Genomic DNA, 144179 nt, shown 5'->3' on the forward strand with positions numbered 1-144179 from the left:
AGGAAAAGTATGTTACGTCGACCATCTAAAATTTGTATCTAAGATTTTGTTCTCTGTTAGCTGAGGCGATAGTTTTGTCATTTACAGCAATCAAACATGTTTTGGGTATCGCGTAGAGACATTTGGAGTATTATCATCAGTCTGTGAAAAGTAGTCATTTGCCTCCCCCTCCTGGTCGACACAGTAATTATTTTAAGTCACATTACGTCATAGTTTAAAATACCCGAATTATTAGGTCAAAGCCACTAAAAAGTCATTTTAAATAACTTCATGACGTCAGTATTGCATTGAACTTTCTCCTAAATGGTTTTACACGATGATACCTTTCGAAACAATCCAATTAGACTTTATTTGGTAATATTAAAGGGATTACCCAAAAATGAAAATTCTGTAATCACTTTCTCACTCTTATGTTGTTACAAACCTGTTTAAATTTCTTTGTTCTGATGAACACAAGCAAGATATTTTGAGAAATGTTTGTAACCAAAGCCCCATTCACTTCCATAGTAGGAGAAAAGAATCCCATGCAAGTGAATGGGGATCATATCATTATTGGTTTGGTTACAAACATTCCTCAAAATATCTTCCTCCTGTTCGTCAGAACAAAGAGATTTATACAGGTTTGTAACAACATGATAGTGAGAAAATGACATAATTTAATTTTTTTGATGAACTGTCCCTTTAAATAATTAATATGTAGAAATATGAATAGGAATAACATTCGCATTACCAATGCAAAGGATACAGTTTTTTACTGGAAGCAGTTAACTATTCTGTTATTGCCATATGTTTTAGATGTTATTTTAATGTCTCAATTTTATCATTCAAAATTTTCCTCAAGAAAATTGTTGGAAAACTTCATGTATGGTCAGCAAAGGTTTCATATAATTATTAGTTATAGACAGGAACATATTCATTTTAATGCCATCACAGTGGACGTCAATGTTGTTTTATGTTGTTTTATGTTGTTTTATTAAACAACCGACAATATTTCCAAATATAGACGACGTCATAATGTTGGCAACATTCACAGATGATCGCAGTCTCCGTCACGATCGAGCGGCATGACGTCGAGCCGCATCAAACGCTCCCATTCAGGATGGAGCTTTATTACGCAGAAATGCCAAAATGATCGGCCTGACATTAAAATGAACGATCATAAATAATAACGCGAGAGTTTGCAAGTTGCCCGCTAACTGTAGTCACAACTGTCAAAGGCAGCGGTGGATACGCGCGTGACCCAGCACTCATACTGTTACTGTACACGGCTGCGAGGATATTACTCGTATCAAAAAAAAAATACACGGCATAATCCCGAGGTAAGGACGGGAATCGCGGGGCTGCGCCGAAACTGCGCGACGCTGCTGTGCCTTCCCATCGCGTTCACTTCTTTCGCCCGCGTGGATGTCGAAGATTACTGCACTAAACACATCCCCGTGGCTCCTTTAGCAACAGCGCGAGGATTTTTTTTACTCCTCCTTCGTATTAAAGTCGCCATTTTGCTTCACTGCCTATGAAAGCTTCTTGTATTTTCATATTTTGTGCGGCGTGTCAGCGTATTTGTGCGCGTGCTTTTCGAGTTGGATTTTAACGAGGGGTTAAAGTGAGAGCTGGTGGATTACAAATTAATGAAGAGGGGCAGCGAGTGGAGTCGGCAAACAAGGTGAAAGTGTTGTGCATTCGCATCAGCTTTCTCTTCCTCGGCTTTTTTCTCTTCCTCCTCCTCCTTCATCATCATCATCTTCCTCCGCCGACACGCGCAGCGGGCACCGCGAGTGCTGACCGTGACGCCCATCTGTCCGCGCGAACGCCACCGACCACAAGCGCGTCAGGTGTGTTTGTCATGTAAAGTCAAGGGGTGCGACGCGAGAGTAAAGGCTACAGCCTGACCCCACGTGGGTGACCCCTCTCACCCGCTCACCCGTCAGTGTTGGGTGGATCGGGCATTCCAGGTAGGTGTGGCCTCGATTATCTGTCAATAGTGTCAATGAAGGCAACGACTTTGCTTTCCCTTAAAGCATTAGAATGCAGCTTTTTTTCACTGTAAATCAGGATTGTGCTGTGGTGTTTGTGTTTAAACTGTCAGACACACGCACGCACGCACGCACGCACACACGCACGCACGCACGCACGCACGCACACACACACACACACACACACACACACACACACACACACACACACACACACACACACACACACACACACACACACACACACACACACACACACACGCAGAGGTTGTTTGAACACTAATGTGGGTCATTCATACTGTGAAGCACATCTTCATGATCCTATCATAATTATATAACTTCAAATATTTAAAATGTTCTTAAACTCACTTTCCACAAATCATATTACTTTGCTTTTAACATGGTGTCATAATGAAGTTAATTGGAAATCATTATGATATAAAATCATCACTATTTTATTTTCGCATACACATATGTTGCTACTTTTATGCCGTGACTTAAAAAATAAAGCAAATTTATACATGCATGTCATCATGTTAGTTTATCATAATATAACTTAGTTAAACTTAGTATCACTTAGTGACATCATCCTCCAGAAAGTGACATATTTTTTAATAGAAAAACAAATAGTAATGTAACACGATTAAAGTACTGAATTGTGTTGTGTTTTGTTGTATTAATTAGTCTGTAGTACTGTCTTACACTCCTATATATATATATATATATATATATATATATATATATATATATATATATATATATATATATATATATATATATATATATATATACATATATATATATACATATATATTTTTTTTTACAGAATTATGATAACATTAATATTTAATTCATACAAATAGCTTGGACAACAGTTTGCATTAATTTTGTTGAATTAAGACAACTTACAACAAACTATACTGAGTTGGATGTACTTAGAAAATTGTGTTTAAAACTAGAAGTTATTAAGTTGATTCTCATTCATAAAAAATCGCCATCAACTGCTTTAAAGCGGCATTTACTACACAGAGCCGTATTTTAAAAATCATGTTCATAATCCTGGACAAACCGCCTCCAATTCTCATGCGTATCTCATCAGTAAAGCCGATTTCGTGATTAGTAGTAAATCGGGATCATTTATGCATTTTGCTGAGCTTCTCTGTGAAATACGGCTCTGTGTAGTAAATGCTGCTCTATCTGAAAGCAGGTGATGGCGATTTACTACTAATATCGAAATCGGCTTTACTGCTGAGATACGCATGAGAATCGGAGGCGATTTATCGCCCAACCCTAACACAAAGGTATTAAAAACACTCTACCTTTTTTATTAACAACACTTGTCAGGTTGCAGAAAACGGTCTAAGCATTTTTAGCAAAATGCCTTCAGATTGTAACAGCATTTAAGATAATGCTCGGTGAGTCTGTTCACAACTTGAGTACAATGGTAACCTCTTAAAAAATCAACAACATAACAGAAAAAATATCAAAAGTACAAAACATTAAAGATTAACTGGTTAGAAATGCATAAAATAGTAAAAAAAAAATCTACATTTACTCTCACTATCAAGTCCCACGCAAAGCATGCTTGGAAATGGAAGCCTGAACTTGAAAAAATTAAGTTATCAAGTTAATTACATTGAATTAATACAACTTGAATAATGTTTTAAACAAACCAGCACAGATATTTAAGTTGAAGTTACACACAATATGTAGGTTGATGCAATTAATGCTCATAGGAAATCATTCAAAAAAGGCGCCTGCAACTGCCATAAACGCATTCAGTGTGATCGACCCTTAACTCTGTCAGTGTTCAAGCTTGATTAAAACATACTTCTGGTAAACCATTTAATAGACAGAAAGTATAAAATTGCAAGCACATTTGTTGTTTAAAAGTCGCAAGAGTTCAAATGGTACTGCACAACAGTTGTGACCCATGTGATTGAATATGCACAATCCACCCATAAACTCTCTAAAGTGAGTTCTGATGTGTTCATGATAAATTCCCCAAATACCACAGCACTTAGTCCTACCAGCTGCTTTTCCTATTACCTTATTGCTCCTTTCCTTTTTGGAATAGGCTCCTGGCTCATAAATGAAGCTTTAACCTCTGGGCCATGAATAATTTGATCTATCTTCTAGTATGTGGGTTTGGTGATGGCTAGACCAAGGGTTGTGCTGGGTTTGGCTGACTGGGCCACAGGGATTTGACATTTAATTCAGCTATATGGTTTTCTATCTATCTATCTATCTATCTATCTATCTATCTATCTATCTATCTATCTATCTATCTATCTATCTATCTATCTATCTATCTATCTATCTATCTATCTATCTATCTATCTATCTATCTATCTATCTATCAAGTAAAGCCAGACCTTCCCACAGTCACAACAAACAAACAAACAAACAAACAAACAAACAAACCCATATCGTCAGTGCATGGACACCCAGACACAGAAAGCATTGTAATTCTCCTTCTTAACAATTAACAAGAGCTTTCTGTTGTGTGTCCATGTACAATAACATTTCAACGTTTTGTTTTCTAAAAGTTGGATCATGCTTTACTGCCTAAAGCAAACTATCTCAATTAACATTCATCAGAAATGTGTTAGCAGCATACAAGATAAATCAAGCAGCCATATGCTCAGTCACTGTTCAGCAAATAATACGACACAACATTAATGGTGATTTAAATGAGTGACCCATTAGGCCAAGCCTAATGAAAGACTGAAATGACATTTAATGAAGTTAATATGAAAGTATGATCCCACTTTAATCGGCAGTGTTTATTACAATTAGTCATTGACAGTCCTCATTCAGTCAATGTAAACTGCACATTTTATTTTCTGGATTTAAAGATTTAAAATAATAGTAGAGTTTTTAATGAAGATTATTATTTTTTATATTGTGATCTTGCATTTAATATGGTTAATTTAACTTATTTTAAAGTTCACAGGTTTAGAGATAATAATGGTGAAATAATCCTAACATTTTAATTTTTTTCTACTTGTTATTAAGCATACACTGTAAAAAAAAACTTTGCTGCCTTAACATTTTTTGTTAAATCAACTCAGATTTACAAGTCATGTCAACAGAGATGAGTTGTCATAACTTATAAAATAAAAGTCAACTTAATTTTATAAGTTATAACAACTCACCTGTAGTTATAACAACTCATCTCTAGTCAAGATAAATAATAGTAAGTTAAAATTACTTGTAAATCCGAGTTGATTCAATATAAATTTTAAGCAGCAAAGTATTTTTTAACAGTGTATACATTATATAACAATAGTTGTTGAATTGGACAACATGATCTAAAAATAAACATCTTGCTTACAGATATGCTATTGCTCATGTTAGTACATTAATGTTATATACATATGATAAAATAACTTTGTTTTTAAATTGTGCATATGTAGATATTTGCATTTTCTTTTCATTTTAACTATTTAACAATTCCAGCTGATTTTATCTATTGCATGTACAACTAGGTAACACTTTAATATAAGGCTGTTAACAATTAGTTAATGCATTAGCTATCATGAGCTAACAATGAACATTATTTCTATAGCATTTATTAATCTTTGTTTATCTTAATTCCGGCATTTTTTATTAATAGATTTATAAAATAAAGCGTCATAACCGTTAACATTAATTAATGCACCATGAACAAACTTAAATAATTATGCATTTGCTAATGTTTACTAATACAACCTTTTTGTAAAGTGTCACTCAACTGTATTACAGAGCATATTTAATCATAATAATATTCTGTTATCAAATGCTATTTAACCAAAACAGAAATACAGCATGTACATAGGCCTAGAGATAGATAGAGATAGTTGCATATAAATAAATAAATGGATGAATACATTGAAAGAGAGAGAGATCTGTGAATGCATATTGTGCTTTTCATAAAGAACATTTCTTTATTTTGTTGTGCATAATGTGCTTTTATTCATGAAATATCTGGTTTGAGAAGACAACTATTGTAAAAGCCTATTATTGTAATTTTCCCCACACAATCAGGCACCCGAATTTTATGACAAATATCAGTTTGGAGGTTTCTAGATGATTGAGTTTATATAAATTATTCAGCGTCTGTATAAATCTGTATATCATACTGACCCTGCAGGTGTTTATAAGCGGGCACAATACTGTAAAATACAGAAAAAAGCAAGTTTGTGTTTGTTTGCATGCTGTTAGTAGTTTCGATTATCCTGATCTGTTTGTGCTTTAAACAGGCATGGACACCTTCAGCGGTGCCCGGGTGGTGAAAGCGTCGTCGGGCATGTCCAAGGGGCGTACTGCCAAACAAACCCACCCTCCTGAGATGGCTCGAATGGGAGGCACAGAAAACGACAATCACGGTGGGAAAGCATGCTGTTTGTGTATATACCGTAAATATACCATAGAGATCAAAAACTAAGCAAAATATCATCAAATGATTGGTTAAAATTGGTTAATGGTCTTTGATTTTAGTTTACACATTTTTAAACCCATGGAGGAGGTTTGTAAGTTTAAACGGCTGTGTTTTTATGGCCACGCATGATAGTTGTGGCATTGGTGCTTCTTGCTTCAACCTGTAAGGAATCTCGGAGGGTTTGACAAGCGATTTCACGCTTGTGCGCTTAAGAGAGGAAACAACGGCTGCTTTAGTATGGTGAAAGGTGTTTTGACAGATTAAGTCCTTGGAATTAAGGTGGTTTTTAATGACAGTTGAACACAAACCATCTCCCTGCAGGCTTTTATTTACGGCAACATTACGCTAGTACAAATGTTAACGACAACAATGTTCTCAAGCAAAATAGAGACAAGTGGTTTATTGTGCTGAACAGTGATGTAATTTGTTAATATTTAAATACCTATTCCTTTAGTTAGTAGTTTTTGTATTTTGCAAATTGTGCTGTGGATGAATGCTACCACAATATACCACAACCAGTATAAACAATATAAGAGGATGTATATGGGTGAACACATTTTTATTGTCATCATGCATTTGTTCTTCAATTATGCACTTGAAGATTGCATATTTTGAAAAATGTAACTTTTTCAAACTCACTCTAAAAATGTCTTGGTTACACCAGCGGTGTGTTCTGTATAATATTTACACATTATTGGTCAAAAATATCTGCACTCTTAGAATAGAGGTACAAGAAGGTACAAAAGTTGTCACTGGGACGTGGGACGGTACCTTTTTAAAAAGGTCCTAATATGTACCATACCTTTGAGGTAGCAGTATTTACTTCTAAGGTACCATTGTGTACCTTTGAGGTACTGTACCAATATGCACTTTTAGGTACAAAAGTGTACTTTTTGAAATCGTTCCCTTGGAATTATAAGGTTCTAACTGACATTTTTGTCAAAATTGAGTTATTCACATATTCCTATTATGTGACAACTTATTTACATTATGTGATGTTTTTTTTAAGTTATATACATTTTGGGATCAATGGCAGAAGCCATTTCTCAATCTGAAGGTTGCAGCCTCCGGATGTCGTATTTCTAAGCTGTATACGTCATCAAGACATTTCAGAATATTAACAATTATAAAGTTGACTATTATACTTAGTTAATCGTAAATTGTTGCAGTATGCTTATGACTTGCGAATGTAATGCTCAGTTTAACTTAATAAACCAGGCTTGATGATGTATGCAGCCTGCATATTTGACCTCCGGAGGCTGCAGCCTTCCAATTGAGAAACGACCAGAAGTATTTTCTTGCCTTTTTCCAAACAAATATTGTTGCATCGTCTCTCTCTTCCTCGCCACCAGGATTTTCCGCAATGGCGCTCGTTTTTACTCTCTTTTGTGTGAAAATTGTCGCTCCAAATCCAAGTAAACCGATGTGTTTAGGTCTGCCGCTTTGTAATGCGTCACGCGAGTGACAGCGGAACGCAGCAAACGAGGAAGAGAGAAAAGAGAAACGCTCGGATCTGATTGGTGAATGAATAGGGTTTGGTTTTACACTGTGTGAGTTTGAGCAAGTTTGACTGCTATAGCATCCTGGATTGTAATGTAAATACCATAGACAGTAAAAGAAAGGTAAAGACGTGAACACGTGAATGCAGCATCTGAATACAGCGAACTATATGCAAGATAATCGCCGTCATTTATAAAGAAGATCGCATTTATGTATGAATCAAGATCATGAGTTTATATAAAAACCTACCTTAAAGGTGATTCGAACTCGGGTCGCCCCTGCCTTAAAGCAGTCGAATTTTGTAGTTTTTTTTGTGCTCTCTGGTTACTACCCGAAACCCTAAGTTTTAAAGTACGAGTAAAAGCGATACAGACCCCGTCAGGCTATGGTAGACATGTCATTCAACCTATTTAAAGTCGATGTACTATCTTTTATTATGAAGGTTGAAAAACTACATGGTGTCGCTTTAAAGAAACCAAATAAATATTTACGGTACAATGCAATAATCCATAATAATAAATAAACCTAGATAATAAAACAATAATAATAGTAATAATAATCTATACTTTAATATAAAATGCAGAAGGTATTTCGCAGTGGGATGAGTCCTAACTAAAAACAGAAAAGAATATTTCATTATGCACAAATTATTAAAACAGATAGCGACTCGTAAGTAGCACTTGACAAACGGATAGCGACCCAGCTGCGAGCGATCGTTTTACGCGCATCTTTGGGAAACGCACGTAAATGAACAACGAATGTTCGTTAAGTAGATCGTAGAAAGCGCTCTTAAGTGCTAAGTTCAATCGTTATCGGGAAACCCAACCCTGATCTGTATGGTACATTGAAATGTATATTTTTTGGGTTTTTAGGAAGTACACAAAAAGATACCCTATTTAAAACAATTTTTATAGAGAAGTGAAAATGGCTGGCAAGTGGACAGACCCAAAATAGAGTCCTCACAAATGAACCATTTCAGCATTTGAAAATTATGTAGATGTAATAAGAGAAAATAAAATCTGTCATCTATACTGTAATCTTAATTTTATAATTTAAAATTTGAAATGATTTTTGGGGGTGAAATATACTTAAAGAATTACCAATATATCTTCAAACCACCCAGATAATGAGTGCGTTTACATGCACACTCTTTCGGCGATTATCCTTAATAAACTGATAACACGTGGGGTCATGTAAATGCGTAAAAAACGGTTTTCTTTAATCGGGGAAAGCCCATAAACAGCGTAAGCAAAAACCGATCGGCACAGGTAGTTTTTTGCTCATTACCCCGATGTCGCGTGGCATGTAAACACCTTAACCGGCTTTCTCACGGTTTTGTCTATGTGCGCATGTCTCCGCGTGTGAAAGATAAATGTCAGACGCGTAAGTAAGCACAAAGTAACGCATAAAAGTCTCTGCTCTACTTAAGCAGTTGGCAGAGAAACTGTGAAAATAAAAACTGATGTTATATTTGAAGACTTTCGTTGCAAAACGAGATAACTCAGTTTTTAACATTTTTGTCAAAACATGTTTATTATTATGTTATCATGTTATTATTTTGTTTTATGGTGCTACTGAGCTGTATTTTTTTAAGTTATAACGGTTTAAATCAAAACAAATCAACTGCAGTTGAATTGATATTAATTGGAATGCACAACCAAAAAAACGATCTTTTTTTGAACTAAATTCTTCATTTACAGGTTCTGGAGACACGAAAAGAGATAAAACAATATAGCTTAAGACAGATATGCCGTCGGCTTTTTGATCGACTATTATGTACTACAGGCGATGATGACGTCACTACCTGCGAGAAATCTCCAAGTCCCATATAAATGCAGTTGTCTGCATAGCCGGTTTATTGATTTGCATGTAAACGCATGAAAACAGTTTTTTATAATAAGCAGTTTTTTGATAGTTATCAGTTTATTCTGTGCATGTAAATGTACGCAATGTTGACAATATTTTGTAGCCGTGTTGGACCCCAAGAAGTTTAAACCTTTTTATATGTGTCCCAGGACCACAAAACCAGTCATAATGGTCTTTTTTTAATTGATCATTGGAAAGGTGAATAAATAAGCTTTAAGGATTTATATGTGGTTTGTTAGGATAGGACAATATTTGGCCGAGATATAACTATTTGAAAACCTGGAATATGAGGTTGCAAAAAAAGTTGCCAAAGTTGTCCAAATGAAGTCTTTAGCACTACATCCATTTTAAAAAATTAAGTTTTGATATATTTATGGCAGGAAATTTAACTACCTTCCTGGAACATAATATTTACTTAATATCCTAGTGATTTTTGGCATGAAAGTAAAATGTATAATTTTGATCCATACAATGTATTTTTGGCTATTGCTACAAATATACCCGTGCTACTTATGACTTATGGTTTGGGTTGTTTAAATCCGACATTCTTGGATTCGATTCCTCACTGTTGTTTCGATTCTCCCAAGGCCTTGGAATCAAAGAATTTATCTTTTTGAAAAGAATCGATTCCCAGCACTACGATCCAGGGTAACATTTATGCAATTTGCAGATGCTTTTACCCAAAGTGACTTACAGTGCATTACAGGTTATACATTCATTCAGTATTGTGTGTTTTTCCTGAGTTCGAATCCATGACTTTGTGCACTGCTAATGCAATACTGAGAGCTTTAAGTTGAAGCAGCTATCTGATGCACAATCAGGGAAATGTTATAACCGAGCTTGTATATCTATTGCTGTCTATAGAGCTTTTGTGAAAATAACATGTTATGTTTTTACCAGTCTGGTCCATTCTCTAGTACCATTCGTTTCCATTATACTGTTGTTAAGTGCTTTCAGAGGACAAGTTACACATTCGTAGCTTTTTGGTTTTTAGTAGCCAGCATAAGCATTATTCACTACTCTTATAGCCATAATTTGATAGGTTATAATGATAATGGGTTTCTTTTTGCCAAACGCAGAAGCTGATGGTGCAAAAATGATGCAATACATTTGTTTCATTCGTTTTGTGTTAAATGCGAGATGCGCCCACAGTTGTAGTTAGCAAAGTACAGGACATTTCATCTGAAACTACCACGTTAAAAATCTCATAATTCTTTGCTGATGGAGAAGTGAAAGTAGCCTTACCGACAGACGCCTGATGGAAAAAACTAACTTGGCTCCGGGTCACAACAAATGATATTTGTGCCGGGGCTATGCTGTTTTGAATTGTGGATGGTGGAGAGCGTTTTATTGCTTTCACAGCGTTAGATCGGACGATCTCCTCTGGAGAATATTTATCGCTGAGTTTGCAACCTCTACACTATATGCTGCAGCTCTCCACTACACCGACTGCATGTTCAAACGCAGCTTTCCAATGCATTTATTAAACACTCGCTGGAAACCATGTCAGGTTTTGTGAAACAACAATCTGTCATTAGCAGTTTCACCAAGCGGTGAGGCAGAACTAAATGCAGACAAGCGACAGAGACGCTGGGAATCCATTTAACGGTGTTTAAATGATTAATTGATAATCATTATACTCCCATCGTAATTGTTATCGATGGCCTTTTGAAACGGTAAACAAGCTTATGGAACGTCTTTTCTTTCTTAAATAGGATGATAACTGTTCATCGACAGATTTTGTATTCATATTTCAAATACACTCATCGACTTCCTATTATTATTCCTGTGGTTGTGTCTACTGCTTTTAACAATGTGTGTGCAAAGAATTCAGACATGAACAATGATTTTTAGTCAGCATTTTGGAAAGCCGCCATGGGATGTGGTTGAACCTGAAATTTGTGAGTTATCTGTGTGAAAGCGTTCAAGTGGTTGTGAGACAGCGTACGGTTTCTTCAGACGAGGGGGTTGTCTGGTATTAGTTAGGTAGATGTTGGCAGCCGAATTATACAGCTCATATGCTTGCAGCTGTTTCGCTTCTTATTTTGGGAAAGTGTACAGTGTATTATATTTTAAAGGGGCATATTTTACACTTTCCTCGCATGACCTTACATGACCATTTCCACTGTCTGTGTATCTGTGAGACTTACTGTGCTTTTTCATATGCATACTGTTGATTAAACAAATAGTTCAATCTATAGTGAATATTTGCTGTTCATTTACTCACCCTTAGGCCATCCAAGATGTAGGCAACACTTTTTCTTTTGTAGAACAGTAAAGATGATTTTTAGCTGACACATTGGTGTCTGGTTATTCATATGCAAATCCACAAGTACCTGAGCTGAAGTCATTTTTTGTGTAGTCATCCTACATAATGTAAAGAACATTCTGTGAAAATATAACCTTGATATCTTTAATATTGACTGAGTAAGGTCATCTCACAGATTGAAATCAAACTTGATGCTCCTAATTTCATCAAAACTGTAGATTGAGATTTTAGCTTGAATTTCGCAGAAAGGGTCACATATATGGGATGAGAAATTACCGTCTATTGGTATAGTCTAATATGACCATCTTTCTGTGCAACGTGAAAGAAATGTACACTGATATCAGCTTTCCAATCAGCTTGCATGTTGTGCAGCTGTATATTTTCAAACAGGGAAGATTTTATTTTGATGATCATTCGTACTCATCTCACGTGAGGCTTTGACTTCCATGTAAACATGTATTCCACTGTGTTGACAATGCTAAGATATGTATCTTATATCGTCATGCTAAAATTACAAAGATCTGAATTTCGGTCAATATTGCTCAAACCTACACTGTAAACCCAAACAGTTCAATGTACTCATTTAAAATTACAATACAATGGTCCGAGTCCTGCATGGATGTTAACGTATGCGCACTTTGTGGTGCCAAAGTTAATATTTTGGGCTACATTTTACTTAATTTTTTAGTGTTGCAGTTATTACTGTTAAAAAATAAATAGTGTTGGTAGAATGTACCCATTATTTTGTATTTTCCTTGCTAGCTCATATACTTAAGTAAACTATAACTAATTTTCATGGGTTTTATTTAACACCCCCAAGAGTCATTTTTTAAAGTGTAGCACTGAGAAGACTGAAGCAAAAGGCGTCATGTCTGGGTGATTCTCACGAAAACTTGGTTTTAAAAATGTCAAGCATGAAAATGTAAAAATTGCTTAAATTTACTTTTTTTCCCACCAGACAGTGAAAATCAAAGTCTGGAGTAAATGGGAACATTAATTTAAAAACTTTTACTTATCATTTAACACTTTTTGTAATATAATTTAAAAAATTAGTCCTAAAAAATCTCATTACCGCAACAGTCAGAAAACATCAACACTGACATATTTTCAAAATGACATGATAAACCTGAAAGAACATAATTTGGAGATTCTGCACATGCATTTAAAATCAAAGTATTATGCTTCTATTAATTAAATTAACATTTAATAAGCATCTGTTGCGGTAATGATAATCAAAATGTCGTGTAAGCATTCTGACAAGACAATATTTCAAATTAACTGCAAAAAAATGATCTTACCTGGTAGCCATCTTGAAGTAACTGGTCCATGTGCTTGGTCACTCAAAATCAAACTTTATTAAAATTCTGTATGTGTGCTTAAACTGTTCTTAAAAAGTGTTTCGGAGGATGAGAACATCAGGCATGGACACATCATTTTCCTAATTTTTCTTCATTATTATTATTAATGAATATTCAGTAAATATTTTTTCTGTCATCTAAAGTAGCCTAGCAAAACATCCATTTATTTTTTTTCTTAATATTTTTGTGTTAATTTGATTAAATTACAACATAACGCATGTTCAAACACAGCCGGACACATTGCGGTAATGAGAATTTCAGCAGAAAATGAGATAAAATTTCCAATTATAAATTCTTATGTTGAAATCACACATTGTGCAAGGTAGAACACAGTATTGTGTTAATTCTGATGCTTTTTAATGTTACTATATTACACATTTTAAAGCTAAAATCATTAGTGCCGTGGTGTTTCAATGGTTTCGTGAGAATCACCCGTCTGCTTTCTGATGCTCTCTAAATATCAGTCAATCAATCAATATACCCCTGAATCAAATCAAAATCGTATCAAATTTTTTCGAGGTATACGCAGAGAGAATGGATATTATACCGTATCGTATTTTGATGTGATGTCTGATTTATACTCCTAATTATAATCGGTAACCTCAGGCAAATGCATTAAAGATCACCTATTATCCAATTCACAATTTTACAACTTTATTCACAATTTCCTTTGGTGTGTAAAGGCCCTATTGTAACGATCTAAGCGCATTATTTAAAGCGCACTGTCTAAACAGGCATGTCCGATGCCACTTTTGCTAATTTAGCAACGGGAAAAATGGTTTGTGCACCAAGCGCACAGCCTAAAAGTGTTGTTCCTATTCTCGTAATGAGTAATGGGTGTGTTTTGGGCGTAACGTGCAGTAAATCAATGAGAGTCTCAGCTTTAAAAGCCAGTTGCGCTCGTGCCATGTCGATTTCCTATTTAGATCATATTTAGATAGAATTTGTAAACTGAAAAACTAAGCGGAATAAGAAGACCACCAGTTTAAAATTGATATAAAAAAATTGTGTTGTTTTCATTTGTATTGAAACTGTAATTTTTTGGGTATTAAAACCTTTAAAAGACGTTTTCTTTCAGTTATGGAAGTAAAATTCGCAGGCTTTTAAAGGGACCATTTAAAATGTCAGCCAAAAAAAAAAACAATTTATACTCCACACTCCAAACAGATGGGGACAGTATACCTCCAGAAAGTGAGTTGGTCTATTTTAATTTAGCAGCTGCTGATTTAGCAGCATATATCAAGTTTGATTTACATTAGCAACTAAGTTAGTTATCATTAGTCACAAAAAAAACATTCGGTCTCATTAAAATTGCAATGTTTTCCGCTACGTTTCGTGCGTCCATTTGGTGTTCATTATCATCGAAGACATTTCAAGCTAATGTTACATTTTAGCATCAGCTTGGTAGATAACGGGTGAAAACTGTGGGTAGAGCTAACTATTAAACGCTAACAGCTAAGGATGGCGATAAGTTGCATGCGATAGTCATTGCGCTTCTCGTCAGTGAAGCCGGTTTCTTGATTAAAAGTGAATCGCCATCAGCTGCTTTCAGATGGAGCCACATTTACTGCACAAAGCCGTAGTTCATGTACAAGCTGAGCATAGGTTATCACAATGCCTATTATAAGTGAACTTCTAGCGAAATACTAACAGCATCTTACTTACCAATCGAAAAGAAATGTTGTCATTTCGGAGTCGAACCTCATTTCTTTCATGTCCATTAGTTGTCTCCAGCGATGAAAAGCAGTGCCAGTATTTACTCTGGTTCGGTTCCTTTATTTATCAGGTTTTATTTGTGATTCCGAGGGCGTTGGTCCCTGCAGCGAATGGTTGTGGTAGTGGTAAATGTCCCTTGCTTCAGCCATTTTTCCGCTCTCTTCCCTGAACTGAAATGCGTCCGAAAACCCTATTGCAAGGCAGGAAGGCATCAAGGCATGTCCGAATCCATGGCTGTCCGAATTGCATTTCTCTGAGCTCCCTTCATGTCAACAAGTCAGCTGCCTTAGTTTTCGGACGCAGCGGTAGTAGAGGGCTGTACTTCCACACATGCGACTTATTCGTGTATTGCAGTTTGGCTGGCGGTTATGTACGTGGCCCGCATACCGCCTCCCATGGTCGAAACTGGTATTACGACACCTGTCGGGCTGTAGCTAGTAATTTAGCATGCTAATTCAGATTGATATCTCTGCAGCACTATACCTTGTCATTTTTTTAATGGCATCTTTGCCCTTATTTCTTCTCATTCTTTTGATGCGTGTAGCTCATTTTTTAAAATCTTTTACCTCAATTATTACAATTGGCACCTTTAATTGCTGTAAATGAAAGGATAGCCTACATGATCTCTGTTATCTCAAAAAATAATTTACAAATATGCAAGAAAAGGTTTGTACTCTAAAAATACTTTATTTGTAACAAAAAAGAGATAAAAATTACAAATGTGCAGAGAGCCGTTTCAGCACTCGGACAGCGGCAAGTTTTTTTTTAGAGCATTCCTTAAAAAAGGTTCTCATCTCATCATATTCACAGGTACAAAGTCATCATATACATTAAATCTGTACGGTAGCTTTAAAAAAACATTAAAAAATGTTTGCATTTGTTTAAAGCAAAACATTTATTTACTTACCAGGCTACAGGTGAAGCTGCTCTTCTAACGTCTCATAATCGCTCCTCATTTATGTCCAAGAGACTCAATAATAATCTTTAACATTTTAATCCTTTAATTTTTCATATCTTAAAACCTTTATGTGCTGCTGCACATTCATGTGATAAGCAAACTTGCATTGTTGTCCCGTTTATAGGCACATATTACTAACACGCTCATTAAATAACAAAAACAATAAGCAACGCGCCAACAATGCGCCTGAACACACCTTGTTTTCAGACCAGAACGCCCATGTGTGCAAAATTGGGCGCAAATGCATTTGCTATTTAAACAACGTGGCACTATACGTAAAAATGATAATTGCGCCAGGTTGAAACTAGCAAAAGACACTTGCATCAGAACAATGAGGTATGTATAACATCAATGCTTTTCAGGGAGGCAGGGATATCTGGAGCTACAAAAATGTACAGTATGTGGAAAATAATATGTAATATGTTTTTTAACCATAAACCACGCAAACACATTATATTATACCAAATACACAAAATAATGTTTTTTTAGCAATGTAATAGGTGCATTTTAATGCATGCACCAGGATGCTTACATTTCTGGCGTGCTCAGGACCGTTTGCCTGAGGTTTTAGTGGTAATAATGTTGTAAATAATGTTCAATTTACTTCATAAGACCTCAATATATCATCAGGAGCAGCGGGTATTAATTTGGTGTTGCCTGTATCTCCATTTTTGTCCCTCAAAAACACCTACTTCTTGGACGGCCTGAAGGTAAATAAATTAACATGCAACAAATTTAAATTTTTCGGTAAGCTATCCTTTTAAAACCTCTCAAATGTTTAAATTGCCATATGCCTGTATGGATTGAGATAACATATTTTCTAGATTATCACATCATTGTTTTCAGCTCAATGGTTTTACTATTGCCAATTGACATCAATGTACTCATTTTAACAGACGAATGTAGGAAAAAATAGATCAACTTCCCACATTCTCATTTTTTATGATGAGTAATGCCCACTAATAAAAGCCCTGTCATAGTTTCCTTCATGTTGTCCTCTATCTCTCAATCTATTCATCTCTGTCGGTCTATGCTGGCATCAGGAGAGCCTCCTGTGGAAAGCTGAATGATGGCAGTGCTTGCCGAAGCATTGGAAAGCCTTTGGCAACAGCTGTGTGCAGTTGGCCAGTGCAGCTGCAATAGGCAGTAGGAACAAATAAGGTCATTCTTTCTGACTGCTGTAATTGTAGTGAAGTTCGGAGCAGACACGCTTTTTGACTGTGTGTCTAAGACGGTTTTTGTGCGAGTGTAACATATGCCTCTGTACAGTAATTGGCCTCTTTCCTGTCAGTCTGACTGGAAAAACTATTACACATACTAGAGAGTAATTTCATTTTCTGCTTTAGATTAACTTGCTTAGTTATATGTTCCTGTTGCTTGATTGGTAAAGCATTGCATTAGAAAGGTCAAGGGTTTGATTTTCAGGGAACACACACATTGACAAATTGTATAGGGTTGTGATGCAGTGTATGTCGCTTTGGATAAAAGCATCTACCTAATATATGCATGTTCATTTTTGGGAAAGAAATTTATATTTGCATGATAGTATTTCCATCTCCCCTCGTCATTAACTCATTCCCCGCCAGCCTTTTCTTGAAAAGTTGCCCACCAGCATTTTTGTGATTTTCACAAAAGTTTCACAAAATGCCTTCCAGGAAAATTTTCTTCAAAAATATTTAAACTTACAAATATATCAAATGAAAGAACAGACCCTCTGCTTTCAAACAAACAACAAACAAACAAACAAAACGGGAAAAAACGTTTCATTCTATCTATATTTTTTTCTCTGCTTATAAACTCTGAGGGCCCTATCTTGCACCCAGCGCAATTGACTTTGTCATTGACGCATGTATCATTTCTTATTTTGCACTGGCGCACAGCGGGTTTTTCCCTCCACAGACGCACGTCGGCAAACTAGGGAATGACTGCTCCCTGGGCGGTTCAGCGCAAAAAAGGAGGCGTGCTCCGGCGCAAACCATCTCTTATGCTATTTTGCAGTTTCAAAAAACAATTGCGCTACTAACCAAAAAAAACTAGTCTAAAGTCAGTGGCGCGTTGCGCGTGGTTCATTATGCTATTTTAAGGGCGCATGCTTGACCATAATGTATAGCGTGCACAACGCGCATTGCTTATCTAATCTACACAGATGCAACAGTTATTTTTGCAAATCATAAATTGTTACAATAAAAAATATAAGATAAGGGAAATCATTAAATCATAAATTGTTACAATAAAAAATATTAATACATGAGATAAGGGAAATCATTGTGGTGAACATTGTGGTGATTTTTTATTTATTTTGTGTGGCAGCGTTAAACAATTATCATGCAAATAACGATTAAAATATTTTCATAAGTTTGTTGTGTGGCTGTATTACGTTTATTTTATCTAAATAATAATTAAAATGTTTTCATAAGAAACCTTCATGTATGTGAACTTGATTTGTAAGTGTACTTTGGGGTTGAACCTTGCTTGCGTTTCTTGTGTCCGATTTCAAAGCTGAAATAATTGCATTTTGTGAAGGAATTTTGTTAGAGATCAGATTCAGAACGATTATCAAAACATAGAAGGAGAGTAACATTAATTAAAAAACATTAATTAAGTTTTTTATAAATTGAGTAAGTGTGCCATCTAGTGGATAATCGCGGTATTACAGATAACCATAAAAACCATGCAAATGTTTTCTCTTAATTGATGAGATAATATGTCAATGGCAGGGAAAGAGTTAAAGGAATATTCCATTTTCTTAAAATAAAATCCAGATAATTTACTCACCACCATGTCATCCAAAATGTTGATGTCTTTCTTTGTTCAGTCCAGAAGAAATTATGTTTTTTGAGGAAAACATTGCAGGATTTTTCTAATTTTAATGGACTTTAAAAGAGCCCAACATTTAATACTTAACTCAACACTTAACAGTTTTTTTCAACTGAGTTTCAAAGGACTATAAACGATCCCAAACGAGGCATAAGGGTCTTATCTAGCGAAACGATTGTCATTTTTGACAAGAAAAATAAAAAATATATAATTTTAAAGCACAACTTTTCGTCAAGGTCCGGTCCAGCGTGACCTAACGTAAATGCGTAGTGACGTAGGGAGGTCACGTGTTACATATATAAAATGCACATTTGCGGACCATTTTAAACAATAAACTGCCACAAAGATATTAATTAGTATCAGTTGACATACAACAACATAGGAACGGTCCTCTTTCAAGACGCTTTAAACACTGGGGCGGAGATTCGCGTTCGTCCACTGTGACCTCTTGACGTCATGACGTATTGCGGTGACGTAGTGGGGTCAGCTGGCGCATCACGACCGCATCTACACGACGAGAAGTTGTGCTTTAAAAGTGCACATTTGTCACTTTTCCTGTCAAAAATGACAATTGTTTCGCTAGAAGAGACCCTTTTGCCTCGTTCGGGATCGTTTATAGTCCTTTGAAACTCCGTTGAAAAAAACTGTTAAGTGTTGAGTTAAGTATTAAATGTTGGGTTCTATTAAAGTCCATTAAAATTAGAAAAATTCTGCAATGTTTTCCTCAAAAAACATAATTTCCTCTCGACTGAACAAAGAAAGACACCAACACCCCGGATGACATGGTGGTGAGTAAATTATCAGGATTTTTCTTTTAAGAAAATGGACTAATCCTTTAAGAAACTGATCATTTTTATTTTCAACAAGGTTTTTTCTTCCAGTGGTCAGTTAAGCCACTAGCCAGATGGGCAAGGCACGAGTATGTGTCCGATGAAAGATTTGTTGTTTCAACTTAAAAAAGTGCTGCCTTAAATGTTTTGTTAATTTAACTTATACATATCAGTTAGCTCAACACTTTTACTAAGTTAACTAATATTTTTAAGTTGAATTAACTCAAAATTTTAAGGCAGCACATACACTAAAGGGCTCGTTATAGTTGTGCGTAGGTCCTATGGCGTAGCCGCGACGGTTTTCATTTATACTTTTGCGTCGTCCTCCGCGTCGACGTGCAAACACACGCACAAACCGCTGGTAGGCAGTATCCACTAGTCGCTGTTTTTTCCAACCCGCGGGTCCCGCTTTTATGAAATATTTGGCCCGCCCCGCAACACTGTATCTATTTTTACAACCTGCACCGCCCCGCGACCATTAAAATAGACATGCTAGGCATTTGTAATGTAAATAAAAGAGGCTTTATTTCAGCCTAACAACTGACAACAACATACACGAATGAACCATAGAAACCAGCATGTTCATATAAATATAGAGATATGATAATGATAAACCAGGGGTGTCCATTACGTCGATCGCAAAGGCAATGCCGGTAGATCGCACATAAGTTAAGTGTATTCTCATGCTGCTCCATGCCTCCACTTAAGTCTTTTTGAGTTGCTGTGCCTTTCTTCTCATATATGTTTTTATAAATCTTATGCCTGCCCGCTGCAGCTTAGTCGTGTAAACATCCGAAATTTACAAGGATGCAATCGCATCGCATTCTTGCCTTCATGCACGAGCTGATGCACGCGCCCAGTGTGTGTGCGCGTGCGCGCGCGCGAGAGGGAACAAGGAGAGAGAGAGGCACCGTTGTGCTGATATATGCTTCTGATACTATTGTAATTTTTTTTCTAGTTTGTTTCACTAAATCTCTACTATTTTAAACAGTACTCCACATGTGCTCCAGGATTTTTTTTAACTCCTCAAGAAAATAGAGTAATGGTGACAGCCCTAAATCCAATGTAGAGATATGCAGTATAGTCCACGCATTTAAAGTGTTTTTAGCATGTAGAACTTGTCGGTTTTATCATTTTAAAAGTAGATCACCACACAAAAAAGCAGCATTTGTATTATCTATTCACAAATTCCCTACCTTAATTTCTCCTGCAGATCGTCTTTTATCTTTTAATTCTCCGTTTGTTTTGTTGTTGTGGCTGGCAGCGGGAGCTTCTTGGCGCTTCCGTGACGTGACGCCAAAGGTTTGGGAAATAAAGTTACATTGCGCAAGTTACGTTGCGGAAGTTACGTTGCCACATAGGCCTACGTAAATTAATCTTATCAAAGAACGTAAAAAAATGTAAAAATCTATATTCCCAAATATTTAATATATATGCTACAGGGAATTAGACGCAACATATCAGTTTTTTAAATTTGTTTTAATGACCCGCCCCGCATTAAAGTTACAATTTCTTTACCCGCCCCGCGGGGTCTGCAGGTTAAGAGACGACCCGCACATCACTAGTATCGACGCGTGTAACCACAGTAGCAGTGCGACCGTCAATGAAGAAGAAGCTTGCCAAGTTAACCCACAAATGAAGAAGAAACAGCAACTTGTGTATAATTTGAGAAGATCAGCAATGATGGAAGTAAATAAACAGCGACGTTTGTTGCAGTTTCAGTTAAATCACTCCTCAACTTGGCTCATCTTTGTTTTCACCGTCACAAACGGAAATACCTATGACACAGTTTTTTTTACCTGACGGGAGGGGTTCTGATGGACCAATCACAGCGCTTGCGGTCCGCGTAGATCTGACGCGCTGTTAAAAATTTTTGGCAGAACTTTTTGGCCACTAGGGGGCGCTAGACATGTATTTTTCACGTCTAGTGCCCCTAGAGGCCACAAACGCCGCAGCACTGTCACAAAGGAAAAGAAGACAACTCTTTAGGTCACAAAGTCCGCAGTGTGCCTTCCAGGTCTTATATATGCAAGCAATATAACATTACTTAAAGCATGACGGCCATGTCAGCATTGGTCAGGAATCCCTCCTCCTCCTTTAGTTCACGTCAGCGAGCAAACGCTGGCCCAATATTGATCCTCGTCCTTTCTTTTATTCTGTCACTCTCTTGTTTTCTCTTTCTGGTCTCCTCTGCCAAACCTTGGGTTTCTTTTTCTTAGTTGACAAAAACATCAGTAAAATCAATAGTTGCGCTTAGGCTTGCCGCGATAGTCGGTGAAACGGTGATAACCGGTGCTTCAGCCTCTCACCGGTTATATCACTTGCCCACCGCGACACCGTCTTTCACCGTCGTTTTGATATTTTCGAGTAATTAACTCATTTAGTTTCGTTAGAGAGAGCAAACACTTACAACTGAATGTGTCTGTTGTCTGAATTCAGCGGGGCTGAACGCGCGTCACGTCACAGAGCAGCCGCAGGTGTCATATTTCATTTATTTTTGTCAGAGTTTGCAAGGCGAGCTGACTGACCAGATGATGACAGAAGCCGCGTGCTTTGCTCGTTTTTGTTATAATATACATATATGATGTTTAATATAAGCGAGATCGTTTTGTTGTTGTGTTTTTCATCAAGAAAATATTAAACCCATCATTCAAGCAGCGCTTTTATGGAGAAGTAGCCGGTTGCTCTGCTTGGGACTGGCGGGTTCTGTGAGAATTACCTGCGCACATTGACTCAAGCACTTAAGTAAACCAGCTGTTGCACTCGCATTTCACGCAAATTCATAGGCGATTTAACGCAGCTTACGCAAGCGATGCATTTAAACAGTTGCGTAATTCAAAAGTGAAAGTAAAATGTGCACGTCTGCATGCTCATTTATAAGCCCCTCCCACTCGGTGATACCGGGACCACCGAGTTTGTGACGCGCCGATTAACCGGTGGGAAAATTACGTCACTGCGGCAACCCTAGTTGCGCTCTCACGTCCGAATTTGAGGAAGTGGAGGAAGTGACGTATGCTGTAAAGCAGTCGAATTTTGTAGTTTTGGCAATATTGCTATTATGCTTAAATACTTAACAAAATACTTTGATAAAAAATGCGATTAAGCTCATAATCGCAGCAAGTACGATCGTATTAAAACAGGTGGTGTACAGCGTTTTTAATCCCAGTATGCGGCGGCCATGTAAACACTTTTATCGCACCTATACCACACTAACTGAAGTGTGCGTGTGTTTTGTCACGCACCTTAAGCGCGATTTCATTTTAAACTGGACATTAAGACGCAACAGTCTGCCTTCATCCAGAAACAGCCCAAATAACGCTACAGCAGTGTATAAAACCATCACAGGCACTGTCATAATGTTTCTGTCTTCATCACAGCACCGAATAACGAAATACATCCATAATAATGTGTTTGTCATTTAACATAAGTAATTTAAAACAGTGGACAGTATAGACCGTTTCATCGGAAGCACGTGCGGTTACGCGATACGCGTCTGGTCCGACCTTTACCTCCGGCTTCAGTTTTTTAATGTTCTAAATATTTGCTAAACTGAACTCTTGAACAAATACCTCGTCGAAAATAACAAATGTTTTGGCTACGTGTTGTTTTTTTGCTTGTTAAATAAACTACGTTTAAAGTACTTTGTTGTATTTATTCTTAGCAGAGTTTACCGGAAGTTACGTTTTGACCACTGATGCCGCTTGTTTATGTTGTTACTGCTGAAACTGTCTATATGTGAGTTCATCATTTGTGCCATGCATTGGGCTATGTGTAAATAATGTCATCTAAACATCTTACTGCGATTAAGTCCTTACTCTGATTATTGGAAATAATAAAATGTAGTCAATGTTAAAGTTTTTTTTTCTTTTGAGGTTGTAAAACTGCTTTGGTAATGTTTTACAATCATCAAGCCCCAGAGGCCCACCATAGGAAAATACAACACATGTTTAAAGCAATTAATAAATGCTTATTTTCCCACTAAATATGGGTTTAAACTACACAGCAGCAGGTAACACTCTGTTGTGTATCATAGCAACAACTTTGTCAGGCAAATATTTATAATTCGAATCTCCCAGCATGCCAAAGTCACACATTAGGGTCACTGCCTTCTGACTCTATCGCTGAATGTTTTGAAGTTTTTCAGCCTTTCAATGCTTTGTTTTATTATTGTCAACATGTTTACTGACAGAAAAGGCAACGTTGAGTGTGTTTACATGCACAAAATAAGCAGATATCAATCAAAAATCAGCTTAATATAGAAACCTATGCAGAAAACTGATAGACGGGGTCGAGGTCCGGACTTTAAGGGGGCCACTAAGGAAATAACTCATAAGGAGATTAAAGTCCCTTAAAGTCCCAACCTCAACCCCATCAAGCAAATTTGTGGTGCACTTGTACATTCAAAGGAAAGCCTTTGGCTTGTGTTGCAGAAGGCATGGGATAACATTACAGATGAAGGAAATATAATGACACTATGCCAGAGAGATGCACTGCTGTAATTGCTGCAAATGGTTGGCATACCAAATATTAAAGTTAAAAGTGGATAAAATAGTACGACTCACTTCATCTGATATCTGCTGTGCTCAGAGCAACCATCATTATGAAATGAAATTATGTTTTGGAGGCAAAAAAGTCAATATTTTCTGATCTGTCAGGTGTTTCAATAATTGTAGCCACCACTGTAACTATGATTAAATGTCATGATTTGTTTGCAGATGCCTCTTGCTTTGATATTTTGTGATCTAATGCAATGACATTTTCATATTTGTTCTTGTTTGTTTAGTCATTCCTCTTGCAGATGACATGAAAGTACTCAAACATGGCAATCTTAAATTGTAGTGCTTTTTAGGTTTTCGGCTCCTTACACTAGGTATTACTAACCTAATAAAAAATGTCATCAGCCGTTCATTTTTATTGGTTAGCAGTGTTGCTGCAGCGATGATACTGTCAGGTATCGGGTCACTGGGGACATGGCGACTCATTTCTGACCCACTGCGTAGTGTCCATCTGTTCCCTGCCTGAGCCCCGCCCATTCAACACCACCACTGATAGGAGCTGCTGGGTGTGAACACAGACAATTTGTGAGTGTTGAGCTGGTGCGTCACTTGAAATGCTACAAATTTAGGGTGGTGGTCTGTATAAATATTCATGGTCACATACACATTAAAGGAATGTTAACGTTAAAGTCTCCTAAAAAATCTGCCACTATTTACCCACCATCATTTCGATCTGCAATAAAGAATAAACACCACCAATAGGAAATAACAAGCCCCTTAAATGTATACCGTATATGGTTTATTATAAACAAATAGTAACAAATAGTGTACTCTATCATTAAGTCAAGTTAATATTGGTTATGATTTGTCTTCATGACAGATGTTATAACCAATCAGTTTTCCTCCTTTATCAAAAAACTTTTTATCATTAACAACAAGGTACTGATAACATAGAGAATTTGGCAGAATGCCACACTGCTGCATCGATTTGGTAACATTTGATCAAAATCTGTCCTATCAGCACAAAAAGACTCATTTTAATATTACTTTAGCAGCTTCAGATTACACTTATGATTTTGCCTTGACTTACTGTAGATTAGTGTACAAGGGCAACATTCTCCTTGAGCACCATCAGCAGCAGCAATGAAGCATGGGATGCTGTGACTGCTGTACACTTTTGGGCTGGTGTCAGCAAATGATAGCTGAGGATTAAGCCTGGAACAAGCTCTGCAAGGCCAATGATGTGCCCACAGCTTTATGGAGAGTAGTTTAAAAATCAATTCAGCCCTTAAGGATCAGTTAGGAGACCTTGACTTGAGGGAAATGGATCCTACTGCTTTTTGTTTAAAACACACATACACATACTGTATACTTACTCTGCTCCTTCATCTCCCTATTGCGACAGAAATCTGAATACAATCAGAAATATAGTTTGTTTTGATCTTTTATATAAGCTAATTTTCATTCAGTTGAGTGACACAGCCTATTTACATTTCAAAATGGTCTAATAAAAGAAAAAAATATGTAATTTCAGTGTGTTTATTCAAATTACTTGACCCATTTATCTTGGGATTATAACCTGGGTTGGGAGAGAGGACAATGGGTCGACTCTGAGGCAAACAAGTCCACCTCTGCTCGGCTACAGTATACCCCTGCCATATGGACTTATCCACCTAAAGGTGGAGTCGCTACTCCCAGCCCTCAGCCCCTGCCTTTAAAGTTTGCATGCCCCACATTTTAAACTGACTTTGGGGACAGCAGTTTGGTTTTTTCCACAGTTCAGACTTCAGATCTTCAGACTCGGGCTCACCAGAGCTGAGCCATTAATAATAGGAGAACTCGGATTTGGAAAACCCTCCTGGAGTAGAGCTATCGGAGAAAAGTCATACATACATAGTTATGGCTATGTCTATAGTATGATGTCCAGCCACACTGGAGTTTGAGAAGTGCGGTTGAGCCAAAGAGGACAGTGAGTTGATTCTTCCAAGGTGGAAGAAGTTCACTTCCGCTTGGCCGTACCTCTGCCATACGGAATACATTACCTGAGGGTGGAGTTGCGATTTGACAGGATATCATGCCCTGGAATGTAAACTAAAAAGGGAAAGTGAAAGCCACCCGCCCTGGTGATTGATGTTAGAGATCACTGTAGTGTTGTTCATTCTGACCAACTTATGGTAGCTTCTTAACTGTGAGAGGAAGTGTTTCAGTGCTAGAAACAGTGCCCTCTTTTTCAGGCAGTTTATGTGCTGAGAAAGATGAGAAACCCCCAAAGGCCACCGCCTGTATGGCCATGAAACCAATGAGGTAGGGGTCCATCCTGAATATTTGCAATGGCAGCATGCCCCCAGAAAAGTGGGACCCAAAGTATTTGGGGACTTTTCCAAGTAAGAAGGGTACGAAGCCCCAAATGTCTAACTCTTAGGACTCTTTACTTGTGGTTCAGAGAATGAAGTCCCCTTCTCCTGAGCCATAACTGAAATGGTCTTGTGAAGAGTAGAATCAACTAAATCACATTGGCTGCTTCAATGAGACTCAACAGTCTTAGAATCTGAAAGGCCTAGCCTGAAATCTACATATCCAAGAGACAACTGTGCCTATATCATGGTTGAATCCCATACTACCCCCTAGAAAAGTGGTTCTACCAGAAAGGCTCAGGAGATAATGTAACATTTGATAGCATTTATTTAACAATTTGTAAACAAAGGGATGCAGCTTTGGTATAGTTCTTTGTCTTAGACTTTCATAACTCAAAGCCAGAGGATTGTAGCTTTTCGCTGTTCTTGCCTGAGACGAAGGCAGGGACGGAGCCTATCTCCCGGTGCATGGGCAAAGGCCAACCTGGTGGTGGTGGGGAGGATGGAGGTGAACGTCAGCATTCTGCACACGCAAAAGAGGTTGAGTAGGGAACTTAGATACTCCAAGATTCTAGTGATGATTGGCTAGATCAAAATGTAATGAATGACGTGGCATTTAGTCTTCCTAGTAGAACTTATGCTACAGCTTTCATTTCTCTGACATGGAGATGACACACTCTTGAGGTTTAATCTCAGACACAGATACCTTACAAGATCTCAATACCAAGTGGCCAACTCTTCAGACTGAGCAAGAATCAACCAGTCATCAGTTTAATTTAGTACCCATATGCCAGAGCCACATCCATGCACTTAATAAAGGTGTATGGCAGGGTTCCCCAAATCTTACCCTGGAGGGCCAGAGCACTACAGAGTTTAGGTCCAACCCTAATTGAACTTACCAACCTGTGATTTTCTAGTGATCATGAAGACTTTAATTAACTTTGCTCAGGTGTCTTTGATCAGGGTTGGAGCTAAACTCTACAGTGCTCCGGCCCGCCAGGGTAAGATTTGGGGAACCCTGGTGTATGGTAATAAGAAAGAACTCTATATTGGTATGCTTCACACTTGAAAGCAAACCTGAAAAACTATCTGTGTTCTGTCAGAATCTTGGTTTGTAACATGTGCATCCTTCACATTTTACAAACCCATCATCTGCTTGACTTTGAGACAATGGTTTTGAACAGGAGCATTTTGAACCTGTATATCTGCAGAATATGCTTCAAGGGCCACATAGATCTAAAATTGGAAAACACCCCCTGTCTTTTTTGGATACTGCGAAGTATTAGCTATAAAAGCCTGACTCACTTTTGGGAAGGGGTACATATTCTTTGGCCCCTTTGACCAAGCAGGTATTTGTTCTGGGTGTACTACCTGGGGCACCACATTAATCAGGAACTATAGGAAATACATTTGGCAGTTATTGCCACCTTGCCAAAAGATCTAAAAAATGAATCAACCTCTCAATATTTGAATTAGAGCCGGGCTGTCTGGGGCCCTGAAGCAGCATGCTGGCAAGCAAAAGAAAAAGATGACTGAGGTGCCCCTGAGCAATGCATCTTTTTCCGAGTGGGTGCCACAGTGATAGCTGCCCACTGTGTGTGTTTTCACTACTCACTGCGATGGGTTAAATGCATTAGTAACTTTCTAAGTATGAATTACCATACCCTGGCCACTATGTCACTTTAACCCTTTAACTACCTTTCAACCAAATGGTTGAGCACATTTTTTGTCAAATTATTTTATTAAGAGGAGGTACCTAAGGAATCATTTCTGCCATGTGAACTGTTCTTGGTGAAATTTTGCAAGAAAATAATATTTTTTTGACATATTACACTGTAAGAGCCCTAACGTTACAAAATTATGTTACATGGTGCCATGAAAAAAACGTTAGTTTTTTTAAAATCATTTTTCAAAAACTTGCTACACCAAACGGTTGATTTGTCACTTTATGGTAAAAGTAGAAAATCTAAGCTAATGTTTTCAGAGCATCCATTTCTGTAGTAAGAGTAGATAAGTTTTTCAATATGCGTTCTTCTGCGATCTTGTGTTTTTGTGTTCTCGCTCTACGTCATCATTAACCGTCGAAGTTCAATTCCAGTTCTCAAGAACGCAAGTACAGAGGACGCATGAAAATACCCGGATGTGTTCTTGATATCGAGGAGGCATCGAGTGAACTTGCCCCGGAACGCCCCAGAAGTTATTGCGGCAAAATAATGGCGGAGGTCAGATGACCAACAGGAAGATCACACACATCTCAATTCTCACAAGTGCGTTCTGTGTTCTTGTGACCTTCTGAGTTCGTTCTTCCAAGGTTGCCTGGCAAGATTGATCTCCACAAGAACGCAAGTCCGTTCTATGCGTTCTTGGAATTGAGAAACAACCAGAATGTACTTTTTACTGAGAAATATACATTCTGATCATTCACAGTTGAATATACAGTTGAAGAGTTTGGTTCCAAAACGCAATAAATCCATTTTGACAAATTTCGGTAAAAACGTGTTTTCTATACCAAGAAAGTGACAAGATGAAAACCCCTATTTTCTGTTACAAACTTTCACATAGCATCTTTAGGTTATAAAAACATAAAAAATTCAAATCCATAACTTGATTTTCAAAGATTTATTATAAAAACGAATTATTTTTTTCCACAAAATGCAATAAATCCATGACAGTTTTTTATTTCAAAATGCTATAAATCTATTAAATCAATGTATAAATGTGCATTCATCTTTACCATTTTATATTTATTTAGTTGACTAGTGGTATGCAATGATTAAAAAATAAACATTAATGGCATTAACCAAAACACTTACTTTGTTATATTAAGAACACTGTCATTGCTGCAGTTATACTTGACGTCTTCTATTTACATTTTCACAGCGATCAGCTGTAAAATGTTTTTGGTCCTGCTCGATTTTCGTTGACTTTGAGTAAAATTATGTAAAGTTTTTCATAAGATCCTCTGGGGTCAATGTTTTAGCATGAGAAGCTTGATGCTGTTGGGAGAACAAGCACCCGAGTGCATCTCGCGGAAATTATTAGATGTTGATGGCTTAGTTTCGTTCCCGTCACAGAAAACCATCACAGGTTTATCAATGCAATTAAAGTATTATTTTGCTTTTATTTGTTTGTTGATCACGAAGTACAAAGTAGATGAGGAAAACTAGATTCCGCGTACTCAGCGCGCTGCCATTGTTTGTTTACATTGCGTGAATGGTGGGCTGTAATTTCAGGAATGGATTTATTGCGTTCTGTAAAAAAGGAGAAGTGGCATTTATCGCATTTTGGGAAAAAAGGGAGAAAAGATGACAGAATAACATGGCAGATATTGGATTTTGCATAAAATTAAGAATTTACTTTTAACTACTGACCTGATGTAATACTGATTTTGGCAGTAACTCATTTTTTTCAAAAATGGCGTTTATCGCGTTTTGGAACAAAACTCTTCATACATATATATATATATATAAAAGTCAGACATTGAGAATGTGCTTTTAATAATTACATTTTATTTTTTAGGGATTAGACTTGTGTACAAAGTCCTCTGTTAATAAACCTCATTTAACTTTATTCATTTACTACACAGAACCGTATTTTACAGAGAAGCTTGGCAAAATCGCATACATTATCGGAGGCGATTTGTCCACGATTATGAACGTGATTTTGCAAATCTTCTCTGTGAACTACGGCTTTGTGTAGCAAATGCTGCGCCATCTGAAAGCAGCTGATGTCGATTTACTACTAATCACCAAACCGGCTTTACTGATGAGATACGCGTGAGAATCGCAGGCGCACCCCTATTCAACAGTTGCTCTCTAGGTCAAGAAAATTTACCAGCCATAAATATTTCTTATTGGCTGTGTGTTTTAGATTATTTATTTCATAAGCATTTTTTTGTTTTTATAACAAAAGAAATAGTCAGCTGCTTCCAGTACAGGTCATAGTGTCACTAAAAGCTCCATATATCAACCCGCTTCATATCTCAATGGAAAAATCCACCTGTCATAAAAACGTCAAAACCATTGAGATTTTGGATCCTCAAATAACTCCAGTTGGAGCTGCGCCTATAACAGAAAAAATGGGTTCCCATAACTTTTTATGGCACGTTTTTCTCCTAGGTAAATGTTATTTGATGACATCATTTTGCGTACATCATCGACAGTAAGATTGCTTTGCAATTTAAAACAAGCATTAAATCGCTCTTTATGTACATATCGTTTATTTGCTTATTTGAGGTAAGTGTTAATTTTGTGTGCAGCTTATTGAGAAGTGTAAATAAGATTTGTGCATGTTTCACTTTAAAACACTTTGTTGCCATGTCTGTGATCATCAGTTTGAAAACAGCTTCTAGATCTTCGCTATTTTGGATTTGTCTAAAATTAGCTGTGAGTTGTGATGCATTCTGGGAGAGAAGGAGTGAGAAGGAGAAAGTGAACCGCTGATAGAAAAATTTGGTTATATTAAGCACTGGATTCATTTGGATGGGATTAGTTTTTAGAGACATTTAATTTTGCAAACATGTTTTAGTTTGTAAGGGTAAATGTCAATTTGTACAGAAGAACAAATATGTTTCATACACTTGATTACTTCTGTTATTTCAGTGCAATGCACTACAGTCCAATACAGGTGAAGAATAAGCAAGTAAAAACATGCAGGCTGTGAGGGCAGATTATCTAGCGTTTCATCTTTAAGTCTCCTTTGGATTGCTTACACCTGCAGCTCGTGTTATTAAACAAGCTGCTTTGATTTTTACCTCCACGTCAGTTGAGAAAAGGTCCAGCATGGCTGATTCAAATGGAAATAAAATCACAGAGCAACTCTGATCATCATAACATTACCCTCCAACCGAATTTGTGCTTCACAGGTCTGAGGTGTTTGTTTTGTGCTATGTCTTGAACGTAATCTCTCCTGAGAGAGTTGTGTTTCGGGAAGTTGTCATCTGGGAAAAGGTCAGAAATGTTGTTACTGCTCTCATACAATAAGAAAACATTGGAAATAGGTAATGAGTGTGGTCAATGCATCCAGCTCCTGGATAAGATACACTATCTATAGCCGTAATGGCTTGAGCCGACCTTTTATGTAGACCCCTTGTAGCTTCTGTAGTTATCAGATTATGAAATGTGTTTGGACAGCTTCAGTTTGGACAATTTTGAAGAATTAGGTGAGGTGTTGGAACATGCAAAAATGTATGTAGGAATGAAACAAGAATGAAGGTGTGAAGATATTGATATATGCAGTCACTCTGTTAGACTAAAAACAATACAAGAAATCCACCAATAAGTGCAAATACATTTTAATTTTAAAACATGTCATAGTTGTATACATATATAGGATGGCACTATGTCAAAAAATGGTCCCAAGCTGTCACTGGAGCAGTACCCTTTAACTCATTCCCCGCCAGCCTTTTTTTGAACAAACGTTTCACAAAATGCCTTTCAGGGAAGATGTTCTTCTAAAAATATATAAACATACAAATATATCAAATGAAAGAACAGACCCTCTGCTTTTAAACAAACAATATCAAACAAAACGGGAAAAAAAATTTCATCATATCTTTATTTTTTTTTTCGGTTTATAAACTCTTAAATATGGGTCTTTTTCTTCATAAATACAACATTTTTAGCAAAAAGCTGAAATAATTGCATTTTTGTGAAGGAATTGTGTTAGAGATCAGATTCAGAACGATGATCAAAACATACACGGAGTGTAAAATTGATAAATTTTTTTTTGCTTTCGGTTGTTTATAAATTGGGTAAAATTACAGATTACCATTAAAAACTCATCAGGAACACATTTCTTTCATGCAAATGTTTTCTCTTAATTGACAAGATAACTTGCCAATGGCGGGGAATGAGTTAAAAAGGTCCTAATTATGTACCATTTAGATAAAGATACAGTATGTGTGAGGATTTAAACAAGGAAATGAACCCAAACGCAGACAGAACTAAAAAATTATAATTTATTAACAAACAAGGGAAAACAAAACCCACGAGGGGGCAAAACAAGACAGGGTAAACGCTACACTAAACTAACATAAAACTAAACATGAACCAACATCAAACTACATATAACAGACTAGACTAAATAACTTCAATACTCACAGATACCAAACTCAGGAACACGACAAGGATTGCAACAAGGAATGAAACAAGACGCACGAGCACAGAACAGCAAACACAAGGACAATAAATAGGGAGAACTAATGAGGGACACAGCTGCGGCGGTTGCGCAGGCTCTGGCTGCGGCGGTTGCGCAGGCTCTGGCTGCGGCGGTTGCGCAGGCTCTGGGCGCTGCGGAGGTTGCGCAGGCTCTGGGCGCTGCGGCGGTTGCGCAGGCTCTGGGCGCTGCGGCGGTTGCGCAGGCTCTGGGCGCTGCGGCGGTTGCGCAGGCTCTGGGCGCTGCGGCGGTTGCGCAGGCTCTGGGCGCTGCGGCGGTTGCGCAGGCTCTGGGCGCTGCGGCGGTTGCGCAGGCTCTGGGCGCTGCGGCGGTTGCGCAGGCTCTGGGCGCTGCGGCGGTTGCGCAGGCTCTGGGCGCTGCGGCGGTTGCGCAGGCTCTGGGCGCTGCGGCGGTTGCGCAGGCTCTGGGCGCTGCGGCGGTTGCGCAGGCTCTGGGCGCTGCGGCGGTTGCGCAGGCTCTGGGCGCTGCGGCGGTTGCGCAGGCTCTGGGCGCTGCGGCGGTTGCGCAGGCTCTGGGCGCTGCGGCGGTTGCGCAGGCTCTGGGCGCTGCGGCGGTTGCGCAGGCTCTGGGCGCTGCGGCGGTTGCTCTGTGCGCTGTGGCGGCGGCGTTGACGGCTGTAACTGGTCAATCTGTCCCTTCCTCTTCTTCTTCCTCCGAGGCCGTGGGGCAGAGAGAGGATGAGGTGGAACCACATCTGAGGAGGACCCCCCGGACAAAGACTCCCAGGAGATCCTCCTCTCTCGCTTCCCTCAAAGGGACACAGGTGGGAGGGATCTCTCTGGAACCGGAGACAACAGTTCTGAGTCGCCGAGCCCCAATACTCCCAAGGTACAACCCTCGGGAATGGATGACAGTGAAAGGGGCTCGGCGGTTCTGGTCGGGTTCCGCCTGGAGTTAATCCCGGGTCCATACACAAGAGCATCGAACCAGACAGGACCCGGTTCACACTCCAGGCGATAACACCGACCCCTCCGTGCAAGACGGCTGTTCATGTCCGCTGGGTTCTTTAGTGGCTCGTGCGTAATGTGAGGATTTAAACAAGGAAATGAACCCAAACGCAGACAGAACTAAAAAAAATTATAATTTATTAACAAACAAGGGAAAACAAAACCCACGAGGGGGCAAAACAAGACAGGGTAAACGCTACACTAAACTAACATAAAACTAAACATGAACCAACATCAAACTACATATAACAGACTAGACTAAATAACTTCAATACTCACAGATACCAAACTCAGGAACACGACAAGGATTGCAACAAGGAATGAAACAAGACGCACGAGCACAGAACAGCAAACACAAGGACAATAAATAGGGAGAACTAATGAGGGACACAGCTGCGGCGGTTGCGCAGGCTCTGGCTGCGGCGGTTGCGCAGGCTCTGGGCGCTGCGGCGGTTGCGCAGGCTCTGGGCGCTGCGGCGGTTGCGCAGGCTCTGGGCGCTGCGGCGGTTGCGCAGGCTCTGGGCGCTGCGGCTGTTGCGCAGGCTCTGGGCGCTGCGGCGGTTGCGCAGGCTCTGGGCGCTGCGGCGGTTGCGCAGGCTCTGGGCGCTGCGGCGGTTGCGCAGGCTCTGGGCGCTGCGGCGGTTGCGCAGGCTCTGGGCGCTGCGGCGGTTGCGCAGGCTCTGGGCGCTGCGGCGGTTGCGCAGGCTCTGGGCGCTGCGGCGGTTGCGCAGGCTCTGGGCGCTGCGGCGGTTGCGCAGGCTCTGGGCGCTGCGGCGGTTGCGCAGGCTCTGGGCGCTGCGGAGGTTGCGCAGGCTCTGGGCGCTGCGGCGGTTGCGCAGGCTCTGGGCGCTGCGGCGGTTGCGCAGGCTCTGGGCGCTGCGGCGGTTGCGCAGGCTCTGGGCGCTGCGGCGGTTGCGCAGGCTCTGGGCGCTGCGGCGGTTGCGCAGGCTCTGGGCGCTGCGGCGGTTGCGCAGGCTCTGGGCGCTGCGGCGGTTGCGCAGGCTCTGGGCGCTGCGGCGGTTGCGCAGGCTCTGGGCGCTGCGGCGGTTGCGCAGGCTCTGGGCGCTGCGGCGGTTGCTCTGTGCGCTGTGGCGGCGGCGTTGACGGCTGTAACTGGTCAATCTGTCCCTTCCTCTTCTTCTTCCTCCGAGGCCGTGGGGCAGAGAGAGGATGAGGTGGAACCACATCTGAGGAGGACCCCCCGGACAAAGACTCCCAGGAGATCCTCCTCTCTCGCTTCCCTCGAAGGGACACAGGTAGGAGGGATCTCTCTGGAACCGGAGACAACAGTTCCGAGTCGCCGAGCCCCAATACTCCCAAGGTACAACCCTCGGGAATGAATGACAGTGAAAGGGGCTCGGCGGTTCTGGTCGAGTTCCGCCTGGAGTTAATCCCGGGTCCATACACAAGAGCATCGAACCAGACAGGACCCGGTTCACACTCCAGGCGATAACACCGACCCCTCCGTGCAAGACGGCTGTTCATGTCCGCTGGGTTCTTTAGTGGCTCGTGCGTAATGTGAGGATTTAAACAAGGAAATGAACCCAAACGCAGACAGAACTAAAAAAATTTATAATTTATTAACAAACAAGGGAAAACAAAACCCACGAGGGGGCAAAACAAGACAGGGTAAACGCTACACTAAACTAACATAAAACTAAACATGAACCAACATCAAACTACATATAACAGACTAGACTAAATAACTTCAATACTCACAGATACCAAACTCAGGAACACGACAAGGATTGCAACAAGGAATGAAACAAGACGCACGAGCACAGAACAGCAAACACAAGGACAATAAATACTGAGAACTAATGAGGGACACAGCTGAAATCAATGACAAGTAAGGGAGCGGGTAAAAAATGACGAGACCCGGGAAATGCGTGGTCAGAATAATTCAATACTAAAACCACGCATTTCCCACATAGAACATGGTACTGCCAGGACCCCGAACACAAAGACTAGATATAATTAAACACATGATTCTGACGGATCCTGACAGTATGTATGTATTTGGTACCAATATGTACCTCTATAGCACTAATATGAACTCTTTTGGTGCAATTGTGTATTTTTAAGAGCTTTTTAGACAATGTGAGTCCCAAAAAATTGTTTTTAGTACAGGTTATGGCCATATGCGGACATCTTGGGATGGTTGGGGGGACAGGTCCCCCCAAATGAGGGTTGTCCCCCCTAAATATATATTTAAAAACCACGTGTATTATAAATTATATGCATTTTATGTAGCATTTTTGACAGTGCAATATAAATGTGACCATGTCTGTAAAATCTAATTATGAGGTAGTCTCAACCTCAGACGTCACGCCCACAAACTGTTGGCTGAACGTCTGATGTTTTTCGTACACTTTTCTGGAAACCCTGTGAGAATGTCGAAGTCGTTTTGAACTGGATTTCCACAAGACGCGAGTGTCGCGATTAGTTTCGGTCCCTGGAAAACAAAGCTCTGACGTTCCATTGAGGAAGAGAATCAGTCATGTTCATGTGGATAATAATGACCAGTTATCATGATCAGCTAAACACTCATTAGTGTTGCTGTTAATGAAGTGCACAACGTTGTTCTATGGTGAGTAATGTTGTTTATTTAGATGCTATTCGGTTGCGGCTGGTTATTTCAATAACTGACTTGTTGCAAGCTGGCTCGTTATTGTGGGGAGTCCGAAACGTGATGCTAGACGAAACTGTGATTAGTTGTTTGACATGTCGGTCAAACAGCTCGTGGGCGGGCTTTGTCCAGAAAAAGCAGCGAAAAACACCAGACCTTCAGTATTGAAGGTCTGGCTTTGCGAGACTATGAGATCAGTAACATCAACGTTTGATTTCAATTGCTTTTTACTTTAAAGAGCCAGTAAGATGCAAATTTTAAGCGTCCTATCACTGTTTATAAGTCCTGGACAACATGTTTAAATGCATGCAAGGTCAAAAAACAATGTAATTTTGTCAAAATATAAATTTAAAAATACCCCATTTCTCAGAGATCCCCAAATGATTCGCGTGAAGCCGTTCAATGACTCAGTCTTCCTAAACCCCACCTTTCAGTAGCCTACTCTGCTCTGATTGGTCAACTGACACAGTCTCCGCACAGACCACAGATCAGTGGTACAGACCAACAATAGTGCAACATGTATTGACCTAGTGCTAATATGATTTACTGAGAAGACATTATCGACATCAATATACATCATTCATCATTAATCCAAGCAGTAAAAACAACGACAGACACTAACATTTTACACTCATTTAACCAAGTATGTTAGCTAACCGAACCATATCAAAAATGTAAACACTAAGTTAGTGCACATGTGTTAGCCGCATGCTAACGTGACTCTCTGACAGTATATTAAAAGTTTAAACACTGACATCAATACACATCATTCATCATCAGTCCATGTTATAAAAAACTATGACTGACATTAAAATTTTTACACTCATTTAAGCAAGTATTTAGCTATAATCATACTTACAGGTTACGGTTAGGAGACCCATGTTGTTTCAAATAAAGTGTGTACTGGACCATCTTTCATTGCCAAACGTCTAGTAACATTAAAACGTTACTTTTAACCACAGATTTTTCACAGCCAAATGTTTAGTAAATCCCTCCATGAAAAGTAATTTTAAACACAGATTCTTCATATATCTTCTTCCTTTGGTAGTGAAAACAACACTAACTGAAAACACAGTGTGATATGATGTTTACACACTAACTAGCTGTGGGGTCATAGTTTTTGTTTCTCCCGCGGGCAAGGCTGTATGTGAAGATTATTATGCAAAGTGTTTGTATTACATGGATAAAGACAGGCAGGAGATTCAACCCATATGACGATTCAGAGTCAACTCCTTAGTACTTTAGAAGCCAATAACTTTATTAATTGTGCATTTTTGGTTCAACTTTGCACATTGTTTACATTGATGAACAGCTACATGACACACTGCAAAGCAGGTCATTTTCGATGGTGGATTTGTGTGGCTCTTTAATTTCAATCTTTTACATGATCTTACTTAGTCAGTATTAAAGATATCAAGATTATATTTTCACAGAATGTTTATGTAGGATGATCTTATGTATAAAACAGTAAATGAATGACTTTAATTATAGTTAATCAGTAACAAATTTTTTAAGATGGTGAGAAGGAGTGTAGTTCGAGACTCAAACCTGCATCTGCTGCATGATGGCTACAACCAGAAAGAATTGTTTTAGCAGTTACCGCAAGTTCAAAACATGACAAATGTTTCTCTGACGAGATACGAATCGAGAGGCTGCAATTTGGGATGCTTTTAAAGGAATGTACAGTAAATGCTGGTAGGCTGGCACAGACTGAGTAGCACAATCTTTATCGTGTACAGACGTCACCTCTTAAGGTCTTCAGTGAGTAAATGTGGATGGTGGAAGAGGATAAAGAAGGTGGACAGCAGTTTCTCTGGGTTGAATTTTGTTGATTCTGGAATGAAAATACAATACAGTATCTTGTCTGATTAGATGTCAGGGGAGCATTGACAGAGAAAGGTGTGTAATCTCATGTGGTTGTTGAGGGAATCGGTTTCCTTCATCTTGGTCCTGCAGCACAGTTTTGTTTCTGCAGAGAGAAGTGGAAAGCCATGAGGTGGACAGAAGGGGCGGTGGCTTTGAGCTAATGACTAATTAGTGCCACACGAAGTAAAATGACTGTGTGAAACTGGAAGCACATTGAAACATGCAAAAAAAAAAAATGCGTAACTTGTCAAAAATGGAACAACTAAAACATGACAGTTACCGGTAAATTTAAACCTTCAAGTCCTTGAACATATCACAATATGGTGAAAATTTTGAAATACACATTTGACAGGTTTAAAACAAAAAGAAATGCTGATTTCTTGCAGAATGATGAAATACAGATTGTTGAATGTGAAACCACAAAGACTTATAATTGATTAACGAATACCTTATGAATGTATTATGAACACCAACTGAATGCTAGGGGTGTAAATCAGTTCATCAGAATAAGATCTAATATGGTTTGTATTAGCCAGTCATATTTTTATATATTGCATCTGACAAGTGACAGTTGTCTATGTTTGTTTGTTTTTTTGATGCTACTAGTACTGCTTTGCTGTTAGGTTGCGATCTTGCGCAAGAGTTTAAAAAGAATGCGTGCTTTGGCAGAAATTTGTAGACAGATATTGCGTAGAATAGAATAACATATGGAATAGACCAGACTAGACTAGACTAAAATAGGATAGGACATTGAAGGTCGGTTTCCCAGACAGGGATTATCTTAAAGCCAGGACTAGGCCTTAGTTTCATTAGGAAAAATAACTAGTTTCAACAAACTATACTATACTAAAACATTACTGCATGTTGAGGCAAAACAAAGGGCACGGATGTATTTTAAGATATGTCAGTGCAAGTTGTTTTCAGTTTGGGCAGCTCTTACATTTATTTTAGTCTAGGATTAGTCTAAGCCCTGTCCGGGAAATTGCCCCAATAACATATGGAATAGACTAGACTAGATTAGGACAGAACAGCATAGCATAGAATGGACTTGACTTGACTAGAATAGAAAAACATATTGAATTGACGAGACAGACTAGACAAGACTAGACAGACTAGACTAGACTAAGCTAGGCTAAACTAGAATAACATATGGACTACACTAGACTAGACTAAAATAAAATGGAATGGCATGTACTGGACTAGAATAACATATGGACTAGACTAGACAGTGGCGGTCCTGGCTAGATTTACGCCCTGGGCGAACCATCCCTTGGCCGCCCCCAGAAAAAAAAGAATTACCCCCAAACCCCGCCACCAACATATATTATTTTGTTATATATAATCTTAAATACAAAAAGGTAGCAAGAACAGAGAAAAACATGCAATACAGTATAAACACCCACTTATACACACTCACACACACACGCTCACACACACACACACACACACACACACACACACACACACACACACACACACACACACACACACACACACACACACACACAGTTGCTGCTGTGGAAGTATCTGACTCCTCATTTTGGCCAGTGGGTGCTCTAGCTCTAAAATATTTCAGAAGTGCCCCTGAATTAACAATTAAGTTACCCAATTAAAATGACCATAACACACATTTTATTAGTATTTGTTAACATCCTATAAACTAAGCATAGCATACACTACAAATTATTTAAAAAGCTATATCACTGTAGCTTACAAAATGCCATGTCAATGTATATTAGAAGTTATTTAAGTTGACACATATAGCGTAAAGCAATAAAAAATTAGACAGTCAGGAGGTCTGTGTGAATTTGCACAAACTAGACTGTGTTGCCTATAGAGTGAATTTAGTTGCATGGCATGATGCCTCAATTCTAATAGTTGCTAGTTCAGCAAAACTAAAACCAAATACAATCGTATTCTGTGGCTAATAGCAACATATTAGCAAGAGTGCGAGGCTAATATAAATAGCCTATTTCCTACTGTCACTCACGTCGTCACTCATAGAATTCGGCATACCTTTATCTTTTGCCCGTTTCTCCTCATCTTCTTTTCCTGAACCGGGCAACTGAGATGGCTACTTTGGTCTTTTAATTTGATCCATGATGATGAAGATGAAGACTCGACATAATTAACTTTGCATTACATTTTGCCAACAACAACGTCCGTTTTGCCCGTCAATCAACCGGAGTCACGTAACGTGAGTCACGTAGATGACTCTACAGATTTTTTTTCACATAACCCAATTAATTACATGTTCGTAGGTATATGGGTCTATGTTAATTTTAGGAATGATAAATACAATTTACTTGGAAGCAGACGCAGCAGTTTGTGTTGTGTGGCCTCTGACCTGGGATCAGTCAATCCCTCGCTCGCCCCCCTTAAGGCGAGCGAGGGACTTGCAGTCGCAAGTTGATTCCCCGCCCCCCTCACCGGTGCCTCTTCTGACACGCACACAACTGTGTTTCTCAGCACTAACTTGACATGGAAATGAGCGGTTTTGATATAGTTTTTTTTTTTTTTTTTTTTTTTAGGGCGCTCGTGCGCCCTCACATAGATTGCGCCCTGGGCGTTCGCCCACATTGCCAATAGCAAAAACCGGCCCTGAGACTAGACTAGACTAAAATAACATAGGGACTAGAAGATTAGACTAGACTAATGTAAAATGGACTGGACTGGAATAACATAGACTCGACTACAATAAGATATGGACAGGACAGCATAGCATAGACTGGACTTGACTTGACTAGAATAGAGTAACATATTGAATTGATAAAACAGACTAGACTGGACTAGATTAACATAGGGACTAGACTAGATTAGACTAAACTAATATAGAATGAAATTAGGGCTGCCTAATGATTAGTCACAACTCAAGACTAAACAAAATAAAAGTTTTTGTTTAGATAATTATATCAACAAATATTATGTGTATATATAAATACAAACACGTGTATGTATAATTTAAAGCAACACTATGTAGTTTCCATGTAAAAATGACTAAGAGCTCCCCCATGTGGTTGAAAAGCGCAACAGTGCCTGGTATCAGACACTCTTCTGCAGGCAGGAGGAGGGGCGGGGCTATGTGCTCTACCCTCCACCGCCACTTTCAGAGTGTGTTTGTAGCAGCTAGGAGGCTGCTCAGGTTGCAGCAACAGTACAATTTGTCCAGTTAAAAGTTGTTCTATCACTGAAATAATTTTAGAGACATTATTTAAAGGTAAAAAACTACATAGTGTTGCTTTAAGGAAAAATATATTGATATTATAAATATTTATATTGATATGTGATATAAATTAGATAAGTAAATAAATTAGATTAGTAAATATACAAATGTTAATACACATGCTAAAATTTCTTAAAGATATACATGCATGTGTGTGCATTTGTATATACATAATTATTATACGCATTACACACAGATTTAATATGTAAACAAAAACTTTTATTCTGCGACTAATCGTTAGGAAGCTCGAAATGGAATGGACTAGAATAACAAATGGACTGGACAGTGCCGGCGCCAGCCGAGCGCTGATGAGGGGGCGTCTTAAATACCAGAGGGGGCGATCACACAAAATGCATTTAATTCCCCAAGCTAGAAAATACATATAGCTTTGGTACGTCCCTTAAGCTTTAACGTGTTATAAACAAACATCTCTTGAATACAACCACAAAAACTACAGCTATAGTGAGCAACGTACATGATCTGAACACTTTTACTATATAAAACAACAAAAAAGCATAGCCTACCTAACGTTACTTAACAGCACAACACTGCTCATTTGAAGTTCAGACCCAGCCAGAGGTAGTTTCTTTTTAATCCATTTCGAATGTCCATGGTGAAATTAGTTAATGCAATATAATACTTTGTGTTTGCTTTCCGTAGTGCAAATAATTTTCACGTAATGGTGGGGGACAGTGTTTGCAAATGGTTTCTAGCGCAAAAACGGTCCAAACGCAACATTTTATCAAAATTTTGGTTCAATTTGATCATTTAACGTAGTTGTTTTTAACTGCCACAAGTAAGTCACCATAAGCTAGCGAAACACCAGCAGATAGAGAACCACAATAGCAAAATGACAATAACTCGTTTACACATTTAGCTATGCTTTAGGATAGGCTAATTCAAATACCTGTTCGTTAATTATAAATTCAATGTCTGTTTTTTATCTATTAATATTAATACATGTATTTTACTTCTGATAAACAGGTGTGTGTGAGAGAGATGCTTACCTTTAACGTTAAATGCAGAACAAGTATAGGTTGGTTGTACTTTAACTTGCAAGGATGCTGAAGAACATAAACATCTCAACTTTTCAAAACTATGTACAGTCTGATGAAGTTAATGCCAGAATTGACATGACAGCCGAACATTTGGTTCTGTGCATCTGAAATGCTCCGGTAATAATCCACGCCACGGCATTAATTGATGTGTGATAATCCGGAGTCCGGTTTGCAGAATTTGCAGTGCTATTTTCCATATATCCATTGCTACAGGGCAGGACCGGGTCACTCTCCCACTCCTTTCTGTAACTTTTGATATCCTTTCGCACTTCGACATCTTGATTTCCCGCTGAGACTGAGAACGCGGGGTCATTGTCGACGTGGGTCAACCCGTCAACCCAAAAGGCTTGTTCAACTCCATGCGGCGCTGCAAGAACCGACAGCCGGATGACGTCAAAGTACCGCGAGAACGATTCGAGAAATCATGCAAAGTGTAATTTCATCTCGCTCCCGCGGCGCTTTGACGTCATCGCCTCACAGTTCTAGTGGCGCCGCTTGAAGTGTAACAAGCCATGGAGTGGGCGTGTATTTATTAATGTCACGGTAGACAACAGAATACATGCACACTTGATTTTTTTTGTTTTGTTAAATAATTAGACTATTCAATTCACTTTAGGAAGACAATACACAAGGCAAATGTGATTTTTAAATAAAATTGTATCATTAAAATTCCATTCAACATTAATGGTGATATAAGGGGGCGAGAAAGTGCCGGTGAGGGGGCGTCCTCGTGGCGCCGGCCCTCGACTGGACAGCAGCACAGTACAGCATAGCATAGACTGGATTTGAATAGAGTAGCATTGAATTGATAAAACAGACTAGACTAGACTAGACTAGATTAGAATAACATATTGAATTGTTAAAGGATTAGTCCAGATAATTTACTCACCACCATGTCATCCAAAATGTTGATGTCTTTCTTGGTTCAGTCAAGAAGAAATTATGTTTTTTGAGGAAAACATTCCAGGATTTTTCTCATTTTAATGGACCCCAACACCCAACAGTTTCAATGCAGTTTAAAATTGCAGCTTCAAAGGACTCCCAACGATCCCAAACGAGGCACAAGGGTCTTATCTAGCGAAACGTTGTCACTTTTGACAAGAAAAATAAAAAATATGCACTTTCAAACTACAACCTCTCGTCCATCTCCGGTCCTGTGACGCCCCGGCACGACCTCACGTAATTGCGTAATGACGTGGAAAGGTCACGTGTTACATTTTAAACAATAAACTGACACAAAGATATTAATTAGTATCATTCGACATACAACAATGTTGGAAGGGTCCTCTTTCTCCACACTTGTAAACACTGTTTTAAACTACATTAAAACTGTTAAGTGTTGTTAAGTGTTGGTGTCCATTAAAGTCCATTAAAATTAGAAAAATCCTGGAATGTTTTCCTCAAAAAACATAATTTCTTCTCGACTTAACAAAGAAAGACATCAACATTTTGGATGAGATGGTGGTGAGTAAATTATCTGGATTTTTTTTTTAAGAAAATGGACTAATCCTTTAAGACAGACTAGACCTAGACTAGAATAGCATAACATAGACTGGACTTGACAGAAATTTTTTTGCGCATTGCATTGATACATTAAATTGTTCGTCATTTGATCAATGTATCGATCTAACATTGTGTTGATACACCCCTACTGAATATCATAGGTAATGAAAAGTGAATTAAGAAAATGGGAGAAAGCCCCACGAGAGAAGTCTTAAGAATGAAGTTAGACGACAGAGGGAAAATAAGAGGGTCAGTGAGTGTATGTGTGTGTTACAGGGAGAAAGGAGAGTGGCTGGGTTATTTGAGAACATTATGCAGTTGGCAACACTTCGTTCTTGCTCGACCCTCTCTCTCTCTCTCTCTCCCTCTCTCTCTCTCTCTCTCTCTCTCCTGCTCCAGTGAGGATGAAAACGAATAGCACACAGCTGCAGCCACAGAGACAGCTGGGAGGGTCTCACTTTCTTAAAAATTACAGCATACCGTGTGTGTGTGTGTGTGTGTGCTCATGAGATTTTACCATTTAATAATTGCATACTATTTCTTTCTACAATAGTTGTTCTTGTGTTGTGAGGGAATGTGTGTCTTGAGGTTATGGGAGGGGGGTTCTTGTGTCTTGAGGGGTGTTTGTAGAGAACAGAGACTGGTTTATTTGAGTATAACAATGACTGTTTGTATGTGCGTTTGAAGAGTTTGCACAGTTGGTATGTCGTACTGCGTAAGAGAACATTTACAGACAATATTGATAACAGACAGATTGTGAAGATTTTCTAAAAAATATTAAGGTTTCCCAGCTGGTTCCTGTGCAGTTGCTAAGGTGTTCTGAATGTGTTATGAAGTTGATGGAGGGTTCTAAGTGGTTGCTAGGGCATTATTAAGTGAATGCTAAAGTGCTACAAGTCAATGGAGTTCACAACCCTGTATGCTGTTTTTGCTCCATAGTAGGCTTGGTAGTCAAGTGTATAGGTTGGTTTTGCCACATTTGTGACCCAGTCTGTGAAAACCCAGCTGAAGTTTTGTTTTGCGATTTATCGATTTCTACATAAAATCATCTTACATAATGTAAAGAACATTCTGTGAAAATATAACCTTGATATCTTTAATATTGACTGAGTAAAGTCACGGCAAATGTGAAATCAAACTGCGATGCTTCTAATTTATGATAACAGACTTTTACAGGCAGGGTCACATTGTATTGTCTGTCAGGTAAAAATATTAAGTTTGCTTTTAAAGTAATATTAAAGCTGCATTTCATAACTTTTTGGTTTAAAAAAAGAACAAAATTCAGTTGAGCAAGTACAATCAGTGTTCAAAACCTTATCTTACAATAGTAAGCTTATAATAATGATTTATAAGTTGAGCTGTCAGGTCGCATTTTGCAGGATCAACCCACTATATACACTCACCTAAAGGATTATTAGGAACACCTGTTCAAAACCTTGAGGCGGGTGAGCTACAACAGCTGAAGACCCCAGCGGGTACCACTCATCTCCACTACAAATAGGAAAAAGATGCTAAATTTTGCACTAGCTCAGCAAAATTGGACAGTTGAAGACTGGAAAAATGTTGCCTGGTCTGATGAGTCTCGATTTCTATTGAGACATTCAGATGGTAGAGGCAGAATTTGGCGTAAACAGAATGAGAACATGGATCCATCATGCCTTGTTAACACTGTGCACGCTGGTGGTGGTGGTGTAATGGTGTGGGGGATGTTTTCTTGGCACACTTTAGGCCCCTTAGTGCCAATTTCTGACCATGTCCATCTCTTTATGACCTCCATGTACCCATCCTCTGATGGCTACTTCCAGCAGGATAATGCATCATGTCACAAAGCTCGAATCATTTTAAATTGGTTTCTTGAACATGACAATGAGTTCACTGTACTAAAATGCCCCCCACAGTCACCAGATCTCAACCCAATAGAGCATCTTTGGGATGTGGTGGAACGGGAGCTTCGTGCCCTGGATGTGCATCCCACAACTCTCCATCAACTACTAGATGCTATCCTATCAATATGGGTCAACATTTCTAAAGAATCTTGTTGAATCAATGCCATGTAGAATTAAGGCAGTTCTGAAGGCGAAAGGGGGTCAAACACAGTATTAGTATGGTGTTCCTAATAATCCTTTAGGTGAGTGTATGTAAAGTAATCTGCAATTTTAAGTTTCAAAGAGAGATGGCAATAGAGAAGCAAAAGTTACAGACTGCAGCTTTAATGAAGCATAATGTTTAGGGTTATGAGTTTGAATCCTTAACCTAAGTGTAAACAATGGCAATTGCTTAGCAAGCACCACTAATGAAGAAGTTTGCTTGTCGTCCACACTACATGTAGGCTGACAGATACTGAGACAAGTGGCTTTCATTCCCATAGCAACACAAACATGTCTTCCCCAAGAGCAACATTTTTTAATTACGCCTCTTTATCTAAAGGACCTTTATTTTTGCAGGGAGAAATTAAAATTCATACCTCATTTCCTCTTCAGCAGAAGGGCCATAATGGCATGCAAAATCATCTCTTATAAAACGTCATTCTAAAACATCTGCGTTTGTGCTTCCCATTGCCAAGTATTGTAGTGTTCATGCACACATACACACAATGCAGAATTGTGGGATATGTGTTATTTACTGCACACCAGAACTTTTGATCAAATGAACCTGAGTCTGAACAGCATACATATTTGTTCCCCATCCACCTGGCAGTGCCATGCAATTTGCCTAATTCAACCAGAATGGATCTCTATAATTCTTTTTATCATTAACAGTCTGATCTATCCACCCACAATAACCTCTATCAACAAGCATGGCTTTTGCTTTAAGCTTCCCAAACATTCTTAACAGCATATGATTTTGCTATCGACTTCCCCAGCGCTCTTATGGGTAAGATTAAAGATTATGTTTAATCCATTATCCAATAGGACTAAAACCACAAGACTAACAGGGATATCTCTGCAGAGAAGCCTTAGGAACGTTTGTAATGATGATAACGTGAATCCCTCCACAAACATGGGCTTTTCGGCTCAAATAATAGCCATTTAAAGAATCCAATTTGCTTTGCCTCTTTTAAAACCCTTTAAAGCTTTTAAGATTCCAGTTTATAGAAAGACTGGAGGACTTTATGTTGCAGATACTACCATGGGAAAGCGCTTACGAAAGCATATAGTATGCAAACAGTTTCTGCTGCGTTTGGTGTAATTTGATGCGTGAATTTGTATAGCGAAAAGATACTATCTCAATGTCAGATACCTGTGAATCAAACATAGAGAACATTTAGTTTAGATTTTTTAAATTTAGTTTTAATTTTAGTATTATTACATCTACAGGTGTTTCCCGAAACAGCATTTTTTTTTTTTGCAGTGGAACAAAAGCTTGTTGATAAAAACGTTTCAATCGCGGATGTTAGTTTAGTTTTATTTTTTAAGGTTTTATTATTAGAGCCCAAGCACTATTGTTCTTCGAGGAGTTATTATTATTATTTTATTTTATTTCAGTTTACAAAAAAAGTTTTATCAATCGTTTTCGTCTTAGTTCACGAAAATAACCCTGTAGGGAACACTTTTTTTTGCATTTTACATCACATTTAAGCTTTCTTGTAGCTTAGTTTGTAGAGTATTGTGTTAGCAGCCCAAAAGTTGTGGGTTCAATTCCCGGGAAGCACATATACTGATAAAAAGAAAATTTGTACAATCTGTGTCATTGCCAAGGAAACGTGCTTCAGGAACATAAATCGCGTCCCAGTTTGTGGTCTTTTCCCAGTCCTACTGCCCTCTCTCCACCTCTATTGTGTTCTGTCTCTCTCTGCTATTGCCTCAAAATAAAATATAACTTAAAAATTTGTTGTGGATAAAACATCTGCTAAATGCCTAAATGTAAAGTAAAAACAGTTTAGTATGTAACACAAAGGATTCTGGGTAATGGGGTCATTTCCTCTCAGCTTCTCTGTGGGACTGTTAACATGTCGATTTTGGACATTCATTTACACAACTACAGTGTTTTGGGGGCATGAAAATGCAAACTTTTGAAAATAAGTTTCAAAGTGCAAGTTATTAAAAACAACATCGTTTTGACCACAAAAAAAAAACGCAAATTCGTGATCAAGCAAAATGCGAATTACAAGTTTAGATATCATGTGACATCGTCAACTATCGGTCCGTCATGCATAATACAAAGTTGTCATGGGGATAATTTTAACAATGATGTTGTCTGTACTCGAAAAACGATTCCATTTTTTGTACTGTACATCATACTGTACATCCCTTGTGTCTATAGAGTAGCTAGCAAATAAATCCCGTTTTCTATGGCGTAGCTATGCCCTAAGCGTAGCTCTGCTTGGCCGACGTGCACCCCGCAAAATGTTTAACAGCGCGTCAGTTCTACGCGGACCACAAACGCTGTGATTGGTCCACCAGAACCCCTCCCGTCAGGAATAAATGCCATTATCCCAGTTGCAATTTAAATTAAAGTCAATTTGTTTCAAATTTGGTATTTTTAAGAAACCTACCCATATTTGAGAAGTAATAAACAAATGAATATAGGAAGTTTTTTTGTTAAAAAGCGGAGGGTCTGTAGTTTCATTTGATGTATTGTATGTTTATATATTTAAAGAAGAAAATTTTATGGAAATTTTTAAAAAATCATCAAAATGCTGGCAATAGCTGGCAACTTTTTTTAAAACGCTGATGGGGAAAGAGTTAAAGGGCCAATATTATGCCCATTTTTTATGTAATATAAGTCTCTGGTGTGCCTAGAATGTGTGTGTGAAGTTTCAGCTCAAAATACCACACACATAATTTGCTATAGCATGTCCAAAATGCCCCTGTTTGGGCGTGAGCAAAAAAGCATTTTCATGTGTGTCCCTTTAAATGCAAATGAGCTACAACTTTCCGTTAAAAATAGATCTGATTCCTGTGAATACAGTCTAGGACAATAGTATCCTTAGGCACATTAGTGCTACAACGTGCTAACAAACACATTTAGAAAAGGTTTTGGATAAAGTAAACCAGTCAGTCACTGGCTGTGGGCGAGGCTTTGTTAGTGACATCACATTAACAAAAGAATCAAAACAGCATCTCTAATGAGACTGCTCTGGTTTAATGGGGATTAAAAAGGAGCAAGTGGGTGGATTCTTTCAGGGCGCACTCACTTTACGGCTAACCCAACCAAATCGTGCCCCAGCGTGATTGTCCCCGGTTTGGTTACTGTGCGCTCACACACTGCTAACACACATTTATGTTCTTGTCATGTATATGTACCTTGTAAAAGTGGATTTTGCATAATATGGGCCCACCTGTACTTGAGTGGGTTGAAGTGGCTCAGACTGAACCTCTAAAAAGCTTCTTGACAGACTAAAATAGGCCTAATAACGGCAGTATCTTTACACATTTCAGCATCTTGCAACATTTAATTTTCAGTCTTCTTGTGCTGAGTGACGTTGTGCTGTTTTTGCAAGAGAACTAGCAGACAGTTAAATCACAATTTGTGGAAACATAACATAAAAAAGCAAGTTTAACTGGTTTTAAGTTAACGTGTGTCATTTCACTGGCATTACTGATAGCAACTGGCAATGCAAAAATAAAAGGTGTGTTTGACTTCACACGGCGCTGCAAAAATCGACACCCGGATGACATCAAAGTACTGTGAGGGCATTTTGAAAGCAGACTCCTTCGTATGATTTCTCAAATCATTCTGGTGGTACTTCGATGTCATCTGCATGTCGTTCTTGCATAATGTCGAACAAACCTAATGTTTTTCCTGAGGTTTTCAGAGCAATCATTGGTCAGACAAACCGATAGTCCTGCCTCAAACTATACAAAATTGCATGCTCCGACAAACAGCAATATTTTTTACTAAACTACAATGATTTGAGTTTTCAGAAAGGTTAACCCACTACACTTATATTAAACTGCATAATGTAAATATTTTAGCATTGACATCACGTCTTATAACTTCAGTAATGTGACATTTTAGAGTAAAACATTTGTGGAAAGTAGGACAAGATTTTGTTGCAAACAATATCACACACAATATCTATCAAGAGGGACTTTTTATCCAGTGTTTTTAGACACACATGCTTTTGGTCCTCAATAGTGCCTGGTTTTGGTCTGCAGCCCAACCTGCTCTACCAACCACGGTGAATAAGGTCATCAGTGGGAGGAAGAGAGAAAAAGAGCAAGCCAAGCCACTGTTACAGCTCAGACATAAAAAAGGGCTGATATCAGGGACTCTGTGACATGTAATTAGCACGTTGTCTGGTTGCAGGCCTACTCTTCCTCCCCCTCCTCATCACTCTCCCAGCGGTCTCTACCCCTCCCATGTCCTTCTGTGGAGGGCTGGCAGTGCTGGTGAGATGGAGGACACAGCTAATTGTGTGAGAAAGGAGGATGCCAGTGACAGCGCCTGCCCTCCATACCCAGAGAGAGAGAGAGAGAGAGAGAGAGAGAGAGAGAGAGAGAGAGAGAGAGATGAATAGTGTTTATGTGATGCTTAAAGAGCCAAAAATAAAAATGTAGTTATGTACTGTACCTATATTACTTTCACTCTTATGACATATGGAAATAATTTGAAGAATTGTTACATCGCTCTTTAACATACAATGACAGCTCAATTTACTATAGCTCACCTGATAAAGCATTAGCACTTAGCATTAGCAATACAAAGTGTCAGGAACCTGTCTAGTTCATTGTGACAGGGTTCTGACAGTACCATGTTTTTTGTGGGAACACGTGGCTGTAGATTATTTATTATCAGGCCACGTGTTTTCCTTGTCTCGTCACTTTTTACCCGCTCCCTTACCTGTTATTATTTTCACCTGTACCCCTCATTAGTTCTCCCTATTAAAAGTCCTTGTGCTCTTTGTTCTGTCTTTTATCGTACTGCTTTGTTCCTGTCCTGTTCCAGTCGCTATAAGTCAAATTTACTGTTGAGTGTAATTCAAGTTAGTCTAGTTTTGTCCAGTTCATTGTTTAATGTTAAATATAGTTTAGTCTAGTCCTGTCAGTGTTTTTGCATATCTTGTTTTATGTTGTTTTTTTCCCCATCGTGTTTTTTTTTTCTGTTTGTATAATAGTGATAGACCGATATATCGGTTGGCCGATATATCGGGCCGATATTTGCAGGGTTTATGTGTATCGGCATCGGCCGATATGTGGCTGCTGTGTTCGCCGATTTTTTCCGGCATTATTTATAGACAGAGTGCTATTGCGATTGCAGGTCATGTGACTAAAAACAACCAACCTTTCCATGACAACATCGAAAGCTCGGCCTTGCATTAGGCCATTTAAGTTTTAAAACATATTAATTTAAGTACTGTGAACTTAAGTGATGTGCAATTATGCACTTATATCCAAGTAGTGTGAACTTAATTATAAGTGCATAACTGCACATGACTCAATTTATTTAAGTTCACAGTACTCAAATGTATGTGTTTTAAAACTAATGCAATCGGTTTACTTAAATGGATTGAGTTGAGTTAACTTTTAGGTTTTACAGTGATATAAGAAATTTACATAAATGCATTTTGCCGTCTTTTTTTTCATCCAAAGCATCTTACAGTGACTTTGTGCTATACATTCTTAGTACTGAAAAATCCAGCAAAGACCAGCATAAGCTGGTAGTTGGTTTTAGCTGGTTTAAGGTGGAAGTAGCTGGTTTAAGCTGGTTCTCCCAGCCTGGCAAAGCTGGTGGGTCAGCTGGTCTTCCAGCCTGACCAGCTAAGTCCAGCATAAAAAGTGACCAAAACACAGCTTGACCAGTTTAAAAACTGACCAAAACACAGCTAGACCAGCTTGCTACACCAGCAATACCAGTTAAAACCAAGCTGGGAAACCAGCTAAAACCAACTCACCAGCCTATGCCGGTCTTAGTTGGATTTTTCAGTAGGGTATACAATACATTTATTCAAACCATTGATCTTTGCGCTGCTAATACTATGTTTTACTAATTGAGTTAGAGAAACAATTGGGTCAAAATCACAGGAAAATCCCTTTGAGCCTTCACAATTTAAAAAAAGATAAAGAATTTCCTATTTGTTGTATTAAGGAGATCATAGAGTGTTAAAAAAGCATGTTGGTCAAGCTCCAGTGACTTTTAAAAATTGACTGCAAGTAGACAATGTACAAGCAAACCACAATATGTCCATTGTGTCATGAAACAGTTCAAAGCGGAGTAAATACTAGTACATATTTTTTGTATAGTGATTATCAATGTTTACTTAGGTTTACATAGTTTACTTATAACCTTCATTCACATATCATCTAACATGTATCAACTATTACACTGAGCTATGTTACAGTGTAAAATTAATGGTTTAGCTACAGGTTCGTGAAATTTTGCCTGGCTGCCAAATCTCTCCGCACAATTGTGATCCATGCTCGCCATCTACCCTCGTCTTTAGCAAACCAAAGCATTTTATTTTCGACAAGGTATTTGTTTCAGAGATCAGTTTAGCCACTAGCCAGACCGATTAATTAATACCAACTGGAAATTCAGTTCAGGTGCATAACCGCGACAATGTGCGTGTGTCCGATGAAACTGTCTATATGAAGAGTTCAGATGCCAAACCATCTATGTGCGTCTAACATGTTTTCCTGTAAATTAGCATTTTTATCAGCTCTTAGGTTTAGGTTCAGTAATTGCAGTAATAAATCAAACCGATCAGAGGCCCCATTGACTTCCATAGTATTTTTTTCTCCTACTTTGCCAATGGAGTCTCTGATCGGTTTGGATACAAACATTTCTCAAAATATCTTCCTTTTTGTTCATCAGAACAAAGAAACTTATACAGGGTTGTAACAACATGAGAATAAGTAAATGATGACAGAATTTTCATTTTTGGGTGAACTGTCCCCTTTAAGTTATAAGAACAACATTAATTATATTTTACGGTGCTTTGTGATCACACTAAGATTTTGTTATTGAGTTGCATATACAGTAGATTCTTCAGAATGTCGCTGTTTGTGTTTCATTAAAGAGGAAAGTCACGAGAAAGATAATAATGACAAAAATCTCTAAATTCATTTTTCGGCTGAACAATCTCTTTAAAGGGAGCGTGTCCTCCTAGAGCTGCGTCAAAGACACGGCAGATTAATAGTTGATTTACTCTGCTCTGTAAAGAGTCTTTATCCACAGTCACTTTCATTTACACGCACACAGATGTCGCTGCACACAATTTGTCTGAAGCCACTATGTAAGTGTCCTCCTTATTATTAAAGTTGCTTAGCAGCCGTAAGGCAGCAAACCTCTATGGATTATTAGTATGTAATTAGCTGCAGTTTGCTCAAAGAATGACCTTGCCACCGTTCGTATAAATGTGCTGCGACCTTCTGTGACCTCTGTTAACCCTAAATCTACACATGCTATCACATCCCATTCCCCTGAGATCAAATAAGCAATGCTTCTCATTTGCACGCAGTATGCAACTGTAATTGACTGCCTCTAAATGTTCGTTCGGCTTCACTAAAGTCCCCGAGGGCACGTCTTGAACATATGGAGATGTTGAGCAAATCAGAAATATGAAATAAGGTTTATGGGTCTTCTTTAATCAAATCAAGGCATTTTAGGGAGGAGTCGATAAGATCAGGAGTTCGCAAAAGCTCATTTTGTTTGAAGTCGAGTTTTCCTGTGTTCCACCAATAAGGTTTGGATAAAAATGAGACATTGATGAAAATGTTTTCAGTAAATTTTCTCTGATAAATTGGTTTTAAGGTTAAGGATTGATGCTCTTTAGGGTAAAATTGCCCTTCGGTTTCATCATCCTACTCATTTTGGCTAGCAGCGTGTAAATGTGGCCTTAGACAAATGTTTCATGATCGCCCACAAATAGTTCAATGAATTCATGAAATCTCATACGACTTTCTTTTTTCGCTTAGAAATATGTGACATTGTTTAAGTAAGATCTGCTGGGAATTTTGTTTCACAACTATAAATGTTATTTCACGGTTCCTCCTGTAATGAGAAGTCAGAGGCCAAGAAGAAAGGGCGCCCCCGTGTGGAGGCGCAGGAACTGCGCAATATACCTGTAAGTAAAGTATCACTGTGTTTTGGGGTGGTAAAAGTACTCAAAAGTTATACTCGAGTAAAAGTATTTATACCCAAATAAAAAATGGCTCCAGTAAAAGTAGAAAGTCCTCCAATCAAAGTAAAAGTAGCCTACAAAAGTATCAAATTTAAAACGTACTTAAGTACTGAAAGTAAAAGGTAAATATTATAAATAACTGTATAGCAATAATTAGGCAGATCAATTGTTTTGGCAGCATGCAGGAAGAACCAGTTGTGCTTACTCCAAGCAAACACATAACGTTCCCCTAATGTTCAAATATGGTTCCCATTTGGTTATTTTTGAGAGCCAAATAAGAACGTTCTGGGAACGTTCCCTGTATGTTATTTTTTGGTTTAATTTTATAACCTAAAGAGAACGCTCCCAGAACATTTCCTGTAGGTTATTTTTATTTTTTTATTACTAGAGAACGTTCCTTGTATGCTATTTTTAGTTTTTATTTTAGAGAGAAGTCCCACTGCTCCGTATGTATTCACTACTGCTGCTATCCATCTATTTTTTTGGAAATTAAGTGAAAACATCATTAAATCTATTTTATTCTTAATTAGTGCGCAAGTTGTGCGCGCTCCACTACTCCAGTACGCGCTTCTCTACTCTGTTCCTCCAGCATGCGCTTGCGAACTTAGTTTAATTTTACCTCAGTAACAAACATTATTTTACTGATTTCTTTTCTTTCCTTCGTCATTTAGTAACTTAAATATGAGAGAACAAATATATATTTTAGTGGTTTTCGATCGTTTTTAACGTCTTTATGAGGAGAATATGATTGAGGGGAAACGGAGCTAACGTTCGGCGGATAAACTGTGGTAAGATTTGTTAAAGCGTAACTAAACCTCTGTTCAGAGCCTGACTCCGCCCACTGGCAATATTTGAAAAATGCAAGAAAAGTGGGCAGATCCCAACGGAGATAGAGGGGACAGACTAAGCTTGTACCAAGTGTGTGGTGAGATCGTAACAAGGGCGTGGTGAGCTTGAATCTGCTTACGTCACGAGTTATTTTTTGGACCTAACATCCAATAGGAAAATTCAACTGCAGTAGCCACCGTTCAACCTGAAGAGGGCAGCACTCAGACGTTTTTACACCATATATTGTAGTATTGAAACACTTTATATACAAATGTCAAAAAACTTACTAAAATCGATGAACAGCACTAATAAAGCCCCATTCTTACAGATCATTAACTAAAAAAAGGTGGTTTAGGGTTTAGTTACTCTTTAAAGTGAATGAAATATTTTTATCTCAGAGAATAGAATTTAGCAAATTATTTTATCTTTTTCTTCATTCAGTAACATTAACTTAAATATAAATATATTTTAATGATTTCCAATTGATTTGACACGTCTTATAAAGAGAATATGATGTAAAGGAGAAGCTTTAAATATTTTATACGGATTGGCGACTATAACTGCAGTGGTAAGATCTGTAAGTATTTATTTATCTGTATATCGTGATTAACTCATTATTTACATATTTTATAAAATACAATGTACGTTAATCTAAAAACAATATGCTGATGCTATAAAAAATAAGCTCCAGTTCATGTTCTCTGAACAATAACTGTTTAACACATGATTTTTAGTCTGATTATTTGCATTGAGGCATATCACAATATAAAGGTTAGGGGAACGGCAGCGAGAGATGAACCTTCACCTGTTTCTGCGGTCATCTTCCACTTCGCAATAGAGACAGAGCGCAGTTATGCAAATTTGAAAACCACGCCCACCGGGGGGGAAAGCAAGTCAACCGTCTCCATTGACTTTGTATTGCGAGAAGCCGCCTCCTTTTCATTTCTGGCTTATAGCAAAAAAACTGAATAATGCCTAAAAGCTGCTGTGTGACAATATGTACAGCTAACAAGCCAAAGAACCCAGAAATAAGTTTTTATAAGCTGTCGAGCCGTAAAACCCAGCCTTTAAGGAGAATAAAGTGGATCGCCGATTACGTTTCCCCCTAGTGGACGCAGTTCTACTAATAGAAGTACTATGAAAAGTTGCCTGTATCCATTTTTGTGTCTTTAAACGCTCGTTCTCTGGGGTCGACAGCCTATAAAAACTTATTTACAGATTAAACTTAAAAACAGAATAATACCTAAAAGCTGCTGTGTGACAAGGTGTACATCTAACACGCCAAAAAAATAAATAAATACGTTTTTATAAGATGTCGACTTCAAAAAACGAGCGTTTAGACACAGAAATGGATACAGGCAACTTTTAATAGTACTCCTATTAGTAAAACTGCGTCCAATAGGGAAAAACGTAGTCGGCGATCCACTTTATTCTCCTCAAAGACTGGGCTCCACGGCTCGACAGCTTACAAAAACGTATCTCTGGTTTCTTTGGCTTGTTAGCTGTACATATTGTCACAAAGCAGCTTTTAGGCATTATTCAGTTTTTTGTTACAAGCCAGAAATGACAAGGAGGCGGCCCCCCGCAACACAAAGTCAATGGAGACCGCCGGACCGCCTTCCCCCCCGGTGGGCGTGGCCCCCAGGTTATGACGCGCTGCGCTCTGTCTCTATGCGCGCCGAACTGACTGCTGAGCGTATGCTGCCAAAGAGCTCGCGCGCATTCTTTTTTTTCTAAAAGAAAACCCAGTTTTTCATTGATTTGGAAAGACAGTGTAATAAATACGGGCATGGGGAAATGTATCGGAGTAAAAAGTAAACATTTTCTTTAATATTGTAGTGGAGTAAGAGTAAAAGTAGAAGCAAATAAAACATACTCAAGTAAAGTACAGATCCCCGAAAAAAATACTTAAGTAAAGTAACGAAGTATTTAATTCGTTACTTACCACCACTGGATACTAAAGGAATGAAACTACACCAGTGTGGGATTTTGGAATAGTTTGCCATTAAATAGAAATGGGACTTTCCAAATTATATCCAACTGTTGTGCTTGAAGGGAAAACATCTCATGAAAGGTTGTGGCGGGTGTGTGTAAAATTGATTACTAATAGTTTCTAATGACTGTGTCTTTGTGTTTGTCTCGCTGCAGGCTCATATGATGGTTCAGTGGAAAGAGGAGTTTAAAAGTCGTTCCAGGGTAAAATGTCCGAGCACAGGCTGCTGGCTGGAGTTCCCCAGTATTTATGGACTTAAATATCATTATCAGAGATGCCAAGGGGTAAAATCAAGAATCCAAACTAAATATTCTCACACACTAAATCACATTTACACCCAACACAAACAACTAACATCAATGTGCAAAACTCAACATTTCTGACCCAGTTTGTGAAAACCCAGCTTAAAGCGATAGTTCGATCAAAAATAAAAATTACTCCATGATTTACTCACCCTCGAACCACCCTCAATATTTTAGATAAACACATTTTCACAGGGTTCCCGCGGGTCCTTGAAATCCTTGAAAGTTTGTGAATCTGCCTGGGAAGTTTTTGAAAATATACATAGATACATTGAAAGTGCTTGAATTTATTTTATGCAAGAAGTTTTCTGGAAAAAAATCCATATTATTCCCTGTGTAGTGTAAGAAAATATCATCAAATTATAGACTTCTTAAGCACACGTGCTAAACTGTTAGTTTTAAATGCTTGTCTCTGGTTACGTATGTAACTGTTGTTCCATGAAAAGGGAACGAGACGCTGCGTCTTCCTTGCCATACTTCCTGTGTCCCTGTAATGCCGTCTTTGGCAATATTTCAGATAGCGATATACTTCCAGGGTCCCACGTCACCCTGTCTTTGTCGTTAAGCCTCACCATTGGTTGAATTTGATATACACATTCAGACGCACTTACCCCTGGAGGCGTCCCCAAAGTGTCACCGCAGTGACGCAGCGCGAGTTCCCTCGAAAGGGAACTGTAACAATGTATCTTAAAAGGTAACACGATGTAACCTTGCTCTCACTTGAAATGTGTCCCCACATTTAGTCCTTGAATTTGAGGGTATTGGACCCGGAAAGTCCTTAAAATGTCCTTGAATTTGAAGTTAACTAAGTTATTTCAGAAAATATCTTGGCTCTTCCAAGCTTTTAACAGTTAAGGAGTCTACTTTCTTTAAACCCAAAGAATCTGCATCCATCCTTCACAAAAAGAATTGCCTTCTAACGGTAATCAATTCGATTTTGTACGAAAAAAATCTAATGCTGCGTCCCAAACAGCCTACATCCATACTATATAGTAGGCGAAGTAGTGCTTTTTACATACTATGTAGTATGGAAGTAGGTGGTTTGGGACGCAGCATATATTTAGAACTTTACAAACTAAAATAGCTTGTTTCCGGTAACGACGCCATCTTGGACTGCTCTGCATTCAGGAGGGAGTATCAGCGTAGTGTCGAATACGGAGGCACAGAGCAGGAAGCAACAAAAACAAAGCTAGTCACAAGTTACAGCTTTTCTCATTCGCTTTGCAGCATTTCTCAAATCATTCTTAAAATTCACAAAATAATAAGTGCGTTTCTCAGAGCAATTTGTATTAGGGATGCTCCAATCGATTGGCATTAAATGACTCGATCGGTACTCGCTAAATTTGGCGATCTCATGAACTGATCTTTCTGTTTACTTTGTCATCATAGGGATCCTAAATGCGGCTGCAATTTGAGACCATTTTTACAAAGTGCAAACATTTTTATAACCCGTTGCTCATGTGTGACCTGCAAATTTGAATTTCTCACTCTGTATAATATCTCACATAATTATCAGGACATAAATAAGCCTAGAGGTTGTAAATAGTGTAAACATGCACAATTTGCAAACTATTATGATAAATAGCAATAATCATGTATAGTGACATTATAACGACCAATGTTATGAAATAATGCAACGTACACAATTAACTTTGTCATGGCATTTTGTAATGTTTACATTACAATAAAACACAAATGAAATGATAGACATAGACTATAGACTGTTTACTTGTGATTTAGCTGCAATAATGTAAAAACGTTATAAGCCAGCGGTACTTTATTATTATATGCACTCTACACTTGGAATAAACATCTTATTATCCTATTACCATCATCTGTAGTTTAGTAGACTATGCAGTAGCCTAATATTTGTATGAAATTGTGAAACATTACCTGGTCATTATCTTCGAAGGTGTACTAGAGTGGGAAATTACGACAGTTGCAAGTATTCTCCAGCGACTCCAGGGGTCGCTGTTTGACAAAAACGCTGAAAATGCATAGAGCGCCTTTAAGACATTTGACAAGTTAGGTGTGCAGTTTGGAACATTTCTCAGCCAATCAGATCAGAATAAAGCATTCAACAGCCCATGGTATAAGGTACGGATAATGCACAATTGCCTCTAACGGAAGCTAGTTAATTTGGTTTGTAAAATTTTAAATATGGATTTTTCTCTTACAAAATTACCCTCAAAAGGCCTTTATTTGCCCCCTGGAGCTGTGTGGATTACTTTTGTAAAGGATGGATGCACATTATTTGGGCTTGAAGGAAGTAGACCACATATTAACTATTATAAAGTTTGGAAGAGCTAGGACATTTTCACAAATAACTGTGACATATGTAAAAATATGGACATATGTATCTCAGATGGCTTTAAAAGGGGGTAAATCATTGGGTAATTTTCATTTTTGGGCGAACTATCAAAGTCATTTTTGCCGGTTTTTACATAAAATCATCCTATCACTTTAAAAATGTATTAGTAAAGTCACTTTTATGTTATCTTTTATATGTACTGTGGATCATTAATTTTAAGAGATATGTAACAATTATTACAATAAATAATGTAAATACATTTATATGGTTTCATGCACATTACTGTCTGTAAGCCAGTCTTCAAATGCAACACGACATACAATATGTCCCATCTGTCATGTTTTATAAACATTTCCTGTGTGTCATTCAGGCGACCATAGCAGAGAAGCTGAGTCACGGATGCCCGTACTGTGAGGCTGTGTTTGCCACTAAAGTGCGTCTTCAAAAGCACAAACTGTGGAACCACCCAGAAAGGGTCACCACGGAGACCAAACCCGATCTGAAGTCTGAACCCAAACAGCAGAAAAGCCCTATGAAGGGAAATGCCAAAAAAAGGTTTGAAATGTCAGCATTTATGATACAGGACATGTATGCACTGAATTTAAATCTCAAAATATATAGCATAACACTATTAACTCAGGAACTAAAATAACAAGGGATTGCTTCAGGACATGATTTGTTTTCCAATGTGATTATTAAGTTCCACATGATGTCCTCTTGTATTACTATGGTACCAGTCCTCCGTGGATTGACTTTACAGCCTGTGTTCCCCTAAGGCCCACAGAGAACAGCCCTCCGTCGCCTGTATTTTTCAAGGTGAAGAAGACCAAGGAGATATCTCAGCACTCACAGAATGGGGAGTGCGCCCCCCAAAGGTCAGAGAGGGGACAGCATCAGGGGACATCTGTAGACACTGGGGACAGTGACAGCGAGGAAGATAGTCTACCTCCACCCTTTCCAGAGGAGGATCCAGAAAGAATGAAGCACAGTAAGATTGCTACACACTGAGATTATTACTAGTTTTACACTAAACGATACAGACCAAGGCATTAACACACCTATGCACATCTTGCATACGTGAAATTCTAAAAGAATTCCTCCTCCTAGAAAAGTAGTCCCTCCAACCACCTAATAAATGAGCCCACTCCTTATTAACATGTCCCAGTATGCCCTCCATATTGACATTTGTCAGAAACTGTGTACTGGCCCTTTAAGCAGCAGCTTGTAAGAGCATAGTTGGCGGCTGGCAGCGCCGTCTCTGTCTCTGCTTGGCAAAGATGCAATATGTCGAGATGTTGGTGGGCTCGTGCTGTGAGGCCTCTATTTATGGGTACACGGACCCTTCATTTGTTGTTTCACAGCAGAGCCAGGGGCTTGAATCACGTGGTATGTGTCTGCATCTAAAAAGGCAGGAAATCGTGCTGGAGCAGCTGTGTTCATAAGTTGACAATCAAAGTCTGAATGCTAACACACTAACAAATATCTGCTGTCTCACCTCACATGACTGCTATATGAAAGCCATGTCAGTTTCTCCATGGAGGTGACAAACACAGGAGATTAGGAAACAACATGTGAAACAGCAGGTGCTTACTTGCCTTGGGTGCACTGAGGTTTGAGTCTTATTAATGAGCAATGTTTGTCATACTGTAGCTTCCCAAACTACAAGCTTTGCCCTGATTCCGATAGTAAGCTTATAATATTGATGTATAAAATACAATAATATAATAATTCATCAGGACCACATGAAGTCACTGTGTGTCGTCACTGCCATTTTTGTGTCCAGCTGTCAGTTTAAAAGCGTACAGTAATGGATTCATACGTCCTAAAACACTTTTTCCCTAAACTTTGCACTTAACCTTTTTATACACATGTATATACGCCAATGGACATTTGGACTTAATTATGAGCATACTGTTTGTAAGGTCGCCTGAAAGATCGCAGTTCTGCATGTGCACGTTTGTTCTTGTTGAGATGTTATGGACAGCAGACTTTCTTTTGTGTCCCAGCAACTTCTTTTAAGGACTACAAAATAATAAATTGTAATACATTATGATATTGCTTTACCAGATCCTTGCATATGAGACAGCAGGTGCGCCAAGCTGGTTTCATCACAAGGACTTTTCATGTGTGTATCCTCATGAAAATAATGCATTATAAGGTACCATTAAACTTAGAAATATAGTAGATATAATGTTTTTATGCGTACTCAGAAGATGTGATTCACTGTTAACTGTGGGGTGCATGGCTGTAATGGTAACGGGATACAGCGTGCTATGAGAGGGATTGTTCATTCGTGTTAGTAAATTAAAGACAAAAATATTCACAAAGTTGTCTACTCTATTTATAATGACAGAGATATTATATTTAATTTATTTTATGAAACATTTTTAATTTCTGGAAATATTTAATACAGAATATGACAAATAATGCAGGATCCCCAAAATTCAGAATTTTTGTTGATTTTGCCCTCTTCCGCGATCGCGAACAACTGGAGGGACTGACTGGCAGCCGACATCTAACTCCACATTGTAAAATCAGTATTTTGTCTCTGGTAAACCTTCAATTACACTAATAAATGTGACAATTTAGTCCTTTAGATATGCTGTGTTCGCTGCCGAGACGGACACAAATAAGGCGGCGGGCATGGCGGAAGTGACGTCTTTGGTACCCATGAATAAGTTGCCGGGACAGATTTCCCATAGTTTTTTAACAAACGTAAAGATGAGTATGCAAATTAACCTGCAATTTAATGTTTTGCACAGCGATGGCGATAGAGAGGCATAAAGCAGTTCTCTTTTGAGGATATGTAGGCTGCTGTAAATATATTTACAGGATAGCAAATCCTGGATTGTAATTCTGTGCCCTGTTATTGAAATGTTTGACCTCTTTTTGTTGTTCTTCTCCATTTGAGCCAGGGAGGAAGCAGAAAACTCCAAAAAAGTTCACCGGGGAGCAGCCATCTATTTCAGGAACATTCGGCTTAAAAGGTACAAAGCACATACTCATACATACAAGTTATATTTAATGTTGGGAATCTCATGTTGATTTGAACCTATCCGCTTGTTAAATCATGACGTAAGGAATACAGTTTCTGGGTTCAAGCCTTCCCTTATTTCAGTAGGATATTATTTAACTCTTTCACCGCCATTGACGAGATATCTCGTCAATTAAGAGAAAACGCTTCCCCGCCAATGACGAGATTTTCCGTCTTTCCGCAATACCGCTATTATCCACCCGGTTGGCGCACTTCCGCAACTTGTACAACCCGGAAGTAGCGCCTCACGTGAAAGAGAAAGAACTCTGTGTATGTTTTAAAGATCGCTCTGCATCTGATCTCTATCAAAAGTCCTTCACAAAAATGGAATTATCTCAGCTTTTTGCTCAAAATTGGGTGTTTTTGAAGAAACCTACCCATGTTTGAGAGGTGATTACAAGAGAATCATGAAAAATGCTGGCGCTGGCTGGCAACTTTTTTTTAAAAACGCTGGCGGGGAAAGAGTTAAACAGCCGTTTATGAGCAATATTTATTCATATGTGAACCTGGAACAAAAAACGTAAGGGCCGATTTAAGAAAATTGAGATTTATACATCATCATTTATACATCTGAAAGCTAAATAAACAAGCTTTCCATTGATGTATGATGTGTTAGGATACGACAATATTTGGGCGAAATACTGTACAACGATTTGAAAATCTGGAATCTGACAGTGCAAAAAAACAGAAAACGGAGAAAATTGCATTTACAGTTCAAGTCCAAATAAAGTCATTTTAACACATATTAGTTTATTTTTGGTGCTTCAAAAACATGTGTTGCTTGCCTGTCATCTCGTGTCAAAACCGTGTGCCAAATGCATAAATTTACCAAATATTTATTTATGCATTAAATACTTCTTCTTAGACATTTGTAACTTCCAGTGAAGTCAATTCGTTTGTCATTAATTTCTTACCTTGTTTCCAGATCTCAAAAGAAAATCTTACATTAAGAGAAACTAAAGTATAGAAAGTCTCTTCTACTGGATTGGCCATGATGACCAAATTTTTAAGACTCTTTGCCTTACAGTAACTTTGACTTTAATATTCAGTCCTGGTCTCTGATAGACAAAGACTTCCTACAATAAAATTTCAACAGTATGTCAGTAATTAAAAACCTTATTATTTTTGCATGGTAATTATCCCTGTCGGTGCTAATACTGGAGGTATATTAGAAAAGTGTTTCATTTCCTGTTAAAGCCGGTAAAGTGTCCATGTACAAGACAAGTGTTACTTGTGCCACTTTTTGGGGTACAGTATATTTATTTTAAATGCATGGTGCATAAGCTGTTTCTTACTTCTTCTTTTCTTCATGTTGTGAGATCTTATTTTTCCCTTAATGTAGTGTGTTGTGTGTTGAACAGGCATGAATAAAGTGGAGGAGAAGTTAAAAGCAGGCCGGATGAAGAGGGCGGAGGGAGCTTTGTTCGCAGAAGAGTCCCAAAGGAAGCAGTCCGTTCCAGCAGCTACCAGAAAAGAAACTGCTGCTATCAGTTCAGGTCTGTCATAAAATCATCCATACATCACAAACCAATCTTCATCATAGAGTGAGCTGCTGTCTTTCAGACCTCACATAAAAGTTTATATCAGATACCATTTCAATTTACAGTAATGTGCTTTATTTACACGATAAAGAGAGTATTTATGTTTGGTGAAGTAGTGCAATAAAGCTAAATAAATATTTACACTAACATTTAGTCATTTTGCAGACACTTTCATCCAAAGTGATTTACAAATGAGACCTCATTTAACTCTTTCCCCGCCAGCTTTTTAAAAACAGTTGCCAGCGCCAGCATTTTTCAGTTTAAGTTTAATGCCTTTCAGAAAATGTTCTTCATTAAATATATAAACATACAATATATCAAATGAAAGAGACCCTCTGCTTTCAAACAAAAAAAGTTTCCTTATTTGTTCTCTTTTTATCACCTCTCAAATATGGGGAGGTTTCTTCAAAAAAAAAAGTTGAGATGATTGCATTTTTGTAAAGGACTTTTGATAGAGATCAGATTCAAAGCCATCATCTAAACATTCCCTTAGGGAATACTTCCGGGTTTTATAAGTTGGGTAAGAGCGCCACCTGGTGGATAATAGCGGAAATATGGATTGTCGGAAAAACTTGTCATTGGCAGGGAAAAAGATTCAGATAATTTATTCACCCCCATGTAGTGCTGTGCGATAATTCAATAATGATAATTTTACCGATTATACATTTTTCAGATAAAACACTTACGACAGTTCGATAAGTGATCGATAATGTCTACGCACTGTGTGTAATGTTGCACTTCCGGATGCGGCACGCGCTCTTTGTTTACAATCACAGTGTCAATTAAACTTGAAGAAGTGGAGTAAGATGAGGCAAGTTATTCATTTATTTGTAGAGTCCTATGATTTTTGCAATGCGGAAAACGTGGACGGAATCACGAAATGCGCATAAACATTTTCCTTTTGTGTAATGTTGGACACGCAAACAGGGTTCGTCAAAGCCCGGAAAACAGCAGACAAAATAGGTACAGTATACTGTACTTTTTTTCACCGTCCGCCTTGCGCGCAAACGTCCACACAGCTTTAAAAGTATATTTACAGGATATTCGCAAATTCAGGAAACTGAGGAAAAACAGCAGAGTGTGTGCTCCCACAGCAACGTGGCACTCTTGACATCAGTGTGTATAGCTTGTATATGTATAACACATGCGTGATCACTGAACTAAGTTTTCTTTCTTGTTTAAGTGAACATAAACAGCTGGATGTTACTCAGTATATTGAAACTTAAAGCAGTCTGTCTTGGGTCTTAAAATGACAGAAGCCTGCTGCTTTCTGTGTCAGAAATGTGTTGATTTCATAACAAATATATTTACATTTCATACAGATGCTTGAACATTAAAACATTAAAAGATTTTAGTATTTGTCATGTTCTGAATAAAAAGTTGTTTAAAACCATTATTAACTGTCTGGTTTTATCAAATTTCATTCAGGAGCAAAAATCTGCCTTTAAATGCAGAAATAAAGATTTGTTATTTATCATGATAATTATCAATATTGACTTATATGGAAAACATTTTCTTGATAATTTTTTTGGCCATATCGCCCAGCCCTACCCCCATGTCATCCAAGATGTTTATGTTTTTCTTTGTTCATTTGAGAAGAAATTACGTTTTTTGAGGAAAACATTCCAGGATTTTTCTCCATAAAGTGGACTTTAGTGGACCTCAAGAGTTTACAGTTCTAATGCAGTGTTAAAGGACTCTAAATGATGACGTATGCGAAACTACCGCTCCAGTGTTTACAAGTGTTCGGTAAGAGGACCCTTCTGTTGTATGGGGAATGATATGAATGTCTTTGTGTCAGTTTATTGTTTAAAATGGTCCGCAAGTGTGCATCTCCCATATGTAAAGCGTGACCTTTCGATGTGATAACGTAATACGTAAGGTTGTGCTGGCACGTCACACAGCTAGTGCAAGACAAGAAGTTGTGGTTTGAAACTACATATGTTTTTTTTTTGGGGGGGGGGATAATGATCGTTTCGCTAGATAAGAACCTTATGGCATTCGAAGCTGCAATGAACTGTCCATTAAAGTCCACTATATGGAATGTTTTCCTCAAAAAACTTAATTTCTTCAACTTAAAGACATAGACATCTTGGATGGCATGGGTGTGAGTAAATTATCTGAATTGTTTTATGAATGTAGAGTATTCCTTTTAATCTTTTTCATTAATATTCAGGCTCTCTCTCTTTCTCTCTTTAGTGCCCCCTGCTGAAGCCCAATGGCAGAACACTATTTCTGAAAGAGGAGAGGTGGTTTGTCCAACCTGCTCTGTCGTTACTCGCAAGACAGTTCCAGGCCTTAAGAAGCACATGGAGATCTGTCAAAAGGTCAGAGGTCACATCACCTGTCAGTCCAACCACTAACATCATTCCAGTATAAGTATAGACGGTTTAAACATAAATAAAAGACTAGACGCAACTTCCAGTAGCCTTCCACATAAAATCAATAACAACACTTGCAGTAGTTTATTTCTGATAACAAGGGAAATAAATGACAAAGAAATTATCGTCGTTCATATATCATATCTAACGCGTATCAATTATTACAGCTAATGTTACTTTGTAAAAGTAATATATACAATGTTGGCTATAGGTCTTTAAATTGCTTTCCTGGCTGCCAAACCTTTCCGCACAGTTGTAATCCATTCCATACTCGCCGTCTCCCCTCGTCTTTAGCAAACCAAAACATTTTATTTTCAACAAGGTATTTGTTTCAGAGATCAGTTTAGCCACTAGCCAGACTGATAAATAAATACAAAGCGGAAGCAAAGAGTATAGAAGCCCAAGAGGCGAAACTCAATAGAACGCTCCATAGCAACAGTTGCCCCCATGACGGGACGGCGCGGCCGCCAATATGGACTGAAAACTGAAGGAAAACGCCGAAAAATAATGAGAGTCAATGGCACTGAACCAACTTAACATAACAAAAACTTGGCATAACTTATTTTTTTTTCTGGTCGTCATTTATAAATACGAAAACAACCTGGTTATGCATGGCCTAATTATCCTTAGGAAAATAGTATTTTGGGACAAAATATTACTATAAAAGTACGATAAGACTACTATAGAAATACTATAGCGGCTCTAGGATATTATTGAGATATTACAGAACATAACATACTTCTGCGATGTTCCAATACCTCTATAATATTTTAAAGCTGCTATAGTATTTCTATAGTAGTCTTATCGTACTTCTATAGTATGTCCCAAATTACTATAGTATTCCTAAGATTACTATTCTATTTTGTCCAAAAATACTATAAGATTCCTATAGTACTTTTTCGTAAGGGTATGTCCCCCACCGAATCGGCTTCATTAGCCTACCACTTACGGTTTGCAAAGATACAATTATAAAATTACTGCAAACCTTTAATCTATCAATATTTATGTTCTATTATGCATTTTACTTGTTATATGAATAACAGAAATTCATGAAAAAAATATATAGGCAGACACACAGTAATAAGATATTTATTCAAATGTTGATTTTGAAATGAGTGAACATCACCATATATATGATTTGGAAAAATAAATCAATAAAATTATAAATGAACATTTCTTAAGAGTTAATCTTTTACATAGAATATCACAAAAATATTAACAAGTTTCTGGTGGACTGATAATTTTTGCAATTTATTGCAGAACACTGCTTGCGTTTTAACCACTTGCTCATCTTCACAGTTGTGAGGCGCGCTAACGATTTCAGCAGCTTACAGTCCATAATGGCGGCCGTGGCTCCGCAGCGCCATCTACAGACTGTTACCCATAACACAACAGAGTTTCGCCTCTTGGGCTTCTATACCCTTTGGCGGAAGTTCACTTTGGTTCAGGCGCGACAACGCGCATACGTCCGATGAAACCATCTATAGACTTAAAAGGAAAAATTCCCAAATAACTACTTCTGTTCAGCTCAACAGTGCTAATCCTGCAGCACGACACACCACAAAGTACAAAGTGTAAGTCACAAATAAAGCAACATACAAGAACAGAAGAGAGAGTATCAAATGTTTAATGTATGGCTTTCCTCTGTTGTTTATACAAGCAAACCGCAGAGGAAAAAAAGAGGAAAGTGTTTCAGGCATGCAATTAGACACCTCTCTCTCAGGACCCTGTGCACGGGGCCAGAGGGAACCATTAGGAGCACTTTATTGATTAGCCATCTGTGAGAGAGAATCAGAGAGCGGCCCTACCCAGTGTGCATCTGGAGAAGAGTCTTATAGTGCCAGTCCGGTCTACAGCACAACTCTATTAAAATGACGACAGGTCTGTTAAAGTTGAATTGATCGACTGCGTTATTGCGGGGTCACAAGTAATTGTAGTTTCTCTGGCCTCTACCTCAGCCCTGTGTGAAATTAATGACAGTTGCGATGGGCATTAGAAGACTGAGTTTTTTATGACTTCATGCCAGGCCTGGCAATCAGGTCGGTGCGCTTACATAACAATTACTTAATCAGACAATACATCCACATTCCCATTCCATACTAGCACAGAGCAGTATGCATAATGAATAGTAAGTCCGAAACCTCAATACACCTTAAAAAATGCAGGGTTATTTTCAAAAGGGGACAAACCCATGCCATTTCGAACTGGGTACTATTTAAATCAAATTTATTTATGTAGCACTTATATATTATATATTTATGTAGCACTTCTCATGATTTTGCATTGTAGCAGAGGCAAATATATAAATAATATATATGAAAAATTAAATACATAGTATATGTGTTTACAAGGATTACAAAATACGAGTACATTAGCAGTATCAACTGCAAAAAAAAAAAAACTTACCGTTATAGTCATAGTGTTGCGTATCAAATTTTCCATAAAATGTACACATTAGCAGTACAAACTGTATAAATAGTTGTCTGTAGGACTGTAATCTTAATGTAAATTGATATTATGCTTATAACATTTTTATATGCCATCAATACTAAATAGTTTTCATTAGGAATGTAATCAGAACATTGTATTAAGCAATTTTTAGATATCATATTTTGATAAGGTGAATATTATTTATACTATCTGTAAAAAATAATTGGCTGTAGGACTGTAATAGGATCATTATATTAGTGACTCGGTTAAGAAAATATGCATATTAAAAGACAACTAAAGCAACCACTGCGGTATTAAAATTATACATTTTTATTAATATTTAAGTAATTGAATATATAACAAATATCACTATTATTTTCATCATTAATTTACAGCATTCATTTAATTTGTCAGTTAAACCCCCTTAACCTTAATTATTTACTTGAAGTATGCCTTGAGATTAAACATAAATATTTTTTTGTAATTTAATAGCACATTTGCATATTTAACTTAATTATTTGTTTTTATTTATTTATATATCCATTTAAAGCTTTTATTAGTAGTATTTGACATAGTTATTGTTATTTTTACTTTCATCTGGTATTTTTGTAGTGTTGTGTAATGGTCACGTGACATTAAACAAATAAATTATTTGTTAAACAAGAGATTAAACAAATAAAATATATCTTTTGTTATTAAAAATCTACTTTGTTAGTTAGTGTTTTGTTAAGATTTTTCTCAAGTGTTTTTTTAAAATCACTTAATTGCATCCTATGATTTAATTGTAAGCAATTAAGTAATTAAGTCTCCCTCTAGTCGATAATTTAACCAATTAAAACTCATCTTTAGGCATTATAATATCATGTAAAAGTTTTTCCTGTGACAGTCATTTCTACATGCTTTAAAACAGCTTGAATGTAATTTCCTCATTTAGTATCTAAAAATATGCAAATTAGTCTCTGATATCTACTTATTTGCACAGCTCAGACTATAGATCAGTAATTCTTAAAGTGGTCCGCCAAATCCCCCCCCCCCACAGTGGAAGATGACGTAAACTAGGCAAGTGTTTATACAAAATCGGCACTTATTTAAGTAGTTTTTTAATGCACTTGCGAAACTGTGATATCAGTTCTTGCCATTCTGTTTTAATAACGTAAAAATGGATCGGTGGCTAAACCAAAGAGAAGTCAAAATAAAAGATCAAGTGTCAACTGAAAGCAGCTAAAAATCCCCAGATCTATTAGTTTTGTAATGTACTAGTTTTTGTTTCATGTGTAAAATCCCTGTAATTTCAGTGATTTTGGACATTAAGGGGAATTATTTCTTTCATTGTTACCAGACTTCATACCCACCACCTCAGTTTTAAACTAAGGGCTCTTTGGAATGACATTAAGTGGGACCTAGGCTGTTTTAGTATGTTTAATTGCAGTTTTTTTTCACATGTGCAGTTTGTTGTTCATATTAAGCTGTAACTCATTTCACATTTACTTGTTCAAATAAAAAATAAAATTCATATAATAATTTCTGAACATAGCATTGCATTTGTGTATAAAAAAAGTTTTTTGACTTGAAACAGTTGCATATTAAACTTAAATTTAGCTTATCCTTCCTATTTTGTTGTTTTTTGGGGGCGTTGGGGGCGTGTTAGAGTGGAATTCTGTTATGTGGTCCTCAGAAAAAAAATTGGAAGATAAAGTGGTCCTTGGGCCGAAAAAGTTTGAGAAACACTGCTATAGATGTATGAATATGCAAATTACTCCCCGCCTCCACCTTTTCGTACGCGTAAATGGATGCTAATTTTGTTAGATACGGCACATAACATCGGATGTAACCTATGTTTTTTTCTTAAAGCATATTAAAAACACCACATACACATAAAAACAACAATAAAACCACAGTGGGACTTTTAGGGCCCTATTTTAACGATCTAAGCGCATTGTCTAAAGCACACGGTCTACGGGCGTGTCCGATTCCACTTTTGCTAATTTAACGATGGGGAAAATGGTTTATGCGCCAAGTGCACAGCCTCAAAGAGTTGTTCCTATTCTTGTAATGAGTAATGGGTGTGTTTTTGGCGTAACGTGCAATAAACCAATGAGAGTCTCAGCTCAGACTCATCCCCTTTAAAAGCAAGTAGCACTGGCGCCATGCCTAATCTCTATTTAGAAAGCGGAATTTGTAAACTGAAAAACTAAGCGGAGGAAACAGACCACCAGTTTAAGATTAATGTTAATGTCAAAAAATTGTGTTGTTTTTTCATTTGTTTTGAAACTGTTATTTTTTTATTAAAACCTTTAAAATCCGTTTTCTTTAAGTCATGTAAGTAAAAATAGCAGGCTTTTAATTGCTGTAAATGTATTGATATCCTACATAATCATTGTGATCTCATAAAATAGTTTGCAAAAGAAAATGTTTGTACTCTAAAAATACTTTATTTGTAACAAACAAGAGATAAAGAATTTACAAACGTGGGGAGAGCCTTAAGCACGCGGACAGTGCCGTGAGTGTTTTAAAAAGAATTACTTAAAATATTTCTTATCCACAGGTTCAAAGTCATCATATACAATAAATCCATGGGGTAGCATTTTTTAAAAAACATTTAAAAATAGATGCATTTGTTTAAAGCAAAACATTTAATTACTTATCAGGCTACAGGTGAAGCAGCTTTTTACGCCTTCTAACGTCTTATAATCGATCCTCATTTATGTCCAAGAGACTCAATAATTTTTTACATTTTAATTCTATTTTTTCATATTTTAAAAAGTTTATGTGCTGCTGCGCATCCATGTGATAAGCAAACACGCGATGTCGTTCTGTTTATGGGCGCATAACTCGCTCATTAAATAGCAAAAAAAATATTGTGCCATGGACTTTAGAGCAGGTTTTAGTTGGTCAATGGCGTAGTCTATTTTAGGTGCCTCAAAATAGCAACGAGCCAACAATGCGCCTGAACACACCTCGTTTTCAGACCAGAACGCCCCCGGGGGCGCAACTGCATTTGCTATTTAAACAATGTGGCGCTAAACGTGAAAATGATAATTGCGCCGGGTTGAAACTAGCAAAAGACACTTGCATCGCACATTGCGCTGCATTGTGCAGGGTGTATGATAGGGTCCTTAATGTTTTTCATCAACTAACGAACCCCCTGCAATTCCCTCACGAACCACTAGGGGTTTGTGAATTGATTTACTGATTTACAGTAATAAAAGTGTGAATTATTGTAATAGATATGTCAGACATAAAATATCACCAGTGGTTTAAGGATATGGAGGTTGACATTATAAACTTTCTCCCACAGCTGCGTGATGCTCTCAAATGTCAGCAGTGCCAGAAACAGTTCAGATCCAAAGCTGGACTCAATTACCACTGCATGACTGACCACAATAAGGTGAGAGCATGTGTGTGTATACAGTACATCTACAGTAGTGTATAGTATTATATTCAATGGCCATTACAAAAGCCAAAGGTCCACATCAGCCTCTCAGAATTATGATATCCAGCATTACTTTAAAACATAAAGCATCTACTAGCGTCTATGCATTAAGTGCACATATAGAGAAAAGATCTAGCAATGCCTTTGTCATCTGTGATAACTGTGGACCGTAAAAATTTCTCCAACACCCTCAAATTATGAACAGCTCTCCTGCCAGTAATCTGTCTCCACAACAATGTGGTTATGATTATAATCTCTAAAGTTTTTTTTTTTCTGTCAAATCCAGCCAAAATCTGAAATATAACATCACATCTCATAATGTGGGGCTCTGGTGATGGCGTCCCACGTGAGCACTGGGAGGTTTTGTATGAAAACAAGAGTGGTTAAAGAGGGTTGTGGGGATAACAGCTCCATCTGCCAAACTCAAGCATTAGCTGAATACAATATTTCCAAAGAAATCTGTTAAATTATGCACAACCGACTGTCTCAGAATCAGTATAAAACATTAATGAGAAAGTGCATTCAAAACTCAGTTTTGTTATGTGAGTATTTGTGTGTTTTTGTAGATGCTGCCAGGTGCTGTAAGGCTCGTAATCGTATATTTCAATTTTCAGTTCAATTCAATTTGGTTTATTTAGCGCTTTTCACATTTGTATAATTGTTCCAAAGGAGCTTAACATGAATAAAAACAAGTGAAAATTGAACAATCATAAGACAACAAAGTAGCAAAGTACAGCGGCTAAAATGTATCCGTACTAATGAGCGGAGTAATAATGTAACGTATATGTATTAACATAATTCTAAGTTAAAGGAATATTCAATTTTCTTAAAAGAAAAATCCAGATAATTTACTCACCACAATGTCATCCAAAATGTTGATGTCTTTTTTTGTTCAGTCGAGAAGAAATTATGTTTTTTGAGGAAAACATTGCAGGATTTTTCTCATTTCAATGGACTTTAATAGACACCAACATTCAACACCGAACTCAACACTCAACAGTTCCCCTCAACGGAGTTCCAAAGGACTCCAAACGATCCCAAACGAGGCACAAGGGTCTTATCCAGCAAAACGATTGTCATTTTTGACAAGAAAAATAACAAATATACACTTCCAAAGCACAACTTCTCGTCTAGGTCCGGTCCAGCGCGACCTAACGCAAATGCGTAGTGACGTAGGGAGGTCACGTGTTACATATATAAAACGCACATTTGCGGACCATTGTAAACAATAAACTGATACAAAGACATTCATTAGTATCAGTTGACATACAACAACGTAGGAACGGTCCTCTTTCAACACACTTGTAAACACTGGGGCGGAGTTTCGCGTTCGTCCTCTGTGACCTCTTGACGTGATGCCGTATTGCGTCGGGTCACGCTAGCTAGCGCATCACGACCGGATCTAAACGAGAAGTTGTGCTTTAAAAGTGTATTATTTGTTCTTTTTATTGTCAAAAATGACAATCGTTTTGCTAGATAAGACCCTTATGCCTCGTTTGGAATTGTTTATAGTCCTTTGAAACTCTGTTGAAAAAAACTGTTAAGTGTTGAGTTAAGTATTAATTGTTGGTGTCTATTAAAGTCCATTAAAATGAGAAAAATCCTGCAATGTTTTCCTCAAAAAACATAATTTCATCTCGACTGAACAAAGAAAGACATTAACATTTTGGATGACATTGTGGTGAGTAAATTATCTGGATTTTTCTTTTAAGAAAATGGAATATTCCTTTAAGCTAATGTCAGCTGACTCCCAAAGGGTTGAAAAAACTCCTAGGAGAAAATCCCTGTGGGGAAAAGTCCTTGGAAGAAAAAAACCCTTGGAAGAGAGTAGGGATCGACCGATCTGGATTTTTTTTTAGTGCCGATACCGATTTTTGTTTCATCAGCCTTAGCCGATGACCGATACAGGCTGCCAATTTTCTTGAGCCGATATTTGGAGCCGATACTGGTTTTGCTCACTCAATTTACATCATAAAAATGGCGTGATGACACCATATGCCTCAATTTAAAAAAAATATTGAACTTAATAAAAAAACTATATTTAAAAAATAGTAAAAACGGGTGAGGGTGCTATGAAACCATGAACTGCACTCTCCACAATGACGAGGAACTATCAGCAAAGGATTCTGATTTCTAGCACTTTACTACTACAAATATATATAGAGATGAGAAATAAAAACCCGCTTTGTGCAGCTATGATCAGCTGTTAGGCCAAGCTTTCGATGTTGTCATGGAAAGGTTGGTTGTTTTTAGTCACATGACCTGCAATCGCTTGCGGCTTCCAGCACTCTGTCTATAAATAATGCCGGAAAAAATCGGCGAACACAGCAGCCACATATCGGAGATATCGGCCGGCCGATATATCGGTCTATCACTAGAAGAGAGCCAGGGTTTTGTCAAGATATTTTGCATATTAGATATCACTTTATTAAGTCTCATTTACAGTGCTTATGATTATTAAAAGTCTGAATGCACTACAACTGCTGTAAAATCTGTCCTGTATTGTAAATCACTGCACAATGGTTACAGGTCTCTGACTTATAAAGAGCACTGAGTATCTGGAGAGACATTATGTGTCATACTGTGTTTGTTTCCTATTTCTAAGCCCTCTGGAAGTGAAAATGTGGCTGGGGAGGAGCAAGATGAGAGAGAGAGATTACGGCACGTTCTCAAACAGATGGGCCGAATCAAGTGCTCCAATGAGGTAACAGTTTCGGATCTCTTCCATTAACAACCTTATTTCTCCACTTTTTGTTTTGCTTACTTTCAGTTTTTTTTTTTGCATTTTGTCACCTGTGACCATGTTAGCTTTGTTTTAAAACCTAGCAAGGTACTGCTTTCTGTTGTCTACATTTGTAGCTACCTTCTAAGGCAGCCTGATGTCATCTTATAAACGAGTCCAAAACTAACAGTCACCAAGCCCCATAAAATTTGTTGGCCTGTAACTTTATTAAAAACTCTACATATTGGTTATATTAAATTGTATAAACAATACAGTCTTCACTGATGTGAAGTGATGTGCGTGATTCAGATGAAAGACATACGAACCGTCTACTAAGTAAACAACATCTTTTACATTAGTGCAAATCTTTCCCAGAAGTCCATGTGGCAACACATATGTAAAATATTTCTTGTATTATTTCACAAAGTTTAAAGTATTGGGAAAACAAATATTGGTATGTCTGTTCATCCAAAAATCTTCATCTGGAAAACATTCAGGGCCAGATTTACTAACAGCTTGCGCCAGCGCAAACCATCATTTTGGCTTTAATTAACGACTGTCAAGATTTACTTAAAGGGGCCATGTCACAAGACTTTTTAAGATGTCAAATAAATCTTTGGTGTCCCCAGAGCACATATGTGAAGTTTTAGCTCAAAATACCATATAAATAATTTATTATAGCATGTTTAAATTGCCACTTTGTAGGTGTGTGCAAAAATGTGCCATTTGGGGTGTGTACTTAAAAATGCAAATGAGCTGATGAAATTCAAACACTGATCACAATGATGGTGGTTTGTTGAAATTGAAACTCAATTGTGCTGTGAATTATTTTCTCTCTCTCTTTCTCTCTGCACTAAATGGCAGTGCTGTGGTTGGATAGTGCAGATTAAGGGGCGGTATTATTATAATAAGAGCTCCTTATGACATCATAAGTAGAGCCAAATTTCAACGACCTGTTTTTTGATGTGCTTGTAGAGAATGGTTTACCAAAACTAAGTTACTGGGTTGATCTTTTTCACATTTTCTAGGTTGATAGAAGCACTGGGGACCCAATCATAGCACTTAAACATGGAAAAACTCAGATTGTGTGAGTCAGAGAGTGTGTTGTACAAGAGAGAGGATTTTTTCCACACGTAAAAGTTTTTATGGAATGCCAGAGGAACATATTATTCAAAAATATTGTTTGCCAAGCCATGGTATTTTTATATGCTGGAGGAAATAAAAGAGGAGTCACTATGAGAATATAGCAGATGTTTCGCAACTAAACCTTCATTTTTTTGTCCTCCGGTTCTTTTCAGTGTACTATGGCTTCATTAGATGGGATTTCACACCCTGCATTTTCAGCTGTAATGTCCGTGGTGCTGAGCTCAAGCCCATCAGGCGTTAGTAGATCACCCGCACCTCATCAGCTTTTCTTATTTGCGACCCTAAACTAATTTGCACTGCTCTTAGTAGATTGCGTTGGTCATTTAATGTGCGGCTTTTTAGTAAATACCCCGCAGATATTACCACTCCCATCTGCACTTTTTTGGAATAACGATCTCATGCTAATTTGCCCTGTTTAGCAGTCGCGGCCGGTGACTTCTTTTTTCGAGGGCGCTTGATGGGAAGTTTGTCACAACATTATGTAGCCCATCATGTGTGTGGTTCCTTTTTTCTCCTGTGTGCATCACATGTTTTGTCAAAATAAGTGCCGACTGCAGACGCGTCTAAAGGGTTTATGATAAGAGACGCTTGTGTTTGCCAGATACTCGCATAATCTCATGCGTAATCAGAGTTTACTGTTAAGGGAGTGTCTTGCGTGTATTTTCTGAACGTGAGCGTCTCTTTTATCATAACCGGTTTTGACGGGTGTGCAGCAGGCACTTGTTTTGGCGGAGCTTGTGATGCACACGGGATCTCTGGGCGCGCAGGGCACATGTTTTGGGGAAAGGAACCACACACATGACACTCCGAACACTTATTTTGAATTAGCACCCCTCGGTTGAGCAGTCACGACCCGCCACTGCCGTTTAGTAAATCTGGCCCTTAGAGTTATATTAAATAATTTAATTAAATAATGTAAACACATCTAGATCCGAAAAATGGCAACATGACAGCTCCACGTCGGTAAATAAGACGTCATTTAGTCATTTATCTCTTTCATCAGAGTTGATTTCTACTTTCTTCACACGCGAATCAATAGCCTCAACTCTGCTTTTTAGACTTTAAACCTCGTTGCAGACAAATTCAATCGTTTCCATCATTCCATCATTGATTTTTTTTTGGTATTGCTGCCGATCTCTTCTTTCATGTTTTCAATAACTCATGAATTTTAACCAATCAACTTCTCCAATCCATCCGATCTATTTTTCACCAACTGTGAGAGCTCAGTGAGTTGCGTGGAAATAAAGGCTGTGTCTGCCTGATCTGTTTTGCGAAGTTTAAAGGTTGGAGAATGACAAGGAGTGTCGGGAAGCGGCGGAATAACCTCCTCCAACAGCATAATCTCAGAGTCATCATTTTGTTCACAATAATTGTGCAGAATGTCTTTAAGTATCCCAGACATCTTGGAGCCTTTTCTCTTTTAAGATCCACCCATTGTAGTTAGTTCACAATTTAGGACATTCAGAAAGTAAATTTTTTCCAAAAAAGTTCCTCTTAAAATTTTGTTTTAAAACTGTAAAAACTGTTTGGGATCGCAGAGCGCATAGGTAAACATTTGTTCAGGGCGCTATCTTGACTCCTCCTTTCAAGACAGTCATTTGTTCTCACCAGTCTTGTGACTAGTCAACATATGGGTCGTGATGTAACGCAGTTACAAGTCACATGAAAACCAATGATCATCTTACGTACCGACATGGAGCGTGAAGGGAGTCGCACAGCTCTGCGTCGAGTCGAGTCTAGGACAACTCGGAGGTATCGTACACCGGAAGTGCACATTAAATAGCGCAAGCTTATTCAAATGGTGTCTACTTCAAAATGGAAAATATACGTTAGCAGCAAATGTTAATCGTTAATGATTTGGGACAAATATGATGTTATTTAATGTTAAACTATGTGAGTGGCGCTCTGTGGCAGGACAGGGATTTGAGCAACTTCCTGAGTCGTAGCTGGGCGCCGCAGACAGGCGCCACATGTCGGACCTGGTGTGCGTATACTCATAGAAAACAATGTGTTTGATTTTTTTAGAACGCCGCTGTGCGTCCGGTGTGCGATCCCCTTGAGTGCCGCCATTTTAGATCATACACAACTTAAGGGGGTCGCACACCGGACACGCAGCTCAGCGCCGCACCGTTCTAAAAAAATCGAACACATTGTTTTCTGAGTATATGCACACCGGCGCTGACAAGTGGCGCCTGCCGCGGCGCCCAGCTTTGACTCAGGAAGTTGCTCAAATCTCTATTGCGTCACTCACATAGTTTAATATTAAATAACATCATATGTCCCAAATCATTAACGATTAACAATAGCTGCTAACGTTTATTTTGCATTTTGAAGTAGACGCTATCTGATTAAGCTCGCGCTATTTAATGTGCACTTCCGGTTTATGATACCTCCGAGTTGTCTTAGACATGACGCGGCGCTAAGCTGTGCGTCCGGTGTGCGATCCCCTTGAGTGCCGCCATTTTAGATCATACACAACTTAAGGGGGTCGCACACCGGACACGCAGCTCAGCGCCGCACCGTTCTAAAAAAATCGAACACATTGTTTTCTGAGTATATGCACACCGGCGCTGACAAGTGGCGCCTGCCGCGGCGCCCAGCTTTGACTCAGGAAGTTGCTCAAATCTCTATTGCGTCACTCACATAGTTTAATATTAAATAACATCATATGTCCCAAATCATTAACGATTAACAATAGCTGCTAACGTTTATTTTGCATTTTGAAGTAGACGCTATCTGACTAAGCTCGCGCTATTTAATGTGCACTTCCGGTTTATGATACCTCCGAGTTGTCTTAGACATGACGCGGCGCTAAGCTGTGCGTCCGGTGTGCGATCCCCTTGAGTGCCGCCATTTTAGATCATACACAACTTAAGGGGGTCGCACACCGGACACGCAGCTCAGCGCCGCACCGTTCTAAAAAAATCGAACACATTGTTTTCTGAGTATATGCACACCGGCGCTGACAAGTGGCGCCTGCCGCGGCGCCCAGCTTTGACTCAGGAAGTTGCTCAAATCTCTATTGCGTCACTCACATAGTTTAATATTAAATAACATCATATGTCCCAAATCATTAACGATTAACAATAGCTGCTAACGTTTATTTTGCATTTTGAAGTAGACGCTATCTGACTAAGCTCGCGGTATTTGATGTGCACTTCCGGTTTATGATACCTCCGAGTTGTCTTGGACGTGACGCGGCGCTGAGCTGCGTGTCCAGTGTGTGACCCCCTTTTGTAGTGTTGTTTACATTTAAAATCATCTTACTGATCTCTAAATAAGCTCAAAATACATATTAGGCCACCAGAGTTGTTTGGATTCCTTTTTAATGATAGATAATCTTTAAATAAGCAGCAACTTTTTAATGCCATTAGTAGCTTAAGCACCTAAAGTGTTACATTACACTACCTTACCTGATGTACAGTAATAACAGCCTGCTTAACAAGAACCATGTGCAAACACTGTAAACATAAAAACCACTAGACAGGTCAGTGACTGAATGAATGAAGTGTATTTGCTTTGTCTCAAACAGGGCTGTTCGGCTTATTTCTCCAGTCTGATGGGTTATCAGTATCATCAGAAACGCTGCGGCAGGGATTTGCCTGAATCTGAGAGGCCTGTTTTCATGTGCCAACACTGTGGTAAGGCCTATCGCTCCAAAGCTGGCCGTGACTACCACCAGCGTTCTGAACACCCCGTAACCGCCCAACCCACAGAGACGGTGAGATCACACACCTAGATCACACCAGTGTCGACCAGTCTGGTTTCATTGGTCATTCATTACCCAGACCAGCATAAAATAGATGTTTATATATACAGGGCTCGAAATTGCGACCATTTTGGTCGCATATGCGACCGAAATTTAATCTGTGCGACCTTAAAATATATTTGGTAGCATTTGTGCGACTGCCCATTTTGTTGTGACGCGAGTTGATTGTGATCCTGCGTGCTGGCGCTGTCCCAGGTTCAGTGTTCTCTCCAACGATACATAACCAATCAAATTTCACCATTTAAGTTCTTGCGTTTAATGAAGACCGCAGATTGGCTAATATGAGCGTCAGTCATTCCTTGTTGCCGTGGAGCGCGGAAATGTGAAAAGACGAACGCGTCGCGAGCATGACGAGAGCGAGCCGATTACAGCCAAGGTTATTACTGTATTTTTTGACGACGATCCGGATTCAAATGTAACGCCACCACCGGAAAATACGAGTTGACGTTAAACCTTTCAGAGAGAGTGGCTTAAAGATTTCGAGTGTCTCCGCTATGTAAATGTAACTTACTGTGTTTACTGTAAATCCTGTAAAACGGCGTTAATGGCGGAATCAAAACATTTTAAGCGCCAGACGTACCTTGCTTAAATATGGCGAAAGTGCCAAAAACACAAGACCTGTCATGACAAATGTGTTTATTATTGATGGAGACACCGAGCTGTCTGTCAAAGTGTGTTTGATGGTGTATGTGTGCATGCGCTGGTGAATGGACATTTGACAAACATCCTTGTGGTCCATGTTGCTGTGGAATACGACAAGCTGATGGTATGTTTTTGTTGTATTTTTTAAAAAATTGCCTATTTAGTAGTAAAAGCATCCTGGTAATGCAGTTATCAATACCAATATATATTAGCCTTCTATATTAGGGTCACTTTTGTAATGTCACAATTAATCAATGTTTTACGTGTTTGCTAGATTTTCTATGTAATCTTAATCATGTTACCTGTAATTGTTAAATTATTATTGCTGCAATACTATTTCAACAGCATTTGTGTATTAATTTAGGAATTTATGCAGCAAAAAATAAAATAAAATAAAATAGAAGACCAACTTTTAAATGCTGGCCATAGGACGTGTAAAGCCCGGTGGTGGTGTTTTGTTTTTAATAAAATAAATCTATTAACATTTACATTGTAGTTGTGGTGCTTTTAAATGTTTTGATGGATGCGCCTAAATTTTTGCTGGTGCTCCTAACTCTTTAAAGTTGGGAGCACCAGTGCTACCAAATAAAAAAGTTAATTTTGAGCCCTGTATATATATATATATATATATATATATATATATATATATATATATATATATATATATATATATATATATATATATATATATATATATATATATATATATATATTTAAAATGGCAGTTTTTATTTGACATGAATAGAAATGAGGATGCGAGGGATGGAAGAAGTACAATAGAGTATGTACAATAAATACTCCATCTACTCTGGCACGGTCTACTAAAAGGACATTTGTCAAGGAAATTGCAATCCAATGTTTCTCTTAGCATGTAATATAAGTCATCGGCTGATTTTTGAACTGTTTTTCTCTGTGTAGCTCACTGCTGATGAGTGCAAAGAGGAAGAGGAGTTGCAGGAGGAAGATGAATCGAGGGGAGAAATCGTGATGGAGCGAGAGGAGGAGCAAGTGGAGAAGATGGAAGAGAGGAAAGAAGAGAAAATTGAGATGGAGGAGCTGCTGGATTTAGACAGGACGCCAAGCGGCAGGGTGCGACGGCGCTCAGCTCAGGTGGCCGTGTTTCACTTGCAGGAGATCGCAGAGGATGAGTTGGCCAAAGATTGGGGAACCAAACGGCGCATCAAGGACGACCTCGTACCGGATATTAAAAGGGTGCGTCCCCATTTTATTTTTGCTTCTGATAGTCTGCTTTTATAAAACAAACTTTACTAAACACATACACAGTACTGTTACAAGCTATATGAAAAATTCTCATTTACTTTCATGTAGACACTGAAAGAGAGTATCGAGTTGTATGTAGAGACTAAAATGTGGGTACTTTAGTCTTTTAGGTATTAGACTTTAATAAACAAACTCCTATAAATGCCCTATTAACGCACTACAACACCTGGGTCAGGTTTTGCATGGGCAAAATCTAGATCTAGTTCCTGGTTATATTTTATTTTATGTTTTTTTAGCTTAACTACACACGACCAGGCCTCCCCAGCTTCAACCCCCAAACTGTGGAGAGCTGGAAGAATGAAGTGAAGGATAAAGGGTTTATCTGCTGTCCCAATGATGTAAGCTACTAGTGCTAAAATGGCACAACCTGAATACAGCATAAACACATCTGAATGATTATAAAGGTCATTAGATATACAAATAAATGTTTCTAATAAAGAAGTTTTTTTGTTTAATACATGTCTTCTGTTATGTCTCTTTCACTCCATAACAGAACTGTGAGGCTATCTATTCAAGTGTATCTGGTCTTAAAGCGCATTTGGCAAACTGCAACAAGGTATAGATCCTACTCTGCATACTTTTGAAATCTAGTGAGCTGCCTACATGCAGTATTTTAAGGCTCATAGGCTTGCACCTGAAATGAAGACTGCTCAAATAGCAAGACAACTGAATGAATTACGATGCCTCCTCAGAAAATTGTTTTGGCCAAAATATTTCTGAAAGTGCAGTAATCCCATAATGCATTGCATCAAGCTTAGCGAAAAAAATTCTGAGGAATGCTGCTATTTGTTTTGGATACAGTTTATATATTGTTTATATTAATATTCTAAACTTATAATCATTCAATATTATGATCTATTGATAAAAAAACTGTATTAGAAATTAGAATTATTAGATTATTTTACTAAATTTTCCTGTGTGGTATGTTTTTATGCCTGTCACACGTTTATTCATCAAATTCCATTCGAATCTGTCACATGGAGCACTATAAGTGTTGCAGCCTATATCATTTTATATAATTTTTAAGGTTTTTTAAGTATCTAAATACACCTTAAAGGAGTAGTTTCCCGAAAATGAAAATTAGCCCATATTTTACTCACCCTCAAGCCATCAAGGTCAGAAAGGCTGACCTCTGACCAGACCTCAAAGAGGCAAGATATTATTTAATGTAACTCTGACTGTGTTTGGCTGAAAGAAGACAGTCATATAAACTTAGGATGGTTCAAGAAAAGTGAGTATATGGGCTAAATTTAATTTTAAAGTCAACTATTTCTTTAAATACACTTGCTAATGTAAACAGTGCTTTCGGTGTTAAAGGGGTCATATTATGCAATTTTTGAAAGATATAAAATAAGTCTGTAGTGTTCACAGAGTGCGTGTGTGAAGTTTTAGCTCAAAATACCTTACAGATTTTAGCATGTTAAAATTGTAGGTGTGAGCAAAATATGCCATTTTTGGGTGTGTGTTTTTAAATGCAAATGAGCTGATGAAATGCAAACACTGATTGCCATGATGGTGGTTTGTTGAAAACTCAATTGTGCTGTCAGTTTTTTTCTCTCCCTTTCTCTCTGCAATAAATTGCAGTATCGTGGCTGGATAGTAGGGCTGGGTATCGATTCAGATGTTCCAGATTGATTCAATTTCGATTCACAAGCTATCAAATCGATTCAATTTCGATTCTCGATTCAACTTTCGATTCCGGTTCTCGGGTCGGTTTTAATACAAATACTATATTAATAAAAAATAACAGTGAACATAAGTTTACAAGTGGGCAATTAATAAAAATAAATTAAAAGCCACAACACTATCGTTGTCGTCTTGCTTGCGAAATCTAAAATGCTTCCATACCTCTTACTTTTTATGTGAATGTGGCATCCACGTTGATGACACACCTAAAACCGCCATTTTAAGCACTGAATGAAAGAATGACCGGCTCACCTCTCGCTCCTTGGTAACATCGCGCAAGGCAAAAAAAGAGGGTGACATCTAGTGAAGAAAACTAGTAATTTGATTAACGTTAATCTTACATTCAATGTTTGCAGAAAAAAATATGAAAAAAAAAATCGATTCTGCTCTTTGAGAATCTATTCTGAATTGACCACGTTTAAAAAAAAAAAAACGATTAATCGAAAAATCGTTTTTTTTGCCCAGCCCTACTGGATAGTGCAGATTAAGGGGCAGTATTATTGTAATAAGACTCACTACCTATGTCACAAAAGAGGCGAAATCTAAATTACATAATTTTTAACATGCTTGGTTTACCAAAGCAAAGTTACTGGGTTGATCTTTTTCACTTTTCTAAGTTGATTGAGGTACTGGGGACCCAATTATAGCACTTAAATATGGAAAAAGTCATATTTTTACTCTATGACCCCTTTAAACATTATGATTCTGTTGATAATTCTTCATCTACCTCCATGTTGTAATTCTGCTCCACACAGGGAGGGGGCGACGTAGGAAAGTACACGTGTTTGCTCTGTCAAAAGGAGTTTAGCTCAGAAAGTGGCGTAAAATACCATATCAGCAAGACACATTCTCAGGTAAATCAAACTCTTTCATAAACTCCATTTATATGTTTTGCAAAGTATGTTACATTTACATTTATTTACTTGTTTATTTATTTAATCCAAAACAATATCATTTACTTTTATCTAGTGCAACTTACAAATATGAAACATCACAAGCGATTTCTTATATACAAGTTTGCATACCCAAATAAGTTGAAAGTGAACTGTTGCTTCAATGCAAAATACAACCCATTTGACTATTCAGTATCAACTATATCAACAGTCTACGTATATGTGGCTATAGATGACATTTTTGTTGTCCTAACAAAATACTGACCCCTAATGCAAGTCTGATTATTGCAATACACATAGTTCTCTTAAAAAAAGTGTCAACTCAACTGGTATTGTGTGTCGCTAGCAATGCCAGGATCATTGCTTGAATCCCATGAATAACTAAAATTGACCTTAAAGGTGCCATAAAATGTTAACCTGTATCTACCTAGGCATAAATGAATAATACGAGTTCTGTACATGGTTATGACATATTATAAGCCTTAAGCCCTATTCGGACGGGATTAGTATTACAGGGGGACCTCTGAGAAAATCGTGCTTCTCAGAGGTCCTCTGTGTTTTTAATCCCGTCCGAATCGGCCATGTCTGTGTTTTTCTCTGACGACCTCCGTAAGAATTCGAGCAATTTACCTACTGTTTTTCGCCGAACTCAGAGGTCCTCTGAGAAATTTAATCCCGTCCGAATGCAAATGTCTGTGTTTGCCCGCAATATCTTTTGAAAACGCGGTTCTTGTCGTGTTTTGGCCAACGTGATCTGCTGTAAGGTCTTACTAATGCGTGTATATTGTATTTCCTGAGTCCCATTCATTCAGATATGAATGTTTTTTCGCATTCGGCAAAATAAAGTAATTAAATCAAGACGAGCTGAATATCAAACACTGTTAAGACTAAACACTGTAATATCATTAACATTATAAGAAACTCTGTTCAAAGTTGTTTAGCTCTGGAATCGTAATGTTAATTAATAAAGATAATAAATTTTTATTAATCATTATTTCTTCATTTCTTTGTGTTTATTATAAGCAGACAGTTATATAAACATGTAGGCTAACGTTACTTTAGTAGGATTTGTATATTTTATTTTGATTTGTTAAAATTAAATTAATAAATTACATGTTCTGTCATAATTTTACATTTAAAGCGAAATATTAAACATTACAATCACGCGTATCCAGAGCACGTGCTACGGCAACGCCCAAATGCATGAAACAGACACTCCCATCTCTGGAATAGCCTGCATCATTTTAATCCCGTCCGAATCGGTACATAAAATCACAGACGTCCTGGGGGACACCTTGAAACTCAAACGTCATTTGGAAAACTAATCCTGTCCGAATAGTGCTTTAAACACTATTGTTTCCTTCTTCTTATGTAAACCTTGTGCATGCCAAAGATTGCCGGAAGACAGACCAATCTCAACATAACATCGACTGTGACATTACAGTCGAGATGTACGCCCCAACATTAAATTACACATGAAATTAATTACAATGCTGTTACAATGCTCAAAACAAAGTTTAGCGTTATATGCTAGTTTAGCGTTATATGCTAGTTAACGCTATATGCTAACGTTTAGTAGAGGTTCTACTATTGACGTTACAGTTACGTTTTGCAGGTCCATACAAAACACAAATAAACGTACCCGTCAGAAACATCCATTTCCAATCTCCGAACAATTGGTTGTTCCTCAAAATCTGTATCTTCGTCTGATACAGAATCAAACATAAGGTCTGTTTACTAATGTGAGCTACTGATATGAGCCGCACTGGGAAACAGCCAATCAGAGCAGAGCTCAGTATTATTTTTCATGACCCTTCCAAACAAGGTAATAACAGTCCATTTCATTCTAAGGAAAACCCTCATCCTAGGGTTGTAAATTGACATGTCTCTGAATCATTTGTGCACTTAATAAAGTCACATAGCTTATATGTAGATATCAGAGAACAATTTAACAGATTATTTCAATGCATTCTCTGGCACCTTTAAATGCAATGTAAGATGCTTTGGATAAAAGCGCCTGCCAAATATGTAAATGTAACTTAAAGGGATGGTTCACCCAAACATGAAAATTCTATCTTCATTTACTCACCCTCATGTTGTTACAAACCTGTAGTAATTTCTTTACAAAGAAAGGAAGATATTTTGAGCAATATAGGAGTCAATAGAGTGCCGCAGGAATGACGTATCTTTGTAGGCAAAACCTGGAAGTGAGTTTTTTTCACAATTCCGGTTTTATCATCCAAAAGTCAATGTGTTTTTGGGTTAAACGCCTTAATAAGTTCTTGGGTTAACACAAGCTCAACATATTTCCACATTTTATTATACAACATAAAACACACCACTTTTAAAGCTTTTATGTGTCTTGGGACATGGGACAAAAGACTTTGTCTGGGACTTTAAACGTCATCATCACGCATAAAGATTTTAAAACAAGGCAACATGGACCCAATAACGATTCATCCACAGAGTATTTCCTTAACAGGGACATTTTTTAAAATGTTTGAATAAAGCTTGAAAGAATTGTCAGAAGCCTTGTGGAGATGAAGCTGAAGTCGAGTGGCCATTGTGTACTTCACTTGTAGCCTAATGTTAATTTTTTTTATTTCTAATAAACATATAGACTTTTAAATTTATAAGATTTGTGTTAATCTGTGAAGATTATCTTGAAAGTGTCATCAACTTTTTTAAACACAGAGCTTATTTTTGCAATAATTTATAAAACAATGAGAAAAAGGAATGGGCTTTATAGCGAGGGAACCAGTGTCCTGCTAACTTCCGGGTTGGCCTACAAAAATACAGGTTTTTAACACAATGAGGATGAGTAAATTATGAGAGAATTTTCAGTTTTCTTTCCCATTAATTCTGCCTTTTATTTCTGTACAGAACTGGTTTCGGGCGTCCACGAACGATATGACTAACAACAAAAGAAAAGAGCCAGATAGCAATGGCTTACAGGGAGACGGATTGCCTGGAAAGAAAAGGGGGCGAAAGCCCAAAGACCACCCACCAGAGATGACCTCCATCCCAGCAGAGACTCAGAGCTTCACTCCAGCTTCACCTCCAATTCCACCCCAGACCGTAACTACATCCTTAGAAACCCCAAATCCTGCGCCAATCACCAACACTCCGATTGTATCTCCCATCCCAACAGAAAGTGGGAGTCCTGCCCAACCCAGAGACGCACAGCCCCCCATAAAGAAACGGGGCAAACCTAAAAAAGTACAGACCGCTGAGTAAAACAGCGTTCACTACTTTAGCACCAGATGGGAAGCTTTTGAACTACACCAGTTAAGGAATGAAGGAGAACACAGAAAGAACAAAGAAATAAGAAACAGCAAAATGGGGGGTTATGATAAACAGCAGAAAATGTTTTGATTTCACACTGATCTTTGTGTTTTGTTTTTTTAAGCGAGTATATACATTTTGTGTGTGTGTTTATGTATACTGGTATATATTACTCCTGTTGTTTTTCATTCCATTTTTAGAGTTAATTTTAATAAGCTGTTTACTCAACAGGGTAAAGAGGGGTTCCCGGTTGATATACAGCATACAGTATATACATCTAGGCCTTTATAGAAGCTTTTTAGGAACACATTACAGGATTTTTGGAGTAGCTCCGTCAACATATCCGGTGTTAATGATGTGTTTAATGCGATTTCTTTCAAGAAGTTCAAACTCATTCGATTAGCATGGTGAGCTAATTTACTGCTAATGTTTTATCACACGTATACTCTGCTGTGTATATATATATCTATATCTATATATGACTATATTCAAAGCAATTCATTTTCGTCCATAGTTTTTAAACAAGGTGGGTCAAAACTAGTTCGGTCTTTAGTGGTCACGGTTTGATTTGCTTTTCCTCGGATGTATTTGGGTTTCTCTTGTAAGTGGCAGCTGAATGAACGGTTGGATTGGGGTTGACGGCTGTTGTAACAGTGTGCTACTGTGCAATAGTGTTGCTTTTGTAGTTTTGTCCTGTTTCTTGCTCGAAATCGTGAGAGGTCTGAGCACGTAGCCTTGTGTAACCTCTTTCTTGCATAGCGTTTGCAGGGCTGTTTGCAGTAGTTGTAGTTTGCCACAGTTGGTTGGAGATCATTGTGAAAACCTTTAACTGCTTGGAAATTGGGTAGTACTTCATTTTGTCCGATTTTTTGTTAGAAAGTACAATGAAGGGGTTGCGGTCCCTGTTGAAAAGACCAGGCTAGACCAGCGTGAATTTCCACGTTAATGCTGTTTGTTAGTGCTCGTTTGATTCTAGTCAAACTGGTGGACAAGCCAACAACAAATGTTATTCAACTAGCATTTTTATGATTAAGGGGAAGCTTGTTGGTTAAACTAGTTAGTTGGGAAAGCCTAGTGTGGACACCAGCATCCAAAACACAAAGTTTGGATGTCGGCCACAATGTCTGTCTTTTAAACAGGGGTGAAGGAATACACAACGCAGAAGTTTTAAGAGATTTATTACATAGCAACAACGTTTGTGGCGGCAGATCTTGCCTTAAACAGTAACTGAATTATGATGTGTTGGTAGGAAATGAAACTCCTCCAAAGCACAGGAATGCCCTTTGACATCTGTGATGTCATCAGTGCCCACTTCAGCTAAATTTAGTATGCTCTACAGAACGATTCAACTAGCTTTTTTTGGTTAAAGGAATAGTTTAACCTAAAATGAAAATTATTTACTATGAAAGTGAATTGTGATGATGCTCTAAAGATGACAAAATGGCACAATAAAAGTAATTTCTAAAAGTTTTTAAAAATCCAAAATTTAAAGGCAAAGTGTAATCAGATCTTATTATTTACTACTTTTTTGTAGTGCAACAGCACACGTCTCCATTCACTTTCACTGGATGTAAAAGAGCAGTGTAAACTATATTCTGAATTTCTTATTTTGTGATCTTATAAGATTTTTCATTTTGAAACCTTTAAATTGTTAATAGGTCTAGGCTGCTCAGTGGAATACAAGCAATGTGTGTCGAATGCACTTGAGACCTCGATGACTGTATGCAATTGTGAGAGAGTTTTGCCAGGGTGGAGGTCATGTATGTAATGTAAAGCATTTGAAGAGCACAATCAGATTGGTCACTGCAGGCTTTAATTGAACGTTTCCATCAGAGCCGTGATTGAGGATCAGAGAGCGTCTGATAAAGAAGGAATGAATGAACCTGCACATACTGAATCCCAACTTTCTGATTAAGGCCTGTTTGAGTAAAAGCGTATCTTGCACTTTAACCCCTCCTTCCCCCTCCCTCCTTATCTTGCACTTTGCAGGCACTGTTAGGCTTCCATTCTCCCGACCTTATAACAAGTCTTGGCTCTGGGCTCTGTTTGAGATCAGTTTCCCCCACATGAGAGTTCACGAAACTGATCATAACTCAGAACCGTCTGCTATGTGATCCAAACACAGGGCTTACAAATGGTGATATGTGCAAGGGAAGTTTGTCCTCTATTGCTCAATTAAGAAAGCAAACCTATTTCAAACGTGAAATCAAAATGACCTTTAAGCCATAATGGTCACCTCAAAGGTGACTGATGGAAGCAGTGTATCTTTTTATTATTCCTCAGTTTGTATAAAATATTATAAAGAAAACACTATAATTTGCAACAGAAATAATTTATCTATTCCAAAACCCTAACAATTCTGAAGTACTTGAAATCATGAAAATTGCCATAAAATTATTAGATGGAAAAATATAAAGCATAAATTATTAAAAGTATATTTATCTAATGAGAAAGAAGAATAAGCTCAAGGTTGCATACATGCATTTATTTTATACCAATATTTGTAAATGCGATCTTAATAACATTTTTATGTTGCTTAAAGGGATAGTTCAGCCATAAATGAAAATGCACGATGATTTAGTCACCCTCAAGCCATTCTGTATTTGATGTATTTGATTGTCTTTTGTCAGAGGAACACAATCGGAGTTGTGTTGGAAAATGTCCTTGCTGTTCCAAGCTGTATAATAGTAGTAAATGGTGCTTCTGATTCGAATCCCAAAAACATCCATCCATCTTACACAGAAGTAATCCACATGACTCCAAGGGGTTAATAAAAGGAGGCAGTTGATGTGATTTTGTAAAAAAAAACATTTAAATTTTTAAAAAACTTTACAAACTTAAAAAACTAGCTTCCGGTAACGACAGGCGCACGTTCGCGGGAGAGTGTGTTTTCAGCGTAGGAAGTAGCGTATGTACCGAACATATAGTTTCATGTGCTCACGTGAAACTTTTGCGTGCTCACGTGAAACTTTTGCGTGCTCACGTGAAGGTTTCGCGTGCGCGCGCGCGGGGGTTTCACGTGTGCACATGAAACTAAACACGATAGTTTCACGTGCGTACGCGATTTCCCCTTAGGGGCTTCGTACATATGAGACGAGAGAGACGAGATGCTACTTCTTATGTCATACGCCGGAAGCGCAGTCTCTCGTGAACGTGCGTTGGCCGTTACACTGAAAAGAATTATTCATTCAATTTACTCACATTTTTGGGGTGGGTGGTTGCAATCAATTTGTTTAAGCTACATTTAAACAAAAGTTTTATTTTATTTGACTTTACTAATCTTTTTTGTTTGAATGTAGCTTAAATGGGTTGATTGCAACCACTTACCTTGAGAAAGTTTAGTAAATTGAATGAATCATTTTTTTCAGTGTACCGGAAGCTAGTTATTTTAGTAGTTATAGTATTAAGGCTTCAAATCAGAAGCACCATTTACTACCACTCTGAAAAAATGATCCATTTTACTAGTTGTTTTGAGGTAAGTGGTTGCAGGCAGTTTATTTAAGCTACATTTAAACAAAAAAAATTTGTAAAATAAAATCAAATACAAAACTTTGTTTAAATGTAGGTTAAAACAAGTTGGTTGCAACCATTTACCTTAAAAAAAATTAATAAATTGAATGAATCGTTTTTTTTTCAGTGTACCGGAAGCTGGTTGTTTTTGTATTTGCAGTGTTGGGGCTTCGGATCGGGGGCGCCATTTGCTGCCACTCTGAAAAAATGATCCATTTTACAAATTTTTTTAAGGTAAGTGGTTGCAAACAATTTATTTAACCTCTTAAACCCTGAGGACCCAGTCCCGGGTACAAAATTTCGTATTTTGACTCAAATAAAATATTCTTTTAATCTTTAATGGTCCATCATGGACCCCAGTAACACATATGAGATACTGTTTGAAAGCTTAGACTCTCTACTTTCTCCAGATATGCATCACTTTGAGAAATCTTTTACTGTAAGAAAGTTATTTACACTTAATTTACACTATCACCCCCCCCCCATAATTTTTTATATGATTTAATATTCACATATTTCATATTTTTCAAGTATGACAAACATGGGCAAGTCTTATATCAAATGAAAGCTCTCATTCTCAGGAATAAGGCTGCAGTGTTATTTTTGTTCTATTATCAACACATATCCAACAATAGTTGAATGAATAATAAGGTAAAAAATCTTCTTTTGTAAACATATGGGAAAACTGAGTGTGGACTGCCTCAGATAGCACATATAGCCACAAATGATACACCATCTTTTCTCTTAGGTCCTACTCTAAAAAATGAGTCCATTCACAGCATTTTCTTAGGTTGTGTGCATGAATAATCCCTTGTTATTTATTATATGTCCAAAACAAAAAATTAATATTTATATGAAAAATGTATTTTCGCACACTTCAGTAAAATGAGAATAACTTTTGAATGTGACATGCTAAAGAGTTCATTCTTTTTTTGGGTGTTTACTGTCTGCTGCTGGCAACAACCAGAACTGTCTGCAGTCTGTTAGAGCACCCAGAACCAGAGTTATACACTATCAGAGGCAGTATTTACAACATATAAAAAGAAAATTTGGTGTTTCCTCATATGAAAAACAACATAAATAACACTATTTGTCACAAACAGCAGTTTTTTATGTAACTTCAAAGGGTTTTCTTTAAAATGATATAAAGCAATTGCATTTATTCCACTGTATGTGGTTATGGGAGCACTTCAAATGTTTTTAGGCAGAAATTGTATACAAAAAGGGTATTATTCCTCCCATCAGTTGGAGTAAAATAACTTTTGCATATATTATGATAGAGAAAAAAATCTTTTTTCCTCTGTAAGCTGGCAATTGCTGGAATCAAACAAAACTGTCTGCAGGGAGCTGAGGCACTCAGGGCCAGAGTTATACACTTTTAAATAAAAACTTAAAAAAAAAAACTCAAAAAGCGCCTATTTATTTTTGTGTTTATTAGAGGACTGACATAAAATACAACCATGTTTAGCACTTTCAACAGTGTTTTATGTAATTTCAAAGGGTTTCCTGTAAAATGATACCAAACATTTGTATGTAAACCTCTGCATGTGGGTATGGGAAGCTTTTGAAATTGGGTAGGCCAAATCCTGGCGAAAATCCCCAAAATAGCTTCAGGGTGGAAGAAGTTAAGCTACATTTAAACAAAAAAATTTGTAAAATAAAATTAAATACAAAACTTTTTTTAAATGTAGGTTAAATAAATTGATTGCAATCACTTACCTTAAAAAAATGAGTACATTGAATGAATCATTTTTTCAGAGTGGTGGTGGGTGGTGCTTCTGATTTGAAGCCTAAATGCTGTAACTACTAAAATAATTAGCTTCTGGTAACAGCCGATGCACGTTCACGAGAGATTGAGTACCGGTACATTGAATTAATTTTTTTTTCAGTGCATAAAGCTTGGAACAGCCAGGACATTTTCGGGCGTAATTCTGATTGTGTTCGTCTGAATGAAGATAATAATTTACCCCGAGGATGGCTTGAGGGCGAGTATAATTTTGACTGAACTATCCCTTTAAGGAAACTAGGGTTGGTATGTGGTTGTGGTTTTAGGCAAAAGGTGCTAGTAGCCAGTCTACCTTAAGGAATGTTGCGCATGAAATACATTGACATGGAATACTGTAGCAAATCCCATTTTACTTGTCCCGCACCAGAACTGAAGTGTCATGCATTAAATGGCAAATTCTTCTGTGGCTTGAGTCTAAAGGATGCCCGATGCACTAAAAGAGTTGCATTTACTTGATCTTTTAAAAAGATATTATTTAAAGGAATATTGCCGTAGAGGAAAAGGCATGCGTCTCATGGACATTGCCAGGTTTAAACTAAGTTAAGAGCTTATCCAACTGCATAACATTTTTTTGTGATTGTTGTTTGCTAACAAATGTCAGTTACGCAAGTACGCAACCAGAGATAAATGCTCAGCTAACGCATTGCATATACCAGTGGTTCGTAAACGGGGGGCCGGAGTGGTGACAAGAGGCCCCAATTTATAAATTCTGTATAATTAAACTTATGAAAAATAAGTTGTTTAATTTCAATTTTGAAATTGGAGAGTTTTCTGTCATTCATTTTGTTTGGGGGGGTCACAAAGGGGATAAACCCTACACAATGGGGGACCACATGCTGAAAAGTTTGAGGGCCACTGGTATACACAATCCCAGTGAAAATTCAACGTTCTTGTGTTGCTACTTTGCCGTAACAATAGCTGAAAGAGAAAACTGAATGTGGTGCTTTAAATTGTGGTCTGACATGTTTCAAATACGGATGAACACATGCATGCATGTATTCGCATACTGTATGTTTACATGGGCCTTACACGGACACTGAGCTGTAATGTTGCTGTCCTCAGCCCATAAAACCGACTACTTTAATATAGACAAGCATTGTGAGTTTTGAGTTTAGCCCAGTGTAAAGTATTTTTCTCAATGAAAGTTTAGTTGTGACACGACATTTCTCCATTTGCCATCTCATGACACTAAAGGTGGTGTGCGTAGTTTCTGCTAGGAATATTAGCGTGTGGCTTCAATTACCCGTCTTCCTAGATTAAGTGGCGTACACATATGCAGACGTTTTACGATCATGACACTGCAACAGATTTAGTTTGACATGACAGCAATAGCTTGCAGTTGAAAGCACCACTGCAACGTTAAATACGATTTCTAACCTTTCCTTAGCTTGTTTGCTTCTTTATTTGTGACATAGTTGCTTTAAACAATTTGAATATGGTCCTGCGCTTTTCTATACAGGTCAAAGTACATGTTGAAAATGTCCTTTTGTCAAACAATATATACATGGTTTGTGTGTATGCGTGCTTGGGTGGGTGGGTCTTTGTGTGTCTGGGTGTGAATGTGTGTATCTCTATTTAGTGCACCTGTAATCCCATGAAATAGGCTTGAATATGGAGTGTCAGTAGAGATTTTGGTGAATTTGATTGTGTGCTGTGGATTTTTGTACTAAGGGGGTCTGTAGAAAGTGGAGCCTCCTTCCAGTTTTTAGAAAAATCAACTTTTTGTGTGAATTGAGGATTTCAGATGTTAGAATTTGACCCATCAGTATTCTGACAGTGACTATCCTCAAAGACGTTTACAAACAAAAGTAACCATGTTTGATTTGAAGTGAGTCCCACTTAAGGGAGCTCTACAAATGTCCTCTTGTGTTATAGGCTACTCATCATGTCCACGGGACATTTTGTTAACTTTAACAATTTTCAGTTAACATTTTGTCTCAGGCCCTTTAAATTTAAGTGACACCTCTGGTCTAGGGGAATAAAAGGTTAGTGTACATGACAAAGAGGACATTTTATTTAGATGCTTAAAAAAACTTTACTAATACTTATGAAATACAGTAATAAACAAAATGATCTTATCCCTTGAAGTTTTTACCTAGGTTGACAAGAGTTCTGAATTTAATCTATTCTCTCTCTTTTTCCCCTGGTGTATTAACTGTGCATTAATACCCTTCAAATAATAAATAAAATGTTGACAAAAATTTGACTGACCAGATTTTTTCTTTATATTTTTATTACGCAAAATGTACATATACATATTTACATAACCATAATGCATACACCTTATTATTACAAATCTGAGAAAATGTTACAGGTTAAAGCCCTGATTTTCCTGTTTACATTAGAGGTCCGCAGGGGTCAAAATGACCCCAGAAATTGAAAGAGTGATTACAGAAAATATATACATTTTTAATGATACAAATAATAAATATTTTTTATTTGTTTACTTCCCATCTATACATTAATGCTGTGTTTTGGGAGATTTGAAGTACTTTTGTACCGTTTACCACTAAATTCTTCAAATACACCATTAGCTTGCATGTAAAATATCACATTTTTATGAAAAATTCACATAAATTAGGATTTAAATTGTTTTTAGATATTGATCTAGATGTTATGTGTTGAATTCGTCCATCTGCTGGTTAGAAAAATCAAAAAATTACAGTTTTGGAAATAAATCATTTTGACCAGCAGAGGCCCGTAGAGACCCATTCATTTCACTGGATGTGGCCAACTGCTCAAATCACTACTTTAGTGAAACATTTTGTGAATTTATGTTTATATAAACATTAGAAAGGACATAAAAATTATTATTATTTCAAATAGTATACTTTTTTATAGTTTTTGAAATTTGACAATGTGTGCGTGCGTGCGTGCGTGTGTGTGTGTGTGTGTGTGTGTGTGTGTGATTGAGCATGTCTTTCTATATTGCATTTTGTACTCTAGTACTAGGCCTTCTTTTCTGTGTTTACATTTTCAGATTTATTCTGGATGCATAGGTTTTTTTGACAAATAAAAAATGTATTAAATTATTTGTTTGCATTTCCCATTCATTTTTAATTAGGGTCATTTTGACCCCCAAGGGCCTCTTTTTAAAAAAAAAAATGTTTTACACATCTCCAGAATGACTGAATCAAGCCCAGTTTTTTATATGAATATTGACTGATAATCTTAAAAAGGCACAAAATCTTATTCCACTGAGATGAAAGGAACCATTTTTTTTAACTAAAGAAAAGTGGCTTGGGGGTCAAAATGACCCCAAGAGACTTATAAGGGTTAAAGGGTACAATCCCAATTATCTTTTTCTGACAGTGCACCATGATGTAATCAAAAAATTCCACTTTATAAATGTGCTTTACTATTTAAATAACATATCAGTGGCTTTTATTAAGTGAAATATTATTCGGTCCTTTATTAATGGTTTTTGTGAGATTCACCCTTTTTAACTTCTGTAATGTAACTCGAGTCGAGTGCAAGTTTTGCAATACTCTAAGGGCGTTTTCACATGGTGCGCACCCGGGTTCGATTGACGTCAGAGTTCGGTACCTTTGGGTGATGTGAACGCTGTCTTCCGAACTCGGGTGCGCACCCGCGAACCATACTCGAGTCCGCTTAAAAAGGGTGGTCTGGGGTCCGGTTCATGTGAACTCCAGAACGGTTCGCTGCTAATGTGAGCGCAATCGTACCAAATCGCGGAAGTGAACCGCTGTTAATTACGTGGAATGTCCCCACTATGATAACAGACGTGTGTGTGTGTGTGTGTGTGTGTGTGTGTGCACTTACCTTGACAACAAAATGCATAGAATGCTTGCTTGACTTTTGTTCTTATTTTTTTAAACCTTTGGTTTTGTTTTCAAAGAAATAATACAGAAACGCACTTGCGTCTGTCTGCCGCAAATATACTAAGTCGTTTCGACGACAACGGGCTGTCCGCCGATGTCAGCTTTTGCGGAGGCATTCAGAAATCATCTCTCTGCTTGCAGTTCGTCAATCACGCTTGTCGTCTTCTCGTTTACAGCTATTGCCAAGCAACATGAGTACGCGCCGGCTGCAGCTTGATGATGCAAGCGTACCGCGGTTCGGATGCAAAAATAATATGTGAACACAGTACATGGGGGGCATGGGAAGGGGGGGGCAATCGAACTCGGGTTCGGACCAGGCAATCGCACCAAATGTGAAACCGCCCTAATATAGTCACTGAGGCCAGAACAGAGACCCTGTCCCAATATCCGGACTTCCGCCCTTGTGACCCTCAATGCGTGTTCTCGCTAAGGGGTGCAAGGCCGTAGGGCAGTGGTTCTCAAACTGGGGTCCGGGGCCCCCAGGGGGGCCGCGAGATGGTGCCAGGGGGGCCCCAGTTTTATGACATTATATAAAATACATTAATTTATCATGAATTCTGTGTAATTAAACCTAAACAAAAATAAGGCTACTAACCAACAGCACTACTTTGTATAACTTAATATGTTTTGTTTAATTAAAATGTTAAATTTTAGAACATTTTTTTCGCGGGGGCCGCGAAGGAATGCACCGCACACAAGGGGGCCGCACGGGGAAAAAGTTTGAGAACCACTGCCGTAGGGTGTCCCGATTCTATAATGGTGTTCTCCAGGGGTGATCATAAGCGCACGTAATGCACCCCTTTCGCAAGTGCGCATCAGACCGCACTTTGCTATAGGCTATTACCCAGAATCCTTGTAGTGTCGTGACGTTTCAAACAGCTATCCAATGAAGGGAGCAAAATGGTTGATATGGTTGGACGCTGGGAAAACTCAGAAGGAAAACATTTAAAATGTTTACTACACAAAGATTTAGTTTAATGAGGAATTTCATACTCCTAAAAGAATGGAGTTTAATGGCTTACTTCAGTAATATGTCACGAAACACATAAGTAGTAGTGATAATATTAGCTAACATTTGACTTTATAGTATTCATTGTGAAATGACTAAAAGCTCGAAAACGCTCTGAGTGGGAGTCAAACCGGCAATCGATCCGCCATGTGAGTCGAACGCTCCGAAAGCCCGAGCACACTTCACCCTCCGCGTCCATATCTGTCATGCGGATGCATGTGTGCGGGAGACACAACCGGGCACGTAGAGTGCAGCACCCACATGATGGACGATTGGGAGATTAGGGAATGATATTTAATCACTGCACTGCCTTCCTTTTTTTTACCTTTATACCTTTATTGTCCCACAAGGGGAAATTGGATTTGCAGCAATGCTCCACATAAAAAACATAAACATACAACACAAACGGACCAGCAGAGATAAAATTCACATTTACGCCCCAAATAATTTTTTTTAAGACAAACATTTAAGATGTTGAGAACTTCTTAAGAAATGTTCGAGAATTGGACTTAGGAACAATCTTACGAACTTCTCATAATTTATTTAAAGAATTTTCTTATTTTTTGTCTTAAGTGTGTTTTCGTGAATCCAGCCCCAGATCACAACAGAAGTGACGTAGATAGTGTCGTGGCAAAACTGTCCCAATAGAGGGTATGCACATGACGTCACCATCGGCAAGAGGGACTGCGGTTACGCCCACTGAGTGGCAAAAGACAGAGCGCCAGCATAAGCGTGACATTGGCGAAAACACAATGAAAATGTGTCGAAATGGGAAACAGCTGTTGTGCGATAGACTGTACTAACAGATTAACAAGAATTCGGAGCTATCGTTTTACAGACTGCCAAAAAACACCGAAAGGAGAAGTAAATTGATCGTTCATGCCAACATCCACAGTTGCTTGGGTCACTTTCAAGCACAGGTTTTACTTTCTACTTAAAAGTATTTTTAAGTATTTGTATTTTATCCGTGTTTTTCTTTGGAAAACATACATTCCAAAGCATATTATCTAAGTTTTACTCTATTACATTTACGTTTTTGTTTTACATTCAATATTTAAGTACATTAACATACTTTACTCAAGTAAAAGTACACAATTTTAATGTAATTAGGTATTAAATAAATTTTAATATGCAATATTAAAGAATACACAGTATGATTATATGCTTAGAATGAAGTGAAGTTTCCCCAATACAAACATCCTAATAAAGCACAGATGCTTGGAAAATGTGACTAATGTAACTAAATATTGTCCACCTCTGCTATCAAGTCCAACTAAATTCAATTTAAGCTGATAATAGTCAGTTTTACTGGCATTTTCGCAGCCGCCCCTGTGAAAACCAGGCATTTTGTTGCACGTTTTGACACTCAACCAGGCGAGCTCTCGCGTGGTCACGTGGAAAAGTGACGTCAATGCATACCCTCTATTCTGCTCTTCACAGCTTCGGGCCCTTGCGCACTTACTCTGCTAAGTGCACTTTCAACAAGTGTCCACTTCGTGGAAGACCTTAGGGCGTAGTGTGAATATTGGGACAGCGACAGATATTGCAGAAAAATAAAATATAAAATGCAATCTGGTATTTGTAGTTCCCCACGCTAAAGATTCTGAAGACGCTGTGAAAGATAAAACTACAGATACCAAGAAGCACGAGCGGAGTTCAACGCCACAGCTGATTGCCAAATAGAAAACCAACAATGTCTGCCGTGTACGACGTAGACGAAAGGTTATCGACGATGGACTGTGCAGAAAAATCGTCTGTTCTGCCCACGAGGTAAAGTATAACAGTTTTATCGTCTAAACTCAAACTGGTTAATGACTGCTTTTTCCTTCGCGTACATTTGACACCGTATACATTCAGCGTCATGAGTATTAGACACGCGCAGTGACATGTCACAGGTCTGTTTCACTTATAAGACACATGTTGATCATACTATAACTGTGATAAAGTTGCCTTTATAAGAGCCTTCCAAAATACCAGCAACGTGTCGAGCTAACTAACTTTACCGATCAGATTCTTGTCTATAAGCAGAATTTGAACAGGTTTATGAAATTGGTGAATAGGTCCATGTTCTTATTTCGGTCCGTAATTACTTTCTAGTTATGCATTTATGGTCGGTGTGGCTGTACTGTATAAGAGTGAAAGTACATGACGCGAGGATCTCATGTGTGGTTGTGACTCATATTTGCATATTCGACTCGTACTGTCACCGACCGTTATTTCTGAGCATTGTTTTCCCGCCTCTATTTTATACAGTATGTAAAGTAAGTTAAGTAATTTACTTAACGTTACCTAACAGCAATTTAAACGAGGAATTTCGTCAGGTTGGAATTCTTTAAATAAAACGGTCGTGTCGTTTACAGAATAGCTTTGTGAACTATCACATCAAGAAAACTATTTTAAGACGACAGGTGGTACGTTTAGGGTAATTTTAACACAACCGTGTGGTATGAAACTAGTCTGTCTCACGTCTTGAGATGGGTATAAACGGAGGTCGGAGCCAGCTGCAAATGGGAGGGTTAGCAGCAAGTGGGTGGAGCTTTACCCGCAAGTGGGCTGTACAAACGTCTTGGTTGCTATGAGGCGCGCCTGCGCTCTGCACTCTGCAGCGCCGTAGGCTGCCGCCTGAGGGCGCGCTTATATAACAGTAGAGTGAATGACTTTTACGGTTTCAGGCAAGGAAAGGTGCATATCCAAATGCAGCTTGAGGTTTATTATTAAAGGGTAATCCACAAACCATAAAGCAGGCAATTCATAAAGGTCACACACAGATAATTCATTCATAAAAACAAGAAAACAAGGCAGATTAACACATGGAAACGCATGCTAACTCAGGAGTAACTTTAAAGAGTAACTAAACCCTAAACCAACTTTTTTTAGTTAATGATCTGTAAGAATGATGGTTTATTAGTGCTGTTCATAGATTTTAGTAAGTTTTTTGACATTTGGATATAAAGTGCAGGGAACTACACTAACCTTTTCCACTGGTGGCACTTGCGCTACCAACTTTTTTCAGTTACTGGCGCAAAATATGATTTGGTCGCACATATTTTTTTCAAGTTATATTAAGGCGCTCTGGATAATAATGAACAATAATGAAACTGTATTGCATACAGATGTGCTTTTTATTTTACTTGCCATCTTTTAAACCACATGCCTTCTTGTTTTCTTAAACGTTGCAGTGTTTCCCAAAGATCTGAAATTTACTTGGTGGTGGTAGCCGGTGAAAAGGGCAATTATTACCCACTGACAAATAATGGTCTACTATACATGTGACGAGGAACTAATAATGTGTGACACAACACAATACTTTGATTTATTGAAAATTAATATTAATTTCACATTATAGTTCATTAATCTAACCACCCCAAACTTTCTTTGCCATTAACAAAGCTGACACTGTTTGTCAAAGCACCACGAAAACACTAACTGTTTTTGCACTGATATATGAAGCAATTAGACCCCTTTTATCACACTCAATATAATACAATACTATGTATAGTATATTAATAGACAGTGCAGGTCTATAGATTATAAATGTGACTGATGTTATGACTGATGTTATAATGGTAATAATTTCTATTAGATAGGCACTTTTACTGCTTCTGCTCTATCATTCTATTTCTCTCTTGCCGAATTAAAAAGCTTAATCCACTCATTATTTCAGATTTAAAAGTCTACTTGCTGTCCCGGTGACAGACTTTACATTGCTTTGCTCGTTCAGTGCAATGGGCTTGACATTAGCACTGCTTTTTGCTACAATCTCTGTCCAAACTTAAAATGGATATGGTTTTAGAAAAGATATGGTTTATTAATAATAAGATTATTAAAAAAATGTGATAAAGAAAATGCAGCGCGTGGTCGTAACAAGAACCATCGCCATAGAAACCGAAGGCACGCTACTCGAGCTTTAGCGCGGTAGCGCTCATGGCCGTTTTCCGATCGACTCGGGTTGTAAACACAACATTAATCAGACTTGGGACCCAAAGTAATTAAACTAGGACCTAACCGGACCCGACAGACCATTTAAAATATAAACCCGGAACCATACGGGTCCCGCTTCACCTCTGCTCAAGTTCAGAAACATGGAAGACACTGCGCTTGCGTCGCGTCGCACCTAATTCATTGAGAAACAGCTGAGCACGCAAACGCACACTGATAGGGAGAGACACGACGTGCTTTCACGCAAAATGAAGCCAACGTGTTGATGGCTCAGAGCACGTTATAAAACGTATTCTTAAAATCCACATTTCTGTTTTAATAAATGCTTATAGTAAATCATAGCATATTGTCTAAAACATTAGGTAGCAAATTTGCGACCCATTAAAAATTCGGGTCGCAACGACAGTTCAAAAGGTCGCATATGCGACCATTTTGGTCGCAGTGTAGCTCCCTGAAGTGTTTCAATACTACAATATATGGTGTATAAACGTCTGAGTGCTGCCCTCTTCAGGTTGAACGGTGGCTACTGCAGTTGAATTTTCCTATTGGATGTTGGGTCCAAAAAATAACTTGTGACTAAGCAGGTTCAAGCTTACCACGCCCTTTTTACGATCTCACCACACACTTGGTACGAGTTTAGTTCGTCCCCTCTATCTCCTTTGGGATCTGGCCACTTTCTTGCATTTTTTAAATATTGCCAGTGGGTGGAGTCAGGCTCTGACCAGAGGTTTAGTTACGCTTTAAAGGAATAGTCCATTTTCTTAAAAGAAAAATCCAGATAATTTACTCACCACCATGTCATCCAAAATGATGTCTTCCTTTGTCCAGAAGAAATTATGTTTTTTGAGGAAAACATTGCAGGATTTTTCTCATTTTAATGGACTTTAATGGACACCAACACGTAACACTTAACTCAACACGTAACAGTTTTTTTAACGGAGTTTCAAAGGACTATAATCGATCCCAAACTAGGCATAAGGGTCTTAGTTAGCGAAACGATTGTCATTATTGACAATAAAAATAACAAATATACACTTTTAAACCACAACTTCTCATCCAGGTCCGGTCCTGAAAGCGTCAGCGTGACCTCACACAATACGCCATCACGTCAAGAGGTCACAGAGGACGAACGCGAAACTCCGCCCCAGTGTTTACAAGTGTGTTGAAAGAGGACCGTTCCGACGTTGTTGTATGTGGAATGATACAAATTAATGTCTTTGTGTCAGTGTATTGTTTACAATGGTCCGCAAATGTGCGTTTTATATATGTAACGCGTGACCTCCCTACGTCACTACGCATTTACGTTAGGTCGCGCTGGACGGGACCTAGACGAAAAGTTGTGGTTTAAAAGTGCATATTTTTTATTCTTCCCGTCAAAAATGACAATCGTTTTGCTAGATAAGACCCTCATGCCTCGTTTGGGATCGTTTATAGTCCTTGGAAACTCAGTTGAAAAAACTGTGACGTGTCAAGTGTTGGTGTCCGTTGGAGTCCATTAAAATGAGAAAAATCCTGCAATGTTTTCCTCAAAAAACATAATTTCTTCTCGACCGAACAAAGAAAGACACCAACATCCTGGATGACATGGCGGTGAGTAAATTATCTGGATTTTTCTTTTAAGAAAATGGACTATTCCTTTAAAGGCGGAGTGCACAATTTCTGAAAAACGCTTTGGAAAAGGGAGTTGGGCCGACACACTTGTAGCCAATCAGCAGTAAAGGGCGCGTCTTCTAACCGACATCGTTGCCTGGATTGCGTATTATGAAGGACCACAAGAGTCATGCAAAATGTATTAAAGAACTTCAATATTTAATAACTACCTGGACAATAAAAATAGCAGTTAATACATTTGTTTAAAAAATCATTAATTAATTTATAAATAAATAGACAAAGTTCCAAAAAAAATCATTATGTAACATTTTATTAGGCAATAAAAAGTGAGATTATAAAAATAATGTAGAAATGAAATATTAATCCATTAATAAATAGTTCAAATTAATATAACAATTTACAAAAACAACATAAAAGACTCAATAAGTTCATTTTAAATTGCATTTACAAATTCTTAATTAAATAATGGAATTTCAAAATGTATTGCAAAAATTGATTAAAAAAGAGAAATAAATTACTGGATTTATAAATTGAACTACAAATACAGGCTTAAATTAGGCATTTTAAAGGGCATTTCCGTTTAACATTTCTGTTTTCCTTTTTCCCAATGGTTCTCCTTATTTTTTTCGCTATTCGATTTGCTTTTCGTTTTAGCCTCTCTATTTAGCTTTTCCGTGACTCTTTGGGTCCTCATCCGAGATCTATAAATCTGCACATGACGTACAATCAGAACCAATCAGCGAGATTGTTACATCCACCTGGCCATAGCTAATTTGCATTTCTCATTTGACCATTTGAAAAAGCCCAAAGAGTCACGGAAAAGCTAAATAGAGAGGCTAAAACGAAAAGCAAATCGTAACGACGAAACTTATGACAGTAGTTGGCTAACGATGCTTTCGGGAAACGCATCCCTGGCTGGATTTAAAAAAAAAGATCTGTTTCAGAGGCAAGTTCTCTGTTTGCGTGTAAACGAAGGATGCAAATGAAGGGAAATGTCTCAGTTTTTAAAAATAACCATGTACGTGTAAACAGGGCCTAAAGACAGGGAAACAGATGGGACTTGTAACAATGACACACTTGGCTGGATCACGGGCCGTATATTTTAAAGAGGACATTTCACAAGATCTTTTTAAGATGTTAAATAAATCTTTTGTGTCCCCAGAGTACGTATGTAAAGTTCTAGGTCAAAATACCATGTAATTAAGATCATAATAATGTTAAAATTGCCACTTTGTACTGTAGGTGTGATCAAAAAGGTGCAGTTTTTGGCTCTGTTCTTTTAAATGCAAATGAGCTGATCTCTGCACTAAATAGCAGTGGCATGGTTGGATAGTGCAGATTAAGGGATGATATTATCCCCTTCTGACATCACAAGGGGAGCCAAATTTCAATACGCTATTTTTTTACATGCTAGCAGACTAGGGTTTACTAAAACTAAGTTACTGGGTTGATCTTTTTTTACATTTCTAGGTTGATACAAGCACTGGGGACCCAATTATAGCATTTAAACATGGAAAAAGTCACATTTTCATGGTATGTCACATGGTAAGATCCACTTAGGTAAATTGAAATGCGCATGTTTGTTCGATACATTGACCTAGGTTGTGTCTGAAAACTCCCTTAGAGGCTGTATTTCAAGGTAGGAAGGCATGAGGGTACGTCCAAATCCAATGTTTGTGTCACTTATGTCTCATGGAGATACCTTCATCTGAGCACACGTTTTCCCTTAACATTTGAAAACTAATACGGAAGTAAAATGTTTGGTTTACTATAGAGATGCACCGATATATTGCCAAATCATCGTTATCGGTCGATAAAAGTGATTGGCTGATATAGCTTGTCATTTAAAAGAGAACAGGAAAATGCAATACATTTCAGTTCTGTGAATAGACGGTTTCATCGGACGCACATGCGCTGACGCGATACACGTCTGGATCTGAACTTTACTTCCGGTTTTGTTTTTTTAATGGTCTGACTAGAAGCTAAACTGATCTCTTGAACAAATGCCTGGTCGAAAATAACTATTGTTTTGGTTTACTAGGTAAATCTATGTTTAGTTTTTTTGCTTGTTATATAAATAAACTACGTTTAAAGAATTTATTCTTAGCGGAGTTTACCGAAAGTCACGTGCAGACCACAACAGACGCTTGTTTATGTTGTTACTGCTGAAACCGTCTATAGAAAGTGTGTAGAAACATTATTAGTTTAATGTTCAATATTAATGATCATTATATGAATGAATAACATTCAGAAAATGTCATCTTCAGAATTTAGTTAATGCAAGTTCATATAACCACCAAACTATCGGTACGGCAGATATCACTCTGAGTAAACGAGTATCATATTGTATAAAATTTGCATCTCCAGTTTACTTAGTTTATCATTTAGCATCATGCAGTCAGTGCACATATTACAGGGACTGATGACCTGAGATACAGTAAGATGCTGTGCTCAAAATCACCTCATGTACCCTCATACAGTATCCCTTACATTACTTATATAGTAAACCTGAAGGAGTGACTGAAATAAACAAGTCGTAAATTTGTAAACTTTGAACATCGGAAGTGCTGCCATCTGCCGAAACACAGGAACTTATTTGGTGCAAACTTCAAAATGGATGCTTAACCAGTGTACATTGGTTATACAACAGATGTTGCAGTGCATTGTGAGATTAAATGAGCACGGTCAAGTATGTTCACTACTCAAATAGCGCACTATGTGAAAGTATGGGGGCTGTTTTGGACACAGCCAGTTTTAGTCAACATCTGTTGTCCTTGAGGCCTCCTTTTGTACACAAAACATACAGTACTACCTACAGTAAAGTCCTGTAAGCTACAACCCGTCATGTTTCAGTGAATGCGTGCTTGTGCATTATGAGCCCATGCTTCCCACACATTTACATTTACGTATTTGCATTTGTCAAACACATATCCAAAGCGACACACGGTTCATTTAAGGTATTTGTGTTTCCTGTGGCGTTGGTTTGATTTTCAGGGAACACAGGGGTGATTCTCACGAAACCATTGAAACACCACGGTACTAATGATTTTAGCTTTAAAATGTGTAATATAGTAACATTAAAAAGCACCAGAATTAACACAATACTGTGTTCTACCTTGCACAATGTGTGATTTCAACATAAGAATTTATAATTGTAAATTTTATCTCATTTTCTGCTGAAATTCTCATTACCGCAATGTGTCCGGCTGTGTTTGAACATGCGTTATGTTGTAATTTAATCAAATTTACACAAAAATATTAAGAAAAAAAATAAATGGATGTTTTGCTAGACTACTTTAGATGACAGAAAAAATATTTACTGAATATTCATGTATAATAATAATGAAGAAAAATTAGGAAAATGATGTGTCCATGCCTGATGTTCTCATCCTCCGCAACACTTTTTGAGAACAGTTTAAGCACACATACAGAATTTTAATAAAGTTTGATTTTGAGTGACCAAGCACATGGACCAGTTACTTCAAGATGGCTACCAGGTAAGATCATTTTTTTAAAGTTAATTTGAAATATTGTCTTGTCAGAATGCTTACACGACATTTTGATTATCATTACCGCAACAGATGCATATTAAATGTTAATTTAATTAATAGAAGCATAATACTTTGATTTTAAATGCATGTGCAGAATCTCCAAATTATGTTCTTTCAGGTTTGTCATGTCATTTTGAAAATATGTCAGTGTTGATGTTTTCTGACTGTTGCGGTAATGAGATTTTTTAGGACTAATTTTTTAAATTATGTTACAAAAAGTGTTAAATGATAAGTAAAAGTTTTTAAATTAATGTTCCCATTTACTCCAGACTTTGTTTTTCAATGTCTGGTGGGAAAAAAAGTAAATTTAAGCAATTTTTACATTTTCATGCTTGACATTTTTAAAACCAAGTTTTCGTGAGAATCACCCACACATACTGATAAATGTATGCCCTAAAATGAGTCGCTTTGGATAAAAGCATCTGCCAAATGCCTTAATATTAATGTTTTGTTCCTGGTTGGTACAGCATTGTGTAGCAACGCAAAGGTCTTTTAAAACTATTATTTGTGAATTTTTATGTGATGTAACATCAAGGGTAGTATTGGCAGTGATGTGAAATGCATTCCCCGTGGTGTTTGTGAGGGGAGTCCCTGGGGCCGGTTAGGATGCCCCTGAGTAAGAGCCGGTTGATAAGGTGATCACATGATAGAGCCGTTAGGGGTAATGTTGGGAACATGCAGATATGACGTGTCTCGCTCGCTCTCTCTCTCTTTCCACACCTCCTGTCACTTCTACCACACCCTGATTTGTTTATGTACCAAGCCTAAAGACACAATTCAAAATCTCTCTCTCTCTCTGTCTTTTTCTCTTTCTTACCCCTATCCAATCCTCGACTCTTTCCGTTTCTCTCACTAAAGCAGTGGTAATGGTCGTCAACAGTGTTCACCGGTGGTCTATTGCAACACGACGAGCTGCCCCATAAGAGGCCAGTGGAGAGAGGCGTGTCCACTGCGTGTGTTTCCAACCTCCTGCTATTAATACCACCCGCCAAACATAATCTGCGGGATTGGTTATCCTCTTACGTTTGTTAGCAGGGCTCATGGTAGCATATAAGAAAGCGTTTGTCTTGTCCCGTCCCGTCCCCCTAACGCTAGTGGCAGGAAAAACAAAACCGACGTTCAAGCATAGTTTTGTTTTCCTTGACTCTGTTTGTGTTTCGTTTTCTCTCTCTCTTTTTCTCTCGCTCTCTGCGGCTTGCCAAAGGGCAGGCACTGTTAGTGCTCTTATATGTGTGAGTTCCAGCGGTTATATTGGCACTGATATCTCTTTCATTATTTGCACATGATGAACACTCTCCCACCGTATTCAGGAGCCAGGATATCAGGCTGTTGGACTCTTAGGGCTGATGGCAGGTAAGCTTGTTTTGGTTGCTTCATTTTATTATGAAGTTATGTTGTGTGTAAAGTTAGACATCGGCATGGTTTCATATGTTTGTGTGATTATTGGATTATCTGATTCGCCCCTTGATGCGTTTACTAAACCGTAGCTTGCATTTAGCATATCCTGTCAGGTTACGTTTTGTTTACCGGGTTGCTGTTATTAAGAGTTATTAAGAGTTGTGGTCTACAGGCTACCTGCACTTTGAGCTGTGTGCACTCCGTCACAGAGCTCATAAAGTTTTATGTTGAAAAAAATTAATAAGCGAACTTTACAATGCAGTAATCTCTTGTATGGTGTCTGTCATTACCTGGTCTGAACTTGTGATGCCACAGAATTTGTTGATTGAACAAATTGAGTATGTGCGTTTTTAAAGGCACAGTTCACCCAATATATTGTCACTCTTTACTGACACATGTCATTCCAAACCTGTACTACTTTCTTTTGTGAAATGTTGAAAAGAAGAAGAATGCAGAATTCACAGTTTTCTTCTACAATGAAAGTGGATGGGGACTAGGGGCTGTCAAGTGAAAATCTTGGTTTAAGTTCTTAAAAAGTAACGTGGAGTTAAAAAGATTATGATTTCAGAATATATTTTTTACGATAATGGGGCTGGGCGATAAAAGATATTGATATGTATTGTCAATACACCTTTATCGACAAAGATAAAAAATATAAGACGCTTGTTAATGCATTGCTAAAACTGCATCGGACTACATTACGCTACATTAAAGGTGCAGTGTGTAAATTTTAGCAGCATCTAGTGGTGAGGTTGCGAATTGCAACCAACGGCTCAGTCCACTGCTCACCCCTTGCTTTTAAAACGCTTAGAGAAGCTACGGTAGCCGTCACCAGAAAAAATGTCATCGTCGGAGACAACTTAGTAAAAAAGTTTGTCCGTTAAGGGCTTCTGTAGAAACATGGCGGCACAAAATGGCGACTTCGATGTAAGAGGGCCCTCTGTGTTTGTAGATAAAAACGTCTCATTCTAAGATAATAAACACATAATGGTTCATAAAGGTCTTTATACACCCCTGATAATAGAGTTTTGTATTTTGCATTTCTGTCAAGAGATCCTTCTAAAAATTACACATTGCACCTTTAAGCCAATAACAAGTGTTGCTGTGGGGTTCGGTTGCGCCATCGCCCTGTAACAGGAAAAGCTAGAAAACATGTAATTATGAGTGCTGGCCGAGGAGATTGTCAATAATAAAAGGAAATGTTAGCTCTCCAGTGTGGCAGTTCTTTGGTGTTTTGCGTCTGACCAGTTTTGAAACAATGTTGTGTGTAAGCTAGCTGTGCATACTTGTGGGCCGGGTATACTTCTTTTCCGCGTCCGGGCCGCACCAGCCCAGTGCAGCTTTCAAAGTATACTCACAGCGGCTACATGCAGATGGCAGTGTTCGACACATACGTAATACAAATGATTTCCTATTCAAATTATTACTCTACCAGGCTGTACTGACTTGGCGACATTTACCGTACATTAAAAAATGTAGGTGTAGAAAAGTGGATCCACCATGCTAATCAAGGTGTTCAGGGTTGCTTGATAATTACAGACAGGTGTGTTGGAGCTGGGTTGGAGACTCCTGACCCAGGGTTTAGGAATGCACAGTGTGAAATGTCAAATTATGAATACCCAGGGTTATCTCTTAACCCCTGGTTAAGTTTGAACAGTGTGAAACATGAAAAAAATAACCCAGGATTCCGTTAACCCTGGTTTTAGAATAACCCAGGGTTAACAATTACAGGTGTGAAAAGCCTACAAGAAACAAAGAACAGGAATCAAACATTATGGTGACAAAAACGCTCCAGAGAGAGCCTTTATAGAGTTTATTTAAAGGGACACTCCACTTTTTTGAAAATATGCTCATTTTCCTGCTCCCCTAGAGTTAAACATTTGATTCTTACCGTTTTGAAATCCATTCAGCTGATCTCAGGGTCTGGCGCTAGCACTTTTAGCATAGCTTAGCATAATCCATTGAATCTGATAAGACCATTAGCATCGGGCAAAAAAATAACCAAAGAGATTCGAATATTTTTTCTACTTAAAACTTGACTCTTCTGTAGTTACATCGTGTACTAAGACCAACAGAAAATTAAAAATTGCGATTTTCTAGGGGTTGCGACTTTCTAGGCACTGCCCAAAAATAATCCCCTGCCATTGAAAGTAACCTGGGACTATTTTCGCCTGCTGCAGCCATGTTACATCAGCAAAGTCACTGAATATTACGCCAGTTTCAGAGTATAGTTCCTAGCCGTATCTGCCTAGAAAATCTCAGCTTTTAATTTTCTTAGTACACGATGTAACTACAGAAGAGTCTTTAACCTCTCGACGCGCACTAGCTCAGGGCGGAAAGACGTCAGTTTTTTTTTTTTAAAGCTGCTAACAATATCTATATAGCCTACTGTCTACAAACATTAATATTATTAACATTACTATACATCGTTTAAAAGGTCTACGGGTTTAGCATCAGTGTATATACACAAGATATAACATTTTTTTGTAGTAGGATAAACAAATACTATGGAAGTCAATGGGTTCTGTCAACTGTTTTCTTTCCATCATTAATCAAAATATCTATATACAGCAGGGCTCAAAATTAACTTTTTTATTTGGTAGCACTGGTGCTCCCAACTTTAAAGAGTTAGGAGCACCAGCAAAAATTTAGGCGCATCCATCAAAACATTTAAAAGCACCACAACTACAATGTAAATGTTAATAGATTTATTTTATTAAAAATAAAACACCACCACCGGGCTTTACACATCCTATGGCCAGCATTTAAAAGTTGGTCTTCTACTTTACTTTATTTTATTGAATTTTTTGCTGCATAAATTCCTAAATTAATACACAAATGCTGTTGAAATAGTATAGCAGCAATAATAATTTAACAATTACAGGTAACATGATTAAGATTACATAGAAAATCTAGCAAACACGTAAAACACTGATTAATTGTGACATTACAAAAGTGACCCTGATATAGAAGGCTAATATATATTGGTATTGATAACTGCATTACCAGGATGCTTTTACTACTAAATAGGCAATGTTTTAAAAAATACAACAAAAACATACCATCAACATTGTCGTATTCCACAGCAACATGGACCACAAGGATGTTTGTCGAATGCATAGATATGTATATAAAGGCTAGATGGCTCGTCCGCGCTGCTGGCCAATTGAGTGCAACGTCCGCATTTTGGCGGCCATCTTACGACAGGGCGCTCGCTCACTCGTAGCATTGAGTTTTAATGATGCAGGTACTTTTAAATGACCATAACTTGCTTAATTTTTTTACCGATTTTCAAACGGTTTGGTTTGTTATAAACGTCAAAGATGTACCTATGACACTGCATACCTATACTAAAAATAAAAAATAAATTCATGAAAAATGTTAAAGCATCCAGAATTATAGCCACGTTAATAACGTTTGTAAAAACCCAAACCGTTTGAAAATCGGTAGAAATTTGAGCAAGTTATGGTCATTTAAAAGTACCTGCACCATTAAACTCAATGCTACGAGTGAGCGAGCGCCCTGTCGTAAGATGGCCGCCAGGTGATGCCGTTAGGGACTCCGCCTTGAGCCATCTAGCCTTTATATACATATCTATGGTCGAATGTCCATTCACAAGCGCATGCGCACATACACCATCAAACACACTTTGACAGACAGGTCGGTGTCTCCATCAATAATAAACACATTTGTCATGACACGTCTTGTGTTTTTGGCACTTTCGCCATGTTTAAGCAAGGTACGTCTGGCGCTTAAAATGTTTTGATTCCGCCATTAACGCCGTTTTACAGGATTTACAGTAAACACAGTAAGTTACATTTTCATAGCGGAGAAAACTTTAAGCCACTCTCTCTGAAAGGTTTAACGTCAATTCGTATTTTCCGGTGGTGGAGTTACATTTGAATCCGGATCGTCGTCAAAAAATACAGTAATAACCTTGGCTGTAATCGGCTCGTTCTCGTCATGCTCGCGACACATTCGTCTTTTCACATTTCCGCGCTTCACGGCAACAAGGAATGACTGACGCTCATATTAGCCAATCTGCGGTCTTCATTAAACGCAAGAACTTAATGGTGAAATTTGATTGGTTATGCATCGTTGGAGAGAACACTGAACCTGGGACAACAGCACCAGCATGCAGGATCACAATCAACTCGCGTCACAACAAAATGGGCAATCGCACAAATGCTCCCAAATATATTTTAAGGTCGCAAAGATTAAATTTCGGTCGCATATGCGACCAAAATGGTCGCAATTTCGAGCCCTGTACAGAATAAAGAAAACAGGTTTAAATGATGTCAGACTTTTCATTTTTTTTGGTAAACTATCCCTTTACCAAACTGTATTATACTGTGGTTTGTGGTTTACTCAAAATGCAGGGTCAGGGTTCATTTTTTGACATCTTATCTTTTAACACTGTCTTATATTGTAGCTGGGTAGATAAACTTTAGAGAGCCAAGGTGATTTCTACTCGCATACTTGTAGCTTAAGTTGCTCTAGTTTGACCAGTTGATACAGAAGCTTTCTTGGTTAAGGTATGTAAGAATGATCGAAGGTTATGCAGTTATGGCATGTTATCCAATTGGTTTTTGGAAGCCTTAGGAGTGCAGTTGCTGCTATTGTTTTTTAACAGCTTTTTAACATAGGATGACGTCTTTGCGGTAATTCTCAACTCACCAGTCGTATCAGAAATGCAATTTTTAAATAATGCATACTTGGACACGGAAACCAAAGCGTGATTACAATGGATTATTCGCACCATCAGTGTATATAGGTAATGGATGAAAGTCATAATTGGTCACGCCTTACATTACAGTGTGTATTACATTAGTCATTAACTACAAAAGTGTGTGCTAAATAATACAAGGGAACAGCATGATTATACATTGTTTTATTGGATTTACTTGGAATACAATATGTGTAACAACAGCACTGTGTTGCCAGTAATTATTTATTTACAGTGCTGCTGTTTATCCTTTCCATCAGTATTTTGTTTATATTTATTTGTTTGTAGACGTGAACTTAAAAGCACAAGGCATGAAGACAATGCATCAAATCACAGCCAGTTATGTTTATTTTTTATTTTATGTATACATATGAATTTAAATAGATGTACAAATGACAAAATATGGTTGGTTTACCTTTAAAGCTAATATGTAATAACATCTTGTAATGAGCCTAATTCCTTACGTATCCTTATCAAGATGAAATCCTATGTTGAAATTAATGCTAAGTTGTAACTGTAAATGTACCAATGGGGTGCTGTTATACGTACAGTTTGTTATCAGGATGTCAAAATTGACACGGGAAGTAACAAGAATTGACAATCTTGTTTCCTCATTTTAATAGTGGGGGTGGCGAAGGCTCTCTTGACAGGCTCCTCCCGTCCGTCAACACCAACACCGGCCCGTCACAACGGAAACGAACCACCAGCCAGTGCAAATCTGAGCCACCACTTCTGCGGACCAGTAAGAGGACTATCTACACAGCGGGACGTCCACCGTGGTATAATGAACACGGGACACAGTCCAAAGAAGCTTTTGTTATTGGTGAGTGCGTTAAAGCAATCTATGGATAAAAACTAATGCTAACTCACATTTCATGACACATTCAACATACTGAGGGATGAATTAACTCTGGGTGCTGATGCTCTTTTTTACCCATAGGGCTTTGCGGAGGGAGCGCCTCCGGAAAAACGACAGCCGCTCGCAAGATTATCGAGGCTTTGGACGTTCCATGGGTCGTTCTTTTGTCCATGGATTCTTTTTACAAGGTAAGTAATTTCATCTTGTAGTGTAAACCACTCATGCATGTCTTTTGTTTGGTTACATAAAGAAGCTGCAGTGGATTTTAGCCTAAAGTTCATAAAAAATGAAATAAGGCTGTGTAAGCATGACTGCCCGTGTTTTTGTAAAGTCTGCTAAAAAGTTTGGAGTACCAGCCTTGATTTTTTTCAATAAGAAAACTAGGCGCTCTGTCAGGAAACACTTATTTAATTTGTGCTAATTTCAGATATGCTTACTAACATGTTTTTTTTTAATGGCGTTTCAGTTAAACTCTTAAAGGGGACATATCATTAAAACATGGCTCCCCCTGTGATGTCAGAAGGGGATCTTATTATAATAATTCCGGCCCTTAATCTGCACTATCTAACTGCGACAATGCCATTTAGTGCAGAGAGAGAGAGAAAAATATTGACAGCACAATTAAGTTTCAATTTCAACAAACCACCTTTATGGCAATCAGTGTTTGCATTTCAGCAGCTCATTTGCATTTGAAAAGACACACCCACAAAGTGGCACATGTTTTGCTCACACCTACAAAGTGGCAATTTTAAGTTATTATGAATAATCTATATGATATTTTGAGCTAAAACTTCACATATGTACTCTGGGGACACAAAATATTTATTTTACATCTTGAAAAAGTCTTCTGAAATTTTCCCCTTAAAATAAGATACTGGGTTAACATAAGTTTTAAATGTGTTTGAAGTTTAAAAGAGCCGTGTTGGTGGTAATGGTTCATATCAAGAGACTGTGGTGTAGTTCGCTTGTAGCTCGTAAGGTTGGTTTTTTATTTCTTGTAAACGCTTTTAGACTTCAAAACCTTCACATATAAACTTTTATGAATTTTCTTGCTGGACCAAACTTGTAAGTGTCAAAAACTTTTGTTAAACACAGACCTTATTTTTTTGCAATAATCCAAAAGCCTATGGGAAAAAATAATGGGCTTTTTGCCGAGGGAACATGTGTCACACTAACTTTGCCCTACAAAAATATGTCACCCCTGTGGCACTTTGGAAAAACGCTTTGGAAAAGGAGACAGGCCGACTAACAAAACACACTTTTTATACCCTTTTACATTTTTTTTCAGGTGTGAGCAAAAAGGTGCAAATATGTTTTTGGGGTGTGTACCTGTAAATGCAAATGAGGTGATGAAATGCAAACACGGCAGTAAATGGAAGTGCTGTGGTTGGATAGTGTGGATTAAGGGGCTGTATTATTATATTAAGATCCTCTTTCTACATCACTTAGGGAGTGAAATCTGAATGACCTATTTTTTCACATGCTTTGCAGAGAATGGTTTACCAAAACTAAGTTACTGGGTTGATCTTTTTCACATTTTCTAGGTTGATAGCAGCACTGGGGACCCAATTATAGCACTTAAACATAGATAAAGTCATGATATGTCCCCTTTGAAGGCGGAGGAGTGCACAATGTGTGTGGGGTCTATTTAAAAGAAGGTCCAGATTCTATTGGGGTAGGGGCGTGATTGTTTAGGTGATTTCAAATATCAACATTGGCTTTCAAACATTGTGCACTCCGCCCTTGATCTGTAGTTATAGCTTGTCTTAATGGTTTTATCATAAGAGGGAAAGACCTGTAGCCTACCCTGCATTATACCTCACTGATCCTCGTTGTTCTGCATTTACCAATAAATAAATAAATAAATAAATGCTTAATTTGTCATATTTGCAATTTAAAAAGCAGCAATAAAGCAGTAAACCGATTAATCTAAAAGAACAGGAAAGGGTAGATGACTATGCAGATTATGCGTGGTAATGTAACTCCACCCAGAGATGTGCAAAACTCATGCATCTATTCAAATAGAGAAATTACACAAGACTATGAAGCATGCTTCAGTAATGCTTTAAACCTTTGGGCAGTTACACTCGGAGGAATCTGAGCATAAACAAACCTATAAGCACATCACCTGACTTAGGTATGCTGAGAAACCCAGCTATTTTTATAATTGAATACAATCCCAATAAGATTAACAGACAACATTATGTCTTAATGATGTTTGAGTGAACCGTGTTAAAGTGGAGATCTCCATGTCACGACAGGAATGCGATTCACCCGTGACGCTCTGGGATACCTGACAATGCTGTCCAAACACATACTGTAGCAGTTATTCTAGACCAGTGGTTCTCAAACTGGGGGCCGGGGCCCCAAGGGGGGCCACGAGATGGTGCCAGAGGGGCCCCAGTTTTATGACATTTTATAAAATACATTCATTTATCATGAATTCTGTGTAATTAAACCTAAAAAAAATAAGGCTACAAACCAACAGTACTACTTTGTATAATTTAATATGTTTTGCTTAATTAAAATGTTAAATTTTAGAACAGTTTTTTGTCATAAATTTTCTTTAGGGGGCCGCAAAAGAATGCACCGTACACAAGGGGGACCGCAAGCGGAAAAAGTTTGAGAACCACTGTTCTAGACTACTGTAGTTAAGCGTTTGTTTAAACACGTGACCTGCCATTTTTGAAAGCATTTATCTGGAGTTAAATCTCAAATGACATCTATATGGGAGAGAAATACACCAGAAACAACCAGTGTTTGTGTAAATGTACCTGTATGTGAATGTTCCACCTAAATTTAGTTTAGTTAAAAAATATCCTGGCTCTTTTCAGCTTTATAATGACATTAAATATTGCCTAGTTATTTTAAAGCTCCAAAAGCGAACCCCATGCAGCCCTTGTGAGACCCTACATAGGAAATGAATGAGTTTAGGTCTATCAGGCATTGTTTGTCAGCTTAACATTGTAAATCAGATCTCTAATGGCTTGTTAAATTTGACTAATTTTATGAGTTGCATTGGAAACTAAACCAAAAGAGACAATATTTATTCATCACCACCTGTTTTAGTCTGTTGAAATGTTTAGTCATTGACTCTCTGGAGTCACTTTGAGTTAAGTGTCTGGTTCAAGGACATACTGTAAAAACTGCTTTAAAACTTATGAATCTTTGTAGGGTTCGCACTTTCAACCTATTACCCTTGATGATAACACTTTAGTATGTGGACCTATTTTCACTTTAAACAAATTGCCTATTAACTTGGATATTAAAGGCTTATTGTCTTTTTATTATTCGCATATTAATCAGGGTTCCCACGGGTCCTTAAAGTCCTTGAAAGTTTGTGAATCTGGGGGGAATCAAGGCCCTGGGAAGTTTTTGAAAATATATATACATAGATACAGGTCATTGAAAGTGCTTGAATCTATTTTATGCAAGAAGTTTTCTGGATAAAAGTGTAGTGTAGGATAATATCATACAAATTTTAGATTTTTTAAGCACACTTGCTAAACTGTTCGTTTTAAATGCTTATATCTTCTGTATGCGAATGTTGATTCATACCAAAATGCTTTTTTGCATAGTTGTGTTTGACACATGAAAACGTCTCGGGTTACGTATGTAACTGTTGTTCCCTGAGAAGGGAACGAGATGCTGCGTATCCATTGCCATACTTTCTGCCTCCCTGTAACGTCGTCTTTGGCAATATTTTACATAGCGATATACTTCCTGGCTCCTGCGTCACCCTGTCTTTGTCTTTAAGCCTCACCATTGGTTGAATTTGATATACACATTCAGACACACTTACCCCTGGAGGCGTCCCCAAAGTGTCCCCAAAGTGTCACCGCAGTGACCCAGCGCGAGTTCCCTCGAAAGGGAATTGTAACAATGTATCTTTAAAGGTAACACGATGTAACCTTGCTCTCACTTGAAATGTGTCCCCACATTTAGTCCTTGAATTTGAGAGTACTAGACCTGGAAAGTCTTTGAATGGTCCTTGAATTTGAAGTTAACTAAGGTGTGGGAACCCTGATTAATGCATAACCCTACCCCATACCTACTGCAAGTACCTTATTAAGTATTTTATTGAGAGTATATTGAGGCAAAATCTTTAGGTAATAGTGAATATGTCTTATCCATACCGAAGTGTAACCCCATTGATCTTGTGATATGTTTTGCAGTTCATAACACTGTGTTTTTGCCTGCACGCCTGTGTTTACCAACTGCCAATGCTTTTGGCAGTATTTCAGTGCCAAAACCATGCCAAAAGTGTAAGCGTGGAAAAACTGGTCAGAAGAATACAGTTCATACTTGTTTAGTGTTAATATGAAGTTGCAGTTTCATGAATAAAACAGTACAATGTTCCAAAACATTTTCTTATGTTTGCAACTTGATTTGCACCTTAACAAAATGTTTTTTGCGCATGCAAATTTATTTTACACTTGCCAATGTCATGTACATTAGATGATACTAGCGCGAGAGAGCTTGCAACGTGCGCGGATTCCTTCTCGCACGCACTTGGACTTGTAATGCATGCGCCTTGGACTCTTGTTAGGACCTGAACGTGCACGGCATGGACTCCTTCTAGCATGTAAACTTGTAATGTGCATGATTTTGACTCTAGAGAGATAGTTAGGCGCGCAAGGGATTAACCAGCGAGTGCGTTGTTTCCGCACCCTGGCATGCAGGAAATTTTATGCAGGATTGATGCCATCTGTTTTAAGAAGGTTGCGGTTGTGACAGTGTTGCCCTTAGAATTAATCAGCTTCTTTTTGTCCACCAATCAAGTGGCTTGTAATAAATGAGTATAAAATGAACAATTAAATAAATAAATAGAGTAAACTATTGCCCCACTCCCCCATACTATCATGTATCGGCGATCTCACAGGCTGACGATAAGCAATCTCACTATTGGGCATATCTCCCATCATTAACGTACACTCCCACAAATTTTATCCTGTGCATACAAATCTTTTTGCTGTCATTTTAGCTTCATATACTGTACTGAAGTCAGCTGTGTAACCTTGGACCCTGTCTTTTCTGATGTCATTCTTACAAGGTTCTGACACCCGAACAACAGCTGGTGGCTGCTAATAATGATTACAATTTTGACCATCCAGACGCCTTTGATTTCACCCTGCTGGTGGACACACTCCACAAACTCAAGCAGGGGAAAAGTGTTAAGATCCCTGTGTATGACTTTACCATTCATGGACGACAGAAAGAATGGGTTAGTAAATACACACACACGCACACGCACACACACGTAGCAGATGTGCATGCAGATGCATTTACAGTATTTGTAAATTTACATCAGATAGTTTTGATGGCAACATAGGTTTGGTTTAATGTAATAATTTTTACTCCTCTTGGCTTTTAAATTGTAAAGTATTGGTTAGGTATATTATGTTTATTATGTGTATGTATATTGTCAGTGATGAAGTTGAGTAAAACTGTATTATAATGACGTAAATGCGGGCGGCGCCATCTTTGAGCTCATATGGGTAAAACTTCTGGTGAGCCACTAAAGCTAATAGTAGACCTATTGCGAGGGATACGAGTCTGCCGTTTTGACTGGCATTTTAATGCTTATTATGAAATCCAGGAAGACCGGCATAACTTGTGCAGTTACAGGTTGCCATAATAGCAGATACAAACACAGTAAATCTCTACAAAATATTTGTTTTAACTATAATACACACACAAGAACTGAATGTGTATGTGGCGCACGTGCATCTATTAAAGGAATAGTCTACTCATTTTCAATATTAAAATATGTTATTACCTTAACTAAGAACTGTTGATACATCCCTCTATCATCTGTGTGCGTGCACGTAAGCGCTGGACCGCGCTGCGACGCTTCGATAGCATTTAGCTTAGCCCCATTCATTCAATTGTACCATTTAGAGATAAAATTAGAAGTGACCAAACACATCAACGTTTTTCCTATTTAAGACGAGTAGTTATACAAGCAAGTTTGGTGGTACAAAACAAAACGTAGCGCCCTTCCAAGCGGATTCAAAAGAGGAATCACATTCCATGGCGCAATAGCACCCTTGGGAGTACTTCGACTCGCCTGAAAAGTCCGCTCCCCTTCTCACTCTCATAATGGGAGAGGGAGGGTGTTACTGCGCCGAGTCGAAGTACTCACAAAAGTGCTATTACGCCATAACATATAGTTCCTCTTTTAAATCCGCTTAGAAAAGCGCTACATATTATTTTGTACCACCAAACTTGCTCATATAACTACTCGTCTTAAATAGGAAAAACGTTGATGTGTTTGGTCACTTCTAACTTTATCTCTAAATGGTACCATTGAATGAATGGGGCTAAGCTAAATGCTATCGAAGCGTCGCAGCGTGCTCCAGCGCTTACGTGCACGCACACACATGATAGAGGGATGTATCAACAATTCTTAGTTAAGGTAATAACATATTTTAATATTGAAAATGAGTAGACTATTCCTTTAACTGTATCCACACATCCATCCAGTAAAACCTTTCATAGAAACTGACAGTGAACAAAAAAAAAACAAAAATTATTCAAAAACAACTAATATTATGCTGATAAAAATATGCTGATTTATTTATTCTGCTATATATTATTACAAAAATGAGATTACAGTACACACTATATAGCCTACGATATAAACTGCTCCGTGATGTGTTTGCACATAACGTTACTTTTGTTATGTTTTGAATGATTTTTTTTAAATAAGCAAATAATTTCATAAGCTTATGTCTTATCTACTGCATAATGATATTTCCATAAAACAAAAACAATACTGAAAACATGTAATAGTAGTTTAATATGTTTATTATGGTTTGCAAACACCACAAGATGCAAACAGCTGCAGGAGGCAAAGGGTCTGAAAGGATTTATTTTGGTAAGATAGGTACGCGATATGTTTGTATTAAGATGGATTCAGATATTCTACTTTGATGAAACATTGTGTTGCTTATGAAATTTGTATTTGTTTACGGATTAGTGTAACGATATAGTTACTACGTCTACACAACTGAAAGTGTGCTTTAACTAATTCTGATGTAAACCAGTTCTTTATGTTGGTTATTTTGGTAATGTTATTCACTTTGTACTGCAAAGTTTTCTCACTGGTGAATGAGACATGAGATGTGACCGTCTGATCTGTGCATGTTTTGTGTTTTAAAAGAGCCGTGACTTTGGATGGCGATTTGAATGGAGGGTGGGATCGTGATTTCATTGCTAGTCGGCTACCGTTAGCATTTTTCAAAATGTGATACCCTACCTTTAATTGAAAACAGCACTGACATATCTTAAAGTATAATATAATATAAATGTTTTGTCTCGAGATGCATACCAGTATTATTTTTTGTAAGGTATGTTTATAAAAACTACTTAAATGTCCTAAGGCCTAGTCATGGATTAATCTAAAACCTGTCCAGAAAACTGCCCCTAAAAGGAGTAATATTGAGTTTTTGTCTTTTATCTTTCTAGAAAACCGTCTATGGTGCCAGTGTCATTATATTTGAAGGAATTATGTCTTTTGCAGATAAAGAGCTGCTGAAGGTAAAAATTATAATGAAAATCATCCTAATATGAAATATTTTCTGTATCTTTATCTGTCTTTTCGAAGGCATGATTTGGTTCATCATCTGTCTGTGATGATCTGTCTTCCAGCTGTTGGACATGAAGATCTTTGTGGACACAGATTCTGACATCCGTCTGGTACGGAGACTGAGGAGGGACATCACAGAACGAGGACGGGAAATTGAAGGGGTTATCAAGCAGTACAACAAGTTTGTGAAGCCAGCCTTTGAACAATACATTGAGCCTACCATGAGACTGGCAGACATCGTGGTGCCTCGTGGTGAGTGTCACCTTTCAACAATATAACATAACTTCGCTGCCCGATGAAACTCACGTTTGTCCAAAACGGTTACTTTTTAGGAAGTGTAAAAACACCGTATTTCAAAAGCAGTTGAATGTAGCGTTGTCATACTTAGTACGGCATCTTTACATGTAACCATATTCTTGCCACTGTAATGATATAATCCACATTTTACCAAAATTGAGTTTAAATGGACATATGTGCATATTTTACAGTAACGGTGGTCAATACGCGTTCTTCCAATCATTAATAAGAATGGCCAAGTCGCGTTTCATATTGACAGATGAATACGCTCAGTTTATTAAATAGCCTACTTCTTAGTTTATTAAATACGCTTAGTTCATTTAATATTAATTATACATTTATTCAATGTCTCTTGCAAACTATGAAGGGACAATGAATCAATACACTGACATGGTAATGCTAGACAGATACTTTGTTTGCACAGTCCTACCGCAATTTTGTCACTCCTAGACGTACGTCTGGCGTCAGGGGGGAACATTTACCTCAATGAAGGAAAGTCATTGTCTCACCAGGCTATGTTTATTCGGCTGAGCTTCGATGAAACTTCACGAGACCGGCGAGATGCTTTCACAGGGCTGGAGATATGCGGTGTGATTGACAGCTTTGACACCAAATGGATATACGTGAAAATCAGATGACATGATTTCACAACTTTTCAATGGCCATTTAGATATGTGAAGCATACTGTATATGGAAATTAACCAGGACATTCAATCCGTCGAAAAATCTCAAAATCGGCAAAATGGACATACGTGGTTTTCATCGGACAGCGACGATTATCTGGCCTGCAGAATTTTTTTATACATGCATGAAATCTGCTGATGCACAGAATGCACACTATGTTCTTCTGAATTAGCATATTAGATCGCCAGAATACCTTAACCCAACCAATAATCTATGTTAAATACGATAAGTGGTGTCAAGTTATCATCTTGAAAATAGAAATATGTATTTGCTTAAAGGGATAGTTTAGCCAAAAATGATATTTAAACCCATTATTTACTTACCATTAAGCCGTGAAATGATGGACATATGCATCTCGGATGGCTTGATGGTGAGTAAATCATGGGATTAATATCATAACTATACCTTTAAATATACTTCATTTTATTATTTTCAGAATATGTCTGGGATTGGTTCTGGTTGTCTTACTGGAAATATTGCAGTATGCAGTATTTTTTGTGAGGTTTTTGCCCAAAGTACAACAATTCACATACTGTGGATCAATAAAATATTAAGACAACTTTTATCAAAGGTAAACAATATCTGTTCTTGTTTTAGGATAACTATCATTAATCTTTTAATCCACTTGAAATGTTGAGAAGTGTAGAAACTGCACAATATGTTTACTGTACACATTTGTTTTTCTGTCCATTGTTTCCTGTAGGTGGGGGCAACATGGTGGCCATTGATCTTATAGTGCAGCATGTACACAGTCAGCTGGAGGAGGTAATAACAGAATTTACATTTTCATATTTAGAAGCAGGCAATACCGTATAGGTAAAATATATTTTGGATATGGAGGAAAGGCCAAATAAAAGATTTCATTTAATGATGCTTCCATGTATTTCAAGTGCACAATATCGCCCCCTTGTGGCTCAAATTATTGATCCATAAGCTTATAGTTTACCCAAAAATGAAAATTCTCTCATCATGTACTCACCCTTGTGTTGTTACAAACCTGTATAAATTTGTTTACATGAGAAGATATTTTGGGGAATGTTTGTAACCAAACCGATCACTATGGAAGTCAATGGGGCCTCTGATCGGTTTGGTTGCAAAAATTCCTCAAAATAACTATCTTCATATTCATCAGAACTGGGGATGCATATCAATTAATCGAGATTATACCACGGGTCTGTTGAATGCTGCATTCTGATTGGCTGAGAAATGTCCTATGGGTGTTGATTATTTTTCTGTAAACCGCACACCTAATTTTTCAAATGTCTTAAAAATAGGCACCAGAGCAATGTTTGTGGTAACCGTGGTATAAGCGGAATAATTGACTCCGGTCCTTTGAATTATTTGAAAATAATGCACACCTGCACTCCGCTTCGCGTCGTGCCGCATTACCACCTTGGTGTGCATTATTTTCTTATAATTCAATGGCCCGTCGTCAATTATTCCTTACTTAATCTATAGCAGAATAAAAGTTTTTGTTTACATCATATATGTGTGTGAACTGTGTATAATAATTATGTATATATAAATATGCACACATGCATGTATAATTTTAAGAAAAAAATATATTTATATATTAAGTATTTATATTTATATATAATATAAATTATACATAAATATACAAATGTATATACACATGTAAACATTGCTTAAATATATACATGCATGTGTGTGCATTTAGCTGTACAAAGTTATTATACACAGTACACACACATGTGTGATGTAGACAGGAGCTTTTATTCTGCTATAGATTAATCGCGATTAATTGATATGCATCCCTAATCAGAACAAAGAAATTTATACAGGTTTATAACAACATTTTTTTTTTTTCATTTTTGCGTGAACTATCCCTTTTAAAAGGCCTGCTTGTCACTTTAGCATGATAAAAGTTTTTACAGTATTTGTTTATAATTTCCAAAGAAAAAATGACCTTTAAAATATTATGATTTTATAGCAAAACATAAAATGATTCTGAAATGAAAAGTGAAATAATCACAAATATGTCATGTGAATTGTAGAAACACTGCATACATTTTGTTATTGATTACTATTTGTATTGTTTTGTGATTTGTTAGATATTATTCTTATTGTGTGATTGTCAAAAGAAGTGGATTTATAACGCTTGAGTGCATTTTGCATATGGAAATGCTTTGTGGTGTACTAATATATGACTAAAGTGTGCTTTTGTAGCACTAACTACTGTATTGAATTGAACTGCAAATAATGTACAGTTTAGGCCCACAGGGAATTTGCACCTACAGAGATTTCTGTCGAATTTAAACCCCATTCACAAATGTCTTTGCATGTTTGATTATTAAAATTTTGGTTTAGTAATGCTTTAGCTATTACAAGGTATCACATGAGATGTTGGCTCTAACAGATTTCACGTAGTTCCCATTCTAGCTGTTTTAAATGTTCGGAGTCATCCTGTTTTTAACAACTAATTGAATTCTGAAAGTATCATGTTAAATCCCATGTTAAAATTTATTCTACAAAATTTTGCAAAAATGCAGTTAAAGTCAGCAGATTCCTTTTGGGCCTCCTGGTTTTCTGTAATGCTGGTGTGACACATTTGGTTTGGCTTTGCCTCACTGCACATGAATTATTCTCTCCCCACATTCATTTCTCCTTCCTGTTCCTCTCACCGGTGACACAGCGTGAACTCAGCGTCAGGTAGAGTAGCTCAGCTCATCACTCTCTCACTTCCTGTCACTGTCACCGCTGGCATCCTCGGCAGAAGTTTCCCCTCAGTGCTGATCTAGAGTCAGGTTCTGAATTAGATCTGATAATGAGGGTTCATATAGCTGTAGTGCATTAAGTTGTGGGTTTGAATCCCAGGGAAAACTTTATAGCTTGAATGCACCGTAAGTCACTTTGGATAAAAGTGTCTGCCAAATGCATAAATGTAATGTAAATGGATAATGATATTGTTAATATTCAATAATGAGAACTCTGGCTTTGGATCAGTTCATTGGGGCAACTACTGTATCATTAAACTGTCCCCCATTGACATCATCTTTCTCCTGAGGCCTGCTGTACTTCCTGTAGTTATCAAAAGAGGGCGACGTCTCTGTTTTTTCTGCCAATGATGTTTCCACATGTGGACAGTAATATTTATAATGAAATATTGTAGTCCATAAAGGTAACAGGAAGTCAACATAAAAATTCTATTGCAAAATTAAGACAACCAATATTTTGACTTCATTCTGTGACTTCTGTGAAAATCTTGTGCTTTATTGTAAAAAATTGCAACATTTTCTTCTGGCAAAATACAATTCAAAATATTTTCTGGAATAAAATTGATCTTTAATTAAAGGAAATCTGACATGAAAAATACTCCAAATGCTCCAAATAAAAAGACATTAAAGGGATAATTCACCCCCAAATATAAATTAGGGTAAAGCTTTATTTTATATAAATATATATATTTAGTAAGTACATGTAGCTTGTGTACCAAGGACACTGTAAAATAAAGCGTTATTATATATATATAATATAAATACACACTAGGGAGGGGCACGAGTACTCGATTGCTCGAGTACTCGAACGTAACATTGATGATCAATCATGAAAACGATGATCATGTGGATTTATTTATTTATTTATTATGGATATGGTGGCATTTGGATGGCTGGTTAGCGTTACAAGGGCATCTGATAGTAAAGAGACTGGGTCTGGAGATGCGTGTTTGACGTCGTGTCGAGCTACGCAGACCGGCGTATGACATCAGTTTCCTTACTATGCGTGATTCAAAAACAAATGGCGCGGCAGCACTCGTAGACTAAAGCCTAATTTGTAGTTGTGCGTAAGTTCTACGCCGTAGGCTATCTGTAGCCTGTGCGTAGCCTGACGTGCACCTCGCAAAATTTTTAACAGCGCGTCAGTTCTACCCGGACTACTCCAGTCAGGTAAAAAAAACTGCGTCATAGGTATTTCCGTTTGCGACGGTGAAAACAAAGAATGGCCAAGTTGAGGAGTGATTTAACTCAAACTGCAACGAAAGTCACTGTTTATTTACTTCCATCATTGCTGGTCTTCTCAAATCATACACAACAAGTTGCTGTTTCTTCTTCGTTTGTGGGTTAACTTGCCAAGCTGCTTCTTCTTTGAAGGTCGCATTGCTACTGTGGTTACATGCGTGGATACTGCCTACCAGCGGTCCGCGCGTGTGTTTGCACGTCAACGCAGACGACGACGCAAAAGTATAAATGAAAACCGATGCGAATCCTACGCCGTAGGACCTACGCACAACTATAACGAGCCCTTAAGCGAGCACGCGCAATTTAAGGCCACGAGACCGAAAGTCCACATGAAGTGCGCCATTTGGGACAGGGCCAGTTTTGTCTATCGGCACAACCCTAGTCAGAGGTCACCCTTCTGCCTGACCTAAATTCTCCCCTTAAGACACAGTGTTTAAAATATAAATATTTTCTCACAAAAACCTATTTCTTCACTTAAGTAGACATATAATAACTGGATGGATTTGTTTTTAATTGGATAGATCTTTTTTTTAAGGGCACTATCCAATGCCATTATAAAGCTAAAAAGAGCCAGTTTTTTATTTAATATAAATGTGTTTGGGTGAAAGTCATATACACTTAGGTTGGCCTGAGAGAGAGAGAGAGTAAAATATGGGCTAATTTTCATTTTGGGGTGAACTATTTCCAAAACTAACCCGACTTTATAAGAGTTGCAAAAGGGCTAAACTTTATTATCATACCCATCATTACTGCTGTAGTGTTTGATGGAAACTCTCACTGATCAGTCCAGTAATGACTATGAGTGATGCATCATGGGATTGATGTGTCATGATGTGATCTGAGGTAATAGAGGAAGATAAATGCTGTGTGCTACAGGAGGTTTCCATGCATCAGACAGACACTCCCCCTGCATTCTGTGTCTAAAAATACACCACTGTCTTCCTTATCCTGACCTCTCTTTCTCTGCTTTCTCTTTCTCTCTCACTCGTCTCTGTAGCTATTGTTGAACACAGCGTCTTGCAAGTTTCTGTCTACTACAAAGAGTTTCATTTTTCCGTTGGGCTGCAGCGGATGAGCACGAGTGCGTGTTTGAGAGAGAGAGAGATTAGAAAGTACAGGTCCCTGACACAGGATGTAGTCGACCTTTGCGTCAGTAAATGAGAGGATGACAGATGCATCAGGACTAATACCAAACTAACAAATTAATAAATCTCACAAAAAATTGACTGATTTGCAAAGCTTGCAAACGCTTTAAGGGACAGTTTACCAAAAAATGTTTTACTTACTGTACTTATCATGTACAGTTCAGAGCCATGTGACTCTCATTCTTTAAAAAGAAATTGTGTTTTCCATACAATGTAAATTAATGATGTCACCCAATTCATAATAAGATACTTTGTATTAATTCTGCGTCCTCCGTGAATAACAGTTTAAATGACTATTATTCGTAGTGTTCCTGTAGCATTGCAACACAAATGTCACGGGTTCAATCCTAATTTTAGTGCACTTTGGATAAAAGCATAAATGCCAAATGCATAAATGTAATGTACTATGAAAAGCAAGCAAAACATGTCATATGGCTTTGGAACTACATGGTGATGTGTAAATAAATTTTTTTGGTGATCTGTTCCTTAAAAAAAATGTATTAGACCAAATAACATCAGCACTGGGTGAGCAGAACGTGTGTGTGTGTGTGTGTGTGTCTGTGTTCAGTGCGGTTTATTAGCTGTCACACTCCTAAAGTCATGTGATCACCCCAACGTCCTTCACCTGATGGCGTGACGTCTCTTCTTTTCTCCCTCTCTTCCTGTTGTCACTGTTTTTTTGTTTGTATGTCACGTTCCCCACAGAGAAAACTCCGCTGGGATATGTGAGATTTGCTTATGGTTTTTCGTTTGCTGTTGCATTGCAAACCGAAAGTAGAGCACAGTAGATGTTGGTGTGGTTTCTTAAAAGTGCAAATTAGTAGTAATTTCTTCAGCAGTCAATATTAATGCAAGACTAATGACATACTGTAAACCTTCTGCATGATTTTGTCAGAGTTTACACTGAGGTCAGAGTGCTGTGTGTGTGTGTTGGCAGGGTCTTTGATTTGACTGCTTGATTCATGGGATACCCAAAAAGACTGAGACTACACATAGCTTGTAAAACCTTTTAAGGAGCTGTTTACACGACAACATTTTGAACCGAAACCAGGACATTTTTTATGGTTTGACTGTTCGTTTGCCCAACAAAGGTGTTTTAGGGTCCTGTAAACATGAACTTTTGAAGGCGTTTTTAAAGTGCAAGTTTTTGATAACATGTAAACTGTGATACTGCGAATCTGCGAATGTGTAGGCATTGTCTGTTTAAAAAAAAACTGCTTGATGCTTTTGCCGTCTTGAAAAGTCGCTTCCTCATGAGGCATGAAGGCACCGCTGAGTAACTCATTCGGACAGACTTCATCTGCAGCGTAATGGAATTCTTGTTAAAAAAATTTAACTTTATTTACACTAAATTAGTGCTCCAGCTGCTTTTTTGGCACCATAATTTTTTTTTTAACTCGACCAATTACATTGCCCGGGCACGCCTACACATGGCATTGTGGGACAGGACGATAAAGGTATCTCAGGAGACAGGAAGTAAACCAGCATTTTAGAGATTTCGGACGTAGCCCATGTATTTGCACAGGTGTGTAGTGTTTTTTTACAAAGTAACGTCGCCATCTACTGGCCTGGCACACGTAATACAGTATTATAGTTGTGTTCGCCAAACTGTGTAAACGCAGATCTTTTTGACGGTATTGTCGTGTGTACAAATGATTTATTTTTAAACGCAAAGCAAAACCTATGCCGTTTTTACTATAGTGTTGTCGTGTAAACAAAGCTTAACTTGTCGTTTTTTTCTTTTGCTTTAATTTATTGCATAAAGTGGCTCCAAAATGAAGACATACCTACACTGTCAGGAAAATTTGTCCTTGGCTGTCACTGGGGCAGTACCCTTTATAAATGTACTATTTGGGTACATATTTGCATACATTTGTTACCAATATTATGTACCTTAGACGTATTAACATGTGAGGTACTAATAGGCACTCTTTGGTACCAATATGTACCTATGGGTTACTAATATGAACTCTTTACTTGCAATGGTGTACTTTTTTGAAAGGGTACAGCCCCATGACTGCTAGGGACCATTTTTTTCTGACAGCATAATAATGTGATCAAGACTAATCATTGTTCATCATGTTATCTTAAAGGGACACTCCACTTTTTTAAGAAGTATGCTCATTTTCCAGCTTCTCTAGAGTTAAGCATTTGATTTTTGCCGTTTTTAGGTCCATTCGGCTGATCTCCGGGTTTGGCGGTACCACTTTTGGCGTGGCTTGGCACGGTCCGTTGAATCCGATTGGACCATTAGCATTGCGCTCAAGAGTAAACCAAAGAGTTTCGATATTTTTCCTATTTGGAACTCATCGTGTACTAGGACTGACGGAGGATTGGAGGTTGTGATTTTCTACGCCAATGTGTCTGGGGGCTGTGCTCTCGTTCTGGCGTGGTAATCAAGGACTTTGCTGCCGTAACATGGCTGCAGGAGGTGCAATGATATTGCGCAGTGGCAAAAATGGTCCCCTTGGTTACTTTCAATAGCAGGGGACTATTTTCAGGCGCTGCAAAATATCATTGCGCCTCCTGCAGTCCTTGATTGTTGCGCCGGAGTGGGAGTGTGGTTCCTGGACACGTTGGCCTAGAGAGTCGCAACTTTTGGTTTTCCGTCGGTCTTGGTACACGATGTAGCTACAGTAGAGTCAAGTTTTGAATGGAAAAAATATCGAAACGCTTTGGTTGTTTTTGAGTGCGATGCTAATGGTCTAATCAGATTCAATGGATTATGCTAAGCTATGCTAAAAGTGCTGGCGCCGGACCCGGAGGGCAGCTGAATGGATTCCAAAACGGTAAAAATGTTAAAAGTGGAGTGTCCCTTTAAGTAAAGACATTTAAGGAAAAAGTGCTTGAACATTTTTTTGTGTTTTCAGAATTAATACAAAGTGTTAAATACAGAAAAAATGTGATAATCTCACGTCAAATGATATCATACTTGGAAGCAGCAGCTAAAGCTTTTCTTAATTTGATATTCTCAATGGAATGACATTCAGGCATTCAAGTGTCTAAATTCATTTTTGGGCCACTATAAATCTGTTTTAAGACTAAACATAAGCTTTTAGACTGCCAGACTTTTCATTTGGAGATTGTAACCTTGGTTCTCTGTTACATTATATAACTCGTTACTTTGTGCTTCTAAGTCTTTGCTTCTTGTTTCTTCTTTCATTCCAATAACATGTGTGATCAGTGTTTTCATTACTATAGTAAACGGTGTGTAAGCATGTGTCTAAGTCTACATTTTTGCCACATCTTTCAATGCACTTGTCAGTTTTTTATCGACATACTGGTTTGCTTACATCTTCCTGTCTGTCTGTTTAACTTGCGGTGATGGAAACAGGGCGGCTTTAGCTTCTGCCCATCAGGCTCAACCCCTCCCACAGACCCTCAGTGTTCTGGAGAGCACGCCGCAGGTCCGGGGCATGCACACCATTATCAGGTCAGAAACGCGCTTTTACCATGTTTTACCTAAGTGTTAATTGACAAACAACAAAGTTTTGACAAAACTCATATTGCTGAAAATCATGAATTTCAAAATTGGTCAATTCTGTTGCTGTTAAAGGGGTACCCAGATATCAAATTACATGATTTGCTCACCCTCAAGCAATACGAGATACATATGTCCATCATCTTTCAGATGAACACTTGTGGAGTTATTTTAGTAAATGTCCTTGCTTTTCCAGGCTTATAATGTGAGGAAGCGGGGAGCAACTTCTGACTTTAAACCCCTAAGGAGTGCACCCATCCTTCACAGAAGTAATCCACACGGCTCCAACGGGTTTATTTATTTATTTATATTGTTAAACAGGAAAGGATAAAACAATCGGGCCTGACTCCGTATAAAACTGGACTTAAATACCACACAAACTTCAAAACAAGACAACAACCATACAAACACAGATATCAAAATGACCCCATGATTTACTCGCCCTCAAGTAGGGCTATCACTTTTGAGAAAAATCAAATTCGAACGGATATCGAATATCATGCAATGTATTCGAATATATTTGAATATCTAGGGGCCCCCTGCGCATAAAAAAAACACCGTAATGGAGATTCCATCACAAATTTATAAACGGCAACAGTCATAAACGGGACTGTCTGGATATTCTTTTTTTACTTAATGTTTGAAACAGCAGGTTATCAACTTGTGAATAACAAGTTATATGAAAAAAAAAGATTCAGAACCTTTGCTAGTGTTCTGGAAGAATGAGTTGATTTGAGACCTGAATAAAGTGTTTTGGTAGTTGTAGTGCATTTTGAATGTGAAATGAACTGCTTTGCCAAGCTGAAAGTTTGTTAGGAGAACTGTGTGAAGAGTTTTGCAAAAGTGACCTAAGTATACAGAAATGTGTCCTAGCGTCTGTAAAAAACTATAATATAAAGTTTACATTGCGTTGTAAAAATGATGAAATTATCTTCATATATGCTATTTTCGTAATGCGAACGTATTAACACAAGCTTTTTATTTTGCTATAATATTTACACTATAAACAATCATTTGTCATTTTATATACAAACTACAATTCTACCTTGACATGCACATTAGGTTCATGTTGGTCCAATTTGATTCAGAGGACTCATTGGTTTGATGTATTAATTTTCATTGTAAGAAAATATTTATTTTAGATGCAATTTTGTAATATTTACAGCTTAAATTCTCGAATATATTTTAAAATCATTCCGCACAATTTTCCAAACAATTTCCACAGAAAAAGCAAAAAAGTCTGCAGAAGCCGGAGCCACGTCTTTCCTCTCTTGCGCACAGTTGCCATCGTCTGTCTCACTAGCAGCCTCCTTCCTATTACGAGATGTTACTGTAAAAAATGCGCTACACATGGCATTTTAAAAACTAGATGTTTTATTTTTAGTGCGAATACAGATATTTCTTGTCATTTTCGAATGCATATTCGAATATCGAATAAAAAGTGACAGCCTTACCCTCAAGCAATCCGAGATGCATATGTCCATCATCTTTCAGACGAACACATGTGGAGTTATTTTATTTTAAAATGGGTTAAAGGCGGGATGCATGCTAAAAAAACAGTTTGGAAAAGGGAGTCAGGCCTAATATCAAAACACACTTGTAGCCAATCAGCAGTAAGGGGCGTGTCTCCTAACCGACATCGTTGCCTGGGTTGCGCATGTGTGGGGTGGGTCTATCAAAAGAAGGTCCATAGTTTGTTTAGGTGATTTCAAATGTCAACATTGGCTTTCAGAGATCATGCACCCCGCCTTTAATAAAGGTCTTCTGCAGGTAGTTGATGCGATTTTGTAAAAAAAAATTATTTTAAACTTTATAAACTATAATAACTAGCTTCCGGTATTGACCCCATCTTGGACTCTCGCAACTCACACAAAAGTTTTCATGTAGAGAGCTTTTTGTTTTTTAATGGGGATGTTGTGCAGTGACTCTTATGAATTGCATGAGTTAACCAGTAGTTAGTTATAGCAGTTTATAAAGTTTAAATTATGGATATTTTTCGTACAAAATCACATAGTTTACCCACAAAAGACCTTTATGAACCCCTTGGATTTGTATGGATTACCTATGTGAAGGAATTATGCACTTTTTGGCTTCAAAGTCAGAAGTTGTTCCCTAATCCCTGTTTTCTCACATTATACGCTTGGAAAGACTCTAAATGTGTTCATCTGAAAGATGAACATAATGTGTATCGGATAAAATAATGGGATAATTTTGATATTTGGGTTGGGGTATCCCTTTAAACTCTATTATCAAGGTAGAGTAACAGTGTTGATATTATGTATCAGTACTGATAGTCATATACAGAGAGTAACACATAAGACTGTTAACACTGTTAATCTATATTGCTAACAGAGTTTGAAATTAATTGGAATTGATTTTCGCCTTTTTACAAAAAATATTATATTGATTTGGCAATGTATTTTATATGAATTTATGACAATGAGTACCAGATTCTTAAATAATAGATAATAAAAAATATAAAATAAACAGAAAAATAATGAACACCAAATGTACCTATAGACACCCACATATGTTACGTATACAAATGATGTGTTTATAACTGACTTTGTAACACGAATGTGTTGCAGGAATAAAGAGACCAGTCGAGACGAGTTCATCTTTTACTCCAAGAGGTTAATGCGGCTGCTTATCGAGAGAGCACTTTCATTCCTTCCATCTCAGGTGAGAAACGGGATCGTTGGGAAATCTTTACATCCGGCCCGCAACGGCACAATTTGCGCGTGGGCATCGAGATCTTGTCTTTGATATGGAAACTTGGCTAACTTGCCCCCCGCGATGGAAAATCAACAAACGCAACACGAGAGATTTTGTCTCAGCAGCACAACGACCTTTAGACTTAAAACAGAGCTTGCAGGAGAACGGTGGTGAAAGCGGTGTCGCTGGTTTTAATCAAAGGGGAAGATCAGTTTAATCTGATTTGCTCACTCGAGATCAGTTTGGTTTGACACAACATGTTTTGTGCCCCAGGTCCATATTGTTCAGACCCCGCAAGGAGAGGATTACGAGGGCAGAAACTTCCACGGGAAAGGGGTAAGCTTGGCTTTACATCTATTGGTTAAGCATAATCTAAATTGTTTTATTTTATTTGTTGAACAATGAGCCAGACAGAACAAGCAAAGTTTAGTACAAAAGGAAAGTCACACAGCCCAAAGGTGTTTTCTTCTGTTGTGCCGTCCCAGATTACAGGCGTGTCGATTCTCAGGGCGGGGGAAACCATGGAGCCCGCGCTTAGGGCCGTGTGCAAAGATGTCCGCATTGGCAAAATCCTCATCCAGACCAATCAGGACACTGGAGAGCCTGAGGTACCGCCCCTTTTCTACTGTTGCTACTTTTTTAAATGGACCAATCAGAACGAGAGCTAAATTTTGAAAAACTTTCCTTTTTAAAGAAGGAGCTAAGAAATTTGTTTAACCCGGAACCGTTCAAAAATATTTATTTAAAGGGATAGTTCACCCAAAAAAATGAAAATTCTGTAATGATTTATTCACCCTCATGTTGCACCTGTATTCTTTTTTTAACACAAAGGAAGATATTTTCAGCAATGTTTGTAACCGTTTCTGAGCACCATTGACTTCCATAGTAGTATTTAGTTTTCATAGTTTCCTACTATGGAAGTCAATGGTGCTTCTGTTTCTTGCTTTATTACAAATATCTAGGCCTGTCGTGATAATGACTATATTCAATTCAATTTTATTTCACAATACTTAATTGTTTCAAAGCAGCTTTACATTAATAGAAGCAGTAAAAGCACAGAAAAACGACAGATAGCACAACATAATACACGATAGCATAAGCAGTCAAATTTGCTGCGGCTATGACTCGACATTATAAGCGAGCGTATTGCTAATGTATCAACTTATCGAGCGATAGGTGAACATGATGTCAGTAGTTTTTAAATTACCATAGTGTTTACATGTGTGTTTGTTTGCAAAAAATGAATATCATTAGCATTTTAGATGATCGCTATTGTCTCTGTTATTTCTGCCTGCTGTGGACGCACGCGCACATGTTGACCCTGAGCTCCGCGTGCACACACACACACACACACACACACACAGAGAGAGAAAGAGAGCGGACACTAGCTGGCGACGAGAAAGCTAAGTTTTATGTTTTTACGGTGAATACATTTTGAAAGAATACATCCGACTGGAATTGGATTTAAAGCTAAGTTACATCCTGCATCTCCGACGTGAGGAGAGGAAATTAACGTAAACAAGCCAGCATCTCTACTCTGTTCAAAAACTGAGACAATGAAAAGAACTATACAAATAAAAAGTAATCTGAAACAATCATAACATCTAGTGTTTGGATCTGAGGTGTAGATATTATAAACGTGACTTGGCGTTATGGCGCATGCTAACAGATGCGATCAGAGTCGTCTAAAGCAATTAAACCTGTGAAGCTTGGAGTAATACTGAACAATCTTTCAGCTGTTTAAATTGAAATGCATATTTTATTATATTAATTTATGTTTTTAAATATTTAAAATATTGTTTTTTACATTCCAATTTCATATTAATATTTCATATTTTATCTTCGTATTCTTACAAATCAAAGTTGTGTTCTTAGAAAGGATGTTCTTGCATTATTATGCTATTTTATTGTCATATTGTGACATAAAATGGTCTTAAAAAGACGATACTATCAACTATCGCCATTATTTCTGGGGCAATTATAGTTCATATTAAAATGAAAATTCTGTCATCATTTACTCATCCTCATGTTGTTCTAAACCTGCATTCATTTATTTTTTCTGATGAACACAAAAGAAGATATTTTGAGATATGATGGTAAACAGATAGCAGTAAGTGACCATTGACTTCCATAGTAGGAATAAAAAATATGATGGAATTTAATGTGTACCGTCAAATGTGTGCTTACCATCATTTATCCAAATATTTTATTCATCATTTATCACAATACTTCCAAAATATTTTTTTCCTACTATTGAAGTCAATGGCCACTTACTGCTGTGTGTTTACCATCATTTCTGAAAATATCTTCTTTTGTGTTCATCAGAAAAAATAAATTCATACAGGTTTAGAACAACATGACGATGAGTAAATGATGACAGAATTTTCATTTTTGGGTGAACTATACCTTAAATGCAGTATTTTGTGGCGTTTGTACAGTTTTACAGGATAGTTCACTTAAAAATGAAAATTCTGTCATCATTTACTCCCCCTCATGTTGTTGTAAACCTGTATGAACTTATTTTTTCTGATGAACACAAAAGAAGATATTTTAATAAACGATGGTAAGCACACAGTTGATGGTACCCATTGAATTCCATCATATTTGTTTCTCCTCCTATGAAAGTCAATGGTTACCATTAGCTGTGTGCTTACCATCATTTATTAAAATATCTTCTTTTGTGTTCTTCAGAAAAAATATATTCGTACAGGTTTTAAAAAACACGAGGGGAAGTAAATGATGACAGAATTTTCATTTTTGGGTGAACGATCACTTTAAAGTTAGGCGCTTTTTATTTATTTATTTATTTAAATATAATACATTTACCTGTTTTTTAGTTTAGTTTTTTGTCACGCGTTCTGTTTATGATTGATCAGTTTTAATTGTACTATTGCTGCATATGCATGATGCTTTCAAAGTCGCATTATTTCATTGCATCGCCATGTGTTTTTCTCATCCAGCTGCACTACTTGCGTCTCCCCAAAGACATCAGTGAAGATCACGTGATTCTGATGGACTGCACCGTGTCCACCGGAGCTGCAGCCATGATGGCCATAAGAGTTTTACTTGTAAGCATGCATTAACATCTTCAGTCATCTAATACAATTCATAGTGTGCAGTGGCACAGGCACACACGCCTACCCAAACACCACATGTAGAGCAGCCCAGTTTGTTTGTCTGTGTGGAGGCGTAGCAGTGAAACCTCACTTTGTGACAGCGGCCGTACAGCATAACTTCACACATTATCACATATTCAGTACTGGGTTTATGCTAGTGTCTTTCCTGTTAGGGGCACTTCAGGCTTTTAGATGATAAAATATCTTTATAATATTTGAATAATTTTAGTTGCAAACATGGTCACGTAGGGTTTTTTTACCTTCACACATGTGATATTTTTATCTAATAGGGTTTTCACTGACACTGATGTTTCCATTGTAACCAAGTACACTAAACTCAATGTTATTTGTTACCAAATTAGTTGTGGTGGAAAAATAATGCCACAACCGAAAGACTATTTGAATTGCATTTTATCTTTAAATCAAGTTTTGTTGAGCTGGAAAATAAGCCTTTTTCAAAAAAGTGGAATGTCCCTTTAAAGTTCGATATCAGTCATGGATTTCACATTGATTTTAATTTTTGACATGACCTTAGTCAATATCAAGGTTATATTGTCACACGTTGTTCTTTACATTATGTAGGATGATTTTATGTAGAAAACATTAAAACAATGCTGGATTTTAACAGGCAGGGTCACATAGACTAACCTAATGGTTATGTGTGTGTGTGTCTATAGGATCATGACGTTCAGGAGGAGAAGATCCTGCTGGTGTCTCTGCTCATGGCGGAGATGGGTGTTCATTCAGTGGCCTACGCCTTCCCTCAGGTCAAAATAATCACCACTGCAGTCGACAAGCAGGTCAACCACCTCTTTCACATCATACCCGGCATAGGTGAGTTACTGACCCCAATAAGCCTTATTCAGTCCGCCGCCATGTTGATTCCAAACCGAGGCTGTGAGGGATGGACCTCCAAAGAGTGCGCAGGATGCCATCAAAACACAGAAAATACATCGTTTTACAAATTTCCACATAACAAAGAACCTCAGAAAACGTGCATTGTTAAAATTATTAAGGACATATGACATAATTTGAGATAAGAATAACGCATTGCATACATAATATCCCTTTTGGATAAATTTGCTAATCTTTACATGTTGTAAGCATGTTTACTTTTATAGATCAGTGGTTCTCAAACTGGGAACCGGCCCCCCTGGGGGGCCCTGAGATTGTGCTAGGGGGGCCCCAATTGAATGACATTTTATAAAAAAATATCATTTTTTATAAATTCTGTGTAATTAAATTCAACAAAACATACTAAATAATACAATGTAGTGCTGTTGGTTAGTAGTCTTATTTTTCTGAGGTTTATAGTTTTGGAATGTTTTATGTTTTATATTTTCTTTGGGGGGCGCACGCCGAAAAAGTTTGAGAATCACTGGTATAGATCATAAGAGTATGTCTCATGTATTTTCTCTGTTATGGTTTTTTAAGACATGAACATTGACTTAATAATGTGTTATTGACTTCTCTGCAAAAAATACTTTCTTACTTAGTATTTTTGTCTTGTTTTCAGTAAGAAATATATAAAAATTAAATTAAGATACAAAATGGCCTAGGAAAATAAGTCTAGTTTTTATACAAAAAATATAAACTTTGAGTAAATTATTGCTTAAAACAAGCAAAAAATCTGCCAATGGAATAAGATTTTTTTTTTTAAATAAGTTTACTTTTTTCATTACCGAGCCCCTAAGGTGACATTGGAGTAAAAAAATCAAGCGTTTAGTTTCATGTGCTCGAGTGAAAGCTTCATGTGCAGAATTTTTTGTAAAAGTTTAGTTTCGCGTGCTAAACTAAACTTTATTTAATTTATTTAATTAAATAATATCCCATTAGGGGCTCCTAAAATGTTTCATAAACATTTAATTCAATAATTTTTTTCTTATTCAATTGGTAGATTTTTTGCTTGTTTTAAGCACAAATTCGCTTAAATTTTATATTTTTTGTCTAAAAACTAGCTTATTTTCCTAGGTCATTTTGCTCATCAATACATCTTAATTTAAGAATCTTTAGGTATTTTACTGAAAACAAGACAAAAATACTAAGTAAGAAAGTCATTTTTTTTGCAGTGCTGATAAAAGCTTTTTACTTGAAAGTTCGTTGTGCAAGTATTGTTAGAGTTAAAACCCAATAAGAACCCCCAAAATTGTGTACAAATGTTATTTAGTTAGTAATGAATGTTTTGATGGCTAATTAAGGAATCCCGGTACAAAAGAATCGGTTTAAAGCGCACGCTTTGGATGTCCATCCCTCACTCAATAAAACTCGCATGACTTTTCAAAGCACATGTTAAAATGTCAAGTACACATGTGTTTTATCAATTCTTTTTTTCTCGACAGGAAATTTTGGTGATCGTTATTTCGGCACGGATGCACCGCCGGATTGGAGTGACGATGACTTGGATGAGCCCAGCTACTGAGATCTCCTGCGCTCCTGTGTAACCTCCTTTGCAAAAACCACAATATCAGACCAAATCTGACCTGCTAGGAGCATGTAAAGGAGACGTGTCTGATATTTGTATATTTATAATCTTTTAAAATATTTTTATACTTTTTGGTTCTCCTAAGAGGGTTTTTATGTTTTGTTTTTAATAAAGAGGTTTATTTAATTTTATTTAACGTTCCCATAGTATGCCGTAAAGCACACAATCTGTTGTCTGCGCTTTTGAAATGTGTATTATTTTGGTGTATCAAAACATCTCTGGTTGTCATACAGTATGTCTTATTTTACTCTGTTGTTTCTTGCAGCAGTCAGGCTTTGTCAAGAGAGAAAAAATAAGTCTCAAAGCGTTGTTGCCTTTGCTACACACAAGCGTCGAGTTTCTTTGAAGGACCACTTCATCGGAAAAAATGTGTAGGCGTTGCTTACTTTTAATCTTTTTTTTCTCTCTCTTGCTTAACCTGCAGACGGCAGCTGACCAAACCACAGACTGTTAACAATTACATTTTCACAACAAAGTCTAGTAAATCATATACAACACCTTTTGGTAAAAGGTTATCAAATTAAGTTTTTCCCTAAATTTCAAACAAAATTGCATGATTTGTGAAGGTTTTGCAGTCTATTGAGAGATATTTATAATGCAGAATGAAGGATTTGAGCTTAAATGGCTGCATGGGCGCGATTAATCTAACCCAATCACGAGTAGTTATCACAGCCTTTGCTCTTCGTTGCTGAAGTGTTGACGAACGATTTTAGGTAAATTAAGTTGTGATAAACCTCATGTGGAATGAGAGTGACCTACATGTCTAGTTTTTTTTAAACCCTCAAAGTGGAACGTTTTGCGTCTGTCCATTGACTCTATAGCTGCTTTTACCATATACGGCTTCTGCTTGATGTTGGGAACATACAGTACAAAACTAGCGAACAGGAAATCTTATCGTCTAGCTTGGAATTTACGCCCAGGTAAATGTTTTCGATATCTGTTTTTATCATTGTACCCCGCCGAGCACTTTAAGACATTGCTGAACTGAAGGAAGTATTTATTATAGCATCAGTCTAAATGTCTGTGTGCACGCGTATCACTTTTAGTGTTTTCGTTATACAACCGTACAATTTATGATTGTAATAAACCAAAATTGTGCTGTTACCATGGATACAAGATGCAAGGTCCTGTTTCATAGTTGTTGCAAAAATGAAGAAATTAAATGTTGTTTTAAAGCAGTGGTTCTCAAACTGAGGGGCGGGCCCCCCTTGGGGGGCACCAGATTGTGCCGGGGACCCAGTTTTATGACATTTTATAAAATGCATTAATTTGTCATCAATTCTATGTAATTAAACCTCAGGAAAATAAGGCTACTTACCAACAACACTACATTATATGTTTAGTTTAATTCAAATTGTATGTTTGAGATTGTTTCATGGGTTGGGGGATGCAGCCTACACAAGGGAAGGGGGCAGCATGCCGAAAAGTTTGAGAAGCACTGTATTAAAGCGAGTGCGCTGAAGTCTGAAATGACAACGCTTAACAAATGAATTATTTTCACAGCAGGAATAAAAGTATGTGATGTATGAGATGTTGCCTGTTGTTATTACTCTGACTATCTGATATTTGGCTTTTTTTACATTTGCTGCTAACTTAATTTGATCCATTTTAATGGGGCTCTCAAATACTACAATAAATTTAACAGAAAATATTTGATGTTCATCCATTTATTGGTCAATATAGCCATGTTATCCGTATTTATCCTTTCCTTAAAGCTTTATGTAATGAAAATGGAAATCAAAGTTATACTTTTTAGGCTTTTTCCGAAATAGGCGTGGTTCTTTTTAATCGTCTGCATTTTCTGTATTAGCAATTGCAAGCTGACTTTTTTATTATGACAGTGGGCATACGCTCTTAAAAGATGCTTGGATATTATTTTAACTCGCTGTTTGGTCAAAAACGGACAAATCCAGCCTGTTGGGTTGTTTTAACCCATTGTTGGGTCAAATATAAACATTTTCTTGGTTGATTTAACCCCACGGCCTTTTTTGACCCAACGCTGGGTTTTTATGCATTTTATATAATAACCCAGAAATTTATGTCTGAGAAGTGCAGCGTCAAGGAATTTTGCACCCGCCTGGATGGGTGAACAACACCACACCTTAAAGAAACATTGTTTTTAAAAAAAGAAAGGATTTGGTTTTGTCACCTGTTATCTACGCTTCCTTTGTATTTCCTACTAAAAGATGTTTTGTTAAAATAATGCATTTTGCGTATACGATGGTGTATGGGATTGAAAGTCATTCATGTCTCAAACACACAGGAAGGATGCTGTGGTTGTCCTCTTGATATGGAAACTAACCCAGCTATCTTTCATCAGTTTCCATAATTATCTTCACCCTTATACACATTATAGTCATTATAGCATGAGCTAATTCTTTATCTCAGTGTTGTCTGGCTGTAATGGTCAGCTGTCCTGATATCTTATGCATTCATTATATGCAAACCTATACATTGTGTTATTACTATTTGCAGCTTCGAGAGCAGTACAATGCAGACTATTAATAGTTAATATGACTCAAGACTTAATCATGGTGTGGTCATGCATAGATGAAAAAGTTAATGTATTTTATAACATTTAAGACGTGTGAGCATATACTGTATAAGCATATGAATGAAACCATGCAATATTTTTATAAAAAGTATTTTAAATTGACTGCAGTCTGGAAAAATGTTATTCTCGCACTTCCGTTGTCTAAAGAACAATAACCACGTCACAGTGTTTCAAAAAGTAGCGGTTGAGATGAATGAAATGTGCTTTAGTGGCCCTCAATATTGAGATGTCATGGAAAGTTTACCACAAGGCTTTTCGTAGTGACAAACAGGAAGGAGGCGCTTCGCTCGTGTGTGTGTGTGTGTGGCAGCGCTACAGCATCTTCATCAGCTCAGAAGGGCCCTGTCACAGAGATGTGGGGTCTGATGGTCCCACTTCTCCAAAAACAGACACGTGAACTTCATCGTGCTTTTTCAGGCTTCAGATTGTTTCCAGCATGAATCATGAAGAAACACGTGAACGTCTGTGTAGGTAAGACGAAGGTGAGGGCTTTTTGTGCTGTATGTTTCAATGCATATTAAGCGATGGTCTACACATGGATGTATGGATTAAAAATTATTGCTAATTTTTCCAAAATGTGCTGATTTATTATTTCATATTTTGGTTACGCGTGCAATGCAGATTTTAGCTGTTGATAGGCGTGATCGGTGATGGGGAATAACTGATAAAGTTTGGTGTTTGTGAACATTATTTTGGTATTAAGGAGAATACTTAATAATGGTGAGAGTAATTTTTTATGCACTGTAAAAATTCAAAGTTGGTTCAACTTAAAAAAGTAAGTTACCTGATTGCCTTAAAAAGTTGTGTAAAATTGTTGTATCAACTAATATTTTTAAGTTGAATTAACTGGGTAACTTTTTTAAGTTTAACCAACAAATCATGTGTAGGAATTTAATACAAGGGAATTGTCATTAGGGCAGAGCGAAAGATGAAGGGTTAATGCTGTGAAAGCCACGAGGCCATTAAAGTCGTACAGACCAGGGATGAATGTCACTCAGTGGTTGTAATGCAATAATAAATATTGTCTTCTGTTTTGTTAATGAAATGTTTTACAAACAGAAAATACAGGCACGGCTTTGTGACTATACACACACAAAAATGCTGGGTTATTTTCAACCCAGCATTTGATCAAAAAGGACAACCCCAGCCCAAAAATGTTTTATTTGACCCAATAATGGATTGAAAAACCAGCTGTTTAATTACAATCCATCGGGTTGGGTTTGCCCTTTTTTGACCCAACGCTAACCAGAATTTTGTAAAATAACCTTTTTGTGAGTAAGGGTGGGCTACTTTTTTGATATAGTCTATATTTTATTTAATTTTACTTGCTGATATGTTTTATCATTGTTTAAATTTTAATATACATAAAAGAAGCCAAGCTCATATAAAAATGTAATAAATACATTTTAAAATTGAGGTTATTAATAGAATGTGCTTTGGCGGGCAACTCAAAGACCCCGTGCGGGCACCATGTTGGAGACCACTGTTGTAGAGTCTGGTCAAACTATTATATGTGTTGCATTTTATATATAATATTGATTAAAATAGCATAAATCAGAGAAATAACAGGAAGTCAGATTATGGATTCATTACTACAGTCTAAAAAAAGGCTGTGTTTTTTCAACCCATGGTTGGGTAAAATATGGTCAGACCCAACCGTTGGCAACCCAGCATTTTTAGATTGTACACACTGCTCCAATAAAAAAATGCTTTTAGCAGAACAGTTTATAACATGTTTTTGCATCATAAAATAAAACGCTTTGTTTTTCGTACGTTTATTTCACTTCAGCTGCATATTTCCATGTTTAATGCATTCAGTAAAACTATTCTTTGACTTGTTGAATGCACCTTCTTGTAATTGTAAATATGTTTCAACATGATCAGTGAATCAAGAATGGTAAACTTTATGCTTCTTTATCAAGCGAAAGTGGTCTTGGTAACACTTGAAGAGTTTCGTTGCAAAACGAGATAAATCCATTTTTTTTATTTTTGTCAAAACATGTTTATTATTATGTTATCATGTTATTATTTTGTTTTATGGTACTACTTAGCTGTATTTTTTAAGTTATGAAGGTTTAAATCAAAACAAACCAACTGCAGTTGAATTGATGTTAATTGGAATGCACAACCTAAAAACGAGATTTCTGAACAATTAAAAAAACAAAGTTATCTCATTTTGCAACGAAACTCTTCACTTTAT

At 37.7% G+C, this 144179-nt stretch overlaps 2 protein-coding genes across 5 annotated transcripts; both read left to right on the forward strand.

Annotated features, from left to right (window-relative positions):
• Positions 1-1086: 1086 nt before the first annotated feature.
• znf512b (zinc finger protein 512B) lies at positions 1087-90936 on the forward strand. The gene is made up of 17 exons (XM_073874969.1): positions 1087-1952; positions 6218-6338; positions 53888-53972; positions 57006-57134; positions 59834-60018; positions 60240-60451; positions 62379-62450; positions 63859-63993; positions 66238-66365; positions 72148-72237; positions 74888-74986; positions 79683-79871; positions 81480-81773; positions 82079-82180; positions 82336-82398; positions 84284-84382; positions 87305-90936. Exons 2-17 carry the CDS (start codon positions 6220-6222, stop codon positions 87656-87658), a joined length of 2355 nt encoding a protein of 784 aa, XP_073731070.1. The 5' UTR covers positions 1087-1952; positions 6218-6219; the 3' UTR covers positions 87659-90936.
• Positions 90937-99459: 8523 nt separating this feature from the next.
• Positions 99460-140956, forward strand: uckl1b (uridine-cytidine kinase 1-like 1b). Of its 4 annotated transcripts, none has more exons than XM_055187813.2 (15): positions 99460-99623; positions 113702-113901; positions 114019-114125; positions 118991-119161; positions 121408-121479; positions 121591-121780; positions 123213-123274; positions 128337-128356; positions 130966-131064; positions 133701-133794; positions 134101-134163; positions 134313-134435; positions 136788-136895; positions 137621-137777; positions 139283-140956. In XM_055187813.2, exons 1-15 carry the CDS (start codon positions 99547-99549, stop codon positions 139360-139362), a joined length of 1623 nt encoding a protein of 540 aa, XP_055043788.1. In that variant the 5' UTR covers positions 99460-99546; the 3' UTR covers positions 139363-140956. The 4 variants fall into 4 exon arrangements, with proteins under 4 accessions (XP_055043788.1, XP_055043789.1, XP_055043790.1 ...); XM_055187814.2 differs by lacking the exon at positions 128337-128356 and adding an exon at positions 125163-125179 and having other exon boundaries at positions 99463-99623; XM_055187815.2 differs by lacking the exon at positions 99460-99623 and adding an exon at positions 107972-108307.
• Positions 140957-144179: the final 3223 nt, after the last annotated feature.

This window comes from Misgurnus anguillicaudatus, chromosome 13, assembly GCF_027580225.2.
Source record: "Misgurnus anguillicaudatus chromosome 13, ASM2758022v2, whole genome shotgun sequence".
Classification (NCBI taxonomy): Eukaryota; Metazoa; Chordata; class Actinopteri; order Cypriniformes; family Cobitidae; genus Misgurnus; species Misgurnus anguillicaudatus.

What these genes read in the sequence shown, in the direction of transcription:
- znf512b (XM_073874969.1), top strand. Translation starts at nt 6,220, where the DNA reads ATGGACACCTTCAGCGGTGCCCGGGTGGTGAAAGCGTCGTCGGGCATG. An exon ending in TTATCTGCTGTCCCAATGAT is followed by an intron (nt 82,181 to 82,335) that starts GTAAGCTACTAG and finishes ACTCCATAACAG; the next exon opens with AACTGTGAGGCTATCTATTC. An exon ending in ATTTGGCAAACTGCAACAAG is followed by an intron (nt 82,399 to 84,283) that starts GTATAGATCCTA and finishes TGCTCCACACAG; the next exon opens with GGAGGGGGCGACGTAGGAAA.
- uckl1b (XM_055187813.2), top strand. Translation starts at nt 99,547, where the DNA reads ATGTCTGCCGTGTACGACGTAGACGAAAGGTTATCGACGATGGACTGT. An exon ending in CAAAGAAGCTTTTGTTATTG is followed by an intron (nt 113,902 to 114,018) that starts GTGAGTGCGTTA and finishes TTTTACCCATAG; the next exon opens with GGCTTTGCGGAGGGAGCGCC. An exon ending in TGGCCATAAGAGTTTTACTT is followed by an intron (nt 136,896 to 137,620) that starts GTAAGCATGCAT and finishes GTGTGTCTATAG; the next exon opens with GATCATGACGTTCAGGAGGA.